General features: G+C 34.7%; 1 protein-coding gene across 3 annotated transcripts; it reads right to left on the bottom strand.

The window, feature by feature from the left end:
- Nucleotides 1-15845: 15845 nt before the first annotated feature.
- SCAF11 (SR-related CTD associated factor 11) lies at nucleotides 15846-110576 on the bottom strand. 3 transcript variants are annotated; one of them, XM_074269454.1, is made up of 16 exons: nucleotides 110113-110248; nucleotides 104776-104852; nucleotides 74959-75036; nucleotides 74627-74784; nucleotides 54642-54719; nucleotides 46790-46890; nucleotides 45876-45943; nucleotides 32107-32165; nucleotides 31894-32000; nucleotides 30780-30881; nucleotides 25773-25879; nucleotides 21967-24672; nucleotides 20591-20937; nucleotides 19444-19662; nucleotides 19023-19142; nucleotides 15846-18727 (listed from the first exon to the last, which is right to left on the bottom strand). In XM_074269454.1, the coding sequence occupies exons 3-16, from the start codon at nucleotides 75014-75016 to the stop codon at nucleotides 18581-18583; spliced, it is 4377 nt and encodes a 1458-aa protein (XP_074125555.1). In that variant the 5' UTR covers nucleotides 75017-75036; nucleotides 104776-104852; nucleotides 110113-110248; the 3' UTR covers nucleotides 15846-18580. The 3 variants fall into 3 exon arrangements, with proteins under 3 accessions (XP_074125555.1, XP_074125554.1, XP_074125556.1); XM_074269453.1 differs by lacking the exon at nucleotides 104776-104852 and having other exon boundaries at nucleotides 110113-110576; XM_074269455.1 differs by lacking the exon at nucleotides 104776-104852 and having other exon boundaries at nucleotides 19492-19662; nucleotides 110113-110576.
- Between the last annotated feature and the right edge of the window lie 26554 nt (nucleotides 110577-137130).

The raw sequence follows: 137130 nt of genomic DNA, 5'->3' as shown, positions 1-137130 counted from the left end.
ATATATGTGTACATATTTATACAGTTTTCTTGTTGCACAAGAAAAAATATGATTTAAAAAGGTAAAAATAACCTGGAAAGAACAAAAATGCAAACAGTTTACACTCATTTATTTCCCAATGTTCTTTCGCTGGGTGTAGCTGGTTCTGTTCATCACTGATCAATTGGAACTGATTTGGATTAACTCATTGCTGCAGATAGCCACTTCCATCAGAATGCATCTTCATACCATATTGTTGTTGAAGTGTATAATGATCTCCTGGTCCTGCTCATTCATCATCAGTTCATGTAATTCTCTCCAGGTCTTTCTAAAATCCTCCTGCTCGTCATTTCTTACAGAACAATAATATTCCATAACATGACATGAATCATTTTCAAAGGAAAGACTAAATGCAGATGGTCGACAATGGAAGCAGCTATGAATGGGGGCAGTACTAGGTGGGATGTGTAATTCTGGACAAGCCACTTGTTAACCTAGTAGTTTAAATCATAGCTCTAGGGTGGTTATCTTCAAAGGCACAGAGGAAAGTGTGTTGGGCTTGGAACTAAGAAACCTCATTTCAAATCCTTCCTTAGTCATTTTTTTAGACAAGTCACTTCATGCAGATCTCAGTTCAATCGCTGGTAAAATGGGAATAACAATACTTCTTACTTCAACAGATTGTTGTGAGGGTCAAATAAGAGCACGTTGACATGATTTGTAGACCATAAGTCAATGCTAGCCATTCTTACTGTTACTCATAATTGCTGGCAGCACGGTGGGAGAAGCAAGCAGGCTCACAGAAGATGATACAATCAACTGTTGTAACTGATGCTGGGTAAGAGAAAAGACTCAACTGGTAGGTCTGTAGTCTCAGGGATAGTATTTCATTCAACAGAAAGCTGTCTTCTGTCCATCCCTTTTCCCCTTCTCAACTGAAGACAATCACATAAAATAGATTTCACACTGCCCATATCCCCTCCCCCCAATTCTGCCGAGTTTCTGACCACTATCAGAAGGTTGAGTAGCATGTTTCACCATCATTTTTCTGAAATCATGGCTGGTCGCGTGTTGGTCAGTATTCCTTGGCCTTTCAAAGTTGTTTGCATTTACCATCCTGCTGCCATTCTGGTACAGAGCCATTCTGCTTCTGCTCACAAAACTCAACATCAGTTCATCCAAACCTTTCCCGGCTTCTCTGAAACCATCTGTCTCATCATCATTCCTTACAGCACAATAGTAAACCATCACTTTCATACAGTCAGTCATTAAACATTTAGTAAATATCTACTGTACACTAGAAACCAAGTGCTGAGGATACAAAAACAGGCAAAAGACACTTCCTGCCCTCAAGGAGTTCACAATCCAGTGGGAGAAACAAGCAAAGAGGTACAATCAAGCAAGCTTAGGTACACACACGTGTGTGTGTGTGTGTGTGTGTGTGTATACAAGAAAAATGGGAAAAAATGGGAAAGGCACTAGAATTGAGTGGTTGGGAAAACTTTGTTAGTCATTGCCCAATTGAACATTACCACATTTCCAAATTCTTTGCCACTTCTAAAGTTAATAGTTTATTTGCTTAAGACTACTGTCTCTCAACTAGTCTTCCCCCTTTATTCCCCTTCTGAGAAATGTATTTAATACCCAATTATCTGTTTTTCTTTTCTTTGACCAGTTCAAATAAGCACAATCCATTCCCTCCCACTCATCTTTAGACTTCTAACTTCATATCCTGATTATGATTCCCTTCCACTATTTCCCCTCATCTTCCATCTCCCCTTTCATTTCCTTTTTTCTCTCCCTATTCTTTTTAAGATTATCAAAATAGAACTGTTCCCGGGTCTAATGTATAATTGTAGTTACTGTAACCCTTTATATGAGTTTCGAGAGGACACATCTCCTTAATTTTATCCTTGTTTAGTCCATTATATTTGCCATTTTTTGTTTTACTCTTCATGTTCACTTTACATTTCTCTTGACACTTGGGTTTGTATTTCAAAGTTACTATACAACTGTTCTCTTTTCATCCTTTAGAGCCAGATGCCAGTTAAATACGGATAATCTAAAGTGGTTTATGTATTTGTACTATATAAATACAAAATATTATAATTAATAGGTGTTGGCCCACACAATGTGAATTCAAATAATGTGACCAATAACTTCAGGGGATTGTTTGAAGTAACTGGCACCTAACTAAACTTCATTAAAAGTCCATTTCCTCTACATAGGATTATACTGGGTTTTGTTTTGTTTTTTTTTTTTTTTCTTGAGGCAATTGAAGTTAAGTGACTGCCCAGGGTCATACAGCTAGGGAGATCAAATTTGAACTCAGGTCCTCCTGACTTCAGGGCTGGTGCTCCATCTACCGTACCACTAGCTGCTCCAAGATTATGCTGTTTTAATGGATAAATTATTAATTTATATTCTTTGCCTTTTGATTATATTCCAAGTTCTCTACTTTATGACAAAGGGAGTCCTGAAACTCTCACTCCTTCGGACTTTGGGGGGAAATCTTGGGAACTCTCAAAGCTCTCCCCAGAGAGACCTGCCTTAGGGAATCAAGACAAGTTCATTAGTTATCTGGTTATCTGGGTGGGACTAGTTGAGTCCAGGACCACTCCTACTTAGCCTTGAGCTGGAGATGAGATTTCTATCCAACTCTATTGAGCAGTAATTAGCCCAATACACCACTCATTCAATTCCTAGATTTTCCATTCTGATTCCAGCTCAAACTGCTCCCAGCTCCCATCAAGAGCTGCCCATAAAACAAATGTTCCCTCAATCCCTTGCAGAGGGCCTCTCTCTCCCCTTGGCATAGCTGCGACCCTCTGCCTGCTGAAAGACATTCTCTTTCAGAGTTACTCCCTCTTTATCTCCCTTACCAATTTCCCAAACAACAGGACCTTATTCACCTTGCTGTCTGGATTTCTCTGCTAGAAACCTCTGCTAGAGGATCTCTCTGTTAGATCTTTAATAATAAACTTCTTTTGCCAGTTTAACTTTTCAGGTTCATAAATTCATTTAAGAAGGACCTGCGCCAACCAGAAGGAGGTTCCCACAACTCCTTGCCCTGGCCAAAACCTCATCATTTATGTCTGCTAAACTGTTTGTGATTCTATTTACAGCTCTACTTAGATTTTTAAAAATCTACTACAAATTGTTGGTTCCCTTTCTAATGATTTTTTTCCACAGCTTTTCCATTTTTTAGAGAATTTTTTTTTTTTTTTAAATTATTGCTTCACTCCTCCTAGGACACTGCATTTATGCTCAAGCTGTGCATTTGAGGCTTAGCTAGTAAGTAGATCATTTTGGAGTCATTCTTTTTTTAATTGTCTCGAGTGAGGAGTGTCAATGTTGAAATGATGGGGAAACCCTGAAACTGTCTTTCTTGACTTGGGGTGAGCCCTGAAATCTCCTGACAGGGACCCATCCTTTGGGGCAGTTAAGTGCTTTCATTAAAATTAAGTCCCGGCTGATGCATTGTTGGTGGAGTTGTGAAAGAATCCAGCCATTCTGGAGAGCAATTTGGAACTATGCCCAAAAAGTTATCAAACTGTGCATACCCTTTGACCCAGCAGTGCTACTCCTGGGCTTATATCCCAAAGAAATACTAAAGAGCGGAAAGGGACCTGTATGTGCCAAAATGTTTGTGGCAGCTCTTTTTGTTGTAGCTAGAAACTGGAAGTTGAATGGATGTCCATCAATTGGAGAATGATTGGGTAAATTATGGTATGTGAAGGTTATGGAATATTATTGCTCTGTAAGAAATGACCAGCAGGATGAATACAGAGAGGATTGGAGAGACTTACATCAACTGATGCTGAGTGAAACGAGCAGAACCAGAAGATCACTATACACTTCAACAACAACAATACTGTATGAGGATGTATTCTGATGGAAGTGGAAATCTTCAACATAAAGAAGATCCAACTCACTTCCAGTTGATCAATGATGGACAGAAATAACTATACCCAGAGAAGGAACACTGGGAAGCGAATGTAAATTGTTAGCACTACTCTCTATCTACCCAGGTTACCTATACCTTCGGAAGCTAATACTTAATGTGCAGCAAGAAAATGGTATTTACACACATATATTGTATCTAGGTTATATTGTAACACATGTAAAATGTATGGGATTGCCTGTCATGGGGGGAGGGAGTGGAGGGAGGGAGGGGATAATTTGGAAAAATGAATTAAAAAAAAAAAAAAAAAAAGGATTAAGTCCCGGACCACTCCTTACTTAGCTCCAATTTAAGTTATCTCATTCAGCTGGAAATCTAGGCTTGGGGGCGGTGACAACATTGAAGGAATCCCATTCGATTGAAACTTTAGATCTCTTTTAAAGGGCAACTTGGGGCTTATTTCTTGGCAGAGGCCCAAAAGCAGGACCACACTTTGTCAAAGAGCCCTCTCCCCCCTCTCTCCTTGCATAGCTGACTGCAAGGCACCTGCCCACTGAGAAGGCATTCTCTTTTTAGCCTTACTCCCTCCTTTTTCTTTCTGTCAGAACTCCTTTGCCAGACCTTTACTTCTCTGTCAGGACTTTGCCACTGAGGAAGTCAGCAAAAGCTGGCTTCTCAATGCCAATAAACTTTTTGCCAGTCTAACTTTTCGGGCTCGTGAATTCTTTTACGTTGGACCTCTGCCCTGCACCGAACCTCATCAATAGCAGAAGCTTTTTGTGGTGGGACTTTGTTTTACTCATCTTCCAGCCTACTTCTTGATTTTGGACTTGTTAGAGCCAAGTTATCTGGGATGGTTGGTCATGCTGCTTTCACCTTGTTGGTTTATTCCAGGATCTCAGCGTTCCCTCAGTTCCCTCTGTTCCCTCCGGCTAAGGTCCTGCCGCTCTCAAGGCTCCCAGTGCCCCAGGCAAAGTCACCCTTCTCATCCATTTGCCTGGACTTTCTTTGCAACTATTGAATTAGATTAGGGTCTGACCACACACTTAGTGAAACATTTGGAGTTTCAATAGGCTGCTGTGGGACTCAGTCACTGCCCAATAGAAAACTCCTTTTTAATCTGGGACTTCTATTCTTATTAACCACTGCATAGTCTTGTTAGACCGACTGGGCTCGAAGTTGGGATTGAGCTCTCCATGTGCCTGAAGTAAGAGCCACACAGGTACCACGTGCTTCTGAACTTTCTCCTTGTAAACGAACCAAAGGTTGACGACCATTCTGCACCCTGGAATGCCGCTCCTCTTCAGTCTGCCTTGGATCTGTGACTCAGAACTGGGGGGGAGGGTGTGTGTAAACAACCGAGCTACTAAGTTCCTGCAGCCTTTAGGTATTTAGGCCCCTCGATGCTGAATCTGGGATTCACCTCTTTCCTTCCCTAAAGCCTGTCCCCAAGTGTCTTGTCTGGACCTGGGTTAGAAAAATTATTCTTAAGATTTTTTTCTCGGATCTCCCCAAATAAATAGAATTCTGTCTGTCTGGGTTATTTTCTAGCTTTGGGTGGAAGAGCAGTTAAATAGAGCTTAATTGTACTGGTATTAAAATGTTCATCACCTTCCATTCTGCCAGATTACTACCAACAACCTATATGACAATCATAGAACTTAATGATTTGTGGATGGCAAAGGACTGGAATAAAAGTATGCTGTTAACTGATTAACAGCCAACAGGTAGAGTTCAAAGAAACATGAAACAATGAATCCAGTCATAAAAAGCATTCACCATTAATGTGAATAGGAAGGTGGAATATTTTGAACAATGTTAAGAAGGCAACAAAACTCAGGCCAAATGTAAAGAACAAGGTGATCAAGTTTTTGCTTATTCATAATTGAAGTATGTGTAAGATAAATAATCAGAGAAAACTCATAGCAAGAAAATACAATTTATTAAATTTTTACTTACAGAAAAAATTGACACAAAACTATTCCCAACAATTACCCATGTGTTGCTGTTTTTTTCTCCCCTTAAAAGAATGTTCCCTAAAGCCAGGTCACCAAAAATATCAAATGGGAGAAAGGATTTGAATAAGCACTGATACATGGTTAATTAACTCTGCCAGACACTGTGTTAAGTGTTTTACAATGACCTATCACGGAATCACAAATTTGGAGTGAGGGAGGAAGGGGGGGAGGGGCAGGGAGAGAAGTCATCCACATCCAGTTTCACCCCTAAGTGAAGTCACTTCACCCACACTAAAAAGAAATTTTCTCTTAAAAAAAAAAAAAAAAAAAGCAAAGGAAAAGAGGTTATAGTCTAGCCAGGGGGGAAAAGATGGGCTGCATTTGATTCCAGCCTAAAAGGAGGATATTTTAAGTACAGAGAGAGAATGCTATTGGCAAAGACATTGAAAGAATATAACCCGCAGGCACTACTATAAAGGAATCTGGAATTATAATATCAGGACTTAAATCCTCATTCTCAATACAATTTGACCTTGAGCAGTTCCCTTTTCTAGAAAACCAAACTTTTCTATACATTTTCTGAGGTCTCTCTGAGCTCTAAACTTATTTTCTTAGAATCCACGGCACATTTAGGAGACAAAACGGAGTTCAGCCTACTAGAACACTGAATATATGGAGGAAAGGGTATTCAACATTTAATAAATATTAAATACTGTGCAAGGAAGTGTACATGCTGGAAATGCAAAGGCCAATTATAACAATTCCTGCCTACCACAGATTTTACTTTAGTTTTCTCAGCCCTAGGAAAGAAAATACATGAAGAATGGACTGGAAAAGAAACTGACCACAAGGAAAGCAGTTGGGTAATTGCAATAAGCTAGGTAGGAAGTGGTGAGGCCCTAAAACCAAGGTAATAATCATGTGCATGGACAGAAGGGACTGGATGTGGAGTTAATTAGGTAAGCAATTGGATGAGATAAAAGTATAGGCTTCCCTCAAGTTTTAGTCTAAGAGACTCAACATGAGCTGACATCAACTGAAATAAAGTTTGCAAGAAGTATGAGTTGTGGTGGGTAAAGATGAGTTCAGCTGAGGATAATTCTTGAGATGCTTTAATGGGGAAGATGAGGAGTTGTGTGAACAGAGAATAAGATCACAGAGGCCCAAGAACTTTGGGAATATAAAGTGGGTGATGCACCAGAGGCAAGTGAAGTCAGTCACAGAGTTAGGAGAACAAGGAGAAAGCAAAATCCAAGGAGTATACAAAAAAGCTACAGAGATCAAGCAGAATAAGCACTGAAAAATAATACTTTTTTCCCCCTTTGGAGAAGTTAAAACTTTCATATAAAAATGGAACCCATATTGTAATTACAGATTGAGTATAGTTAAATAGAAGTAACATGCATAGATTACTTCTCTGGGTCTAAAAGGGAAAAGACTGGGACAATGTGTAGGGTCAAGTTTTGTTTAAAAGATGGGCATTGGGGGCATATTCACAGAGAGCAGAGATCCCATCATTTCCTTAAAGATTAGAGCCAGAAATTCACAAGTAGTAATTATAATTTGAAATGTGAATGATATGTTGATAGCTGCTTTCTTTCTTTGTGATGGCCAAGAATTGGAAATTGCAAGGATCCCCATTAACTGGGGAATGGCTGAAAGGGTTGTGGTATACAGCTGTGCTTGATTGAACACTTCTGTGCTGTAAGAAATGATGAGCTCAATGATCTCAGAAAGGCATGTAAAGACTTGCACAAAACAAGCAGAACCAAGAAAATATTGTATACAATAACAGAAATATTGTTTTAATAAGAACAACTTTGAGCAACTAAGTCATTTTAACCTATACAAATAAAGAGATTAAAAATAATATATTGAGATGCCATTAGCATCCAGAGCACTGATATATAGAAGTAAATTTAGAGTAATTTTACACACACACACACACACACACACACACACACACACACACACACACACACACACACCCTACTTGTGTCTAATGGTAGCCATCTATAAAGTAGGGAAGAAAAAAAGGAAAAAAGTTACACAATAATTTTGTCATATATTTGGAGGGAACAGCAAGTGGTACATGGTAGATTTACAGTTTCATGTTCAAGTATTTTTATTGCACTGTGTTATGAAAATGCTTGCTTTCTTCCCTGAATTGAAAATAAAATGAATTTTTAAAAATAATTACCATTAAAAAAAGAAAAAAAGACTGTAGCAATGTCAGAGAGACAATGCTCTGAAGTATGGAGGAGAGATGAGGGAGCTCACCATGTAGGATAATTCTCTAAAAAAGTGAGATCACCTGAAAAAAAAAAAAAAGAAAGAAAGGGCGTAAAGAGGGACAGAACATGTTCTGAGGCTGGTACAAAACTCATTTAAGAGAGTAACTTAGACGCTGGTAGCTAACAGCAGTGAGGACTGGATGGGGTGACATCAACCTTTGGAATAAAGTTCACAAGAAGTTATTTATGAGGGATGGCGGCAGAACAAAAATCCAGGTACTAAAGCATCATCTGCAAGCCTGGAAAAGGGAACACTCACTTCTCCAGATCTTTCTTTTCAGGGAAGAGGCTTATACCACCTACAGTGAGCTTGAGAATGAGAAGGTCTATGGGAGGCTCCAAAGAGGAACCAAATGGTGGGTTTCTGGAATAGAAATGAATAAGGAATGCATTTACTGCCTATCTACAAAGTGCAGGAAATCAAAGAAACCAAAGTCTCTGCCCCCAGAGGTTAGCCTCTCTTGGGAGAATATAAAGTAAATCAGGGGGAAAAGCTGGCAAACAGGCTTGGGAGTAGAGAGGGATAGAGAACAGCTTATGCAAAGGCAGGAATGGGAAATGCATTTTCTCCAGTGGCCTAGAAGGCTGAAAAGCATTTCAATAGAAAGGATTTATTGATTTTGGTGATTTTTTTTTTCAGCAGCTGGTCCAATTAGTTCGGAACATAGAATGCAATAGGGTAATTGTGAAATATAACTGAAGGTAGCTTGAGGCCAAATTTGGAGGCGTGATCATACTTGTTTTTAGGCCTAGAGAAGTTTTCTTTGGTACAGTGATAAAGCAGATGACTTCATATGTAAGGGAAAACTTCCTAAGCTTGAGTCCCCTCCGGAGTTAGTACTGAATTTCTTATCAGAAGAGGTTTTTCAAGTAGAGATTTGAAGTTTTAGAAAGAATTCATGACTTAGGGACAAACTAGATGAAATGACTTCTGATTTCCTTCCAAATGCTGCTCTATGGAGGCATTACAGAAGAAAAAACAGTGGCAAGTGATTGGAGAGTGAGGAGAAAGTCTGACACTGATGATTAAGGGAACAATATTCAACAGAGCAGGAAACTTGAGGGCCGGGAAGGCATTTTGTAAAATTATTCAGACCATCTGAAAGCAATCTCAGGAAATGGGCAGAATTTTGATAGGATTTATTTAGAGGGAAAGGGAGAGAAGTTCTCATTTCCCATTTTCATATTTTTAAAAAATGGATTTAGAAACAAAGGACCTGGATTCATATCCCAAATCTGCCACTTGCTTCTATGATTTCACTTAAAGGTATGTCCCTTCTTGGGCCTCATCTGGAAAATGGTGATGAGGAAAGGAAGAACATTTAGATTTTCTCTGCTCTAAATCTGTGCTCATTTTCCAGCTCTATATCTTTGGTTTCTTCATATGGAAAAAGACTTGCTCTTGTTGGCCACAGAAACAGAAGAATGATTAATCAATGAAAGATACAACTCCCTAAATTCAATAGGAGCATGTTGAATGGATTCCTTCAAGAAGTTCACCCTAACTAGAGGTTTTTGAGGAAATGTCTAATTATCACTTATTTAATTTTTAGTCAATTCAATTATTATGGGAATTATTTTTCAGTTGTGGATTAGACTAGATAGGCACTGAGGTCCATTATAAATCTGAAATTCTATGATACTCAACATTTTCTGAATTTGAAAATTTATTCTCCACTTCTGCAACTTGTAATTATCACATAAAATAGTTATAGGCACTGAGTATTATCATTTCTATTTTTCTTCTGACTGAACTTGATTTCATTTATATGAAACTTTCATTAATGAGAAACATTATCAACAGAGCTGACTAGTTTCTCTATAATTTATAAATAATCTGAAAAATAAGAAATAATAAGAAATTCCCATTAAGGAACTTGCCTAAGATTACATAGTATACAGTATGCGATTTGAACCCAAGGCTTCTGCCTCTAGTAATAATTTTCTGTCTTCTATACCATAGTGGTCCCCCCCAAGAAGTAGAGGGAGATGTTTAATTGGAAAAAAAACTTTTAAAGAAAAATGCCATTTGCTAGGAAGGTTTCTTACTGGCAATATGACTTGAAAGAATTAAGCTAACTGTGCCATCCTATTCAGAGAATATTGAGTTTATTAAGAAGGGAATTCTAAGCAGGAGAAAATGAGGTTGCTCACTCCTTAGTTAAACCAAAATTTCTGATTAACATCTTCCTTCCATCATTTAGCCTAGTAAAAGCTTTTTTGAGCTTAGCTACAAACTTAGCTAATGACTAGGTTACCTCTGGTTACAGGCATGAAATTATAAAAGTAGCTTGCCTTCAATTAAGTGTCCTTTATTACCTTAATTTTGTAGCAATGTGGCCTCACTCTAAAGGTCTTCAGCTTGCATGATAAACTGAACTTCTTTTAAAGTGAAATTTATCTAAAAATATTTCTTTTAGTTTGGCTTCATATTCTAAGGCAAGAAAAGCGATACCTAAAGAACTGGGACAGCACATGGTAGGAGCTGTGATAGAAGGTGAGAATCAGAGAAATACAAGGAGGTATATATGAACTAAGACAGAAAATCATACTTTGGCCTACTCTGTAAATGTCCATCTTTCTTTAAATATACTACTTTCTTCAATGAAAGCCTTCCTTCTACTTTCAAAACAATTTTCTCTGAATCAATCATCCCCACAAACTCTCCTCCCTTTCACAGGAAAATGTCTTTAAGACTTGCATCCTTCAAGCTCTAACAATCTGGACTGTGACCCCACTACTCAACAGAAACTGCTTTCTCTCTACCACCAACAATCTCTTTAATTGTTTAATTTTTCCTGGTCTTTTCTCAGTTGCCACCATCATCCTCTTTTAATGATCTCAGCAGTTTTTAATTACAAATAGTATTTATATAGTGCTTTATGCTTACAAAATGCTTTATAAATAATTAATTCATTTTACTCCCATTTTGCAAATGAAGAAACTGCGGTTCAGAGGTTAAGTGACTTGGTAGTTGTCGCAAAACTACTAGGTGTCTGAGTCTGGGTTTACACTTGTCTCTTTTTGACTCCATTCTGTCCATTGTGCCACCAAAGCTGCTTCATTAGCTCTACAGATGACCCCCAAATCTACATATCCAATCCTAATCTTTGCCGGGCTCCAGTATCACATCACCAAATGACCAGTAAACATCTCCACTTGGACGTCTCAGAGATATCCAAAACCCTGAAGTTCCATATTGGATCTTGTTTTTCCTGTTCCACATGCCAACCCCTTCTCCAAATTTTTCTCTATTAAGGTGAACACCATTCTTCCAATCATACTGTCAAAGCTTCAGAGCATCTTTTCTCAAACCTCCCTCATACAAAATCAGTTACCAAGCTTTGTCCATTCTATCTTTCAACTGTCAACTCTCCACCCTAACTCAAATCAAGAAATATTAAGCACCTATTATGTGCCAGGAACTGTGTTGAGGATATGTAGAAAGAGGCAGACCCTGATTTCAAGGAATCATGAAAATAACTATGTTTTAATGATAACTATGTTACATGACATATGGCATGTTATACATGTTTTTATACATATATATGTATATGTAATATGTGATAAATGATTACATTAAGAAGGCACAAGAATTAAGAGGATGGGGAAATGCTTCTTGGAAGAACACCAGGAGGTACAGGTGAGGAGGAAGAGAATTCCTGGCAGGTGAGGTTAGAAAACATGGAACTGGGAGATGGGACAATCATGTGTAAAGAACAACAAGAAAATGAACATCACTAGATCTTAGAGTACATGAAAGGGAGCGAGGTAAAATAAGACTGGAAATGTTGAAAAGAGCCAGATTATAAGGGTCTTTAAAAGTTAAAAATAGGATTTTATATTTGAACCTTAAGGTAGTAAGAGTCACTGGAGTTGACTGAATATAGGGAGGAACATGGTCAGTTTGGAAAGAACAACACGGTGGCTAAGTAAAGAATGGACTAGAGGAAAAGAGATTGAAGCAGGCAGATGAACCAAAAGATGACTTTAATTGTTCAAGTTTAAGGTAATGAAGGCCTGAACTAAGGCGGTGGCAGTATCAGAGAGGGCTTGTAAAGGTAGCACTGAGAAGGCTTGGCAACTGATTGGATATAAGGGATGAAAGAGAGAAGTTAGGAGCCTGGATCAGTGAAAAAGGTGAAATTAGCTCATCTAAAAGGGAAGGTAGGAAGAAGAGTTTAGGGGGAAAGATGAGTTCAGTTTTTGATATTTAAAACATCTATGGAAATCCATTTCAACATGCTCAACAAATATTTGAAGACGTAAGCCATGAACATCTTCAACTACAGAGATGACTGTTGAATCCATGGCAGCTAATGAGATCACTAAGTGGAATAATATAGAAAGAGAAAAGTACACCCATGATTAAGGAGCAAGAATTAGATAAAATCATCCAATAAAAGAGACTGGAAAGTGGTTTTAGGAGGTAGTAGTACATCACCAAAACCTAGAAATGAGAACATCAAGGAGAACAATGTTACCAACAAATCAGATACTGCGGTCATTAAAGATGAGGGACTGAGAAAAAGTCTTAAGATTTGTTAAGAAATTATTGGTAAAGTGCCAATGATCTTGTGATGAACAGAGCCATCTATACCCAGAGAGAGGACTATGGGAACTGAATGTTATTCACAAAATAGCATTTTCACTCTTTTGTTGTCTTTTGCTTGCAATTTATTTTCTTTCTCATATTATTCCAGTTTGATTTTTCTTATGCAGAAAAATAATTGTATAAATATGTATGCATAAATTGGATTTAATATATATTTCTACCATGTTTAACATATATTGGATTACTTGCTATCTAGGGGAGGGAGAAGAGAGGGAAAATTGGAGTGTAAGGTTTTGCAAGGATTAATGCTGAAAATTATCCATGCATATGTTTTGAAAATAAAAAGCTTTAAAAAAAAAAAAAAAGAAAGAAAGAAATAATTGGCAACTTTGGATAGCAAGGAAAGCTTCAGTTAAATTAAACTTGTGAAAATTATGTATAGACTACTGAGAGTAAAGAGGAGAGTATGAAGAAAGGCACCTTACACACATCTAGGAGGGGCAGATGAAACAAGAAAAGGTTTTTTTGAGGATGGGAAATGTTTGTAGGCATCAAGAAACAGCCAGTGGTTATAATACTTCAGGCTATTAAATTCCTATTTGTACCACCAGTTCTCATTTTGGCATTTACAATCCTTCACAATCTGACTCCAAAATGCCTTTCCAAGTTTACTGTATTCTATTGTTCTTCACAAACTCTACATCTCAATTGGCAGCATTCTGAATTTAGTATTTGTACAGGCCTGCCCCCAACTGCTTCCTTATCTCCATCTCTTAGAATTTCTAGAGTCCTTCAAGTTTTAGCTCGGTGTATCCTATCCTAGAATCTTGGTAAAGTGCTTGATAAATAGGATTAGATTATTTGTATTGGGCATTAGATCTGATGATGATCCATGTTATTCTGAGAAGGAAAGAAACCTTAATTACTAATCTAAGAAAAGACAAACCAAGTTGAACAATGTGAGCTATGAAAACAGAACCTAAAGGACTAAGAATCTCAATTATAGCAAAGATAAAGGACTTGCAGTGAACTACATACATATTTGCAGCATAACACAACACCTTTGTGGCTTCCTAGATTGAAAATAGGGCAGCTAGGTGGCAGCATGGGTAGACGGCTGGGCCTATAATCAGGAAGATCTGAGTTTAAATTTAGCTTCGCTTCACTCACTAGCCCTGGGCAAGTCATTCTATCTTGTTTGCCTCAGTCTGCTCATCTGTAAAAATAAATTAGAGCAGGAAATGACAAGCCATGCCAGTGTCTTTGCAAGGAAAGCACCAAAGGGTCAGATACAATTAGAAAATGACTAAATGAGACTGAAATAATAATAATAATAATACCTTTTTACTCTTATGTTACCAGCATAGAAAAAGTACTGAAGAATTGGACGAAATATGTCAAAGAAGAAACAAAAGAGGCAGAGTTAGATGTAGAGTTTGAGACTATGATAAAAAGAGAAAAAAAGTATCTATAGTCTGGCAGATTCGAACAGGAGAGGGAAGGAGAAAACAAACTTATCTATAGATATGTCGAACCTAATTAATGAGCAGTAAATATACCCTAAGAATAATCCTGAGCCTCAGAAAGACAAAATGCAGTCTTAAAGACCAGTGTGATGCAAGCATAAAAAGGCAATACCAGATAAACTTTATTGCTTTGGGGACAGGAATGATGAACCTCTAAAAAAATTAAAGATTTCAGTCACCCAAAGAGCAACAGAGAAGCACATGGTTAACATGAATCAGCTCTTAAAAGATGAGACAAAAATTGAATGTCCCTAAGAAAAGCCAGAATTTTTTTCTCCTCAAGACTTGAAAACCTGACATCTATTTCCTCCCAAATGGACTACAGCCGCCTTCAGGTTACCTGGTTTCTTCTCTCTAATCCATTCGTTGCTAAATTGTTATACTAAAATACAACTCTGACTATAGTATTCCCCGATCAAGAAGCTTCACTGGTTTTCCACTGAATGATCAAATTAAAAAATAAACTCTTCCATGTTAAAGCTTCTCCCCATCTATTAAGTACATCACGTCTCCTTTTCATATTCTTTATTCCAGCCAAACCAGCCTCCTCCTCCACATATACAGGATGCTATCTCTTACTCCTATGCCTCTGCACAGCAGGGCCTCATACATGGAATCAATGTGTCCTTCCTTGCTTCTACATCTTAGGGTCAGTCCTTAGTTCCCTTCAAGGCTTACTGAGTTCTAACAACTTCCCCCAGTTGTTAGTTTCCTTATCCCTCCCTAAAAATACTTTTTGTTCACTTTGTAAATATGCTGTGTCATCCCAATAAGGTATAAGTTTCTTTGCTCTGTCAATTTCTAATACCTACTATACTGCCTGGTACATAGTAAATACTTATTAAGTGCTTCTTTTGCCTGATAAAGATGTGAATTACAGTTACAGAACTAGTTGAAGAGATGGTCTTGTAAGTAAAATCAACCTCAACAAATGGGTTGGTAGCTGCTTGAAAGTCACTAATGGCATGTTCCAGGATTCTGTCTGTGATTCTATGCAACTGAACATTTTTACAATGAGTTGGCTGAGTCTGTTGAAAGTATAGATATAAAAATGAATCCCAATAATGGATTGTATTTAGTAGGGATAAATATAAAACTGTTATCTTCTATTCACAAAAATCAACTCTGAAAATCCAAGATGGAAAGGATAAGACTAAAGAAAAAAAGTTTTGTGGACTGAAAGCTCCATGAGTCAAGAGTGTGACATGAATTGTAACAAAAAAAGGTAATGTGTTCCATTGAGGCACTCAATTAGAAGGGCTTTCTCAGGACATACTGGCCATATTGTAATCAATTCTGAATGCAATATTTTAGAAAGACACATGCTGGAATGTACCAAAGACTATTACCATAAACTCATTATTTTAAACACTTAAAAATTAAGCATATAGAATATAATATGCCAAATACTAAAAGAGTAAGAGCAAGAGCCAGAGGTTGGGAAAATCTGATATATAAAATACATGTATTTAGAAGGATAATCTTTTTCCTTTACCTTATGTCTTACACATACACTTGACCTTAACTGTGGAACCAATGCACTAAATACATCATCCCAGGTATAAGGAAAAAAATGTGAAAAAGATAAGATTTACTAAACTGAGACATAATAAAATATTAAAGACAGCATTTATTTTAGTCAAAAGAATTTATTAGAAAATATTATACACTACATAATTTGTTTAAGATAGTACTGTTTTAGTAGGCAGCACTCCAGCCTTACACTACAAACAACTTAACACAGACCCTGGGACAGCCACTGTGCTCCTAACCATACATTCAAGCAGCAGGCACAGTGTTTATTTTGAAGAGTGTAAGGGGGAAACTCAGTAATTAGCAGAAAGGTTCACAAAATCTTTAAAATTCCAAAACTTAATGGTCACTATATCTTTAGTTTCTAAAAATAACTTTCTTCAAAATCTTGGGAACTTTTTTTTTTTTTTTTTGGCCATGAACACTTGCTAATAAACACTATAACATTTTGTGGTATTTAGACCCAAAATTATAAAGTTGGAGTCTTAATACTAAAATGAATCAGGAACTAACTGGTGATGGTGACAGGGAAAGCACATCAGATATGTGCAAAGTAAATTTAAATTTCTGGGAAAACAAAGGGCACATAAGGCAATATATTTTGTTAAAAATATACATCATGCATTTGCTGATAAATTCTTAAATATTTCCAAGAAAACAAGAAAAAGCTTACTCATAGCTTTCTAATTTATAAGTTGTTCTTAATTAGGAATTACAGATACAGCAGAGCTTCAATGCAACCACTGTCCCAACTAGAAGTGGCAGCTACCCTTTATTATTTCCCAGCTGGGTATAAAAATAAAAAACATAAAAATCTTCTACCCTAATCCTAAGATTTTATATCCTTACCATACCTGCCATTCTGTTAAGCCCTTTTACAGGTTTGCAAGAGTTGTCTGGCAATGAGACTCAAATATATAAAGCAAGAGAGGAAAAATGTTATATAAACAACTCCACAAACTCCTTGAAGGAAAATGCAGGAAAATACGCACAGCGTGTGATTAATCAGCATAGGCATAGCAATTTGCTACAAATTTCTTCAAAGTGCTAACCAGTTTTAGTTCAAAATAGATTGAAAGTTCACACAACTGCTGCCACAGGTGAAAACTGAATGGGGGGAAGGGGAGGGAAGAGGGTACTGTGCGAATCTTAAGACATGGTTTGAGTGTGCTTTAGGGAAGAGAAAAATCATTATCAAACTCCACATCCTATTAGACTTTATCTATGATAAGGTTTTAAACAAAACTAAACAAAAAAAAAAATCAGAAAAATGACAAAGTAAAGCTATCCAAAAAAGTAATGCAAAGGTCATTATTGTTCAATGCCTCAGAACTTTCCTAAGAAGTCTGACAAGGATGATATACCATTAATTAGGTACTAAGATTTCAAATAACTGTGCCTACCAAAGCTAGAACCAGGCACATACTGCTCACCTAAAATTGAAGAAATGAAAAACCTTTACTCTAAGACAGCATAGTAATAAACAATATTGCTTAAGCTGAAAAATTTAACAAAAGGATCAAATTTGACTCAATAAAATACAATCTTGCCTTGAAATATAGGATTGTTTCTCTAAATACCATTTATTGTTTGATTTTTAACCAAAGCTGTTCCTGGGTGGAAGTGGTGGAAGATTTTGTACCTTTCTAGTATTGTCTTTTATAAAAGGAAACTAGTCTTTAAGCCATATTTTCAAATCAGCATGTTTTTATAGCATTTTTTAAGACAATAGCTCTCAAAGACTCTATTAAAACTCTATCATTCTCTTTTCTTTCCACAAAACAAATTTTCATGTTTGGATTTTACATGTCTATGTATTTCACTCATAACTGTGAAATGCTTTGAAAATTCCACATGAATGACAATACCAGTTTTCTTGACCTGTGTAAGCCACATTATCAAAAAATAAATTTGTTATACCCTATTTCCAAGTACAATGGCAACACACAAATCTTATATATAACTACAGATTTCTGGTAGTACAATATGCTGTCTCTGGCCAACAGAAGATGTGAATAAAGAGTGCATGATTTCTAAAGTGTTCTCTGGATTGTCCTTCCAAGTGCAGCCTGAGACCATATAGACTGCCAAAATTCTAGTAATCTCAAAATAGTTATGCAATTTCATAATAATAACCCAAAAGTAATGGGGGTGGGGGAAGAGCACAAAATAAAAACAAGCAGCAAAATCTTTATTTGGTGTTGAATAGTATTCCAAAAATTGTGGAGTTGAATAGTACTGTTTTCTATGATTTTCTTTGTTTTGACAGTTATGTGCTTTAAAAAAATGTGTGTGTGTCTGTGTATATATGTATAAAAGAACATACAATGAATCCAGCAACTAGTCTGTCTACTTAATATTAGAAATATTAACCATGGCAATACATTATTTTAACTTTTACCACAATTAAAGGGGGATAGACATAAGGAAGAAAATCCTACCTTAATATATTTAGGCTTATTGCCTACATGTACATACCTCTTCCAAAATCAATGTACTTGTTTCTAATTTATGCACTCCACTATTCAAGTCAAAATGCTATACATATTCTGGTATTCACACTCTAGCACTTTCCTAATTAAAATTCACTCTTTCAAATCTTTCACTTTCCTTTCAACTTGTTTTTGAAAAAAAAAAAAAAAGAGATAAAGAAGTTGCAATGCAGAACTCTATTCATTTAGAACAAACTATCATATCCTACATTGAAAAAAAAATTTTTTTTTTCATCAAAACCAAATTTCAATCACAGTTGTGTATAATTTTCAGTTAATGGTACATGTTGAAATTGCACTTTGCAGATAATCTTGATAGTGTTCTTAACTCTTCTTATTTCACCCTATTTTTTTTTCAGTCGAAGCAGGTTCTTCTGGGTTTTTCTTTTGGCTTCCCTTCCGTGAATGTTTGTATTTATCTACATAGGCTTTAACCAGATTTGCCACTTTAGCAGAATTCACTTCTCCACTCTTACTATGACAAACCTACAGCAGGAGTAAGGGAGGGAGGGGGGATGAAGATTTTAATTTGTAAAAGACAGTAACTATATATCTTTGATCTAAATACCTAGAGCCAACCAAACTTATTTTCATATGTTTCATGTAAAACAAATGACTCAAAAGTATTACATTTAAAAATTTAATAATAATGCCCCATAACTTTCTAAAAAATTAGCAACAAAAAGGACCTAGCACATTTTAATACTGGTTTAAATATATTTGTTAAACTACAGATGGCTCAATCTTGTATCATATAGAACACAACAAGAGTTTAACTTACTTTATCTACTGCCTTCCGCACAATCTCTTTATATTCTTCCTTGGTAATATCTTTATTTTGGTAAAATGGCTTAATGGCTAATTTTACCTCCTGTGCTGCTTTTTCTTGAATTTGCAATTTCTAATAAGAGAAAGATAATTACTGGTTCAATTATGTACTGCCAAACTCATACATTTAAAAACATGTCTCAAAACATTGCAAACTTATAATATTAAAACTTTTCTTTAAAAATTGGCTTTTAACAAATACAATGTTTCTAAAAATTCTAATAAAACATTATTATTTACTAATTTTTATTTAGCACTAAAAAACTACCATGCACAATAACTTTTAACTTCAAGGATAGAAAGTTGACATAGTTTAACCTTTACATATTCAACATCATAGAATTAGTATATGTTGCTCTAAACTTTGAACTTGCCTTGTCTGTCTTCGAGCTATCTGCGCTGGCTTCCACTGTAACACTTACTTTGCTTTCTGCCAATTTTACACCAGCATTAGGAGCTTTGCTGTGACTTGATGATGAAGTATTACCAGAACTTGGTCCCTGAAATGGTCCCATATTTCCAGGGTTTGCTGTTTGAGTAGGCAAGACTGGTGTACTTGTATTATTACCTACATGAGAAGCACTAGGAATACCCTGTTTTAAAGATTTAACAGGAGTTAATTATTCTTCATGCATTCAACACTTGAAAATTTCTTAAGTTATATAAATATCAACAATATACAATGTAATATACATTTAATTCTGGGATCTCACAAAACTCAGAAAATAGATGTTTAAGGACTTTTATGTATAAATCTTTTAAGAAAATAACTCATCACATCTATGACTGAAAACGCCTTAAAAAAAAAACCCTAACCCTAAAAAAAAACAAAAAACAATTTTTTTGAGGTATTAAGGCCAAATGAATTCAGTAATTATGAAAAAAAAATTCACTGCATTATTGTCAGTTTTCTAAAAATTTCTAGAATGCAGACATTACATTGAATTTTTATTTTCTACCTTTGTAAGAACAATTTCATTCTATAGATGCATGAAAATAACAAGAATACTTATTCCTACAAGAATCTAATGGCAAAATTTTCTTCACCTTCCCCCTTGTTTTCAGGTGAATATGAAGGACAGACATTAATGGATAATGAACGTATTTACCTAGAGTTTGTCCGAACAAGACAACACAAGCTTCATCACATTATTTCATCACCAAATGTTTCTCCATAATGTGGAGACAACATTAAAATAAATACAGAGAATTTAGCCTTCAACTTGATTGCAATTTTTATCAAAAAAAAAATTATTATTTAAAAATGTAATTATTAGATAGCCATCTGACTGACTGCTGAATGAAAGTATATACATACATATCGGTTTGGGACAATATAGACAAATTTTAGAACTTATCAATTCATTTTTATATTAAATATTGGGAAGAAGAAAATGATTAAGATTAGTCAAAACAATTTTTTGTATGTCAAGAAGTTTTTTCTTTGACATCTGATACCATTGGCTAAATTTTGTTTCAAAGTAATTGTGTTGTTTAAATCTTAGTTTCTAAAAAACATACCTGTGATTGTTTTCCATCTGGCTGTGAAGCAATGTAGTTGACTTGTTGGGATGGCGGGGGAGGGGGTGGTGGTGGTGGTAATCCCTGAGACACATTGGTAGGAGCAGCTACCTGCATGAGAGGCACTCCTGTATGGAGATGCATGGGTAGCTGAGGATGAATGTTAAATGGATTACGTTGGATGTTCATCAAAGGAGCATGAACACCCACTGGATATGGGAAGATATTCATAGTTTGGTGGTGTGCATTCATTTGTTGTTGCATTACATTCATTTGTTGCGGCATCATAGTTATAGGAAGCTGAGTACCATCACCTTGTTGGTTGGTTTGGTCTTTGAGGTTTTGATCTATCAGAAAGAAAAAAGTTACTTTTAAAAAAATGTCAGTTACATTTTGATCCACAGATATATCCCAACACATATATGGTTCTTCAACCCTCACCAAATATGCTACTCCCCCCGCCCCCAAACAAACAAACAAACAAACAAATAAATAAATAAGTAAATTAAAAAAAAAAAAAAAAAGCTATCTTCTGATATGATATTTGCATTTAGTAAAATTCAAAACTATAACTTCATTTAGGCAGTAAGGAACAACTAAATACTACATTCAAAGTTCATTTTAAAAAATTGAATCACAGGTCTATCAAAAGTGTTAAAGAAATCCAAAGTTTGTTCAATACTATGACCATTACCAATAAAAATCCTACAAATTCTTATGTAATTTTTGACACAGGATAATTTTCCGATGCCACCTAACAACAACAAATCAAACAAAAACTACAATTTAAAAAACAATCATATGGTCATGGCCCGTAAATGCTAGATAAAATTATTAGTCAATGGAAATATAAGATTTTGTAATTTTAACCAAATGTATTTCTTGTATAAAACATAAAAATGAATGCTTAATGGCCTCTTCAGGGGAGAGATGATTTCACATTTGCCTGACACTTGATAAAGTGATTTCAAAACAAAAAAATATTTTCAACTAACAAATGTCAGTTTGAATATAAACTATAATCTGAAATATTTTTAGTACACTCATCTGAATAGGTTGAACTATTTAATGAATTCCACAAACTGCTCAAATTTATGTTATTTTAAATGACAAATTCTATAGAAAGTAGGATTTGGTATCAAACTTTGCTGCACTGAATACTACTTGAATTAAGTACTCTTTTGAGAATGCTTGTGAAATATGGAATTCAACTTATTACAATTTAAATGTTTTTTACATTATAAATGAAGTTCAACTTTACTTCACTATCATAAATAAGCATGTGGGGAAAGAGGAATGGTGATAGATAAAATTGTCAATCATTACCTTCTTTTAAAAACTAACAAATAATTAGTGAACAGGTAAAAATATACTACCTTGATCAGATGTTTCCTCGTCTTGCCTCATCCATCCAGACTGTGGGCCTGAGGAATTCCTCCCTCTTCTTGAATAGTAATTCTGTACATCAGCAGGCAAAGTTTTTCTTACAGCCCAACTAGATGCAGAAGTCCAACCTGACCTATCAGCAGGGGTATCAAATGAAAATTCTTGCTCACTTTTACGCCTATAGGGTTGCTGTTCAGCAAACTTTGATGACTCGTTCCCTGAACTATTTGAATTTCCTGAGAGGGGTTTTCTATTTTGCCATCTATTCTCATTCTGTTCAGCATGTCCAAAACCTGCTCTGAAGGTGCCTCTGCCTCGGTTGCCTCTGCCCCGGTTTGACATCCAACTGGAACCGAAGTTTTTATTCCAAGATTTCCCTGAATTATCATGTCTATTTTCTTCCCAATGAGAATCTTTAAATTTCTCTGTATTCCTAGTCCTTGGGTCAGGACCAGAATTTATTCTTTCAGTTATCCAGTCTGGGCAATCATTTCTATTTTTGTCAGCAGAACACTGTTCATCAGTATCTGGATTAACCTCATTTTTTTCTTTTTTCAAATTTTCATTCTGTTTGTCTTGTTCATTCTTTCTGTACCTATCATTTCCTCTGGGAAACCTCCAGTTATCATTTGTCCATCTTTCCTTCCACCGAGGAGAGTAATTGTCTCTGTCATTTCTACTAAAGGATGGCTTATTACTTTTTGTTCTAGATCTTGAACATGATCGAGAACGAGATCTAGACCTAGACCACCTTCTGGCCCTTCTTTCCCTAACCCGATCTCTTCTTTGCCCATCTCTTTCATTTTCTCTATCTCTACTTCGAGACCTAGATTTCTCTCTTGAGGGGGAATCTTTTGTTCTTGATGGAGATCGTCTGCTTTCTCTTGAAGTGTCTCTCTTAGGAGAAAGGGACTGAGACTTCCTACTTTCCTCTTTTTTTGGAGACCAAGATTGAGATCGTTTCCTCTCTCTTGCAATATCCCTCTTTGGAGATCGAGATTGAGACCGAGATCGCCTCCGACCTCGGGTAATTTCCATTTTAGGAGATTGTGAATGAGATTTTCTGCGTTCTTTTCCAATGTCTTTTTTAGGAGACCGAGACTGAGATCGTTTCCTTTCTCGTACAATCTCTTTGCTAGGAGACCATGTTGTAGATGGAGAATGAAATCTTGATCTTCTAGTTCGAGGTTTTTTAGCCTTATCCACTGAAACTACAGAATTTTCAGCCTCATGAGTAAGCTTTGCATTCTTTTCACTTACAAGATCAGAATCTTGTGTATTATCTTGAGAACTTTCCTCCAGTTTTATTTCAGCACCGACAGTTAATTCACTTTCAGATTCATTTTGGTCACTACAAAATGAGTCACATTCCATAGGTATTGTTTCATTATTGTCTTCATTAAAATGTTTGGGGAGCTGTTCAGTATCTAAATTAGACAATTCTGTATTTTTATTCTCTGCACTAAGAAATTCAGACTTTTCTTCTAAAGACTTGTCTAATTTATCATTATCTGATGGAAGAATATCTTTTAACAAACTGTTACTATCTTGAACACTTTTAAAATTTTCATTATTTGAACAAACTGTTGTGCTTTCTTCATTTCTAGGACACTCCAGTTCAACAAATTCTGTATGATCAAGTAATTCAACTTTTGGGCTCTGAGGAGTAAGATCTTCCAATGGTAATGTTTCTTCACACTTAAGGGACTCAGCCACAGAACTCTCTACATGTGGTATTTTTATCTCAGAATCAATATGGTCAAGAGTATTTACTTTGAGACTTTCTCTACATTGATCTTCATTTACTTTTGATTCTGAATTCTCACATAATTCATTTCTGAGACTATCACTAAGCTGTTGTACATCATCCTCGGATTTTGAATATGCAAGCAATTCATTCTGATGACTTTCTACAGGTGCACTTGCATTTATCTCAACTTCTCCAGGTTCAGGTGCTTTACTTTGAGTTTCTATTGGTTCATTTAGTTTCTCAGTAATATTCTTAGAATGTTCATTTTCTAAATACAAAATATCAGCATCGGTATTCTTGCTTTCAATTTCCTTATTTTCTTCTTCAACTACCACAGCAGGTTCTTGGTTACAGTATTCAGAATATGACTTCTCTACAGTGTCTAGTTCTTTTTCACAATTTTCTTTAAGTTCCTCACTGTTTGTATGTTCAACGAAACTTTCCAAAGCATTAGGAGATTCTTGTTCTATATCTGTTTGCATGATGTCACAAGAGTTGCAACTTTCTATATTTGAGATAGATTCTTTATCCAATACGGCGAGTGTATCAGACTCTACAACTTCTTCATCTGCTGAATCACTAGAAGATGACTTTTCAGGGAGAGATGATGAACTTCGAAGCTTCTTTTTAACTACAGGTGCCTTCCTAGTTCTTCTCTTAGGCTTTCTTTTGGTGACTGATTTATTCTGCTTCTTTGAATCTGCTGAAGTGGAAACATTTATAGATGAATTATTGCTATCAGGGGCATCACACTCAGAGTTATTTGAAATCGGGGAATTCTGGGGCTGACTGACAGTTTCAGTTTTCATATTGCGTGTAGATCTTCTCCTAGGAGTTGTTTCTGCAGGTTTTCTTCTTGTTCCTCTACTATTTGATGTGCCAGAAGTTTGCTTTTTCTCCTCTCCCCCTTGTGTGTGGGCTAGCACATGTTCCTTGCAAGGTGATCCTAGTAACAAAATTTTAAAAATTAAAAAGTGCATTTACATATATGTACATATATATAAAAAAACATGTACTGAATAGACACCTGTAATAAATATACTTAAACGTAACATATATAATAGTTGCTTAAATATACAACAATATTTTTTTTAAAAATAAAAGACCTCACAATCCAAATTAATGTTTAGAAATTCTGCAGTTTATTTAGTAACAGTACTCAAATCACTATACATATATTAATTATCATAGTCCAAGTACATAACTATATATGGGAAAACAAATGTTTACTATGGATCACTGGCTTTGAGTTAGGAAGAAGAGACCATGGGACAATACACAGAAAAAATTCTAAGTAATTTACTCAAAAGTAATTCTAAAGAAGAAATTAATTAGAGGCCACCACAATTCCTATTGTATGACCAGTGAAACCACAGAGGCAATTGATACCTTTTGTCAGTAAAAAAGATTAATGGAGGTGGGCTTAAAATTTTGAATCCCAACTTATATTGTTATATTCTTAATGAAAGAACAGTCAATCAAAAAAAGTCTAAAATCAATTTTTAAATTTCTTCAGAAACAAAATCACTGTCAAAAAATTCAATAAATGGTGCTTGAGATTCAATTTAACTTACTGGGACAATTTTGTAATGTCTTTCTCTCTCTTTTCCTCTTTCTTTTTTCTTTTTTTCTTTCTTTCTTTTTCTTTCTCTTTCTCCTTCCCTGGGTCTCCCTATCTTGCCCAGACTGAAAGTGCAGTGTCAACTCACAGGCCAGATCCCACTACTGATCAGCACAGAAGTTTTGAACTTTTCCAAAGTTTGCCTCTCCTTATGCAGCCTGGTGGGTCCCCACTCCTGGGGGCTCATCATATTGGTGCTGGACTCAGTGCAGACACCTGATTGGCTTTAGCCCCACTACAGCTCAAAATTTGCTCAAATGATCCACAAGCTTCAGCCTCCCCTGTAGCAGGGATTACAGGCATGCGCCACCACACCCGGCTATGTTTTCATAACTTATCTATTTTTCCATGCAACTGAAAGGGAAAAACTTCTTTTTTTTTTTTTTTTTTTTTTTAATAAAAAAAAAATTATTTTAACATTTTACCAAAATCTTCCAAAGAAATAGTATTCATTGGAAAAATTGTTCCTGGCAACAAAGAGGAAACAAGAGGAAGGATTTCAGCTCCTGCCATCCGTGGAATGAAACCAATTCTGAAAAAATTGAAATACAAACAAATTGACATTAACATTTCAAAATATATATCAAAATGTTTTAAAGTAAAATTTATTCAAATCATGATGACATAAATAAGTAATTAAAATGCAAATATATGCCTAATGATGATCAATAAGTGATCTTCAGGTTTTAGGTTATCTGTCAACAACAGACCACAAATAAATTAACTTTGAAAACTAAATTTTTTTTGTACAGAGAGACTAAAAAAGTAATTAATATTTACATCAGTTTTTGTCTGTAAAAAAACATTTGAGTTACAATCAGCTATACACTATCTATAGGATTGTGCAAATTATTTGTTACTAAACATAAATCTGATAGCACTTCATTGTGTGACAGCAAGTCATACATGTGTACTTTTCTGAATTGACAAAGAATGCTTTGACTACATAAATTAAATCAAAATGGTTTCTTCATTTTTTTTAAGTTATCAGCTGATACCAGATTTCATTCTGTGTGAACATGTTTCACTGATACCCTTCGTTGTGTTTTCTTTGGTTTTAAAGAATAGATATCACAACAAATGAAAGTGGTGACTCTTAAGGAGCACATTTCAAGAACTGTTAGTTATTACAATTGCTATTGGTGTGAGCAAATCAAATGCCTCAAAAATATTTCAAGCCCATAATGAAACTGGTTGAGTTGCACAAACTGAAAAAAAGTTTAAAAAACAAATGCAAGAACAAATTGTTGTTTTAAATAGCCTCAAAATTCTCAGAAAAAAAGAAAATTACCAGAAAGACTTGGTAATGAGAGGTTATTACTGATTCCTCTATATTGCAGTATAAACATCTTGAAGATGGAAGAAAAGTTAAGAATTGTTTTATGTTTGATTTTTTTTTTTATAAATTGCTTATAATCAACAAGAAATTTAATAAAGTGGAGTTGCAAGGACTAGAATATGGTAATCTTTTTTGGTGAAATTTACTTTTCATCTGAGCCTATACTAAAACTATTCTCAAAAGTACAAATGACATTATAAGGTGTGATCATATTTGTCAGGCTATAAAATATCCATACGATAAAATATTTTTATTTTTTTTTTTACTCCCAATGTATCTTGTAGTTTAGTTAACACTGAAGGAATGATGAATTCTAATAAGTATATTTTTTGTGGAGGAGCAGAATTTTTTCAGAATTACAGAAATTCTCAAATGGAAATGATATATTTCAATATGAACTTGTATCATGCTACATAAGATAAAAGGCTAAGAAATTTATTCAAGAGATGAAAGTAAAGAGGCTTCAATGACTCAAGAACTTGCTTGGCTTAATCCCTATTGCAAACTCATTGAAAAATGGACTAATTGTCTAAGACATATTAAATATTTCACATGATAAAAATGTGGTTTCAGATGAAGAATTAATGTATGTGTCAAAATTTAGCAAATTCGGTGCCAAATCAGAAAAAACACGCAACAAGAATAAAGGTATATATTACGTACTAAGTTTTCCAAGGATAGTAAAGGTTATAAGACAATGCACATTACATAATTTCAGTATTTCACTTTGTTCCAGTTATTTTGCACTTTACCATAATTGTTTTATTTAGCCTACACATCCAAATTATTACTCACTCATAGGCTGACTAGATCCTTACATTTTTATTAAGACCAAACAAATAATTTGCATTTGTTGAATTCAAACAATCTATTTTTGGGTTTCTCTTTTCTACTACATTCTGACAGCTAATTTTGGTCTCCTGATTTCTTTCAGAATACATGGATTTAATATTTGGGAGGATAGTGAAAAGCTCAAAAAAATTTTTTGTGCATTATATATGTGTAAAAATACAAAGTGATATATAGAATAGAATTTACTGCAAAGCATATTTTAACTATTCTACTTATTTAAATTTAATTTACACATTCCTTAAATGTTTCAGCAGTTCTTGCAGCAATATCATGATTTTATGCAGTACTCTAAGAAAACTGGCAAATAAAACTAGTTCTTTAGCATATTTCAGACATATTATTAAGAAAACTCACTTGGTACCAATTAGTTCAATTTGCTTTGACTTTTAATTCAATTGAACATTAATAAAAATCTGCTTAAGCACTATGCTTGGAAAGAAACAAAAATTACAATTTTCCCCTTGATTTTACAACCATGAAAATAATAAATGATTAAAATAAGTATACCAAAAGAAGAAAAAATTCAATGTCTCCCTTGTGAATATTCACATGTGTCATGTTTACTACTTATTGAAGCTCTGTCTTGTGCCATCTATTCTTTATTTTCTATATTCTCATAAATAGTGACTTTTCCAACTCTCATGGGTCCAATATGGGTCTTTAAAATGAGTCTCTCTCTCTCTCTCTCTTTCTCTGTATATATATATAGAGAGAGAGCAGGCACTAGTCTCTCTTGTGTTCTATTTCGACCTCACAAAAGTCCACTGAACATTTCAAAGTAAATGTTCCAGAGACATTTCAAATACTATGTCAAAGGACTTAAATGTGGGTATTAGGTCTTGAAGAATAGAGAATTGAACAATGTATTCCAAATAGGGAAACATTGTGGAGAAAAACATAACAATAATAAGAGTATAAACTGTGATAAGGAAAGAGTAGACATAGACAACATTAAATAGCAAGAAGAGAATTGATATATAAATTTGAGTATGGTTCTAGAAGAAAAAAAAAGTTATTACTAACATATATTCTCTCCCTCAATTTCACTCACTCTAAGTTGTTACTAAAATATATTCTCTCCCTCAATTTCACTTACTCTTCAACTCCTTTTCAGTTTAATTTCATCTCAATCATACTATTAAAGCTATGCCCTTCAAGACCATTAATTATATTTAATCACTAATTCCAATGTCCTTTTTGCAAACTTTTCTGCAGGATCTAGAATCACAGAGAATTTCTTTCTTTAGTTTTTCAGACTAATGTATTATCTTGGGGTGGGTTTGTTTGTTTTTTTTTTTACCATTCAGGTTTCTACCAGCGATTCTTACAATTTACAACTTAAAACTTATCCTTCTAAAAGTGAATTCTATACACCAGTTCTTATTCTTCTATAACTTTTCTTAATGGTTTTATTCACTCTCAATTCTATGGTAAATGATTTTCAAATCTATATTTCTAATATTGCCTTCCAAGTTCTAAATTCAATATATTTAAAACTGAATTCTTAATCAGCTTCCAAAACATGTCCCTTTTTTTTTTGCCATCCTTATTTTTATTTTCCAGAAGCCAAGGAGGAGATAAGAATTCTCTGGTATCCATTTTATTTCATTGCCATCACTTCCTCGTTATTTATTTATAGGAAAAAAAAAAAAAAAAAAAAAAAAAAAAAAAGCTGTAACCCCCCCCTGTGGAACAGAAGCCTCTTGAAGTTAGAGACTACTGTTCATTTTCAACTTAACTAAATAGCATTGGAAAAATGAATGGGGCACTGACAGGGTAAATGACCACTGTTATATAACTTATGAACCCTGGTCTTCCTGATTCCAAAAAAGGACCTTTATCCACTACATAATGCTGCCTCTCATCTTATGTATAGCAAATAATAAATCTTTTTTTTTTTTTAATTACTGTTTAAGTGAAACACTTCTCATCCTTCAAGTCCCTGATCAGTCTCAAAATCATCAATTAAAACTTCCTGATTCCCTTTTTAAGAACGCTGAATTCCAAAGATGATAAGGGTAAAAGAAAAAGAAGCTATATGTTTTAAAATATTTATAGTAATTCTCTATGGTGGCAAAAACCTGGAAATTACAAGGAGAATGACTGAATAAGTTATGGTATATGACTATGATGAAATACTACTGTGCTAAAAGAAATGATGGGCTCAATGATTTTAAAAAAACATGTAAAGACTTGCATGAAATAATGAAGAGCAAAATGATCACCACCAAGAGAACATTGTACACAGTAACAACAATTGTTTTAAAAACAACTTTTGAGTGAATTATTTCGTTTATTATAAATAATCCAAATTAACTATAGAAAATTAGATGGTATACGCATCTGGAGGAAGAACTGATAAATGGAAATATGTGTAGAATAATTTTACATATGTATACCTATTTGGACAGCAGATGGTAGCCACCTCTATTGGTGGGGGGACAGGAAAGAAGGGGGAAAAAAGAAAAAAAAAATTACATGATAATTTTGCATATTTGAAAGAAACAGCAAGTTATGTACAGTAATCTTTTTTGGGGGTTGCTGTATTTATGTTATGGAAATGACTGTTTTATTCTATAAATTGAAAATAAAATTTAAAAAACTTATTTGGAAAAAAAAATTTCTTTCAATATTTTATGCCACTCTCTTTGACCATCCTGTTTCACATTTCTATATGTATAATTGTTTTTTGTGAACCTTTTCTTTCCCTTACTAGATTGTATAGATCTGTAGAGGTAAATATGTTTTTCTTTTCTCTTTGTATCTTCAACATATTGTGTTGAAATACATGTCTGAATAGGATTTAATAGGAAGGCATTGTAGGTTTTTAGTAACAAGACAAAAATTGTATTAAGAAAAATTAGTCTAGAGTTAGTAACTTGGGTGGCTTAACAAAGGAGAGCTGACTAGACAGACACTAAAGTTAGAAAGTAGGTAACTTAACTATGATAGTGGCCTCTAGAGTTAATGAAGTTAATCTATAGGTAACTACGATAGTGTATCATATTCAAAATCCCAAAATCTTCTGAAACAAACTATTTAGGTGACTAACAATCATTAATATCATCAACTTTTAAGTAACAAAATTAATCACTGATAAGCTACCTTGAACAGCAACTGCCCTCCTGATTTAAAATTATTTAACTGATGTATATCTTTTCGAGAATATATCTAAATCTTAAATTCCTTCACTCACTATCAACATTTAATTACTAAAGCAAAAAAAAAAATTTTATTTTACCTTGCAATTCCAGGTAATGTATCAGGGAACCATGACAATTGCAGTTCCTGTCTCTTTTGCCTAATCACTGAATTAATTTCAATGAGTTCTGTAAATCCTGTACTAAAAAGACAAATTTTAGACATTTTATCATTATGAAAAATAAAATTAATCTTGCCCACACTATAGAGTAGGAAAAAAAAAAGATTGTTTTTCATCAAAACATTGCTAAAATGGAAAAAAAAACAACTTTTAAAGCATTACTCATACGAAATTCAAACCTATAAAGTATAATTCATATAAAATTATTAAAATACTGCATATTAACATAGTTTTTACCAATATAATAAGTTTTTGGCAGTTAATGCAAATAAGGCACTAAATAAAACATCTGTTTTCCGCACAACATATAGATAGCAAGAATAAGTTTTGTAAACAGACATTCCCACAGGGAAGCGAAATGAAAAAAAGATATGTAAACCTTCAAGACAACTTATTTAAAGAGAAATGGATTACCTAAATGCTGCTTATCCCCAGATTCAAAAGATAAAAGTTTAAACATTGATAATTTTATCCACAATAATTTCCCACTGAAACTAAACATGAGGTGAAAAAAAGGCATGCATAGGAATCTACAGTTTAAAAGTCACTCAGATTTCTTTTTCTTTGAAAATGTCTAAATTATCTAAGCCAATTGCCCTATTTTGACAAAGTATTAATACTTCCTTTTTTTACCACCACCAATCTAACTATATAATCTCTGACAGAATCCTGATTTTTTTTTTCTTTTTTCTTTTTATTTTGTGGATCAATGTCTAAAATTTAGCATACAATGTACCTTTCATATCACATGGGGGAAAAAGTTCCATATACAACAATAACCCACGTTTTTGCCATCTCTTTGAATTAAAAATAAAAAGATACTGAGCTCTAGAAATGTACCTTTTATAACTGCTTGGCCTATAAACAAAAGTAGCTTCAATATCAATTAAACTTGAAAATAACAAATGGCAAAGAGGGAAGCTGTATCTTTTTTTTTTTTTTTAAGTAGCAGTCCTTCCTAATTAAAATTTATGTAAAAACTTATTTACCATTATTGAAACATCACAGGTTATGATCAATAGAAAATACTAACCAATGACTTCTAAAGGAACAAGAAGATTCTCCAGTGTGATTATCAGAAGAAAATACACTGGAAAAATAATTTCGGAAGCAGTGATTTGGGCAGTTCTGTCTTTGAGGCTAGAAAAGTAAAAAGTTATTATTATAACAGAGCCAATTAATAACAATAATAATATTAAAATTATTTTATACGCTCAAGAAAAATGTTTCATGTATTTCAACAGACCTTATTTATCTTAATTGATGTGGCTTTCCTTTTCAATATTTCATTGTTTGAAGTGTTTCCTGCATAAAAAACACAAAGGTTTTGATAACCTTTTCTAAATTTTTATTTTAAGACAACAGTTTACTTAAACTAATTAGAAAAGATGAAAAGTATATCTAACTAGGTTAGATTTACAATTCAATGTAAGACTTTCTTAATCTGCATTAGGTTTCATAGCTTCATAGCTATGAGATAATAGACTAAAGCTCATATTTTTAGATACAAATACTATCTATATTTGTTTTGAATAGCTAAACCAATAACAAAGATGTTAAAATAAGCATGATAAAACTGAATATATGCATTCTAAAAAAAAATCTGAGAATTTTAATTAAAAATTTTGAGTTCCAAATTCAATTCTTCCCTCTATCCTTTCCCTCCCCTCTCCCTGAGATATGAGCATTCGGATATAGATTACACATGTGCAATTAGATAAAACATTTCTAAATATTATTTTATACAAGACTCAAATTAAAGAAGAAAAAAAAAGAAAGTGAAAAATAGTATGCTTCAGTCTGTACTCAAAACAACACCAGTTCTTACACTGGAGGCAAATAATGTTTCATTATTAGTACCTGGATCATTATTTTGCTGACTAGTTAAGTCATTCACAGTTCATCAAACAAAATTGCTGCTACTGTGAAAATGTCCTCATGGTTCTGATTACTTAACTAATCATCAGTTAATTTAAATCTTTCCAGCTGTTTCTGCAATCATCCTACAATCTTACAGCACAACTTACTTAGCAATTGATGGGCATCCTTTCAATTTCCCATTATTAGCCATTATAGAATATACTCTTTAAAAAACCTATATAACAGATTCTTTTTCTATTCTTCATGATAGAAGAAACTTTCATATTGAGGTTGGTAAAATTTACAATAAGAAATCATTTTTAATGGAAGAAAATAAAATTTTAGTATAACAGAGCTGTATTACTAACATATTAATTTTTTTTTTGGCTATTGTTAGTAAAGTTTCCCTTCTCTGTCTCCTAAAAAAAAAAAAAAATCCCAAAACTTTTCTTAACTATGTAACATAAATAGGATACTTAGTGTAATTCTACCATGAATTAATTTTTTCAAAAAAAAGGCAAAAAACTAATTTTTATCTGCTACTTTTAAAATCACTACACAGAATGCTTTTAGATTGTTGTAACCTCCAGACCAATATTACTACTCCACCATTAAAAGATGCTACTACTACTAATGCTACTCTATTCTCACATGCATAAGGACAGTCCTACAAGCCAATCAGTGACTGTTCAAAATGTGTCAATGTTTTATTGTTAGACTTGTATCCTCAAATTGTTCTGACTGGTTGATGATATAGCTGTCACTACCGAAGAGCACTAACTTTTTATCTCTTTTAAGCTGATCACATAGCAGCTGCTTGAGTTTCTATTACCCATTCTTCACAGATGTACCATATACAAACATTTACAGAAACATTAAATAGCTGAGTTCCTGGATTTTGATTGGTTATTTTGTCTTGCCCTTCGGTTTTAAATAAGGTTTTCAAGTGGTACTGATAAAACTACTAAAACAACTAGTATTTAATATCTGTGATCTATCAAATCTCCAAAAGATTAGATTATACATTTAAAATTTATGTAGTAAATTAAGACTCAAGGAAAATCAAGAAGTGGGAATTACATTAACAAATAGTCACCATTAGAAAAAGTTGGTAAATTTTTAAAAATAAAATTAAAAACACTTAGTGGAATTCATTAAGTATACAAGACCCAATATGTAAAGGATTAGAAACTCTTGGACAATGGAACACTTGAGGCTAATTACTGAATGGAAAATACTCTATAAGAATAGGCGTAGAAAATGGCCCTTCCCACTATTCTGTGCTAGCCCAATCGTTTGGTGTATACAGAGAATTATGGGAGGGACTAGGAATGGAGTAAGACTAGCCAGACTCACTCTGGGTGGGAAACAAAGAGGTGAGGGCCTAGAGATTCTGCTTCCTTCCCCTTCACTTCTACTGCTAAAGACCAAGAATAAAGATTTTTGCTTATCCTGACTCCTGCTGATTCTAAGGTATCTAGGGTGCTAATGCAGTCGTCACACCAATATTTTGATAAGCCAAGACAAACTACTGAGCTTCAAAAATTCTTTATTCAAAAAAATTACTGAGACAGTTGAAAACTTAGTAGAAATTAGCTTTTGAACACAGGAATTCTTAAACTGGAGAGTCAGAAATTTTTTAAAAAATATTTTGGCAGTTTGTACTTTTGTAATCTTATTTTGTGCATTTAAAAGGAAAATAGTTAAAGGATCTTCACATACAAAAATATATAGTAATTCTTTTTATTGCAGCAAAGAAGTGGAAACAAATGAATGCCTACAAACTGAGAAATGGCTCGATTAATTATGTTATAATACAAAAAAATAATGGATTATCACTGTCAGGATGAGAAATTATGAAAAAGACAGTAGAGGACTTCCAAGTGAACTAATATGAAATGATACAGAATGAAATGAGCAGAACCAATTTAAACAATGGCTAATACATTAGAAAAGGAAAAAAGCTATGAAAGATTTAAGTACCATAATCAATACTAAAAACAATCATGACATCAGAAGATGTGGTGATTGACTCAAAGCACAAAATCATACATTTTCCAATGTATGGATTTGTTTTATGTGAGGGAAGCCTTGTTTTTTGGAGGAGAAAGAAGAGAATTGGGGGAATTAAAAAAAAAAAAAAAATATATATATATACATATATATATATATGTAATATATATACATAAAAGATAAAAAGAAAAGGCATCAACTAATTTAAAAAAACACCACAGGAAACAGAGGGAAGTTCAGAAAGGGACAGAGACAAACTGTTGTAACTACCATATAAAATTTGAAGGGGTGTGGGTAAAAAACAAGCTGAGATTCACAGCTTTACATGACTGTTCTTAACAGTAAATATTCATTTTTTGAATGACTGTCAAGAAAAATTAAATTTTAAAAAATCAATTGCACGTGCCTGTATCTGGTTTAGCTCTCCTATGGTTGGATAATGACCATTACTTATCAAATTAATATTATATTGGTACTCCTCTAAAAGGTATCCTGATTTTTCATTTAAGTTTTATTTCTTTGATAAGCATTTATTCAATAACAATTCTATGTCTCATGGACAAAGTATTTACTTCTTGGTCTAATGATATATTATTGTAATGTTATTTATTTAGTATAATAATATTTTAATTTTTAATATTCTGTTTTGGATAAAAACAAATATTTTTCTATTCAATAAAAGCTGGAAAAAGACCCAAGGTTTATTATGAATATCACTATGCTATATTTAATTTACAACTTGGGTTAAAACCCTTTTCAGAAATGTTTCCTCCATGCTTCTAGAAGTCAATGGCATAAATATACTAGCTGATTTTCTCAAGGTCAGTCTAAAGGTCTTCTAAAGAGGCCTTTCCAAAAATGCTTTTTGGTGAGCAAAATTAGCAATTTTTTAAGCCCTTTAAGTTAGCCTTTTAGCTCCTTATGTATAGAATTATCCCTTGGGAGAAAGCACAATTAAATACCAGTTGGCCATTTAAGTATCAAACCAAGATAATACGCCATCAAGAACAGTCAAGTTAAAATTCATAGGTGTTCTAAAACCTGTTTAGTTTTTAAGTTTTTCTGTCACCATCAATATAGGGGGCAAAGGCACAGAACTGAAAGAAAGACACATTGGAAGACAGGCTTGATGGACATTAAAAAAAAAATCAAATTAAGGCCATCCAAAGGAATGGACTTTAAAGTGGTGGATTCCTTCTCCTTGGAAGTATTTAGAAAGAGGTAAGACAACAACTTATCAAAGTATTACACTGGGAGGGGGAAAGTATGTTGCTGCAGTAGGGGCAGTGAGGTGGCATAATGGAAAGAACTCTGGAACTGGAGTCAGGAGAACCCGAGTTTAATTTCAATTCTGACCTCAGACATTTAATATTGGATGTGTGATTCTGGATAAGTCACTTAAAAACTGTAGACACCCAAAAAAAAAAAAAAAAAGTGATTATGTACTGATGTATATGTTGAAACAGATGGCTGCTTAAGAAGTTTCCAACTCTCAAATTCTAGGATTGTGTGATAGGTGCCAACCCATTTGCCTACTTTCAAATCTACATAAAGTATATATAAGGGAATCCTTCTTAGACATGGTAAAGAGCTTCAATAATATTTAATAGGGAATGAGCAGGATTATATGTTCTATCTGAATTATAATGATTTTCCTGTTTCTTCCCTAACTCAAAAAGAAAATTCATTTGATGGAACAAGAAGGGGAAGCCCAAGCTGCTCTCAAAAAATGCCCAGAGCTGTAATAGCTTGGGAAAAGAAAATGCCACCGATTGCCTCTATGAGACTTAATAAATACTAATTGATAAGTAATGGTTTCCTTCTGAGACATAGAACTGAGATTTGCTTTGTCACCTAGTAACCCGCATTAAAAGTATAAATTGAATAATTAAAGCATATGAAAAACATCTTTAATACCAGTTATATTTGTGGTTAACAAAATTCTAAGCGTGCTAAACTCCAAATAATTTAGTTTAGCACTCTTAGAACTTTGTTAACCACAAGCAAAGATGAAAATATTTAATTCCTTAGAAAACATTCAAAACAATATAACTGGTATTAAAGATGTTTTTCATATGCTTTAATTATATAGCTTAAAACTCCTAATTACTGCATATAGAAAGGAGAGGATAAGGTAAAAATTTTATCTGGTTTGGATTTGCATTTTAGAGCAATTCATCTTGGGATCTAAGAGTATACAGCTCCCTTCCCCTCTTCATAGAATGGAGGAAGTGTCAAGGAATATAGGCCACGAGGACAGCAGGGGTGAGCAGCCAGGAGCAGCAAGCTCAGCTCCTTCTTTGAGGTCCCTGTAGACTCCTCCTTAATTTGTAAGCTTGCCAAGTTTCTTAAAATCACTTTGTGAACAAGATCAGCAGCCCTAAAGAAAAAAGCTTATATCTGGGCAAAGGCTGAAAGGAAAATCTTGGCTTAAATTTAAGGTGGGATCCTTCTGGCTCAGTTTCCCACCCAATTGTTTTTTAATCTGAATAAAACTGTTACTGCTACTTGGTTGTCAACTTTAACTCTTACCTGAAGTCAAACAGCGATAAAAATACCATTATAATCATGTTCCTGCTTTTTCCTCTTATACCTAATTTCTATAATTAGAGCAAGTGGTCAGTATAAAAGCCATGAGAAATGTGCAAGTATATAAGATCTTGCTGTTTTTGACCTGAACCCTACTCATCTGCCTGTATATGTATGATATGTATGGTCTGTAGGTCTTTAAATGTTTCAAAGTAACATAAGAACAATTGCCATTAATACAATTGTTTGTAGGATCAGCTGTTATTCTATTGATTATTGAAACTAAATCTGAAATGTTTTTAGTGTGATTTGGAGAAAGGGATATAATATGGAATATTTTATGTTACATCAATGAAAAAGTCAATTTTGTTCCTAATGTGAGAACGACATGTTTGTACTTGTTCTTTGGTTACAAACATGTTCTTACAAATAACTTATTGATATGCATAGACCAAGCAATAAGAAACTGGCTACTGGCCAATCTATTACATTAACTTCCTTTTTCCCCTGGTCCCCACTTACATTCCATCCTTTGCAAAAGTGAGGGGACATACTCTTTCCCCCTGCCCTTGGGGCAGTTTTTAATTCCAGAAGCTGGTGGAAACTTTTCTTAGGTCTTTACCAAAGTATGAAGTCCCTTGTAAAACCAATTTTCACTAGTCACAAGCTAAGACAAACCAATAAACAACTTTGTCAGGTCTGTCCAATTTATGCCCAAATAAATGCTGAGGGGATTAATAGCACCCCCTTCCTCTTTAAAATCTATTCAAATGCAGATAGACTTTACACATGCAGGGGTTTCAAATTATTGCTGATTTTTGCTGATACCTTTATCAATTGGATGAAAGCTTTTCCTTATAGGTAGCAAATTTCTATTAAAAGAAACTATCTAGGGGCAGCTAGGTGGCGCAGTGGATAGAGTACCAGCCCTGAATTCAGGAGGACCTGAGTTCAAATCTGGTCTCAGACACTTAACACTTCCTAGCTGTGTGACCCTGGGCAAGTCTTAACCCCAGCCTCAGGAAAAAAAAAAAAAAAAAAAGAAACTATCTTATTTTGGCTTGTCCAGTTCTTTGTAGAATGACAAGGGCCCACTCTTCACCCCACAAAAAAACCAAACTATGGCTGAGACACTTAAAATTAATTATTATCTCCACTCTGCCTGGTATCATCAATCTTCAAAGAAGATAAAAAAATTCGATCATATTCTCTCCAAATAAACTGCTTTCTCATACTTCTTAAACCAATTTTTTCTCCTATTCCTTTAACCACATATCCCAAAGATGAGTTCTTGTGGATTCTTGCCTATGAAGTATATTTCTTTGGTGAGATTAGAAGAAATCCTGACTTGAGGCACCATCTATGCACCTGCAGGACACTCTTCTTTCTGTAAGATAAGTCTTTCCTTTCAAAACTTTAATATTTCCAAAAGCCCTACCAAGAGAAATAACTCCAAAGGGAGATTTCAATGAACCATCCTCTCTACCCAATGTGTAACTGCTCTTCAACACTTGGGCAAATTAAATTCTGGCCACTCAAGTTGAAGTGGGTTGTGGTCCTTTTAAGAAACTATTCCTTTCAGATTGATTTATTCCTTTCTGATTCCCAGACCCTCCAGGCTGATGCATTAAGCCTGCACCTTTGATTCATAAATCCTGGTCAAAAGCACCCCTTTTAATTCCAATAGGAGATCCAGGCTTGTCCTAGCCCCTATGGCATCTGAGCCAACTTGGGACTTCACCCACAGGCCCCCTTTAGCTAAATCTCTCATTATAAAAAGAGCCAAATTAAAAGCCTATCTTTTCAGAGGTTGCAAACATGCCAGCCCTATGCATGGCATGCCAAAGGATCTCTGCCCACTGGAATACTGTTTCCAGTGTTATCTTCTCTTTACCCTCACCTATTTCCTGAACTAGACTTTAACCCTACTTCCAATCCAAAAACCTCTTTTATAAATCTTGGTTTTCAGGTCTGTAAATTCCTTTATAGGAGGCCTCTTGTGCTACCAGAAGGGAGTCCCCAAAACTCTCTACCCTTGTGCCGAATCCACAGGGGGTGCAGGGGAGCTCCATTTGACTCCCTGATCCCCGAACCTGCCACTAGACCTCATTTAACTCCCTGACCACCAAAAACCCTAATTTCATTTGAGTACCTCAAATCTAAAACTTATCAAACTGAGATTTTCAAACCCCCCCACCCCCCTGGCTAGATTTTTTTCCCTCTAGATTCCGTTCAATTTGCTTTCAAATGATTATCAACATTGGGCCCTGAAGAATGCTACTTCAACTGGTTTCTGTGTCTTTGAGCTTATAACCCTTTTGAGAAGGACCCTATAAATAAGATAGACTCAACTCTACATCCTTTTGCAGTTTGAAATAGCCACAGTTCCCTTGAAAAACAGAAACTTCCAGCCTTTGTACCAAGTTTCCTCTCACCAAAAGACAGATGGGGAAGACGATGGGGTCAGAGTCCAGGGTCTACTGAAAACTGCATATCTAGTTAAGGAATATGGGGCAATATCTGTTGACAGGACCTTGCTAAAATCCTATTTGTTGACAGAACCTTACAAAAATCCCATTCTGTCTCTTCATTTGATGAGATTCTGACTCCTTCCTTATCTAATTTTTTCTTTTTTTTTTTTTTTGTATTTTATAACCTTCTAGACTGTTCAGCCAGCTAATAAAAGGCTTACATTTCAGTATAAAAGCTCTCCAACTTTTACTTATTACCAAACTCAAAGTTTGATCTGCTTCCCTTTTACACTAATAAAGTCTTTTGTGATTATAAGAGAATTCCTCTGAATTCTTTCATACCAACTATGAACCATAACTCTTAGACACTTAAGAGGGATGGGGAAAATTTTTAAACAAATTTTTTAGATCTAAATGAGGGGCCGAGTAGAAGATTCTGGAAAGATGGCAAAGTAGAGCAGAAAACTTTTCAAGTGTCCTTCCACAACATTGCTTCAGGGAATGCAGAGCAACTGAAATAAACAAAGGCCAGGCTAAAGCAATGGTTCTCCTCAGACAACAAACCCTAAGAGGACCCTAGGAAAGACCAGACCTCTAAGAACAGAGATTCAGTCAGAGTGAAGGGCAAACCTACAGGCCTATTCTGCTGAATCAACAGATAACAGTCCGAGGCAGCCTGGGACTTACAGACTTTCATCTCACAGTGTGGGGATCTGACACCAGAGTGGGAAAAGACTGAAGGATGTTCCAAGGTCAAGGGACAACAAGCACAGATGTGCTGACCAGACATGTCCCAGAGAGAATGCAGTAGCAGAAGAGTGGGGACGACACTGCTGGCTGGTGGGCACTTGCAGGAGAGCACAGTCCCTGGTTTCAGTTCCAGGGAGAGAAGACAGCTGTTGGTAGACAGCAGAGGGACTACAAGGAGTAAGATCACAGGTAGGACAGTATGACTGGAGGCTCTATCTATGGCTTAGGAGTGAAGAGGACAACCAAGGGTGAGCCCCAGAATAGACTCAGAAAGTAATAAGAAAGACCTATGGTTTGGAGAATTATTCCCCACTGCTTGGGACTAGAACTTTATCATACTAATAGTTGCTAAAAATATATATTTTTTACAACAAGAACAAAGGACAAAGTAGCAACTATGGGGACAGATAGAGAAGATCAGGGTTCATATTCAGAAGAAAATAATAAAGCAAAAAAAAAAAATCACTCCTTTTTCAATGAGAAACATCAAATGGTCCCAAGACCAAAAATATTTCTTAGAAGAATTTTAAAAGGACTTTAAAAACCAAATAAAAGAGATTGAGGAAAAATCGGGGGGAAGAGCAATCCAAGAAAATTACCAAAAGGAAGTCAACTAACTTGAAATAAGAGAACCAAAAACTTAAGGAAAAAAACAATTCCTTGGAAACTAGAATTGGGCAAAGGGAAATTAATGATGTTTTAAGACAGAGAAATAACAAAACAAAATCAAAAGAATAAAAAAAACAAAACAGAAAAACAACTGATCTGGGAAACATATTGAGAAGAAATAATATAAATTATTATTATGCCTGAAAATTATGATTAAAAAAAAGGATAGATATAACATTATTAGGAATTATCAAGGAATATCGCTCTGAAGTTAGAACAAGAAGACAATGAAGAGGGGAAAAAAAATCTGTGACCATCTGAAAGAGATCCAGAAGGACAATTTATAATAACATGACCAAGTTTCAAAGCTCCCAGGTTAAGGAGAAAATACTGTTAGCAACAAGGGGGGAAAAACAATTTAAATATCATGTAGCTATAATAAGGATTACATATGGGACAGGTAGGTGGTGCAGTGGATAGAGCACCAGCCCTGAAGTCAGGAGAACTTGAGTTCAAATTTGACCTCAGACACTTAGCACTTCCTAGCTGTGTGACCCTGGGCAAGTCAATTAACCCCAACTGCCTCAGGGGGGAAAAAAAGGAAAAGAAAGAAAAGGATTACATAAGACCTAATAGCTACTACACTGAAGGACCATTATGTTTCATAGAACAAAAGATTTGGAGTTATAATTAAGGGTAACTTGCCAAACAAAGTATATAGTCCTGAATGGAAAAAAATAGTAATTAGCTTTTCAGATATTTCTGACAAAAATAGCAGAACTTAAGGGAAAATTCAACATAAAACATCCAGGAGAAATATAAAGAAAATATTAAGGATCAATTATAAGGAGCTAAATAATTTTTCCTCATATAAAAACCTTATCAGTTCTTTTATGAATGTCATTTTTATTTAGGTAGTTTGAAAGAAAGCTTTGGATTGATTTGAGTATGATTGAGATACTTCTTAAAAAAATATAAAAACTGTTTAGGGAGAGATAAAAGAGAGTATTCATCTCATACAAATGAGTCAACAAAGAAAAAAAAAAAGGTAGATAGATACAAAAACTAGTAGGTAGAAGGGCAGATAGTGCTGAAACTTTACTCTAGTTGGGAAAAGGTTAAAGAGGGAACATATCTATATCTATATCTAGAAGAGTATAAAAGTCTTCTAAAATCAAAAAGAAATAAGAGGGGAAGGGGATAGAATAGGGAAAGAAGATAAGGGAAAAATTACTGGAGGGAGTAGGCCAAAGGGAATAGGGTAAGAAGGATAGAGAGGAAAAATAGGAAGGAAGAAAATATACAAGTAATTACACTTTAGAATTTGGGATAGAGAGAGGGATTCTTAGAGGGGGTAGGTTAAGTAACAAGAGCACAAAGTAACAGGTAGTAATAGATCCTGTAGGAATAGGAAAAGGGTGAGGGGATGGAAACAAAGCAGAACAATGAGAAGGGATAGAATGAGAAGGCTAGTGAAGAAAATAAGCAACAAATAATTATAGCTTAGAATGTGAATTGGATGAACTCACCCATGAAATGAAAACAGTTACATTAAAAATTTGAACTCCCGAAAAATGTTGTAAAAAAATGAAAGATACACACAATAAAGTTTAGGAATAGAATTTGTTATGTAAAAAAAGCAGCAGCAGTAGTAGTAAGATCTCAGACAAAGTTAAAGCTAAACTAGATTTAATCAAAAAAGAAAGAGAAACTACCGTATGTCATATAAATCAATATTATTTTCTATTATGTAAAATAACTAAATACTATAAGGCTGGAATATTGCTGTGGCACAGAAAATTATGATCTGGTGGATTCTGGAAAATACTCTATGTGTGTGTCTACTTATATAAGAATCAAGCAAAAAGAAAATTGAATTAATAAAAAGGGTGAAATAGCCAAAATAGCCAAAACCTATCAGGAAGCTAGCCATCTTTCCTTTTACTGATCTTTCTCTACCTACTTTTTACTTTCAAGTTGTATATTTTTCATTTTTAAGCTACACCTTTTCCTAGAATTTTAGATCCATTATTCTATCTATCTAGGGAAGCAATTACAAGTAACTTATATGGGAACTCTTGGATCTACTAATGCAGCAATTATTACCAAAACACATAATTATATCAGGTGTAATATAAATATTAAAGCTTAAAATGCTTAAAATTCTAGTTCTTTAGGACTGAAGAGAGGGATAAGTATAGAGTAAAATTTAGAGTATTTTAAAGAGCTATCAATAAAAAATAAAAAGATTTTTACTTGTCTATATTCTTAATGTTCTATTTTGATAAACAGGATATTCTACATAAGTCCAGTGTAAAAAGAGACCAGTTTAATAAGTTATTTTCCAAATATATCTTTGTTAATGCAAAACAACTATAGATTATCTGTGTACTAAGCTATGAGTAAACACTGCTAGGGAGAATTAACACAAAAGTTATTTTCTAATGATTTCAGAAGAGAATTTAATATGAAAAAAACATTTAAATTAAGAATCATCTTAAGACCAAAAATATCTTCATAACAAAAGCATTGAAAAAGCAAATGATACCTTAAATTTTGAAGACTACAGATGACAATAAATCAAGAAAATTAAGGCAGACAGAAATTACTAGCATCTTCATTTGGATGTTAAATTGTCTCTAACTTATAAGATCTGTATACTAACATAACAGTGGCCGGGGAGGATCAAATCCTCAAGCATATAGTCTCCTTTGCTTGGCAGTAACCCATGTTAATATTTGGAGGGGCCCTACCTACAAAATAGTGGAATGGTACCTGCCCCCCACTTCATATTACCATATGATAGCAGAAATACTAATTAGTAGTCAGAAATGAGTGGATATTCAAAGGAAGTAAATAGGCCAAATATCTCTTTCTTTTCTATTGGCCACTAGATGCAAACACTATTTTGAGCTCCAAAAAGCTAAGGGCTGACACAGAAGTACATGGTCTTCCAAGCAAGCCTGTGTCTAAAATAGAGCTGTTTCCTCTTTATTCTTCTTTTCCATTGAACAGGACCAAGTGGAATCTCAAAAAAAACCCTACCTCCTAAGATGGGATAATTCTGAGAAATAGTTCGTTTTGCCAGTCAGCTGTATCACATTCAGAAATAAACTTGATGGTAAGAATAATCACCTTAAAATTTTAAGTTTCAGCCCACTCTCTCCAAAAAATAATATGCTAATAAGAGAGAGTTTGCCCCAATTCAATGGGGAAATTTCACAGTTTGGTTTTTTATATACTTTTATAATAAATATTTTTATAAAACTAAATGATACTAATTGGTTAAGTAATATTCTGGAGATATTAATTGATAAACTGATAATAGGGAGATAACCAGTGCTGAATGATATCAAGGAACAAAACAGAATAGGAAGTCAATATTACTAAGAAGACACCAACAACCTTTCAGGGGGAGATATTAAGAAATTTTAAATTGATCCTGCATCATGTTCTTATTGATCCTAGTAACAATTAATTAATTTTGTCCTGTGACTGCATAAGTCATAGTTCTTCGTCTCTGACCTTAGTTTAGGTTTTAGCTTACCTGTAATAGGTTAAGTTTAAAAATACAGCCTTCTTACCTCAAGGAATGTAACTGACTTTGGAGAATGTATGTAAAAGAAAGGGAGTTGGGCCTGATATCTTTACTCCGCCAAATTATCCTTCAAAGATGTCTAATTTCCTGCTATCCTGCACTTGGACTTCAAACAATGAGCACTTCTTAGTTTCATGAAGAGAGGGAAGGGAGGGAATCACTGCTAAACCCCATTACCAAACTTCCAACCAATCATGTTACCCTGTGTTTCAGCTTTGTAATAAATCATGCTGTTCTTAACCCTGTGACATCATCTAGTTTGATGTGTTCTGTACTCCCCAAAACCTACATAAGGGGAATTATCCTCTTGCTTAGGGCTTTGGCATATGGAGGCAAACCACTGACTCATTTGATGACAGATAATAACAGATAATAATAATGACAAATAATCCTTGCTAACAAATGGTTATCTTATCAATAGATTCTAATTGTGAAAGTACCTCTAATAAAATCCTGAGGGGGAGATATCTGCCACTGGAAAACTGACTTGTCAGTGTAAGAGGGAGTTAGAATAAGAGCCCATATAGTTTTCATGGGCTTCACTAAACAAATTGGTTTCAAGTTTAAAATTTGTATGGCCCAGTTAGCTTTACTTTGTTTTATGATTATAAGTAATTCACAATCATTTTCTGAGTACCTAATACATACAAGTAGCTGATAAAGACATTGCCCCCTTAAGGACATTATAATATAGTTGAGAAAGCTAGGTATACAAATGAAAAAACAAACAAGAAATGCTAATGTCTTTATAAATAAGTAGTGCAAAGAGTAATTCCTTTAAGGGTTTGAGCAAAAGAAATTCTTCAGAGAAGAATGAGCTTGAAGAATTGGCTCTCTATTGAGGGGAAGAAAAAAGGCTTTCTAAAATGGATGTCAAAGATAATGAAAAAGATAGTAAAGAAATTTAAATGCTTAAGAGTCTTGACCATATAACTAAGGAATTTGTGGGGAGTCACTGAAAGTTTTTAACAAGGGAATGATATGAAAAAAAAATGATTACATTAAGGTGAAAATGAAGTTTTGACAACATTCATGAGTCAGCAATATGAGAGCCAGGAAATGTTAAAATGAAATTATTTATGAGACTACATAAGGAACCATAGCATTAAAATGAATATGGATCTGAATTAGGAAAAACACTGTAGGAATGATAAAACCGGAATATAACACCAAAAAATTACTTACTATGCTTTTTCTTCAAATCTTTATACAACTTTGCACTTAATAGATTTCTTATTACATCTGCTTTTTTTCTGTGAATAGCAAGAAATGAAAACTATGAAAAAGTAACAGTTTATTTTTTTCATATTAACAATATCAAATTTCTATTGCAGGGTAGTCATGTTGGAAAAATTCTGTGTAATCAACTTATAATCATTAAAAATGTAGCAATTATATTTTTAAATCTCTCTGATGAAAGAACATCTTTATACTTAAATAACATATTTCAACTTAATTTAATCACTATGTTGGCCTATTACCACCAATATAACAGTTAACAACCATTATACTATGTGCCATTTTATGGATTAAAAATATCATATTGTTGAGACTACTGAGAAGTGCAATATCATTTCAATTTGAACACACGAAAAAAGTAATTACATTCATGGGTCATATGAAGAAAACTATATACCAAAAGGAGTACATGGAATAGATTAGCTCACATTGTGGTACCTAATATAAAAAAAGAACTTTGAAAGTAAAATTCAGGACTGATCAGACTAAGTAGAAAGTCCATTCCCACTTCTAAGTAGTCCATTATCATGAAAAAAATAAATAAATAAATAAATAAATAAATAAATAAATAAATAAATAAATAAATAAATAAATAAAAGAAAATCTGTAAATTTTGCCATAAATATCCTGTGGAATATCCTCAGCTGATTTTACCTTTGGTTATAATTACCTTTTGTTGTCAAAGACAATGAGGATATTTCTACCTACCTGTTAAGGTTACAGGTAATATTTCTTTAAAATATTAAGTGGTTAAAAACATTTTTTTAAAAGCTGGATAATGCCTAAACCAACCTTTTCTAAACACACTTACTTGTAGAAACATTCTAACTAGGTTTCTATTTTTGCAGTTTATCACTGACCTCATACAGCTTTTAATATATACAGAACAGGAGTCCTGCTTCTTAAAGGAGCTTTCATTTTTCTTATCATCTGTTTCTTTTAATTGTCTTTCTACTCGAACCTATGAAGAAAATCAAATTTATAGCATTAGAATTTAACATGATAAAAATAAAGTGCTTAAGTTTGTCTATTCCAAAATACCGAAATATATGAAAACTAGCATTCTCATTGAAATACCCAAATACTGACTTAATGGTATGACTTGTTATCAACAATTGGGAAATGGAAATAGATTTTAGAGGATTCACATGCTGCCCCGATATGAAAGATGCTTTTGGAAATGAGTTACCCATCTAAAAACAGAAAATATTTGGCTTTAAATACTTAGAAAAATCTTTAACTAATTGTTCACACCACGACAATTCTCCCCAATATTATGTGATTTAACAGAATGTAAAATTCCTACCAAACTAATTTCCCTCATAGGCTAATTGTACACTATTTCAAAGTGCGATTCTTTTTGGGCAGCAAAACAAGTGTTTAGACATGTATACATATATTATATTTAATTTATACTTTAACATATTGAACATGTATTGGTCAACCTGCCATCTGGGAGGAGGAGGGGGGGAAGGAGGAGAAAAATTAGAACAAAAGGTTTGGCAATTGTCAATGTTGTGAAATTACCCATGCATATATCTGGTTAATAAAAACTATTAAAAAACAACAACAAATATTTTTGCACATGTGGGTCCCTTTCCCTCCTTTATGATCTCTTTGGGATATAAACACATCAGAGACACTGCTGGATCAAAGGTTATACACAATTTGATAGCCATTTGGCCATAGTTCCAAATTGCTCTTCAGAATGGTTAGATCATTTCACAACTCCACCAACAATCCATTAGTGTCCCAATATTCCCACATTCCCTCCAACATTCATCATTATCTTTTCCTGTCATTTTAGCCAATCTGCAAGGTGTGTAAAGGTAACTCGGAGTTATCTTAAATTACATTTCTCTGATCAGTACTGATTTAGAGCACCTTTTTATATGACTGAACATGGTTTCAATTTCTTGATCTGAAAAGTGTCTGTTCATTTACTTTGATCAAAGAATGAAGTTTAAAAAGCCACTCCTTGCAGGAAGAAAAACTGATATGGAAAATAGATTCAGGAGAGACAATTATCAGAATTATTGGAATATTTGAAAGCAATAATCAAAAAGAGTACCTGGGCAGCATTTTTCAAGAAATTATCAAGAAAAACTATCCTGATGTCCTTGACTCAGAAAGCATTCAAAGAATCCATCAATAACCTCAGGAAAGAGATTCCCAAATAAAAACTCTAAGGAACCTTAAATTAAAATTTAAGAAATACAAAGTCAAGGAAAAAACACTTAGTGCCCAGAGAGAAAAAAATTAAAAATTCAGGGAATCATAATCAAAATTATCACACAAGACTTGACAGCTTCAACATTAAAAGATCGGAGGGAATACAACATGATATTACAGAAGGCAAACCAAGAATAACTTACTCAGCAAAATTAAGCATATATATATATATATATATATCAAGCGGAAAAAAGGTCATTCAAAGAAACACAAGGATTTTAGGTTTTCATAAGATGATGAAAGTAAACCAAAAATTTGACCTCCAACATCAAGACCCAAGTGAAGCATAAACAGGTAAAAAGGAAAAAGTAGACATTAAGAGATTCAAAAGAACCAAACTGTTTACGCACCTACATGGGGAAGATGAGAGTTGTAATTCTTTTTTTTTTTTTTTTAAATTTATTTATATATATATATATTTTCACAGTATATATGCATGAATAATTTTTTTTAATAATATTATCCCTTGTATTCATTTTTCTAAATTATCCCCTCCCTCCCTCTACTCCCTCCCCTTGATGACAGGCAATCCCATAAATTTTACATGTGTTACAATATAACCTAGATACAATATATGTGTGTAAATACCATTTTCTTGTTGCACATTAAGTATTAGATTCCAAAGGTATAAGTAACCTGAGTAGATAGACAGTAGTGCTAACACTTTACATTCACTTCCCAGTGTTCCTTCTCTGGGTATAGTTATTTCTGTCCATTATTGATCAACTGGAAGTGAGTTGGATCTTCTTTATGTTGAAGATATCCACTTCCATCAGAATACATCCTCATACAGTATTGTTGTTGAAGTGTATAGTGATCTTCTGGTTCTGCTCATTTCACTCAGCAACAGTTCATGTAAGTCTCTCCAGGCCTCTCTGTATTCCTCCTGTTGGTCATTTCTTACAGAGCAATAATATTCCATAACCTTCATATACCATAATTTACCCAACCATTCTCCAATTGATGGACATCCATTCATCTTCCAGTTTCTAGCCACTACAAAAAGAGCTGCCACAAACATTTTGGCACATACAGGTCCCTTTCCGCTCTTTAGTATTTCTTTGGGATATAATCCCAATAACAGCAATGCTGGGTCAAAGGGCATGCACAGTTTGACAACTTTTTGGGCATAGTTCCAAATTGCTCTCCAGAATGGCTGGATTCATCCACAACTCCACCAACAATGTATCAGTGTCCCAGTTTTCCCACATCCCCTCCAACATTCATCATTATTTGTTCCTGTCATCTTAGCCAATCTGACAGGTGTGTAGTGGTATCTCAGAGTTGTCTTAATTTGCATTTCTCTGATCAGTAGTGATTTGGAACACTCTTTCATATGAGTGGATATAATTTCAATTTCATCATCTGAGAATTGAGACTTGTAATTCTTAAAAATTGTATCACTAATACTTGTTATTTATCCTTTGTTCTCAAAAAGAACCATGTCATCAGAGAGATGATCCCAAGACATGCAAGTAAGCTGGATTTAAGTGAGGATGGGCTATGCAAAGTCATCAAGTTCACTCCTCCAGTCAAGTGGATCCAATGGCAAAATATAGATCAGGACCACTAGAGGTAGCTCTGGACACAGTAAGAGACTTTGGCTTTTTAAGCTAAGATCTTTAACATGTCTCAGTCTGTCTGAGGGAAGGCCCAATCAGGTATTAAGGCTAGGTAAAGAAATGAGGCAGAGAATGACCTCTTCTATCTAATCACAAAAATCCAAAACTATAGTCTGAGAAAGGACTCTCAGGGTTTTTGGACAAAATAGAAACAATTGCTATTACACTCACTCTGAGTCAATCCAAAAAATGAAACTGAGAGCAGCCTGGAGCCTATTGTTTATCAATCAGTGAGAGCCAGAGTAATCTGAGTTTATGGTATGAGGATTAAGAAAGAAATCTAGCCAAAAACCAGGGAGACTTTTGGGATCAAAGAGGACCATGACATCAAGGAAGGTGAAACCAAGACAGGCAAATGAACTGGATTTAAGTGAGGGAGGACTGTGCAAAGTCAGCCCTCCCTTTTTCCTCCAGAGCCATCTGCGTCCAGTGGCAAGATATGGATCAGAACCACTGGAGATGGCCCCAGATGCAGGGGGAGACCTTGGCCTTTTTAACTTGAGATCTTCAACATGTCTCAGTGTGACTGAAATATGCTTGAAGCAGAGAGGCACATAAAGAATAACAGGGGATAGAACAGAAGCCATTCAGCTAGGGGGTGGGGGTGGGGGAGAAAGCAGGGACAATAATCTTGATCTCTACAAAGCAAAAGCAAAAATAGATCTAATTAGAAAAGGAAAGAAACTACATCTTAATAAAAGGTACTATTGTGTTTTATATTTTTAAAACCATTATACATTTTCAGGCTTAAAATGGAAGCATGACAGTTTTAATTATATGAAAGTCAGTATGCTTTTGAAGATGGACTTTTGATTAGACCTTTATTGAGTCAAGCTTAATTGATTCTCAAACTCCAGATACTTTCAAACTTTTCCCTCAACCACTATTATCTAATGCAAACGGTATTTTAGACCAAATTTTCAGAAATTGTCACTGAGTTTTTTTTTTTTTAAATGGGGGCACACTCAGCATCCTTCTAGTTCTTTGATTTTTTTTTTTTTTTAAATTTTGGATATTGACATAGGTCTCTCTAATGGCTTCCTCCAAGTCATATTGATGACAGTATGCTCTCTTCCTAATGTTTTATTTTCCAAATTTATTGTATATTTTAAATATACAATCTAAATTAAAATATATTTTAAATATTAAAAAAAAAGATACTGTAGATAATGAAGTTTAAAATCAATACTAAACAACATACATTCAACAAGTGAACACATCCAAATAAACAACAAGTGAATACATCCAAATTCTTAAAGGAGAAGTTAAGCAAGTTACAGCTTTATGACCAATCAAGATATATAGAGTATTATGAAATGTAAAATACATAATTTTGATTTTATTAAACCTTTTGCACAACAAAACTAATGTAACCAAGATTAGAGAAACAAGGTAAAAAGCTGGGAAATAGTCTTTACTGAAAGTGACTCTGAAAATCACCTCATTTCTTAACTTAAGAAAAATGAGTCAAATTTATAAAAATACAGGTTATTCTCCAATTGATAAATGGCCAGTTTTCAGATGAAAAAATTAAATACTATCTACAAGCATATGAAAAAGTGCTCTAAATCAAAGCTTCTTAATCTGTGGGTCACAATCCCATATGGAACTATGTAACTGAATGTGGGGTTTGCAAAAAATGTGGCTACAGTAAAAGGTGTCAAATATTTTTGCCAAGATTTAATTCTTCATGTAAAAGTAAGAAGCACATCTATCTCATTATTATGTATATTTGATTTTGTCTTTAATAAATGGCAAAATCTACAGAAACACATCAAAGAACTATTTTAAAATAAATTTCTTTATGATTTATTTTCATCAAATATTTGGTCTGTATGTCTATTTTATATATCTATATATTTATGTATATCTTTACAGATATGTAAATAGATAAATATTTGTATTTAATTGTAATTTTCTATGGGATGGGGGGAAGAGAGAAAAATAAAATAAAATAAGAATGCACAGCAGAGAACGAAAGAAAACCTTAGAAGGATGTAGAGAAAAACTGGGCAGCTTTGAAAATAATGTGTAGTAATTATTTCATAAGCTTTCTTGAAATGGAAATTTATTGCTTTATACTGATTCCTCTCATTTTCCACTATGTACATGGAAATGTCTTTTTTCCCCCTCCTTTTGTATTTAAATTTAAAATTAGTAAAGGGGGGAAGAGGAAAAAAAAGAATAGGGAGGAGGGATCTGGGGAGGAGGCATAAAAACTAGCCAGGAGCATGCCATTTGGTGCTAGGACTAAAAAGGGCACACCTGTGGCCATGCAGAAGATGACCCCAGATATGACATTGAGGGTCCTGACCTTGAATAAAGGGAGCATGAACATATGCCATTTGGCTGTTCTGTTGCTTATTATCCACTTAGTAATCTAGTGAGGAAAGAGACCTGCCTCTTCAGGTGGTGGTTCAGAAAAAGGAATAATTGCAAACTCTAGGTTGTATACTGAGAGAGGAACAAATATAAAAGCAAACATTAGTTGTGTGATTTTGACCTGAAGAATAGTTATTGATCTCAGGGTTAGTCACTAACCCAATTTGAAACCTAAAAAGGCCATTATATTTGTTGTATTAACAACAATGCTAATAATAAGGAATTAACACTCAAAGCTTCAGCTAAGCTATTTGAGCAAGTGTTTTGGAAGACAAGTAAGTCATTACTAAAGTATTTGAAAAACAATTTAAACTATTTAAATACCCAGCATAAATAAACTGTGGTAAAAGGAAGTAAGTGTAACAAGCTGAATCTGACTAAGTTGAAAGCCACTCTTCTAACGGATAACTTTCTGTTCAAGAAGACAACAGTCAGGGCATTTGAAAAACATCAGAGGTTCCTATAAAGCAGGTGAGGAGCTAGATGCTCCTGAAGAAGTCAGCAAACCAGTAGGTAAAAAAGAGGTATTTTCAAAGGATAGTCATCTATTCAAATACATTTTAAATGTCAAGAAAGGAGTGAATGATGCCCTGAGATAGACACACTAAATTTAGGGACAGAACATGGATTTGATAAACCAGATTTGTACATATTTACACAACAGGATTTTCAGACTTATTGCTAGCCAGTAATAATTCCTGGGGTAACGTGGAATAATGGAAAGAATAACTCACTTTTTGTAATCTTTTTTTTTCAGGGGAAAATCCCAGCACTTTTTTTGTTGTTTTCTCCCCCCCCCCCCCCCCCCCACCCAATAGAGTTCCACTGAGCCAACTTGGGAACTAATGTGGTATTAGTGGTATAGAGATTATGATGAAAATAGGACAATTGATAGATTTAAATGTGAGCAACTTAAATTGTTTGAAGTGTAAACTTTAATTGGCTAAGCTGATTCTTTAGACTAAGGGATTGTTTCTATAAGATATGCTATTTGAATTTAGGCATTTCTCTTTGATTGAGAGGACACATTTTCCTTCAAGTACATCTTCAACTTAAAGGCAGTTCAAAATCAGGTCAAAAGGCTATCTTCAGAAGTCAATATATAAGACTGAAGTTACTTTAATCATGTTATAATTGAGCACATGTTTCACAACCTATAATTGCAAATACCCTTATTATTGAATGTATCAGGAGACAGTAGAAACAAAGAGCTTCAAATGCATTCCCAAGAAGTTAAGTCAACCCTTGTAATTAATTAGAATTGACAAGAGTCATGTATTTAATGAGCAATGAAAAAGTCATAAATCAGGCCCCTGTCCCCTGGTCAGGTCATATAAAACAAAGCAATACCTCTTCTTCCAATTATGTCTAATGTGCTCTAATTTCACTGAATCCATATGAGCTCTGATGTTTTAAAATCTTAACCAAAATTTTATTATATGTGTGTATACACAGGAATGCTTACCTGTTTATATATGCACAAGAATATAATATTTAGAAATGAAAAGGACCAATCCTGTTTCTTAAGGGAGAGAGAAGCAATGGTTGATTTGAAGGCAAAAAACAAGTATTTGCTAAAATATTCGATTACTATCCAGGTACTGGTCCAAAAATGTTCACTTGTTGACAAATTGATACTAATTTTAATACTGTAATTTAAAAGTGTCTAAAACATAGTGGTATAATATGTAAGTACTGATTATTATGATTATTTCTTATACTTACTGCATATTATAGTCATTTCAATCTTATAGTATAACCCAAGAGAAAAGCAGCACAGTACCTGGTACACAGTACATACTGAAATGTTTACTGACTAATTAAAGTGTACTTTACTTAAACTTTCTATCTTAGCCACTGCCTGCTACCAAAATACCTTAAATATTATAGACCCTTAATGTTATAAAGCATTTCATGAAATGTGATTACAATTAACATTATAGCTTTTGTGAATAGCCTAGAACTCAAAAAAAAAATATTTATAACTGTTTCTGTGAAGTTACATGCCAAGTTACTCTGTTCTAGCCATCCTTTCAACAGCAGGGGAAAAAAGGAAAATAGTCTCTTCTAGCTTGCTTCCACTGCACTCATTCTTGCTAAAGTTTCCTAAAGTCACAAAATGTTAATTAAGTATATTCAAACTTAAAAGAAAATTAATCTCCTTATGAAAAAACTAGATGGAGGAGCAGATATAGTGCTGGATCTGGAATCAGGAAATCTTTAAATTGAATGAAGCCTCAGAAACTAAACTTGTATCTGCCTCAAACAAGTTTTTTCATTTATAAAATAGGAGTAATAATAGCATCTACCTATGAGGATAAAATAAGAACAAAGCAATTTGCAAGGACTATATAAATGCTAGGCTACTATTATGAATATTCTGTTTAAAATATATATACATATATATATATATTTATATTTATTTATTTACACATAACCGTCCTTCCCCCCCATGCCCAGGTATTCTCAGACCTACCTTTACACAACCTTCCAATGCACTGAATTTACATACTGCCTGAAAAGGTTTTCGATCAATGGGACATGAAGGCAGAGTCTGAAATGAAATTAATGAATTAAAAATTTTTCATTTTTTTAAACATCTCTTGTATTAAGTTTTTTACAAAAACTAGAAATGAAACATTGTTTTTCCCCAAATTTCATTACTATTATTTTTCCCCCTGTAATTCTTCCCTACTTTCTTTAAAAAAAAAAAAAAAAAAAAAAAAAAAAAAATTATTACAACTTTTTATTGACAAAACATATGCATGGGTAATTTTTCAACATTGACCCTTGCAAAAACTTGTTTTAACTTTCCCCCTCCTTCTTTCTCCCCTAGATGGCAGGTAATCCCATACATGTTAAATATATTAAAGTATATGTTAAATACAATATATGTATACATTATTTATACAGTTGTCTTGCTACACAAGAAAAATTGTGTTTATAGAAAGAAGGCAAAAATAACCTGGGAAGAAAAACAAAAATGCAAGCAAACAATAACAGAAAGAGTATAAATGCTATGTTGTGATTCACATGCATTTCCCAGTGTTCTTTCACTGGGTGTAGCTGGTTCTGTTCATTACTGATCAATTGGAATTAATTTGGATCCTCTCATTGTTGAAGAGAGCCACTTTCATCAGAACTGATCCTCATACAGTATTGTTGTTGAAATATATAATGCTCTCCTGGTAATACTCATTTCACTTAGCATCAGTTCATTTAAGTCTCTCCAGGCCTCTCTGAAATCATCTTGCTGATCGTTTCTTACAGAACAATAATATTCCATAACATTCATATACCACAATTTACCCAACCATTCTCCAATTGATGGACATCCGTTCATTTTCCACTTTCTAGCCACTACAAAAAGGGCTGTCATAAATATTTTTGCACAAACAGGTCCCTTTACCTTCTTTAGTATTTCTTTGGGATATAAGCCCAATAGCAGCAATGCTGGATCAAAGGGTATGCACAGTTTGATAACTTTTTGGACATAATTCCAAATTGCTCTCCAGAATGGTTGGATTCTTTCACAACTCCACCAACAATGCATCAGTGTCCCAGTTTTCCCACATCCCCTCCAACATTCGTCATTATCTTTTCCTGTCATCTTAGCCAATCTGACAGGTGTGTAGTGGTATCTCAGAGTTGTCTTAATTTACATTTCTCTGATCAATAATGATTTGGAACATCTTTTTATATGGGTAGGAATAGTTTCAATTTCATCATTTGAAAATTGTCTGTTCATATCCTTTGACCATTTATCAACCGGAGAATGGCTTGATTTCTTATAAATTTGAATCAATTCTCTACATATTTTGGAAATAAGATCTATCATCACTATTATCAGCTTTATCTCCTGCTGCTGATGGCATAATATATATAACCACTTTTGACAAATACATATCCATGAACAACACAGTGTCAAGAAACTTTTCAAGACCTTAATTATAGTAAAATTGCTGACCTAACAATTTTCTCACAAGGAACTCACTATAATTAATAAAATCACAAATCTGAACATGAAAAAAGTTTTTTAAAGACCTTTTTGGTTGATAAGAAACAGAAATAAATTTCCACTTGATAAACTGGAAACATAAATTAAATCATTGAACTAGGCATCAAAACTATGACCCCTTAAAAATGTACCTTCCAGCTCTAAAATTAATAAAGTAATTCAAGTCTATAACAAACATAATAAAGAAAATGTTCAGCAGAATAAATACCACACAAAGATGTGAGTATGTATACATATACATGCATATACATACGTGTATATGCACATGCATATATTTCTTAGAGTAACTTGAAGCACTATGTAGTTATCTAACCTGCCTATGTGTATAGTCACAGAGAGAGTGTCTGTTACAAGTTAAGACTTGAACATCAACCATCTAGATACTGTGATATCCTGCCTTTCATTTGCAACCTTAAAAAGATTGAATTTTATTCAAAAAAAGCTGAGAATGGCTTTCTGGCCACTTTCCTCTCAAAATAACTAAGTTCAAAATGGCAAATGAAAGAATATACTTCATTTATAAATTAAAATTTTTTCAGCAAGGTGATAAAAAGTACTCAAGAGTATAAAATTTATTCAATGTGCATGTTATCCCCATCAAAACAATCTTTTTACAATTAACTGACTGGTTTTCTAAAGCTACAGTAGTCCCAAAATTCATTCAGTCAATCTGATAATCCCCTTTCTCCCCCCAAAAAAGCTTCTTTGGCCTAACAAACAAAGTTCACATAAAAGTAAGGCTGAAATAGGACATATAGATATATCAAAATATATATATTACACACACACACACACACACACACACACACACACACACACACACACACACACACACACGACAGAGCATAAGCACAATAGCAGCTTTTGAGCTGAATGTGAAAGTAAACAGAAAAAGTTAAGGCAGTGGAAAGTCTAGGGAGAACACTCCAGGCATAAGGACAGTCAGTGCAAATGTATGAAAATAGGAGATGGTGAATTAGGGTGTTAGGGACCAGCAACTAGTTACTATATGTAGAGAGAAGTCAAATGTAAGAGTAGAGATGAAAAGAGTCCTGCAGGCTGAGAAGAGCTTTAGATGACAGAGGCATTTATATTTGATTTTCTCTATATATTTTTTACAAAGGAAAATTTACAGAGTAGAGAGTGATAAAGTAAGAAAAATGATTTAGGAAAACCACTAAGCTGTGTGAAAGAAGGGAACAAGGAGAAGATTTTTGCAATAGTCAAGACAAGAAGAAATGAGGGCAGAAACAAGACAAGAAGAAATGAGGGCAGAAACAAGAAGACAAATAGGAGAGAAGCTAGGAAAGTAGAAATGGTAAGATGGCTACTGATTGAATATGAGGTAAAAGATTATGAGTAAAGATTAAGTGGTAATACCAAGGTTATAAATATAGGTGTCTGTGAAGATAGTAATGATTTCAACAATAATGAAAAAGTTAAGAAGAAAAAGAGTTTAAGAGTAAGTATAATGCTGAGTTTAATAGGACTACAAGAAAAGAGTGGAGTCAAGACAACAGAGCAACCTAGTACTCCATTAAATCTTTTCCACAAAGATCTAAAAGATAAATTAGACTAAAAACTGATCAGAAGATTCAAAGAAAATAGCACAGGAGTCATTTTTCCAGCCCAGAATGGCTAAAGGATATGAAGAAAGGTGACCAGAAGACTCTAACATGCAGGCATTGAGAGAAGGCAGAGCCTGGGCACCAAAAGCAGGATGAGAACAGAAAGATGCCAGGGTGTCCACATGCCAGCAGAGAGTGTGAGAACACATGCCATCTGTAATTCATAGCTCAGTTCTAGTGAGGAGAGGAGGTGGCACATGGTGAGACCCTTGTTGTACATGGAGGAAGCCCACAGAACCTGTGAGGCTCCAACTGTAACAACAAAGCAGTGTGACCTAGTCCACTGTGGAATTTTGCAGTGGGGTAATCAAGGCAAAAGTCCCAGGGCTATCAGTCACTCTGAAGCTCTCAACCCTCAGTAGTGTAACCATAGAGGATTCCAGGAGTTATCTACTGAAAGTGACTAATAGGGATAAGCTAACAGACCTAAATATGGATCAGGAAAGTGCAGAACTCATGCCAGAAGGACAGTGAGAACATTTCATCAGAAATGATATGACTTTGGGAACACTGAAAGCTTACTCCCTCAGCTACCCCCACACACGAATTGCGTCTGAGTTGTGAACGCAACAAGACAGTAGAAACAAGTTAGCTATCCCCACCATAAGTAGACAGAGTTCAGCACAAACATAAAATCTAAAGTGAAGAATTAGGCTGGAAGAATGAGCAAATAACAATGAATCTTAACATAAATACTTACATATATTCATTCCATATTGCAACTTTCCCCATCATAGTTTCAATAAACTTTAAGTAGGAATAAGAAATTACTATATAAATTGGAATTTGGGGGGAGTTTTACAGAAGGCAAAGTGTTTTTACTTAACACTGACGTACATAAAGCCAAAAAAATTTAAGCAGATTTTCCAGATCATGAAGGCCTTGAATCCTTTAAGCCCTTACCCTCTTCCATCAATTGTAGAAGGTATAACTATATTGTGTCAAAGGGAAGCTCAAGAAGAAGAGAATTGCTACAAAACATCTATGGGCAAAGAGCCTCAAAGAAAAATGCAGCCTGTAAAAAAAATTTTTATAGAACAGTTAAAACAGAAATTAAAAAAAAAGACTAGATAATGATTCTAAAAACCAGATGAGAAGAGTAAATGAAAAAGTAGGGAAAGAAGCAAGAATTAAGAAAAGAATACATGAAAAGTCACTTAAGAGTTGAAAAAAGAGTTATAAACCCTAATCCAAGAGAATGATATCTTGAAAATTAGAATTGGTCAAATAGAAACAAATGTCACAATGAAACATCAAGGGACCAGGACCATGGGTGGGAAGGGAACAGAGTGAAAAAAATAAAAATCAGAAAATAAGGAATATTTCATAAGAAAAACAACTAATATGGAAAATAGTTTGAAAGATAATATATGAATCAATAAGAATTATCTGAAAGCTATGAACCAAAAGAAAAAGTGCAACAACATTAGATTTTGGGGAAAAAAATCATAAAATTATACAGAAATCCTAGAACTAGAGAACAAAGGAGAGATTGAAAAAATATACCAGTCTCCTCCTGAAAGGCCAAAATGAAAACTCCCAGAATAATAACCAAAATCCAGTACCCCAAAATCAAAAGAAAAAAGACTGAAAGGAGCTAGAAAAAGAAGAATTCAAATGCAAAGGAGCTCTAATTAAGCTCATACAAGATTTAGCAGCCACCACTAAAAAGAAGAGAGCTTGGTATACTCTACAAACAGTCCTTGTTTTATAAAAATTCTACTCAACTCTCTGGCAAGGTCCTGTCAAGACCCTGCTAAGGGCTCAGGTCTGGCTCCCAGCAGGTGGCAACAGAAGCAGACTCCTTAACTCCTTACCAGGGGTCCTCTTTATAGGCATTAAAACCACTCTACTGGGAGAGCAGCAAGCACTAAAGCCAAGTCAGCTGCAGGACCTGTAGAGTCAAAGACAACAGAAGTGCCCTGAAGAACAGTCCATTTACATTAAGTGAGAATTAGCTAAATTACAAAATAGTGGTGAAAAACTCAAAACAAAAACAAATCTCTGAAGGATATATGCTAAGGGATATATTTTTATCTGGATGGGGATACATTCAGAACTTTTGTAGGCCACTTGGCTTATGGACACAAGTTTGAAATCTCTATGTAAAAGCAAAGGATTTAGACTTAAAACTAAGAAACTCAGTCCCTGATTTATAGGAAACCAAACCATTCTCCAATTGATAAATGGTCAAGGGATATGAACAGACAATTCTCAGATGATGAAATTGAAACTATTTCCACTCATATGAAAGTGTTCCAAATCACTATTGATCAGAGAAATGCAAATTAAGACAACTCTGAGATACCACTACACACCTGTCAGATTGGCTAAGATGACAGGAACAAATAATGAGGAATGTTGGAGGGGATGTGGGAAAACTGGGACACTGAGGCATTGTTGGTGGAGTTGTGAAAGAATCCAGCCATTCTGGAGAGCAATTTGGAACTATGCCCAAAAAGTTGTCAAACTGTGCATACCCTTTGACCCAGCATTGCTGCTATTGGGATTATATCCCAAAGAAATACTAAAGAGCGGAAAGGGACCTGTATGTGCCAAAATGTTTGTGGCAGCTCTTTTTGTTGTAGCTAGAAACTGGAAGTTGAATGGATGTCCATCAATTGGAGAATGGTTGGGTAAATTGTGGTATATGAAGGTTATGGAATATTATTGCTCTGTAAGAAATGACCAGCAGGAGGAATACAGAGAGGCTTGGAGAGACTTAAATCAATTGTTGCTGAGTGAAATGAGCAGAACCAGAAGATCACTATACACTTCAACAACAATACTGTATGAGGATGTATTCTGATGGAAGTGGAAATCTTCAACATAAAGAAGATCCAACTCACTTCCAGTTGATCAATGATGGACAGAAATGACTATACCCAGAGAAGGAACACTGGGAAGCGAATGTAAATTGTTAGCACCACTGTCTATCTACCCAGGTTACTTATACCTTCGGAAGCTAATAATTAATGTGCAACAAGAAAATGGTATTTACACACATATATTGTATCTAGGTTATATTGTAACACATGTAAAATGTATGGGATTACCTGCCATCAGGGGGAGGGAGTGGAAGGAGGGAGGGGATAATTTGGAAAAATGAATAAAAAATAAAAGAAAAAGAAAAAGAATAACTACTCAGTAAGCCTGAGTAGAGTCTACTATAGGGATAGAACTTTACCAAAATAAGAGACTTCCAAGCTTTTCTGATGAAAAGACCAGAGAAGAAGGAAAATCTTATGGGAAAACACAAGAGTCCAAAGGTCAAAAAAAGGATAAACATAAGTGTGCAATTTTAAGGGACTAATAAACAAAGTTAAATTATTTACATTATTGTATAAGGAATGAATATATAAAATTCCACAGAGTACTATCATCATTGGGGTCAGAGTCTAGTTAGACAGAAGACCTGAAAGTGACAGTTATGTTTGGTGATGTCAAAAAGAATAGAAAAAAGATGGCAGAGAGAAGCCAGAAAGTTGCCTCCACTCTTCCTAATTTATCTCAGAAACAATGCTAAATCAATCCTGTAAACTGAATGTGAAGGGACAGAACCCACAAAAGATTGTACTGAAACAATTTTACAATTTAACATAACTTAGTAGGACTTCAAGAAAAACTTGTCTCACATGGGAAAAGGCAAGCATATCCCAATGCAGGAAATCTAGGAAGACTCTTAGCCACAGCACAGATCAGTAGCAAAAGCCTTTTAGTCCTGGCACATCATGCCAATGTGTAGTCTCCAGCTCAGTGCAGAAAGAAAATTGTGAGCCCTCAAACCCAGGCATAACAGGCTTAACTCTCGATTACCAGGCCAACCCAGCAGAGTGGGAAAGCCAGAAGCATTTGCAGCCCCAGAACAGAAAGCCAGTGAGAGGTCCATGTCACCCTGAAAAAAAAGCTTGTGTCTCCTGTATTTAATGAGCAGAGCTAAATTTTTAAAAAATGAACAAAAAACCAAAAGAGTCCTGACCATACAAAGCTACTATGGTGACAGAAAAAATCAGAACACAAACCCAGACAAAGACAGCAACAGCAGCATGCCTATAAGTGAAGCCTCAAAGGGGAATATGAACTGGTAATAAGTTCAAAAGCTTATCTTAGAAGATACCAAAAATAATTTAAAAAATTAAGAAGAAGAAGAAAAGCTGGGAAAAGAAATGAGAGCTATGTCGAAAATTATTTAAAAAAAAAAAGTCAACATCTTGGAAAAGCACAAAAATTGACTGAAAGACATAAGCAAACAGATTTGGTGAAATGGGAAAAAGAAAAGTAATGATGAAAACTCCTTAAAAAAAATCAGAATTGGCAAAATGAAAATTGAAATGAATGAAAATTTACAAAATTATAAATTGCACTAATGATTAACAGAAAAGGAACTAAAAAACAACCGCATTTTGGAAAAAGTAATTGAACAAGTCATCAATGAACTCCTTAAGAAAAAATCTCTAGGACTAGATGGATTTACAAGTGAATTCTATTAAACATTTAAAGAACAATTTATTCTAATACTATATTAACACTGAAAAAAATAGGAGAAAGAAGAGTCCTACCAAATTCCTTTTATGACACAGACATGGTGCTGATATCTAAACCAGAAAGAGCTAGAGAAAGAAAATTATGGACCAATTTCTCTAATGACTACTGATGCAAAATTTTTAAATAAAATATTAACAAAGAGATTACAACCAACTTATCACCAGAACAATATATTACAACCAAATGGGATTTGGCCACAAAAATCCCAAAAGAGGCTATGAAGAAGAGACTGAAATGAGTGGACAACAGAGAAAAATATTTTGCTAAAAGCAGTAGCTTACTATAACAATGAATATCATTACGAACAAATCTGAACCTAGAAACATTATAAGAGGAAAAGATAAGACTATATTAACGGAGGATATTTCAGGCCTAGGTAGCTGGTTGTTCAATTGTAATTCTAGTTAGAATTCAAAAAGATGAACAGAAGAGTAGCTAGATGGTACAGTGAATAGGGCCTCTGCTCTGGAATCAAGAGGACTTTAGCTCAAATCTAGTCTCAGATATATAATACAAGCTGTGTGACCCTAGGCAAGTCACTTAACCTCAATTGTTTCACCAAAAACAACAACAAAAAAACCATGAAAATAGAAAGGAGCATAACGATTTTATACATTGTGCATGGCACATTCATAAAAATAAATTAAAAAAAAAAAAAAAAGAACTTTGTGTGAGGGCATAAAAATCCCAAAAATAAATGCAGAGAAGTGAAAATATTACATCCATTTATTTCTGACCATGAAACAAAATAAAATTAAATGAAAATCATGCTTAACGAAGGACTTTTGAAGCAAAGATTAAGCTAATCCTAAAGAATGAGTGGTTAAAAGAACAATTAAAAATTAATAATTTTATTAAAGATAATGATGAGATGTGCCAAAATGTGTAATGCAACCAAAATATATGTATGGAAAATTTATGTATCTAAATGTTTACATCAATAAAAAAAATTAATAACAAAAACATCAATATGGGTCTTTGTTTCTAAAAAAAGGAAAAATTAATAACTTCCAATTAAAATAGTTTCCAATCAAAATAATTCAAAAAATTGTAAGTTTAAAAAATTGAATAAATAAAGCTAGCAACTAGATTTATGAGCAAAAAAAATAGACAAACCACTGGCTAATTTGATTACAAATAAGAAAGCTAAATCATATCAAAAATGGAAAGTATGTATGTACCACTACCAATGAAGATGAAATTAAAACAATTATTAAGAGCTATATTGCCCAATTATGTTCTAATGAAACTGACCATTTAAATGAAATGTGTGAAAATTTACAAAACACACAAGTTGCCCAGATAAGAAAATAAAATATTCAAATAGCCTATCTTAGAAATTGAACAAGATATATTATTATTCTAAAGGAAAAAAACAAAAAACCACAAGACTGAATGGAGTTACAAATTCTACCAACATTTAAAAAACAATTCATTCCAATAATGCAAAAACTCTTTGAAAAGGAATAGGTAAAGAAAGAGTGCTGCCAAGTATTTCCTATAATAAATATAAGTAAATTATCTATCAGATTTACAGACACAGCAGGAGTCCATGATCCAACAATTCAAAGCGTCTACATGTAGGCTCAAATATAAGGGTAAATGCCAAAACAAAATGTATAAAAATCTATAACGAGCTGTCGTCTCTAGAAGCTGCCGGATCACTCTCTGGGAAGAGATCTGCTGTGTCTTCTACTCAAATCTCTCCAACAGATTCTTCTTCCTGTAACGAACCGTTGTCTCCAGGCAGTTGCTGTTAACTCTTGTCCAGAGAAGTGACTTCCCTTCCTGCAGGGAGCCCCGTCAAGCCTGATGCAATGCAGAGTCTTCTTCTATCTCTGGGAGTCCTCTCTTTTATTCTCCCAGAGAATGGGCGTGGGATAATTCAAGGGCTTCTGGGAAGAACCACCTCAGCCAATGAGCCTGCTCCTTCCATCAAGTCAACCTGAGTTCTCACCTTGTAATTGTCCAACCTGAATTCTCACCTTGTCACTATCCAGACAACCCGAGTTCTCACCTAGTAATCCCAACATCTCCCCCTTTCTTTTGATTTAGAACATAGGACAGTCATGATCTTGAAACATAAATCCATCAATATGGGAAGTATTACACATAATTACATAAATTACATAAGCACATAGTAACATAATACATGCTAGAAGTATATGACAAATAACATAATCAAATAATCATAAATTGAAAATTTATAAATGTCCATAAGTCCATTGTCCATTAGTCTCATCTTGTGTGAGGAAGTCCAATGATTCCTGTTGGTTTTTAAAGTTCTTTAACAGTCTTCTTATTATCCATGCTCTTTCAGTGTCAGATGTTTCTTAGATCTTCTCCTTTATTTTGAGGTCTTTCTCTTTTTCTGTCTCTCTCTGATGGACAAGGCGAATACGACTCGTTGGCACCCATCTGATTCCTTCTCCTGCTGAAGAAATACAAGCAAACCCTCTCCCCCAGGCAGTTAACCTATCTGGTCCCTTCCATTCACCACTTTCTGGGTCTCTCCACATCACCTGGTGATTATCTACAGACAATGGAGCTGCTCGCACTGGACACTGCTCTTCTGGTGGGTTATAAAACCTGTCTGCCGGAGCCAGTGCATCTTTGTCAAAAATTAGAAAATTAATGGTATAGAGAACTAAATTTAGAAGTTCCCTAGGGCTACCTGTGGCTCCCCCTTTCTTTTGTTTTTGGAGGAGTGTCTTAATATCTCTGTTTCTTCTCTCTACTATTGCCTGCCCTTGAGGATTAAAGGGTATGCCCGTGGTATGTAAAATCTTATACTGTGCACAAAAGTGTGTAAAATGTTTGGACGTATATGCAGGTCCATTGTCTGTTTTTATTGCTTGTGGCACACCCATAATTGCAAAAGCTTGTATAAGGAATTCAGTGACCACTCGGGCTGTCTCTTTTGCTGCTGGCATTGCAAATGTGAATCCTGAAAAGGTGTCTACCACGACATGAATAAAAGATAGACGACCAAAAGATTTATAATGGGTCACATCCATTTGCCAGATTTCATTGGGTCTCAAACCACGAGGATTCTTCCCTGGAGGGAGTGTAGGAGCATGGAAAGGAAGACAAGCTGTACAGCTTTTTACTATGCTCCTAGCTTCCTCTCTTGTGATTCCAAATTGTAAACGTAAAGCTCGAGCAGCCTGATGATATTTAGAATGAGATTCTTGTGCTTCCTGAAATAAAGGACTACTGGCTAACATGGTTAGAAGGCTATCTGCCTTTGAATTTCCATTAAAAATGGGACCTGGAAGTCCACTATGTGAGTGGACATGCAAGATATAAATCTTGCCTGGATGTTTTCTCACTTGCTCTTGAAGTTCCTTAAAGAGCTGATAAATATTGGAAGCTGCAAATTTTATTTGGGCTGTGGCAATTCTTTGTACTACACCTACTGAATAGGCTGAATCAGTAATTATATTTACGTCTCCTGGGTAATAAGTTAATATGCCTGTTTTTTCTGCTTAGTCATAATTAAGCAGATACAGAATAAGAAACAAACATCTGACAAACCTCTTTTCACTATCAAAAAATAACTTCTGAAAGGTTCTTATATTGAGAAGTTAGTTGACTGCTGAAAAATGGAATTTGCATGTCATGCTCAGCTTTATGTCAGCTAATATCAAATAGGTTGTCACTAACAAGATGATCCAGTAAGTGCTCCCAAATTGCTTCCAAAGTCCATGCACTATAGAAACTGCTTCAAACTTCTAATTTCTTTAACACTACTTGCTTTGCATCCCACTGCTGAAAAATGTTGCTTCAGAGTATGACAAACTTATTAAGGTCATTCAGTGAATTCCTTTTCTTATCTCCTTATCTTACATTTCTTTAATATAACCCTAAAAATTGAGAGAATCAGAAAGATTCTATTCTGTAAGAGTCTGGTTTGTTAAAAAAGAACTTTGTGTGAGGGCATAAAAATCCCAAAAATAAATGCAGAGAAGTGAAAATATTACATCCATTTATTTTTGACCATGAAACAAAATAAAATTAAATGAAAATCATGCTTAACGAAGGACTTTTGAAGCAAAGATTAAGCTAATCCTAACTGCCCATCCAGATGGACATCATCAATGAGCTTTCACAACAAGATGGAAAAAAGGATTGTTGCTACCCCTGTATTCCAAATTTCCAGCCAATCATAGTGTTACCCACATCTATAAAGCTTTTTAACAAGCCATAGTGTATTACCCATTTATGATGCTATTTTCCAGTTTTTGTACTCTCCTGCTTTTTGTCCATAAAACTTATCTGTCAGGGTAGGGTTGTTGTTGTTTTTGGGAGGGTGGCTTGCTGAGGAGCTAGGAATTGTTTTTAATTCATTCTCATATCACTATTCATTGATTAATAATCTAATTCATTCCTTGACTAAAGTCTCTCCTCTAATCTATCATTCACTCAAGTTGATTTTTGTAAAGGATAGGTCATGTTGCCCCCTACTCAATAAACTCTAGTGGCTGCCTATTACCGCAAGAATCTAGAGTCCTTTGTTGGGCCTTTAAGCTCTTCTCAACTTGGCTCTTTTCTACTTTTCCTATCTACTTACATCCTACAGTTCTCTACACTATGACCAAACCATTCTGACTACTTATTATTCCTCAAAAATGGCTCTCCACCTCCCATCTACCCATTTGCTTTGACTATTTTTTTCCTTATCTGGTATACTCTCTCCCAACCTTCAACCCTGGCATTTCCTTTAAGATTCAGGCCAAATACTACTACTAAATAATCTTTCCTATTAAAGGTGAATTCCATCTCCTCTGGATTTATGTTGTATCTTATTATTTAGAACATATATTATTTAATTCTCCTTTAGGAGAGGGCTGATCTTGGTTTTTTGTGTGCATCCCCTAGTTTGTAGCTAATATTTAATGAATGCTTTGCTGCCTGAAGAAAATAGAAAGGTAGACACTGGAATAATTTTATATTCTATGTGTACTTAGAAAAGCTACTTAATTACTCTGAACCTCAGTTTTCTCATTTGCAAAATCATTATCACAACATGTACTGGGTCAACCTCAGAGAATTGTTGAAATAACTAAACTAATGTAAACATTTTTAAAAACTAAATTTTATATATTTTGTTGAAAAGATTCTTCCATGTTAGATGAATATTTTATACTGAAGATACTTTTACTATTACTTTCACCAGAGGTAATATTTGATGTCTATATATACAATTCCATTGAAGACTTACATAATCAAAAAAACTAAAAAGTTTTGCAACAAAAGAAAATTTGGAAAATCACATTTAAACAAGGAGACATAAATGAAAAAGCAAACAAAAAAACCCTCAAAAACCTGAAAAGCAACATCTTTTTTTTGTAAATGTAGAAAAATAGACCTAGATGGTGGAGAAGGCACACATGACTGTAAGCTCCTCTCATGCCCTCACTACCAATCTTTGAATTCAGCCTCAAAAATAGCACTTGAATGCTGAAATTCACAAAGATTAAAGGTACAAGCCGAAAATAATCTGGAGGACTGCCAGAGCAGATTTGTGCTGAGAGGCGGGAACAGACCAGCCGCAGGCAAGGAATAGAAAAGTCTAGCAACCTTAGGGGACCAGGGACAGGAATAACCTCTGTGACTAGAAGAGTCTTGGAAATGACTCTGCCATAGGCTGATTGCTTTGCCTTGATTGTAAAGCAGTGGACCAGCAGAGAGACTAGAGTCAAAGGTATAGGATACTCTAAAAAAACGCCAAAACCTAATAGGATCTGATTTACCTCCCCCCCCCCCCCAACCAGAAGTGACTCAGCAAAGACCAGTGCAACTGTGCAGCTGTATGCTGAAGCAGGGCCAGGGCAGCTACAAATCTACACTGCAGGGGGGGTGCAGCCTGGGCATCCTCTAATCTGCACAGTAGGGGGCTCAGCTTGGGGCAACAGAACTTCCACAGTGAGACCCTGCTTGGGGCAGAGACACTTCCAATCCATACCGGATTATTGGCTGGTCAACTGCTAATACCCACAGCCCAGCAGCAGGTTTTGGATTGGGTAGTGACACTTTCACTGCTCAAACTCTTGCCTCAGGGCAGTCGTTAATCCCCACAGAGGGGTTCTTCACAGGGCACCTCCCCTTCCCAAGCTCAGCCTTGCAGGCCAGAGTCACTTCTGTTGGGGAAGTATTTCTCAGAGCATTCATGCAACTGGTCACTCTTATAGCTGGTTGGCAGGCGGTCCATACACCTATCCCAGTTCTGTAGAGGAAGCTGGTAACCTCCTGGCCCTGAAGGCAGACCCTACAGGCTTTAAAAAAATGAGTAAAAAAAATTAAAAGGCCGATTGATAGCTTCTATACAGAAAGAGAGCAGGTTTTCAAACCCAAGGAGACTAATAGCAGACAGTCTCCAGACAATTGTTGCTCCCCAACACAAAAGGTTCTGCTAGAGAGCTAGAAGAAAAATGGGGAAAGAAAAGAGAAGCTATAGAAGAGGGTAACAACAACCTGAAATGTGAATTGGAAAAGGTAAAAAACTCCCAGGAAGTGCAGGGAAACAGAATTTGTGAATTGGAAAAGATAAAGAACTCCCAGGAAAGTAAGATTAGCAAATTAGAAAAAGAAAATAACTCAAAAAAAAAAAAAAATTAGTGAAATGGAAAAAAATTCCATAGAGCAAAAACAACTTATTTAAAAACTCAATTGGACATATACAAAAAGAAGTAAAAAAACTAATAAAGAAAATAACTCATTAAAAATCAGATGTGAACAAATAAAAACGAATGATTACTTGAGACATCAAGAATCAGTCAAGCAAAACCAAAAAAATGAAAAAGCAGAAAGAAATATTTCATATCGATTTGAAAAAACAAAAGACCTGGAAAATAAATCTAGGAGAGATAATCTGAGGATTATTGGACTTCCAGAAAAATATGATGAAAAAAAGAGCCTAGATACTATTTTATAGGAAATCATCAAAGAGAACTGCCCAGAAGTAACAGAATCAGAAGGGAAAATAGGCATCGAAAGAATTCAAACACCTTCTGAAAAAGACCCTAAAAAAAAAAAAAAAACACTCCACAGAACATTGTGGCCAAATTTCAGAACTATCAGACTAAGGAAAAAGTATTACAAGCAGCCAGGAAAAAACAATTCAAATACCAAGGTGCCACAATAAGGGTCACTCAAGATCTGACTACATCCACATTAAAGGATCAAAGGGCCTGGAATCTAATATTCAAAAAGGTAAAAGAACTTGGAATGCAGCCAAGAATAAACTACCCAGCTAAGCTGAGCATTTTCTTCCATGGAAGAAGATGGACATTTAATGAAACATGAATTTCATTTGTTTCTAAGGAAAAAACCAGATCTTAACAAAAAATTTGATCTCCAACCATAGGACTCAAGTGAAGCAGAAAAAGGTAAAAGGAACTCTTGAGAACTGTATTTCTGTTGTGGATATACATAAAGTGCGCATGTATAATTTGATTTTACTGATATAACATAAAAAAAGTGAAGTAGAAATGGAAAGGGGATAGTGTAAGAAAAAAAGGAAAACTACATCCTACGAAGAGGCAAAGAAAACCTATCATATCTGAGGGAATTTAGAGAGGGGGAGGAACACTGTGTGAATCTTACTCTCATCAGAGTGGGCTCAAAGAGTAAATAATTGACATATTTGTTTTATAGAGAATTCTTTCACCTGATTAAAAAGTGGGAGAGGAAAAGGGAAAAGGAAAAGAGTAATAAGGGAAGGGTATAAGAAAGGGGAAGGGATTTAAAGGGAGGAGGGAAGGATACTAAAGAGGGAGGACTGCTTGACCACGGCAAGTGGGGCCCATAAGTTTAATACTGAGGAAGGGGTTCAGGGGGACAAGGGAAAAAAAAGCAGAATCTGGGGATAGTATGATGGCAGGAAATACAGAATTAATAATTATAATTGTAAATGTGAATGGGATGAACTCTCCCATTAAGCAGAGGCAGATAGCAGACTGGATCAAAAGTCAGAACCCTACAATACGTTGTTTACAGGAAACACATTTAAAGCAGGGAGATACATACAGAGTAAAGGTAAAAGGCTGGAGGACAATCTATTATGCTTCAGATGAAGTCAAAAAAGCAGGGGTAGCCATCCTTATCTCAGATTAAGCAAAAACAAAAATTGATCTAATTAAAAGAGACAAGGAAGAAAACTATATCCTGCTAAAGGGTAGCATAGACAATGAAGCAATATCAATACTAAACATATATGCACCAAGTAGCATAACATCTAACTTCCTAAAGGAGAAGTTAAGAGAGTTGCAAGAAGAAATAGACAGCAAAACTATAATAGTGGGAGATCTCAACCTTGCACTCTCAGAATTAGATAAATCAAACCACAAAACAAGAAAGAAATTAAAGAGGTAAATAGAGTAGTAGAAAAATTAGGTATGATAGATCTTTGGAAAAAACTGAATGGTGATAGAAAGGAATATACTTTCTTCTCAGCAGTTCATGGAACCTATACAAAAATTGACCATATATTAGGACATAAAGATCTCAAAATTAAATGTAGTAAGGCATAAATAATAAATGCTTTCTTTTCAGATCACGATGCAATAGAAACTACATTCAACAAAAAGTTAAGGGTAAATAGACTAAAAAGTAATTGGAAACTAAATAATCTCATCTTAAAGAATGACTGGGTGAAACAGCAAATTATAGAACATAATTAATAATTTCACTCAAGATAATAACAATAATGAGACAGCATACCAAAATTTGTGGATTGCAGCTAAAATGGTAATAAGGGGAAATTTTATATCTTTGGAGGCTTACTTAAATAAAATAGAGCAAGAGAAGATCAATGAATTGGGCTTGCAACTTAAAAAGCTAGAAAAAGACCAAATTAAAAACCCCCAATCAAATACTGAAGTTGAAATTCTAAAATTTAAAGGAGAAATCAATAATATTGAAAGTAAAAAAAATATTGAATTAATAAATAAAACTAAGAGTTGGTTTTATGAAAAAGCTAATAAAACAGATAAACCTTTGGTAAATCTGATCAGAAAAAGGAAAGAGGAAAATCAAATTGTTTGAGTTAAAAATGAAAAGGTGGATCTTTCCACCACTGAAGAGCAAATTAGAGCAATAATAAGGAGTTACTTTGCCCAACTTTATGCCAATAAATTTAATAACTTAAGTGAAATGGATTCCCAGATTAACAGAGGAGGAGATAAATTGCTTAAATAGTCCCATTTCAGAAAAAGAAATAGAACAAGCTATTAATCAACTCCCTAAGAAAAAATCCCCAGGACCAGATGTGACTTCTACCAAACATTTAAAGAACAATTAGCCCCAGTGTTATATAAACTATTTGAAAAAACAGGGAATGAAGGAGTCCTACCAAATTCCTTTTATGACACAGACACAGTACTGATTTCTAAACCAGGTAGGTTGAAAACTGAGAAAGAAAATTATAGACCAATCTCCTTAATGAATATTGATGCTAAAATCTTAAATAAAATATTAGCATAAAAACTACAGAAAATCATCCCCAGGATAATACACCATGATCAAGTAGGATTTATACCAGGAATGCAGGGCTGGTTTAATATTAGGAAAACTATTAGTATAATTGACCATATTAATAATCAAATTAACAAAAAGCACACAATGATTTCAATAGATGTAGAAAAAGCATTTGATAAAATCCAACATCCATTCCTACTTAAAACACTTCAGAATATAGGAATAAATGGACTATTCCTTAAAATAGTCAGGAGCAAATATTTAAAACCGTCAGTAAACATCATATGTAATGGCGATAAACTGGAACCTTTTCCTGTAAGATCAGGAGTGAAACAAGGTTGCCCATAATTATTCAATATTGTATTAGAAATCCTAGCTTTGGCAATAAGAGTTGAGAAAGAGATTAAAAAATTAGAGTAGGTAAGGAGGAAACCAAGCTATCACTCTTTGCAGATGATATGATGGTATACCCAGAGATTCTATGAAAAAGCTATTAGAAGTAATTCACACTTTAGCAAAGTTGCAGGATACAAAATAAATCCACATAAATCCTCAGCATTTTTATACATCATAACAAAATCCAACAGCAAGAGATACAAAAAGAAATTCCATTCAAAATAACTGTCGAAGGGGGCAGCTAGGTAGCGTAGTGGATAGAGCACCAGCCCTGAATTCAGGAGGACCCGAGTTCAAATCTGGACTCAGACACTTAACACTTTCTAGCTGTGTGACCCTGGGCAAGTCACATAACCCCAGACTCAAAAAACAAAAACAAAAATTGTCGATAGTATAAAATATTTGGGAATCTATCTACCAAAGGAAAGTCAGGAATTATATGAGCAAAATTACAGAACACTTGCCACAAAAATAAAGTCAGATTTAAATAATTGGAAAGACATTAAGTGCTCTTGAATAGTCTGAGCGAATATAATAAAGATGACAATACTCCCTAAAGTAATCTATTTATTTATTGCTATACCAATCTGACTCCCAAGAAACTATTTTAATGACCTAGAAAAAATAACAACAAAATTCATATGGAAGAACAAAAGGTCGAGAATTTCAAGGGAATTAATGAAAAAAAAAAAAAAAAAATCAAATGAAGGTGGCCTAGCTGTACCTGATCTAAAACTATATTATAAAGCAGCAGTCACGAAAACCATTTGGTGTTGGCTAAGAAATAAATCAGTCGATCACTGGAAAGTTGGGTTCACAGGACAAAACAGTAAACAACTATAGCAAGCTAGTGTTCGACAAGCCCAAAGATCCCAACTTTGGGGATAAGAATTCATTATTTGACAAAAACTGCTGGGAAAACTGGAAATTAATATGGCAAAAACTAGGCATAGACCCACACTTAACACCACATACCAAGATAAGATCAAAATGGGTCCATGATTTAGGCATAAAGAACGAGATTTGTGTCCAAAGGAGAACTAGAGATCATTATTGATCACAAAATAGAAAATGTTGATTACATCAAATTAAAAAGCTTTTGTACAAACAAAACTAATGCAAACAAGATTAGAAGGGAAGTAACAAACTGGGAAAATATTTTTTACAGTTAAAGGTACTGACAAAGGCCTCATCTCCAAAATATACAGAGAATTGACTCTAATTTATAAGAAATCAAGCCATTCTCCAATTGATAAATGGTCAAAGGATATGAACAGACAATTTTCAGATGATGAAATTGAAATGATTTCCACTCATGTGAAAGAGTGTTTCAAATCACTATTGATCAGAGAAATCAAATTAAGACAACTCTGATATACCACTACACACCTGTCAGATGACAAGAACAAATAATGATGAATATTGGAGGAGCTGTGGGAAAACTGGGACATTAATACATTGTTGGTGGAGTTGTGAAAGAATCCAACCATTCTGGAGAGCAATCTGGAACTATGCCCAAAAAGTTATCAAAATACGCATATCCTTTGATCCAGCAGTGCTATTACTGGGCTTATATCCCAAAGAAATACTAAAGAAGGGAAAGGGACCTGTATGTGCCAAAATGTTTGTGGCAGCCCTTTTTGTAGTGCCTAGAAACTGGAAAATGAATCAATGCCCATCAACTGGAGAATGGCTGGGTAAACTGTGATATATGAATGTTATAGAATATTATTGTTCTGTAAGAAATGACCAACAGGAGGAATACAGAGAGGTTTGGAGAGACTTGAATGAACTGATGCTGAGTGAAATGAGAACCAGGAGATCATTATACACTTCAACAACAATACTATATGAGGATGTATTCTGATGGAAGTGGATATCTTCAACATAGAGAAGATCTAATCCAATTCCAATTGATCAATGATGGACAGAATCAGCTACACCCAGAGAAGGAATACTGGGAAATGAGTGTCAACTGTTTGCATTTTTGTTTTTCTTCCCAGGTTATTTTTACCTTCTGAATCCAATTCTTCCTATGTAAAAAGAAATTCGGTTCTACACACACATATATATTGTATCTAGGATATACTATAACATATTTAACATGTATGGTACTGCCTGACATCTAGGGGAGGGGGTGGAGGGAAGGAGGGGAAAATTCAGAACAGAAATTAGTGCAAGGGATGATGTTGTAAAAAATTACCCATGCATATGTACTGTCAAAAAAAAAAAAAAGTTATAATTATAAAATTAATGAAAGAAAAAGAAAAGAAAAATAGACCTATATCAGAAGCATTAAGAAAAATTAAAATTGCTTTTTAAAACAAACTACTATCTAGAGAATAAGAGTTAACTAATTTATAATTTTAGTACAAGACAAATTTTAAGACTTACCTCTGCCCATTTAAGAATGCAGGTAATGCAGAAGATATGATTACAGTTTTCAGGAAAACCAACTTCTTTCTCTAACATGCAGGAAAGACATATTGGGCATTTATCAGCTTCTTCACGTGGAATGACAACAGAATGAGGATACACTCTATTTTCTTCACCTAATAATAAGAACACTGATGTGATCTCAAATTTCATATTATTTGTCAAAAGTCATATAAAAAGATTGCACTTTTAAAGACAGCAACATCTTGAAAAACTACTATATAAGCAAGCTTATCTTGATTTTGAAACCTAAGTTTTGGTAAGTAGGACGGAAATAAAAAAATACATACCTTCAATGTCTTCATGCTCTTCATCCCCCACATTTGAAATATTGTTATTTTTCTTCATCTCTTCTTAGAAAGGAGTTCCTAAAAGATCAATCAGAAGAGACAATTTTATTGCTACATTTTCTCATTTACAATTAAACCCCAACACAGCTTCAATCAATAAATAGCATGTGCAATTCCGACTTATAAGTTCATAATCTGACAGAGAAGAGAGAAAGAGGTTAAATATAAAGTAATCTGGAAGAGAGTAAGAAGAAAAAAAGAGAGAAACAGAGACTGAAAGGGAAAAAGGAAAGAATTTATATAAGAAAAACAAAACCCAGATGCAGGAAGCAAAGTTCAGAGGGAAAAAAAAAATGTGCACAAAGGGGGAAGCAAAACAGATGGAAAGGATAAAGAGAGGGACAAGAAGACTCTGGAGAGAACCTTGGAAAACACTCATAGTAAAGGGGAAAAATGTGGATAATTAGCCATATCAGTAAACTGAGGAGGGGATCAAACAAGGAGTCAAACTAAAAGAAAGGACAGTCATAAGAACTCAATAAAAACTCAAATGTCATATAGGAGGAGAAGAGAGCCAACAACATCAAACAGCAGATAAGGTCAAAAGGGATCAGGATTGAGACCAAATTTGGCAATTAAGAGAGCAATGGTAAATTTTGGGAGAACAGAATGATGACTTTGAAGACTAACTGTAAAAAGCTGAAGATTGAAAGAAGTGGAGGGGTAGTGAGGACAGAAAACTTTTTTATAGTGTTTGGGTGAAAAAAGGCAAAAGAGAGGTAGAAGAGATCACAGGATCTAATGAAGATTTTTTTTTAAGTACGGGGGAGAAATGAGAATGTTTTTACAGCAGTAAGCTATATTTCTTCACCTAATAATAACACTGATTTGATCTCAAATTTCATATTTATTTCACATCTAAATTTTTTACAAATCACATAAAAAGAATGAACTTTTCAGGACAGCAAACATTACTATTGCATAAGCAAGCTTACCTTGATTTTGAAGCAGTAAGCTAATATGGGGGGGGGCAGTTCAAAAGAAAAGAAATAGTTAATAATACAATGTGCTGGAGAAGACAAGAAATTCGGTTGGGAGACACCCTCTTGTCAGGGAGAGAGTGGCAAAAACAGAAGGTGGTGTCAAAGAGTTCTGAAATGAATAACATAGGAAAAGAATGAATTCATAGGAAATGGCTTCAATTTTTTTCATTAAAAGGATCTGGGTATGTATAGGAGGTTTTAGGAGAGAAGAAAAGATCTAGAAGTTTCTAAGGGGAGAAGAGGAGTCAGGGAATCATTAAAGAACTACTTTGCTTCAGTGAGGAGCCAGTTAAAGCTGGATAACATGAATTTGTAATACATCAGCCAGCACAGGTGTGAGACTTTCTCTACCTTCACATTTTATAGAAGATGGAACAAAGTCGGACAAGGGACTTAGGAAGAGAAGAGAAAAGGTCAAAGTGAAAGGAATACAAGTCTCATTAAGGATGAAAAATAGGGAAAAGAGAGACACAGAGTTAATTAACTATAGGAGGTTTTGGTAAGATAATGTAGTATCAGTGTACCTAAAGTAAACACCTGTGAGTAACAATAAAATCATTAGTGACTATCTCCATTTCTGTCTGAAGTGAAATGAAAGTGATACTCATGAAACTTGGAGAGTTTGAGGAAACAGGAAGTTTGGATAGTTAAGAGATAAAAAATATTAAAGTTCCTCCAGAAAAAGGCAGGAATTGGGAAATAGAGGAAAATGTTGATTGAGATACTAAAAAAGGAAGAATGATTTGAGGGTTATACAAGATTGATTATATGCAAAATTTTTAACTTTACTTAAAAGGAGGAATGACTATTGAGTAATGACTGGTGAGTAAAGAGTGACAAAGGAAAAGTTTGGAAATGAAGCTAGGAAATAAGGAATATTACAATTTCCCCTCCAGAAACAATTAAGGGAGGAGAAGTGGTACAGAACAAAGGTGTTAAAAGAAGCTGGTTAGTGAGGGGGAGGAAAGCAGAGTGGCAGGAAGAATCCAGGTCTCTATGAAGACTAAAAGATGGAAAGTGTATGAGAGAAAGAAGTTTTAGATGAAGGGAAACATCATAACAGGGAATCAATAGTAAACACAGTAAGAGTTTAAAAAAAGAGAAAATATATACAGGCTGGAGTTATCAGGGAAGAATAATTTAAAATGAACCTCCAAGAACTAGTAGGACTTTATAAAGTAGAGACTGAGGAGGTTGGATGAGCAGAAATGAGAATCACTAAGCAACTATTTTGAAGAATAGAGGGCAGAAGGGAAGATTCTAGAAAGATGGCAGAGTAGAGCAGAAAACTTTCAACTTTTCAAATGTCCTTCCACAACATTGCTTCAGGTGGCTCTCCTCTCTTTGGCTGAAACCAAGGCCCATTTGAAGGACCTCCAGAGAGCTAGCCAGAACATTACATAACAGTAAGAAAGACCCCCACAGTAAGAATTATTCCCCACTGCATGGGACTAGAACTAATAGTTCACACTAATAGTTGCTAAAAATATATTTTTAAAAAAGAACAAAGGACAAAGAACCCAAATATAGATAGCAACTATGGAACAGATAGAGAAGATCAGGATTCCTATTCAAAAGATAATAAAGCTAAAAAAAAAAAAAAAAAATCACTCCTATTTAAATGAGAAACATCAAATGGTCCCAAGACCAAAAAGATTTCTTAGAAGAATTTTAAAAGGATTTTAAAAACTAAATAAGAGAGATTGAGGAAAAAATCAGGAAAAAAAAAGACCAATCCAGGAAAATTACAAAAAAGAAATCAATTAACTTGAAATAAGAGAACCAAAAACTTAAGGAAAAAAAATAATTCCTTGGAAATTAGAATTGGGCAAAGGGAAATTAATAATGTTATTAAGACACAGAGAAATAACAAAACAAAATAAAAAGAATAAAAAAATAGAAGAGCATATGAAACATCAGAAAAACAACTGATCTGGGAAACAGACTAAGAAATAATATAATAGTTGTACTGCCTGAAAATTATGATTTAAAAAGGATATATATTATTAGGAACTATTAAGAAATATTGCTCTGAATTCAAAAAACAAAAAGGCAAGAAAGTGATAGAAAAAAACCTACCATGACCACCTGAAAGGGATCCCAGAAAGAAAACATAATAATAATACCACCGCCAAGTTTCAAAGCTCCCATGTTAAGGAAAAAATACTGGTAGCAACAAAGGAAAAAGAAAAAAAAAAAAAAAAAACCACAACAAAAAACCAACACAATTTAAGTATCATGGATCTACAATAATAATTACAAAAGGCCTGGCAGTTAACTACACTCACTGAAGGACCATCAGTGAGATTTCATAGATCAAAAGAGCTGAAGTCTCAACCAAAGGTAACTTAGCAAGGAAAATACATAATCCTGAATAGGAAGAAGAAAAAAAAAGGCATTAACTTAAAATTAATGATTTTCAGATATTTCTGATCAAAAGAGCAAAACTTAAGTGAAAATTCAATATATAACATCCAAAAGAAATATAAACACTAAGGATGAAAATTATAAGGGACTCAAATAATTTACTTTATACAAAAATATTATTAGTTCTTTTATTACTATCATTTTTATTTGGGTAGTTTGAAAGAAAGACAAGCTGAGCTGACTATGTTGAATAATTCTAAAAAAAAAAATAAACTTTGAGGAGAGAAAAAAGGAGCAATTATTTCATACAAATGGATAAAAAAGGAAAACTTGACATATAAGAAGTTAGCAGGGGGAAGATGGGTAGTGTTGAAAACCTTATTTTCTTCAGGAATGGGTTAAAGAGGGAACAACATATATCTAGAATTCAGAAAGAAATAAGTCAAAGAGATAAGGGTGGGGAGGGAGAGTACAAAGGAGGGATGGAATAACTATTAGGAATGGGTTTATGGAGGGAAAAGCATATATATTTAGAAGGGTATACAAATCTTCTAAATTGATTTTTAAAAATTACAAAGGCAAAAAAGAAAAGAAAAAAAAGAAAGAGAACAGGAAAGGATGAGGGCAAGGACAAGGGAGGAATTCTTAGAGGGGTGTCTCAGTTAAGGAATAGGAGGGCCAGGTAGTAGAGAAGAAGAGGAGGGATGGAAATAGATGAGAAGGACAGTGAGAAAAAACAGGAAAGATAAAAATATACAACAAATAATTACAGCTTAGAATGTGGTTGGGATGAACTTATAAAATGGAAACAGTAGATTAAAAATTTGAATCCAATGATATGTTGCTTTCAGGAATAAAAATGCGAAATATGTAGAAACATAGAGATCAGGAATAGAATTTATTATGTTAAAAAAAAAAAAAAGCACAAGTAGTAATCATAATCTCAAAGTTGAAGTTAAAATAAATTTAACCAAAAGAGAAAAATAGGGAAACCACACTACATGCCATATTAATCAATATTTTTAAGGCCATTTAAAATAGTACAAAATTGGAATATTGCTGTGATATAGGAAATGAGCTGGTAGATTTAGAAAAACATCTTAAGACTTGACTTATAAAGGAAGGTGCTAACTTCAGAGAACAGAGGACAACTAGAAATAATCATAGTATACTCTTACAAAAAGAAATTCATCTATGCTTAACTGTAATCTTGGGGATAGGAGAAAAGGAGTGAAAAAATAAAAGTAAAAAAGTGCACAACAGAACAGCTGTGAGCATAATGTTTATTACATAGGATTTCTTATAGTGAAAATTTAATGGTTTTTATTTTGAATGCTCTCATATTCTATCTACTGTGCAGTAAGTACACATGCTATGTCTTTTTTTTCTTTATCTTCTTAAGGTACATAACTGAAATGAATTATTTGACTATTTCTAGGTACTTCTTGAAATAGGAAAGCCCTAATTCTACCACTCTTCTCCTAGACTCCCTTGCCTTGGCAGAAGGTCTTGAAGCATGAGATATGCCATAAAGAATTACCCAAGACAGGTCACAGTGGAAAGAGTTCTGACAAATATGATCTACCAGAGAAGGAAATGGTAAATTACTCCAGGATCTTTGCCAAGAAAACTTCATGGATGATTAGGGGCAGTACCAATTATCTTGTGATAAAGAGAGCCATTAACACCTAGAGAGAGGGCTGTGATGACTAAGTGTGGACCACAATACAGCATTTACACTTTTTGTTGTTAGCTTGCATTTTATTTTCTTTCTCATTTTTCTCCCTTTTTAATCTGATTTTTTCTTGTGCAGCAAGATAATTGTATACATATATTAGATTTAACTATTTTTTAAAAAACCATATTTAACATATATTAGATTGCTTGCCATCTGGGCAGAGTGTAAAGGGATGGGGGGAAAATTGGAACGCAAGGTTTTACAGGGCCCAATGTTGAAAAATTATCCAAGCATGTTTTGGAAATGAAAAGCTTTAATAAAAAACAAAAAAGGTATGCTATCAGAAAATAAGCTTCCTCAAGTCATAAGGTATCCAACACCCTACTAGGAAAGAACAGAAGACTACTAAGTATTTCCAGCACTAATAAAAAAAAAAAATCGCTATTATTGTACACATTGTTCTCCAAATTCTTATCACTTTACTTTGCATCAGTTCACATTATTTTTTGAGGTTTTTCTGAAACCGTGCTACTCATCATTTCTATAGCATAATAGTATTTCATCACAATCGTATACCTCAACTTTTTTTAGCTATTCCTCAACTGATGAGCATTCAGGCAATCCAAGAAAGCCATTTTCTGTTTGTATGTACTAAAGAGAAATTTCTCAAGACCCATGATGTATTGAGGTAGTTCTACATGTCTTGAAATTTTTTCTAATTTTCTGTACCACACTCACAATGAATCAATTATATTCATTGACAAACTGATTCACTACTAAAGGGCAAATTCATTAATGACTATCTCTCATGATGTTCTAGCTCCTTTATTTAGCCACTTCAAAAAATAAATATCAGACCACTAGTTGAGAGCTCCTTCTTTTCCTCTCCTTAGCTCATCTCACTCAGACATTTATCTTTCCCAACTTATTCTTCTTTCACTCTGGTCTCACCTAAAGAGGTGGCATTTTTTTGTTGAGAACAGCCCTTTTACATGCACTTTTGATTCTATCACTCTTCCTATCTCCTCCAGCAGACTGTCCCCCTATCTTCACTAAACTTATCTCTCTAAATTTTCATCTCTTGCTAACCATTGGCTTCTTTCCTATAACGGAAAAACTGCTCATATACCCTCCATCCTTTAAAAGACAAAACAAAATCCTAACTAGATTCCTTATAGGTGCCTCTCCAGTTGTCTCTTTTTCTTTGTTAAACTCCTTGAAAAATATATCTACATTTAATACTTCTATTTCCTTATACCTTCTTTTAAATCCTTTACAACCTTACTTGTGAACTCATCTTTGAAAGGAAACTACTTTCTCCTCCCTATACAGTAGACATAGCTACAGAAAATCTAGGGGGAAAAAAAGTTTTCAATAAGAACGAGCATTTTTAATCAATGGAAATGATATGAAAGATATAGTCAACAAGCTTTGCCACTGTATCCTAAGGACCATAGGGCTTTTAAACTACCCTGCAAATGAGAATTCCTATTAGTTACCTACCCCTATTAGAAAGTGAGTTCCTTAACAAGCAGACTCCTATTTTTTTCTATTGGTATCCCCTCCCCAATATTTAATATTTTTTGTTCATTCCTTCATTAATTTACAAATGCTGACTAAGTGATTGCTTGAAAAACTAATCAAACAAAAATTCCTAAACTGTCAAGAAATCATAAATAAAAATTGCCATAAAACAATCAGAATGTTACCTCCCTCCTTCCCTCCCTCCCTCCCCCCTCTCTCTCCTGATCATCTCCTGAAAAAAATTCCAAAATGAAAATTCTCAGGAATGCTTAGTCAAAATCTTAGGATTATAGATCAAAACCAAAAACAAGAAAAAACAAAACCACTACAAGTAGACTGAAAGAAACAGTTGAAGTAACAAGGGACCAGAGTTAGAATCACACACCACTATGTCATAACTACATTCAAAGTGAGAAAATTTTATTGTATTAAAATTTGAAAAAAGGAAGATAAAAAGTTTACAGCCAATAACTTTTCCATTACTTATATAGTCTGAAACTTCTCTGCTCAAGTCCAATTTCACATCTCTAATTGCATGTATGTTCTAGTGATATCTTAAATTCATCATTTCCAAAACTTAATTAGCTTTCTCATCAATTTTCCTTCCTTCCAAACTTTACCATCAAGGGCCCCACCATGAAATACCTTGTCACAAATCTTTCTCCACACAGTTGCCGGAGTGCAGTTCTGATCATGTCACCTTCCTATTTATAAGCTCCAGGTACTACCTATCACTTTTTGGATCAAATATAAAATCTTCTATTTGACTTTCAAAGACTTTCACAAACTTTCCCCAAATCTTTTTTACATCTTACAATCCCTTTTTGTTCCCACACATTCTTCTAGTGATACTGGCCTAGAATGGTCTCCTAATTTTCTCCATCCTCATCTTCACCTTCAGACTTTTTGCCTTTTTTCAAGTTCCAACTAAAAATGCTACCTCTTACATGACGTCTTTTTGATTCTTCTTAATTCTAGTGCCTTCCCTTTGTTGATTATTTCACATTTATCCTGTACCATAACTTGTTTGTATATAATTGATTCTTGCTCAACAAGGGCTTTTCTGCAACATGGCAGAAAGCTTATTGTGCACCAGTGATTGAGGCGGTCTCAATACTCCCTCTTGGTAGAATCCCATAGCTTAGCAGAGAGTAATGTTTAAACTAGGGCTTCTTAAATTTTTTCCACTTGCAAACCCTATTTGTTTGAGAAATTTTTATGCAATCCAGGGTATACAGATATAAAATCTGTATACAAATAAAACATTAATATCATCACATCAAAGTCATCTACGCACACCCTCTATGTGCACTTCTTTTAATTGTCCCAATAGAGAAATAGTTCTCAAAAGTTATGTCATCTTCCTGTGTCAGGTTGTGAATAGTTTAATCATATTGAATAAAATGAGTTTTTCCCCCCCTTTTCTCTTTGATCCTCTTTCCAACTCTCACAGTAATGATGAAATCCAGCCTCTGATTTAGCTCTGGACAGGTAGAACCCACAAATATTGGGAGTGCAACAAATTATCAGCAGAAGATAACTTCAGATTGCCAAAAAAAGGTCTGTTTCAATTGGAAACAGGAGTGAGGCAGGCAGGGCAATCAGTACAAACACCAGCACAGACAGCTCAGAATCCCGGGGGCAGAGAATTTATGGGAGGAAACAAACCAGTAAAGATCTGTTTCAATCAGAAATGGGAAAGAGAGGCAGCGAAGCACAAACAACTGACCACAAACGTCAGCCCTAACAGCTCAGAGTCTTGGAGCAGTGCAGTATCAGGGTGGCTGAGCAGACTATAAGCACAACACCAGGGCAGACAGGACAGAGCCCTGGGGCATTGCTAATGACTCCCATGTGGCAGACCCAGCAGCAGAAATTGAGGCAGCACTGCAAACCTCTCCAGCCCTAGAGACAGACCTTAACTGGGAGAAAAAAAAAAAAAAAAAACTTAAGAAAAAAAATTAGTAAAAAAGTAAAGAGGACTCTACCAATTGACAACTTTTATGGAGAAAGAGAAGAACAGATTTCAAACCCTGTGGAGACTAAAGGCAGAATGTCTTCAGATGAAGCTCCCAAAAGTGAAATAACCTGATCCCTATCACACAAGGCTCTCCTAGAAGGACTTAAAAATGATCTTAAAAAAGAGCTAGAAAAAAAATGGGGAAAGGAAATGAAAGCCTTGCAAGAGAGTCTGGAAAAGACAACACAAAATAGACATAGAGAAATAGAAAAAAGCATATAACTCATTAAAAGATAGATTAGATAAAGTGGGGGGGGAAAAAAAAGCAACTCCCAGAAAAACAGAATTTGTGAAACAGAAAAAGAAAATAACTTCTTAAAAAACAGAATTTGTGAAATGGAAAAAAATTCCATAGAACAAAACAACTCATTCTAAAATTCAATTGGACAAATGCAAAAAGAAGTTTAAAAAAGTAAATGAAGAAAATAACACTAAAATTCAGAATTGAACAAATGGAAACAAATGTCTCAATAAGGCAACAAGAATCAGTCAAGCAAAACCAAAATAAATGAAATAATAAGAAAAAATGTAAAATATCTAATGGGGAAAACAACTAACCTGGAAAATAGATCTAGGAGAGACAATCTAAGGATTACTGACTCCCTGAAATACATTATGAAAAAAAGAGCCTAGTAGACACTATTTTTCAGGAAATCATTAGAGAACTGCCCAGATGTCATAGAATCAGAAGATAAAATAGACATTGAATAGAATTCATCAATCACCTACAGAAAAAGATCCCAAAATTAAAGCTCCAAGAAATATTGTGGCTAAATTCCAGGATTATCAGAACAAGGAAAAAATACTACAAGCAGCCAGGGAAAAAAAAAAAAATTCAAATACAGAGGAACCACAATAAGATCACTCGGGATCTAGCAGCTTCTGCATTAAAGGATCGAAGGGCCTGGAATCTGATATACCAACAGGCAAAGGAACTTGGTATGCAGCCAAGAATAATTTACCCAGACAAATTGAGCATTTTCTTCCAGGGAAGAAGATGGACATTCAATGAAATAGATGAATTCCATTTATTTATGACAAAAAAACCAGAGTTAAACAAAAAGTTTTATTTCCAAATATTGGACTTGAGAGAAGCATTAAAAAAAAAAAAAAAAAAAAAAAAAAAAAAAAAAAGGTAAAAAGAATTTTTGAGAACTGTATTTCTGTTATGAGTATACATAAAGAGTAATGTATAATTTGGTTTACTGTTATACTATAAAAAAGGATCTAGAGGTGGAAAGGAAATTGTACTAGAAAAAGAGAAAAGTGGAGGTCCTACATCTCACAAAGAGGCAAAGGAAACCTATTATATCTGAGGGAAAGAAGGGAGTAGGATGATCATACTGTGAATCTCTCATCAGCATTAACTCAAAGAAAAAATATTGGACATATTCGATTTACAGAGAATCTTTTCCCACCTCATTGAAAAGTGGGAAGGGAAAAGCAAAAAGGGAAGGGGTAGGATAAATAGAAGGGAATGCAAAAATTGAAAGGGAAAAGTTTAAGAAAGGGGAGAGACTCTAAGGGGGAGGGAAGAATACTAAAGAGGGAGGGCTGCATGAGGCAAGTGGTGTTCATTAAGTTTAATACTGGGGAGGGGGGGAAAGGGAAAAGAAAAGAGAGAAGTATAATCTGGGGTCAACAAGATGGCAAGAAATCAGAATTAGTAATTTTAACCATAAATATGAATGGGGTAAACTCCCCCCTAAAGTGGAGGCAGATAGGAGACTGGATTAAAAGCCAGAATCCTACTATATGTTGTTTACAAGAAACACACTTGAAGCAGGGCAATACATATAGAGTAAAAATAAAAGGCTGGAAGAGAATTTACTAAGCTTCAGGTAAAGTCAAAAAAGCAGAGGTAGTCATCCTGATCTAAGATCAAACAAAAGCAAAAATTGATCTAATTAAAAGAGATAAAGGATGGGCACTATATCTTGCTAAAGGGCAGAATAATGAAGCAATAGCAATACTAAACATGCACCAAGTGGTATAGCATCTAAATTCTTAAAGGAGAAGTTAAGAGAGCTGCAAGAAGAAATAGACAACAAAACTATAATAGTGGGAGATCTTAACCTTACACTCTCAGAACTAGATAAACCAAACCACAAAAAAATAAATAAGGAAGAAATTAAAGAGGTAAATAGAACACTAGAAAAGTTAGATATGACAGATTGTTGGAGAAAACTAAATGGAGACAGAAAGGAGTACACTTTCTTCTTGGCAGTTCATGGAACCTATACAAAAACTGATCATATATTAGGACATAAAGACCTCAAATTCAAATGCAGAAAGGCAGGAATAGTAAATGCATCTTTTTCAGATCATGATGCAATAAAAATTACATTCAATAAAAAGCCAGGGGAAATAGACTAAAAAGTAATTGGAAACTAAATAATCTAATCCTAAAGAATGAATGGGTGAACCAGCAAATCATAGACACAATTAATAATTTCATCCAAGATAATGACAATAATGAGACAACATACCAAAATGTGTGGGATGCAGCCAAAGTAGTAATAAGGGGAAATTTTTATCTCTAGAGGCCTACTTCCATAAAAAAAGAGAAAATCAATGAATTAGGCTTGCAATTAAAAAAGCTAGAAAAAGAACAAATTAAAAACCCCTAATCATACACTAAACTTGAAATTCTAAAAGTAAAAGGAGAGATTAATAAAATTGAAAGTAAAAACCTATTGAATTAATAAATGAAAGTAAGAGTTGGTTCTATGAAAAAACCAACAAAATAGATAAACCCTTGGTAAATTTGATTAGAAAAAGAAGAGAGGAAAATAAAGTTGTTAGTCTTAAAAATGAAAAGGAAATTAGAGCAATAACTCGGAATTATTTTGCCCAATTTTATGCCAGTAAATTTGATAACTTAAATGAAATGGATGAATACCTTCAAAAATATAGCTTGCCCAGATTAACAGAGGAAGAAGTAAATTGGTTAACTAGTCCCATTTTAGAAAAAGAAATAGAACAAGCTATTAATCAACTCCCTAAGAAAAGATCCCCAGGACCAGATGGATTATTTACATGTGAATTCTACCAAACATTTAAAGAACAATTAACTCCAATGCTATATAAACTATTTGAAAAAAAAAATAGGGAATGAAGGAGTCCTACCAAATCCTTTTTATGACACAGACATGGTACTGATACCTAAACCAAGTAGGACGAAAACAAAAAAAAAAAAAAAGAAAGAAAGAAAATTATAGACCAATCTCCCTGATGAACATTGATGCAAAAATCTTAAATAACATATTAGCAAAAAAAAAAAAAAAAAAAATTACAGAAAAACTTAAAGACCCTAATTTTTGGGATAACACACTATTTGACATAAACTGCTGGGAAAATTGGAAATTAGTATGGCAGAACCTAGGCATTGACCCATACTTAACACCGTACAACAAGATAAGATCAAAATGGGTTCATGTTAGAAATAATTCAGAATTTTAGCAAAGTTGCAGGATACAAAATAAATCCACATAAATCCTCAGCATTTTTATACATTAACAACACAATCCAACAGCAAGAGATACAAAGAGAAATTCCATTCAAAATAACGGTCGATAGTATAAAATATTTGGGAATATATCTACCAAAGGAGAGTCAGGAATTATATGAGCAAAATTACAAAACACTTGCCACAAAAATAAAGTCAGATTTAAATAATTGGAAAGACATTCAGTGCTCTTGGATAGGCCGAGCGAATATAATTAAGATGACAATACTCCCTAAACTAATCTATTTATTTAGTGCTATACCAATCAGACTTCCAAGAAACTATTTAAATAACCTAGAAAAAATAACAACAGAATTCATATGGAACAACAAAAGGTCGAGAATTTCAAGGGAAGTAATGAAAAAAAAATTAAATGAAGGTGGTCTAGCTGCACCTGATCTAGAACTATATTATAAAGCAACAGTCACCAAAACCATTTGGTATTGGCTAAGAAATAGACTAGTTGATCAGTGGCATAGGTTAGGTTCACAGGGCAAGACAGTGAATAAAAATAGCAATCTAGTGTTTGACAAACCCAAAGATCCCAAATTTTGGGATAAGAATTCATTATTTGACAAAAACTGCTGGGAAAACTGGAAATTAGTATGGCAGAAACTAGGCATGGACCCACATTTAACACCACATACTAAGATTAGATCAAAATGGGTCCAAGATTTAGGCATAAAGAACGAAATTATAAATAAAGTGGAAGAACATGGGATGGTTTACCTCTCAGACTTGTGGAGGAGGAAGGAGTTTGTGTCCAAGGGAGAACTAGAGACCATTATTGATCAAAAAATAGAAAAATTTGATTACACCAAATTAAAAAGTTTCTGCACAAACAAAACTAATGCAAACAAGATTAGAAGGGAAGTAACAAATTGGGAAAACATTTTTACAGTTAAAGGTTCTGATAAAGGCCTCATCTCCAAAATATACAGAGAATTGACTTTAATTTATAAGAAATCAAGCCATTCTCCAATTGATAAATGGTCAAAGGATATGAACAGACAATTTTCAGATGATGAAATTAAAACTATTTCCGCTCATATGAAAGTGTTCCAAATCACTACTGATCAGAGAAATGCAAATTAAGACAACTCTGAGATATCATTACACACCTGTTAGATTGGCTAAGATGACAGGAACAAATAACAATGAATGTTGGAAGGGATGTGGGAAAACTGGGACACTGATGCATTGTTGGTGGAGTTGTGAAAGAATCCAACCATTCTGGAGAGCAATCTGGAATTATGCCCAAAAAGTTATCAAAATGTGCATACCCTTTGACCCAGCCATACTACTACTGGGCTTATATCCCAAGGAAATACTAAAGAAGGGAAAGGGACCTATATGTGCCAAAATGTTTGTGGCAGCCCTTTTTGTAGTGGCTAGAAGCTGGAAGATGAATGGATGTCTTATCAATTGGAGAATGGTTGGGTAAATTATGGTATATGAATGTTATGGAATATTATTGTTCTATAAGAAATGACCAACAGGAGAAATACAGAGAGGCTTGGAGAGACTTACATCAACTGATGCTAAGTGAAACGAGCAGAACCAGAAGATCATTATACACTTCAACAATGATACTGTACGAGGATGTATGCTGATGGAAGTGGATTTCTTCAACATAGAGAAGAGCTAATCCAATTCCAATTAATTGATGATGGACAGAATCAGCTACATCCAGAAAAGGAACACTGGGAAATGAGTGTAAACTGTTATTTTTACCTTCTGAATCCAATTCTTCCTGTGCAACAAGAAATTCGGTTCTACACACATATATTGTATCTAGAATATATTGTAATATATTTAATATGTATGAGACTGCCTGCCATCTGGGGGAGGTGGTTGGGGGAGGAAGGGAAAAAAATCTGAATACAAGTAAGTGCAAGGGATAATGTTGTAAAAAATTACCCATGCATATGTACTGTTAAAAAAAAAAAAGTTATAATTATAAAATAAAATAAAAATTAAATTTAAAAAAAAATGGGTTCATGATCTAGGCATAAAAAATGAGATTATAAATCAATTAGAAGAACATAGGATAGTTTATCTCTCAGACTATAGAGGAAGAAGGAATTTGTGACCAAAGGAAAACTACAGATCCTTATTGATCACAAAATAAAAATTTTTGATTATATCAACTTAAAAAGCTTTTGTTTGTACAAAACTAATGCAGACAAAATTAGAAGGGAAGCAATAAACTGGGAAAACATCTTTATAGTTAAAGGTTTTGATAAAGGCCTCATTTCCAAAATATATAAAGAAATGACTCTTAATTCATAAGAAATCAAGCCATTCTCCAATTGATAAATGGTCAAAGGATATGAACAGACAATTCTCAGATGAAGAAATTGAAACTATTTCTAGCCATATGAAAAGATGCTCCAAGTCATTATTAATCAAAGAAATGCAAATTAAGACAACTCTGAGATACTACTACACACCTGTCAGATTGGCTAGAATGACAGGAAAAAATAATGCACAATGTTGGAGGGGATGTGGGAAAACAGTGACACTGATACATTGTTGGTGGAATTGTGAATACATTCAACCATTCTGGAGAGCGATTTGGAACTATGCTCAAAGAGTTATCAAACTGTGCATACCCTTTGTTCCAGCAGTGTCACTATATATATAAAATAAGAGATAATGTGAAAACAGAAACCGAAGGATTTATTGACTTATTTTTGGATATATGGGAAAATATGTGTATCAGAAAATGGCTCTGACTTGCCTGAATGATTGGGAGAATGGTGGTAACATCATCAGTAATAGAAAAGTTGGCAAGGGGGAAGAGGATAATGAGTTCTGTTTTGCTGTTTGGTCATAGTTTTAAATATTCGAATAGTAGTTTGTGATGCGAAAATGAAGCCCTAGAGATAAACTAAGGTTCAGTCTGTTGATCTAAGAATTATTGGCATAGAAATGACATGGGATAACAACATGGGAACTGATGAGATTATTAAGCAACAGAAAAGAAAAGACCCTAGTACCAAGATTTAGGGAACACCTATAGTTATGGTAGAAAAGAGCCCTGGACCAAATTTTAGCAAACAAATACACAGTTAATGAGTGACAAAAATGAAGATCAACAACAAAACAAAAAGTCTAAAAAGGAATGATCAGATTTATAAGAGGACATTATCTTGAAGATTGAAAGAGGACAAAGTATCTAAGAAAAAAATCCACATTTTATAACCCTCTCAAAGACTGAAAAGTGTTCAGGAAGAATACTTATTGAGAAGAGGATTCCTGAGTATAAATTTATCACACTGTCTACTGCAACATCTTTTACAAATGTCATGCAGTCCAACTATTTCATTTTACATTTGAGGATACCAGGGCCCAGAATGTGAAATAATTTCTTCAAAAGTCACTGAGTTTACAAGATTACAGCTTAACCTCTGAGCCTCAGTATCTACATCTGTAAAACAAGACTTATAGTACCTATCTCATAAAGTTATTATGAGGTCCAAATGAGATTATGTCTTACTTTGTATATGTTAAATCACTATATATGTCAATTGCTATTATTTTGTCTTATTCTTTCATTTAAATAAACTTAAATATAATCAGGGGGAAAAAAAAGAACAAATTGAAAATCTCTAATTAAATACCAAATCAGAAAGTCTGACAAACAAGAGATTAATAACACTGAAAATAGGAAAACTACTGGACTAGTAAATAAAATTAAGAAATGGTTTTATGAAAAAAAAATAGATAAGAACTTTTGGTTAATTTGATTAGAAAAAAGAAAATCAAACTACCATTATCAAAAATGAAAAGGGTAAATTCACAACCAGTGAAGGAAAAATTAAAGCAATAATTAGGAGTTTTGCCCAATTGTATGCCAATAAATCTGACAATCTAAGAGAAATGGATAAATATTTAGAAAAAAATAAATTGCCCAGATTAACAAAAAAAAAAAAGAAAAGAAAAAAAATGCTAAAATAATTCCATCTTGGAAAAAGAAATTGAACAAGGCATCAATGAACTCCCTAAGAAAAAATGGATTTACAAGTGAATCCTACCAAACATTTAAAAAACAATTAATTCCAGTGCTATTTTTATTATTTAGAAAAATAGGCAAAGGAGTCCTATCAAATTTCTTTAATGGGCTGATACCCAAAACAGAAAGAAAATTATAGACCAATTTCTCTAATGAATATTGATGCAAAAAATTTAATATATTAGCCCAAGAGGTTACAGCAATTAACTAGGTGGGATTTATATAAGGAATGCAGGGCTGGTCTAATATTAGAAAAACTATTAGAATAATGGACAATAACAAAACCAACAGAAATCATGATTATCTCAATAGATACAGAAGAAGCTTTTGACTAAACACAGCACCCATTTCTATTAAAAACACTAGAGAACACAGGAATAAATGGATTTTTCTTCAAATGATAACAAATAGCTATCTGAAGTCATCAGAAAATATTATGTAATGGGGACAAGCTAGAAGCATTCCCAATAAGAACAGGGGTGAAATAAGGATGCCCATTATCTATATTACTCAATATTGTAATAAAAATGCTAGTTAAAAGAAAGGTAAAGAAATTGAAGGAATTAAAATAGGTCATGAGGAAACACAACTATCAATCTTTGCAGATGTTGTGATGGTATACTTAAAGAGAATCCTAGAGACTCAACTAAAAAGCTACTTGAAACAATTAACAAGTTTAACAAAATGACAGGATTTATAATAAATCTAAATAAATCATCAGCATTTAAACATATTGCCAACAAAGCCCAGCAGCAAGAGGTAGAAGAAGAATAATTGTAGATAATATAAAATATCTGGGAGTCTACCTGCCAAGACAATCCCAAGAACTATCTGAAAACAATTAAAAAACAATTTTCACATAAATAAAAAGCCAGAGCTAAACAACCAGAAAAATATCAATTATTTATGAGAAAGGTGACAATTCTACCTATGTTAATTTACTTATTCAGTGTCTTTTCATACAAAATACCAAAAAATTATTTAATACAGCTACCAAAAAATGACAGCAAAATTCATCTAGAAGAATATCAAAGGAATTAATGAAAAAAAAATGCAAAGGAAGGTGACCTAGCTGTATCAGATCTAAACCTGTAAAGAAGCAATCATCAGAACCATTTGGTACTGGCTAAAAATAAAGTGATGGATCTGTAATAAGATGGGTACACAAGATGTAATATCATTGACTAAAGCAATCAACTGTTTGCTTAAAGCAAAAGGCACCAGCTTCTGGGATAAGAACTCACTATTTAACAAAAACGGCTGGGAAAATTGGAAATTTGTATGGCAGAAACTAGACACTAGCCCACAAGCAACTAATCACAACTAATACCCCAAGCCAAGATAAGATCGAAACAGGTTCATAATTTAGACATAAAGAGTGAAACTATAAGCAAATTAAAAGAACAAAGGATAGTCTATTTCTCAGATTTGTAGAGAAGGAAAGAATTTAGGGCCAAAGAAGAAATAGAGTATATTATGGAATGCAAACTGGATAATTTTGATTAAATTAAGTTTAAAAGTTTCTGTACAAACAAAACCAATGTAGACAAGAACAGAAGAGAAACAGTAAACTAGGGGAAAAAAAATTACATCCTAGGGTTCTGACAAAAGTCTTCATTTCTAAAATATACAAAGAATTGACTCAGATTTATAATACAAGACATTCTCCAATTAGTCAATGCTAAAAGGATAGGAACAGACAATTTTCAGATGAAGAAATGAAAACCATTTCTAGTCATATGAAAAAATGCAAATTAAGACAACAATGCTGAATTACCACTATACACCTCTCAGGTTAGCTAAGATAACAGGAAAATATAATGATAAATGTCAGAGGGGATACTGAAAAACTGAGACACTAATACATTGTTGGTGGAGTTATGAAATGATCCAACCATTCTAGAGAGCAATTTGGAACTATGTTCAAAGGGCTATCAAGCTGTGTACCCTTTGAATCTAGTAGTATTTATACCAGGCTTATATCCAAAAGAGATCATAAAAAAGGGAAAAGAACCCATATGTGAAAAAATGTTTGAGGCAGCTCTTTTTGCAATGGCAAGAAACTGGAAACTGAGTGGATGGATGCCCATCATTTGGATAATGGCTGAATAAGTTATGGCATTTGAATGTAATAGAATATTGTTGTTCCATAAGAAATGATCAGCCAGATAATTTCAGAAAGGTCTGGAGAAACTTACATGAACTGATGGTAAATGAAGTGAGTAGAACTAGGAGAACATTGTAAACAGCACCAAGAAGACTGTGCCATGATCAATTCTGACTGAAGTGGCTCTTTTCAACAATGAGGAGATTCAGGCCAGTTTGATAGAGAACCTAGATCTGCACCCAGAGAGAGGATTGTGGGAACTGAGTGTGAATCACAACATAGTATTTTCACTTTTTTTTATTGTTGTTTGCTTGCATTTTGTTTTCTTTTTGATCTGATTTTTCTTGTGCAACATAATTGTGAAAACACGTATAGAAGAATTGCACATGTTTAACATATATTGGATTTCTTGCTGTCTAGGGGAGAAGGTAGGAGGGAGGGAGAAAAAAAATTTGGAACACAAGGTTTTGCAAGGGTGAATGTTGAAAACTATCTATGCATGTGTTTAAAAGGCCGTGATTTAGATATAAAGGGTGATACCATAAGCAAATTAAGAGAGCAAGAAACAGTTTTCCTGTCAGTTCTATGGTGAAGGGAAGAATTTATGAACAAATAAGAGATAGAGAACATTATGAAATGCAAAATAGATAATTTTAGTTAAATTTGGCAAATTAAAAAGGTTTTGCACAAACAATACAAATGCAGCCAAGTTAGAAGGAAAGTAGAAAGCTGGCAAACATTTTATAGCCAGTGTTTCTGATCAAGGCCTCATTTCTAAAATATATAGAGAACTGAAACAAATTTATAAGAATCCAATTCATTCATAAATTGATATATGGTCAAATAATATAAACAGCTTTTAGATGAAAAATTAAAGCTCCCTATAGTTATATGAAGAAATGTTCCAAATCACTATTGATTAGAGAAATGCAATTTAAAACAAGTCTAAGGTACCATCTCATACCTATCAGACTTGCTAATATGAGAAAAAAGGAAAATGATAAATGTAGGAAAATTGGGACACTAATGCATTGTTGATGGAGTTGAAAGAATATAATTTGGAACTATGTCTAAAGAGCTACAAAACTACACACACTCTGATGCATTGTTGATGGAGTTGAAAGAATATAATTTGGAACTATGTCTAAAGAGCTACAAAACTACACACACTCTGATCCAACAATACCACTACTGGGTCTATATCCCAAAGAGATCATAAAAAAGGAAAAAGGACCCACATGTACAAAAATATTTATAATAGTTTCTTCTAATGGCAAAGAATGGGAAATAGAGGAAATGCTCATCAACTGCAGAACTGCTGAACAATCTTACAGACATCGTTCATATCCCTGATCAATTTTATCAATAAAAGTCAAAGATCAGAAAGAGGAAGGAAGAACAGGAAAAAGGAAAAAAGTACCCACAAAGTAAAAAATTCCAATTAAATACTAAAACAAATCTGAGAAATAAAGTAACAAAAATAAAAGCCAAAAATAAAAAATGAATAAAATTAGTAGCTAGTTAAAGGGAAAAACAAGTAAGTCATTTATTTTTACAAAAAAAGAAAAAAAATCAAATCACTAGAATAACAATTGAAAAGGAAAATGCAATACAAATGAAATAAAAGAAATAATTAGGAATTATTTTGCCAAACTACATACCAACAATCATAAATATATTCCAAAAGAAAAAAAGTATATAAAAAAGTGGAAAACAAGTAGACTTACAAATTCCATCAACAATTCAATGATATAAAATATTTGCAAAAGGGTTGTTTTACCAAATGCCTTTTACATAAGAGACAAATATTAGATCTTAACATGTACAACAAGGAGAGACAGAACAAAGGTAAAAATTTGTGTCAATTTCCTAATTAGCACCAAAGTAAATTTTAATATTAGCAATATTAGCAAAAGAGGCTATAGAAAGCTATCGATAAGATCATATATTAATGCCAGCTGGGATGTGGGATTTGTTCAATATTACAAAAACCACAAACAAAATAGAAGTTATAAATAAGAACAAAAATTATGATTATAAACATAACAAAAACAACAACAAAAAAACCAAACCCTTTTTTGACAAAATCTAATACCCATTTCTACTAAAAAAAAAAAAAAAAAACCCACTAGAACACATCAGTAAAAATGGAACTTTCCTTCATAGGATAAATAACATGTCTGAAAATAAGAAGCTTCATCATATATACACTAAGGGTAAGCTAGACATTTTTAAATAAAAATAAATGTCAGAGTAAAGCAATGATGTTCAGCATCATTATAAATTGAAATAGGTTTAGAAATTCTGCATATAGTGATAAGAAAAATAGGAGAATAAACATAGGTAAAGAGGAAATAAAACACCATTTTTGAGGATATGAAGGTTCAATTAGAGAATATTAAATTATTTGAAACAGTAACTTTTAGTAAAGTTGCAGGATAAATGATGAAGAAACTCCTTTGGAGGAACAAAAAGTGAAAAATCTCAAGAAATAATCAGAAAAAGGAAAGAAGGGGCCTAGCCATTTCAAGATCTCCAACTATAAAATAAATAAATAATCATGGAAATTATTTGGTATTAGTTTAAAAATAAGAATTTGACTAGTGGAACAGATCAGGTACACAATATATGCAAGCAAACAAACCCAGTAACCTAGTATTTCATAAACCTAAAGATCCCAGCTATTGGGGCAAGGACTAGTATTTAATAAAGCTCATCAGAAAAACCAGAAAGTATTCTAACAAGATTTAGATTTGAGAAGTGCCTCATACAAATATCAAAATAACTAAACAAAGTCACAACTAAACCAGAAAAAACGGAAAAATAAATGTAAGCTTCTTTTTACCACTATATGCTATTAAAAAACAAACAACAAAAACAAAATACAGGACTACTTTCGAAAAATAAGACTAGAGAGATCTTAAAACATTCTAACCTTGGATTACAAGAAGGGCAGAGGTTGGGAAGAGGATCCAGGATCAATATGAATATTCAAGGAGTAGTTAGTATATTATACCAGGCACAGGATACTTATGATCCCCTTTGTTAATAAGCTCAAGATAATTACTAATCCATGGGGCTCCCAATCTGTCCCCCAATGAGAAAAATGGAACTTTTTCCCATATCAGGATAAGAGTTCTGACAATACTGATGAAAAGTTGTATCATTACACAGCTGACTACCCATAATAGTGGGCAACCTCTCAGAAGCTATATATACACGATAAGTCGAGGCTACCCTGAAAAGAAGAAAGACATTTCCTTCTCTAGTGATTTCCTAGATCCAGTCTCCAGGAAGATTTATCTGCTAAGAATAAAGTGTTTCTGGACTTTGTTCCAGCTAATCCTCTCCAGCCCTTCTTAATTCCTTTCCTGGAACAGATTTGCAGCAGGTCTCCAGAATAGCTGCTTATGCCTATAGTGCACTTTCTCAGATCCGGATTGATGCAAAAGAGGAGTTGGTTGTGCAGTTTGGGGTCCCATGAGATCAATTTCTGGAGCTCTCTCCCCTGTTCCTGCCCTCCTGTCCTCTTATTTCTTCCTGCTTGTACAAAAACCTAACTTACTACTAATCACAGAGGAAAAACCACCACAGAAGTCCAGAAGTGTTTGGGGACCTTAATGTTGACACATAACAAGTTCCCAAGAAACCTTTGTACCATGTAGCCCTGGCTGAATTCTTTGTGAGGAGGGGAGAGGATCTATGATGGTCTTGCCACTTGGGTTGGGGAACTAGAGGAGTGGGAAGTTAGGGATTTGGATATGAATTATTTCATGATTGGGTGTAGTGGGTCGGAAGAGATTTTGGACTTAGCTTCAAGGTCCTTGCTCTTTTATAGGTCTCTATACATCTTGGAAAAGTAGTTCAGGTCTCTCTCAACTGGCATATTTTGGTATAGTTTGAGATGGTTTAGGGAACTTCTTTCCACAAAAAGATACAGCACTGTTGGGAAGCATCTAACAGGATGGAAGAAGTAAAAGTACAACTAAATAATTATGTTGGATATGTACTCATAAAAAAGGAGAACTCTTAGTTGACTTGGTGACTGATCTGAGTTGCTGAATGAGATGAGAAAGAGTATTTATTTAGCCGCTGTGGAAGAAGGGGCAGCTGTCCTACAGAAAGAGGCCTAAGAAGCCAAGAGTTTCTATTAGCTCTCTGAGTGAGGGAGGTTTTGGTTGTTGGACCAAGGAATAGTTTGGGAAGAGCCTCAGTTTCAACTTAGAACCCAAAATGGACTGGGTATAAGAAAAAGGCTGTTAGAACCTATTAAGTCACTTTACTATAGATTAACCTGTGGCAGGATAAGTGTTAGGGAATCACCACCTGTGCTGTAGTTCTGATGTTTCTTGGTGCTGCTCTTGTTCATCAATCCCACTCTGAACGTGGCAGCATTCATCACATAGAATTAGATTAGAGTTATAATTAAGATTAGATTAGAATTCCTTTTGAAGGGGGCAGTTAGGTGGCGCAGTGGATAGAGCACCAGCCTTGAATTCAGGAGGACCTGAGTTCAAAATTGGTCTCAGACACTTAACACTTCCTAGCTGTGTGACCCTGGGCAAGTCACTTAACCCCAGCCTCAAAATTAATTAATTAATTGATTAATTTTAAAAAAAAAGAATTCCTTTTGAAGAAGGAAAGAAAAGTTGGATATCCAGCTTTTTGTATGCCTCACCATTTCACACACTCTCCCCTTCCCCCTCCCCCCAGGCCTTAGTACTGACTATGAACTGTCCTGTAAAACAGTGGTGGCACACTCAATTAGAAACAGGGGTCACTGAAGTGTACATAAGGATCCTTGCAGGCTACATGCTGACTTTTTAAGATGCAATATTACTAAAGTTTTACCATATTTTAAGTTCTTTTGTTAAATAGTTTCCAATTAGATTTTAATCAGGTTTGAGCCACACTGGAGAGTGCATTGCAACTCTTGGAGCCACATGTCTGACGCCTCCAAAGAAAGGGAGAAAGCTTAGACTCCACATTTTTTATTTTTCCCTCTAATTTCCTTTTTCTTACCTATGACAGGAAAACTGTCTAGTCATTTAAATGGCTGAAAGTCCTCCAGAGGACTATTAATAGAACTTTGCCACCAAAGGGTAGCATATGCTAGGATTAGTGATTTTCTGATTCAGTTTTCCTGACCCTGATAACAACTTCCTCCCTATCCACAACACAACCTGATTGGCTCTAACTTCCCTGTCCCAGCTTCTTGAATCTGGGAGCAAAAAAAAGTGCCTCTCAAGGGTGGATAGGTTGCTTAGGATTACATAAATTGCTGTATCCTGTTGACTGACCAGATAAATTTCCAGATGAAGATGAGGGAAACTGTGTTCAAAAACACTAACGGTCCCTATATTCTTACTGCACACTGTTTTGTATTGGGCAAAAAATTTTAGCAATATATACTCAACAACCTTTTTTTTTTTTTCATACATATGCTGATAAGTACAGAAAGCTTTATCTACAATCTCTAAAAATTTATATGTTCACATTTTTATACAGCAAATCAGATATTATTGGATGACCTGAGGAATTATCTGAAATCAGTACTGCTTTAAACATGATACTGTTGTCCTTGCAACACTTCCTAAAAGTTGTGCTAAAATAACTTAAAAACAAGTTGGATCATCCAGAACTAAAAGTGACCAATAATTATATGCTCTCAAAATAGATTTTTTGAGAACAATAAACAAAGTAATAGTTGTTTGTAAAAAAACTTGAAAAAAAAGTTTTCCTTATTCTTGATTATTTTATTTTAATAAACAGAAAAACCTACTTATTTTTTTTAAAAATTGTCATTGTTTATCTCCATAGAGCTGAAACCAATGACATTTTTACACATGTAATTATAATTTCAAATAGAGCAAATTCAAATGTAACTTCATGGGATGCATTATTCAGATCAATAGACCTAGCTGTACATTCTATCCATACCCACCACCAATCTTTCCATTTTCCTCTGTGTAATAATGACTTAATGAGAATAACAGAGGTAGCAGTTGTGACCTTACTGCTACAAAAGCAATAGAAGCAGAATGTTAATATTAAACACATAGATAGGCCTTTGCTTTTATGGAAAGTTTGGTATAAGTTAAGGATTTGTCCAAATTCCCAAAGGCAATTTAGCTCTTTTTTTCTTCTCTTCAACTTCTCTGTACAATTTTTGGCCCAACTGGTCCATCTATACTATCTGTCTCAGGCATCCAAGTACTATAAGATGTTTGTACAAAAGTATGTTGAAATCTGGGAACCACACTTCAACCACTTGGTCATTCCTATGTGGATGATCAGGTCAAATTTTTTTCAGTGATTACAAGTATTTTATAGGAGGATCTGCAACTTTCTAGGACTTAACGCCATTAGCTCAATGTCATCCACAAACAATTATCTGGAGGACCTTACTATTCACAGAAATTCATTCTTCAACCTCAACTTTGTATTAGATCTCCTACATCACAAAAGCATATGTATTCCTATTTGATGATGCCTTATCTAATGTGCATCAGAAGTTTGTTGGATACCATTATTTCTGTTGCCATCTCTTCCAAGGAAATCTACGAATACCTTTGAGGATGCTCTTTATTTGACTAATAAAGAGAAGACTAAAAGATTTTGTATAGATGGGAAAGATGACAAAACAAGTTGAGAGTTATTAGATGTTTTTCTGATCACCTTTTTTTGGTATTGATAAGGCATGAGATTTTTCTATAAGACTTATCTTGTATTTTCCCCTTCAGATACCTTCAAGCTCACAAATGACCTTTTAGCATTGAGCTCCATATATAATTAGTGCAAATAAGCTGCTTTCCTTGTATCTGATCTCTTTAGTACCATTTGTACTTCAATAAGAAACTCAAGGACACCCCCAAATGTGGGGATTCTATAGCCTCCTTAATACAGGTAACAGTTTTGCTATAATGATCTTAGAAATCTTTTTTTTTCCATTTGTCTCATATTAGTAATCTTTCTTACAGTTTTATTCCTGAATGTGCTTGGGATAAAAACCTTTACTTAAGTGACTATCTTGCCAACCTATTTCTTAACTAAATTACCCACCATTGATTTCTCCAACTTTGTAACATAATATTGTTCTTTAATAGTACACTCATGAGTTTACAAATAAGTTTATATTCTAATCTAGAGTTGCCTTGAACCATCATCTCTCTTTGTTTGGTGAATATATTAGATTTTTACTGACTAAGCCACTTCTTCAGTTCTTTTTCTCCAGAAAGTTAGGTGGTATAGTAGATAGAATACTGGGTCTTAGTGAAGAAGATCTGAATTGAAAATCAACTTCAGACACTTTCTAGCTGTGTTAGCTTAGGCAAGTTATTTAATCTCTGCTTACCTCGGTTTCTTCAATAGTGAAATAGGGATGATAATAGCATCTATCTTTCAAGTCTGCTATGAGTTCTATAATAAGTGCCTAGCACAGAGTATAACATTTTATAAATGTTAATGCTCTTCCTCTTGAACTACTTTATATTTAAATGATTTGTATTTTTTCCTCTTTATTTTTTTATACATGCTTCTATAAGTGCTTGGATGCTTCATTTACTGTACATGGAATCCCAGTACTTATAACAGTGCCTGGCACTCAGCAGGAACTATTATATCTTATTTATAGTGGGTAAACTAACTGCTAGATACATTATGTTGGTATCAATATTATTTTTGAGATCTGTTTTCCATTTTTAAATCATTTGCTTAAATAATTCAAGGTTTATGTTTCAATTGTATATTATATACTTTTCTCATTGTTCTTGTTTTAAAAGAATTCTATTATTAGCTCTGACAAATCAATGAAAATTATTCACAACTACTGATTCAGGGCTAACTCTCAAATAAATAAGTCTCTTCCTATCAGTTAATATATGTTTTATTTCTTATGGTGTTATCTTGTGCTCACCATGTGTGGCACATAGCAATTTTCCCCAAGAAAGTGTTCATAATATAGAGAAATGAGGTTTCTGGGAAATCAATGAGACTTTGGCATCTCTGAGTCCTTTTTTCCAGAAACATTTTTTTCCTCATATTACCATACTCAACATTCCCCCCCCACCTTTGTATTAAAATAACCAAGTATCAGAGCATACATTGATTTAATGTGACAATTCTGTTTCAGCAACTGGTACAAAAGCTACACATAAGGTGGTCTTTTGGAAATACAACATTACTACTACTAAAATATCAGTTCTGAAATATATATGATGAACAAATATTGAAGAAATGTGTCTTCTTGCCATTGAACATAGAATAAAAACCATTGACAAGTTCTTTCTTAGTCTCAGTTGTACCCATGACCCATACTTTGGGATAAACTTCTTTCTTCTGCTATTATTTATTTCAAGCATGTCAAGATAGATATGATTCAGTTCCTCTAGCATATGTTCACTTACTGATCATTAGACAAGTTCACATTCAGAATACCAATGATCAAACTAAAGTCAAAATACATGTAAAGCTTTACCATCCTCTACCCTTTGCAATTAGTCTGGCAACTTCACCATACAAATTCTTTGCATAGCATATTATTTTTGTTGCCATCTCTTCCAAGAAAATCTACTAATACCTTTGAGGATGTTTTTTATTAGAGAAGACTAAGAGCTTTTGTATATTTGGGAAAGAACACAAACAAGTCATTAGAATTACTAGATGTTTTTAGGTAGGGAGAGAAAATGAAAAGTAAAAGAGGGCCAATGATTTTCATCTACCCCAAACTAAGAACTGTTTTCTCCCCAGTCACAAAACTGCTCCATCAAAAACAAAATTCTCAGTCACAATAGAGAGAAAACAAAATTTCCCCATAGTCAAGATCTTTAGAAAAATTATAAAGAGCTTCCCAACAATAGCAAAATTAACTAACTAGCCCTAGTTTCACCCTTTATTTCCTCACTGGCCATGTAAAAGAAATATTAATGCGCATTGAAATAGCAAAAAGAATAGACATCAAAGAGGCCTAGATAAATAACTATCTTCCTTTTTTGAAAACTGGAATCTGATAGTTATATTCTATAAATAACAACAAATTCCAAGTAATAATTTTTACACATACAGTACACCAGTTTCATTCAGATCAATTACTAAATTCTCTGCAATTTTACTATCTTTGAAAAATCTGATGTCCCCTGATTCTATTAATCAATAAATGGTTCTAGTTAACACTAGAGGTTAAGGGTAGGGAATATTTACTTGCAACATAGACAACATATTAAAGTCTCAATCATACTGAAAATGGCTTCATTTCAATTTCTATTTCTATTCAAGGTAACTCAAGTTAAATAACAATGTAAAAATCACTTAATCTTTCTCTTTCTGAAGAACAGAAGCAAGCAAACAAGAGAAAAGAGAAACCAAAGACCTAGAAAAATACTCAGGTCAATTCAGTAAGAAAGAACAAACTGAAATGAAAACTAATATTTACAAAAACAATTCCTGTTGATTTCCATCTGCTTAGTTTTTTTTTTTTTTAACAAGGAAACAAAAAAATCAAAGCAAATATCTATCTTCATGGGATTAAGTTGTTAAACATCTCATCTATATGGTGAGAAAATCTAAGAAAAAGTCAAGATTCATAGCTTACTTCATTTTCTATTGATTCTACTTCACTTGATTATAAGAGACTATTTAGCTACTTTAATTTAACAAATTTGGCAAAATTAACTTTAATAATTACTAAACCCATAAAGTTGTTCAAGTTCAACTTTTCCAGTCTGGCCACTGAATTCTAGCATCACAAACATCACAAAAAACATAGAATTCAACATCTTGACTCTCAAGTAACTGAAAATTAGCAAATTTAACTCACCATGCCTTACAACAAAATTAACTTCACATAAATAACACCTAAAATGGTTATCAGATTGTTAAGAATATTACCATGCTGAAAAACTTAAGATTGAAAATCTTCGGGCATAAAGTAATCTTAGAAGCTTTGACTAATACTGTACCCTTACTTCAATGTATTAATCTATTAATAACCAGCAGCTATAAAAGCTATACTTTGAAAGAGAAGTAAATGTTTCCAGTCTTTAGGTATTAAAAAATATTTCTTCAATACCATTATCTCTACTTCATATAAGGAGACATTTGCTTAAAGATTTTAGAAACTAAATTGTAAACATAAAACTTTCAAACACCTAGAATATATATATATATATATATATATATATATATATATATATATATATATATATATATATATATATATATATATATATATATATATATATATATATATATATATATATATACATTTTTTTTTTTTTTTTTTTTTTTTTGGCTAAGGCAATTGGGGTTAAGTGACTTCCCCACAGCTAGGAAGTGTTAAATGTCTGAGACCATATTTGAACTCAGGTCCTCCTGACTTTAGGGTTGGTGCTCTATCCATGCAACCACTCAGCTCCCCCACACCTACCATCTTCTTAAGGTGGCAGGTCTAATAGGAAAAAAATTCCTATACTAGATTAAAATAAAGAAAATATAAAAAAATTTCACTTTTTTTTTCCTTCCTGACAAAGGTAAGCAGCAACTCTATGGCCCAAACTATTTCAGGTTCAAAGAATAAATATCAATTTTATATTGCTACCACTATTTTCCAGCACTTCCATTACTTAGCAACGAAGGATTGGATCTAATATAGGCTACATTCAACCCCTGCTTCTTAAAATTCCAAAAATAAAGCAAGAGGCAAGCCTGATGAGTAAAGTTGTCTCCTCAATACAATATAAATTCCTTAAAGGCAGAGGCATTTTTATCTTTCTCTTTACATCCCCAGTATTAAGCCCAGTACTGACAAATAGAAGGCACTTAATTTCTGCTGATTAATGAATAGATTGATATGACAAGTTGGCTATAATCAGGGCATTGCCTCTGTGCTATGATAAAATATAAGACTTATACATAAAAGGCTGTTCCTTTGTAAAATGGAATAATACATTGTCTAGTTTAAAAGTTGTTTAAAGGGAATTGGTCTATAAAACACAAAACGCCATATAATTAATCTCACATCAATATTTATTTTTAAAAATCTAACAATTAGAGCATCCAAAAATTTAAAAGTGCTATATTGTATGAGTTAGGTGTTTGGTCACTAAATATTCAGCTAAAGAATATGATTTGAATGCTGTAGAACAGATTTTAGATTGGGCATGGCAATTTATTAAAAATTTATTAAGTTCCTATTATGTGCCAGGCACTATGTATACTAAACAATAGGTAAAAAACAGCAACAACAACAAAAAAAAAAAAAAAAAAAACCCAGCTCCTCCTCTTAAGAAGCTTAATGGGAGAAATTATATTAAAACAACTGTGTACTACATACATATAAATATATGTGTATATATAGATATATATATATGATAAATGGGAGAAATTTTCAAGACATAATCAAAATAAATAACTGAATTCAAAGAGGGGATAGGGAAAAGACACTCAAAATGAAAAGAAAGGATAAGAACCTATGATATGGATTTGGATGAGGGTAAGAAAAGAGAAAGAGTGGAAACTGCTGTTCTGGAGGATAGATGGAAAAGAATGCTACCCACCTGTTATAGAGAAGTGACAGACTTATATGTAAAATCCAAAAGGCAGTTGCAGTTGAGTGACATGTTTGGAAGCCAGACTGAAAAGGGTTGAAGAGATAAGAGAATTAAAATGCTTAACAAATTAGGCTAGCATCAACTCCTATGAAAATATTAAGCTAATATGCTGCCCTTTAATTCATGTCATGCTATCATTAACTACCCTCTTAAAGTACTACTCTTCAAGGCAGCTGATCATCCCCTAACTAGAATTTAATTTTCTGTGAATACTAATATGAGAAAGAATCAGAATTTTCCCAAAAATCAAGAAAAATGTAGCCACATCAATAATATAATATCTACATATCATTTTTATTATAAAAGCAAATTAAATTGTGCATGACTGTTTCCTCGCAAAACCATAGTGACCACTCTAATATTTTTATGCTTTAGCAAGTGACTCAAGGTTTTTAATCTGCCTAGATAAAACTCAGCAGTCTAATTTCAAGGCTCATTTTTCCCCTTAAATTTCACTAACCAAACAAGTCAAAATAGATCTATTACAAAAGAAACATACACATAAAAATTTTAATTAACACTCAAACTAAAATTTCAGTAAGCATGTTTTGACTGTTATTCATCAATAGTAACACAGAACTATTTAAGTCTTAGGTTTGGAAGGAAACTTAGGGGTCACTTAGTTAAAGTTCCTTCCCAATGAAGGAAATAGATCTGACATATGAGTTATCCATACGCTTACCTAATTTTAGCAGCTCACTACTTCTCTATTTCACCATTCTTAGAGTTTCCTAGCATTATTCCAAATTCTTTTATTTCCTTCCCCATACAGATGCCAAATATTGCCATTTTGAGTTCTACAACATCTCTTGCATCCAAATCTTTCTTTCCACTCACAGAGCTTTCACCTCTTGTCAACTGGAATTTTATAACAGCCTCCTAATTGGTTTTAGGACCCCAAGTATCTCACTACAGTAGTCCATTCTATACACTACTGCAAAGGTAATTTTGATTAAGCATGGACTCTCCTCTTCAAATCAATTCTAATGGTTTTCTCTTATCTCTAGGATAAAATGCTCTGTCTTTGTACACAAACTAACCCCAAGCTCTCATCAACTTCACTGGACATTTCTCCTACTTCTACTCAGATCCAGTTAAACAACCCTTTTCTTTATCCTCCATATGACAGGCTATCTCCTCTCTCACTCTTTGTACCAGACATCCCCCCAAGTATAGAATGCACACATGCCTCCTTACTTTTGTCTTCAACCTCTCCTCCTTTAAGATATAACTGAAGCATCTTCTGCATGTTTTTCCATATACCCCAAGTGATAGTACTATCTTGTTCAAACTACCTTATATTTTATTACTCTCTCTATATTTGTATTTATTCACCTTAATTTTTTACCCCCTAGCACAAAGCAGGTATAATAAATGCTTTATTGAGACATGGTAGAGAACTCAAATGGTCATAAATTGAGCCTAAATCTATCTCCCTATAACTTTCATTGAACTTCAAAACTGAAAGTAACCTCATGGAGCCAAACCACAGAAAAAGAACCTAATCTATAAACAAAAACACCTATATATTAAACCAAACTGGTGTACTTACATTTGAATAAAAACACATCTAATGTTCTGAGAATCTTCACATAATAGGAATTCAACAAGCATCTATTAAGCACTATGTGTAAAGTACTGAAGATACAAATCCAAAAATAAAAGTCCCTTCCCAAAAGGAGCTGACATCGTATTGAGGGGATATAACATGTACTTTTTGTGAAGGGAGCTCAAATTTGCAATTCATTTATGTTGGGAACTGCCACTTTGAAAACTTTTTCCACCAAAGCAGGTCCGAAATTTACTATGTTAGAATTGTCATGGTAAACTGAGAGCTTAAGTCACTTGTCCATGGTTACATAGCTGAACTATAGGTCTAGGATTTAAATCTAGGATTTAAATCCTCATATTCCTGACTCCATAGCTAGCCCTATTATTACTACCTATAAATATATAGTAATTTCAAGTGCAAGAGTCTACAATCTACAGTTTCTCTTATCATGTAGGCCAAGAAATTAAGCCTCTGTCCATAAGATAAATTTTCTCACTTTTAAGACTGGGATAATAAAATGTTTTAAGATAATCAAGTAACTTAACACTTCTCTTATTTAGGGAATACAGGATTTCATCAGTGTGGGTATTCTCTCCACAAAGTAGGATCTTGATGATGAAATACCCTAACAAATGTTCAATTACATTAATCAATAATCATTTATATAATAGTGTAAATTTGGTAAAACATTTTCTTCATAACAAAACTATGAAGAGCACACTTAGTCTTCTTTTACAGAAGAAAAAACTAAGGCTGAGAGACTTAAGTGATTTGTTCATGTTCATACAGCAAGTATGGGGAGAGTACTGAGACCCAGGTATCCTAAATAATGTTATTCAGACAATAAAGAGAGAAAACTAGGTTTATGTCTTCATCTATAGGAGACCGTGTTTTAGAACAGAAGAAAAACAAACCAGAAGGATTCAGGGATTAAGCTCAGTTAAAAAATATTAACTATTAAAAAATAGTGCCTTATTAATAAATTAATAAATTAAACAGCACACAAGAAATGTCAGATATAAGCAATAGACTTTACCTTCCAGGCCCTTAGTCCCCACATACTTTCTGACTTCATATCCCTCCATCTCATTATCCTAAACCCCCAAAGTATTCAATCTAATATTACTTACAGTAGAACTGAATCTAATTTGAGGGTAAAAATGAAATCCAATTTTCTCAGTAAATACTTTAAAATTTTATTTCTCCCACTTTACACCTGACTTTTCACTTCCATATTTTTTTGTACTTGAAAAAAAGGTAGAGCTTTAGAAATCTGAACAGAAATCACTGAACCTTTGAACATTAAACAAATAATTGCATTTGACTATTTGTAAATTATTTCATTGGAGTTGTAAAGTCTTGATGGTTACTAGATTTTGGTTATGATCAATTTGTTTACAGAAATCAGTTAAAATTACTGACCTTATTTAGAATATAGTGATGTTATGTCTTAAGAGAATAAAGAGGAGACTAACAGAAATGTTTACCCTAATGAGCTTATAGTCTGCAGTGTAAGATGAAAAGAATACTAAAGAGGGCTGTGATAGCTTCTTTGAAACATCTGACGGATTATCTTATAGAAAAAGGGGTCAGATTTTTTTTTTCTATGTCATCCCATGGGAGAAATGAGAAGTTATGAAGACTCAAGTTGAGGCTTTACTACTGGAAAAACTTTCTAACAATTAGAGCTGTATAAAACTGAAAGGAGCTATTACAACATTCCAAGCAGAAAATGGTTGATCATTTATCAAATAATTGTAATGAGGATTCCTTTAATATGAGTTGAACCAGATAGCTACTGAGTTCCCTTGCAACTGTCAAATTCTATGATTGTGATGACTTCTATAGTAGGTATTAAAGTTTAAATCTTAAAAACAATTTTACACAGTTAAATTAAATTCACTGAGGTTATCACAAAAAGTCACTACCCTCTGAAATTAAAGGACAATACATGATTATTAAAATATTTGATACATAACTAGTCTTTAGTTGAAATTAGACCCACTTCTCTATTTCTTTATATTGTCAATAAGATGTAGCAAAAGGGAAAAAATGCAGATAGGACATAACTAATCTTTAGCTGAAATTAGACCCATTTGTCTATTTCTCTATATTGCCAATAACAACGTAGCATAAGAAAAAAAATTCAGGGAGGACTCATTTCATTTAATCAGTAGTTTCACTTTTCTCCTACCAACCAAAATCAATTTCAGGAATAGTAAAACTCTGATAAATTTAAAATATTCTAATGGAAAATGCTAACAAATGCTGAATTTATCAGAAGGAAAATTCAAAGTAGTTGTACTAAAAAAAAGTTTTACAAAATTATCTAAAATTAGAAACCATTAAATTTAGGATGAAATTCTTTTCCTTCCAATAATCAGTTAAGATTTGGATTAATGTACAGCAATATATATATATAGATGTGTGTATACATATATACCCAACAAATTTTTTGAAATGAAAAAATTTACTTTTATAACATGCTTCTTCAATAACACGCTTTAAAGTTCATAAAGGATTTTCATATTAAAAATCTTTACTCTTAGTTTGGGATAACATTCTCCTTCATGCAAAAGCAAAAATTAAATTACAAACGAGAAATTAATTTCAAATATTTTGCATACTGGAAATTCCTAACAGGACCATTCACACTCTTTAAAGTGTTTGCAACCTCCAAAGGATATCAATTCTATTTTGCTCTAATGGGCTTTTTTTTTTCTTTAATATTGTTGGCTTTAACAAATTACAGTAATGTCTTAAAATCTTTCTTTAATCCAACTGCATAACATAAATGATAGTAGTGGCTTAGCCACAACCTTGAAAAAATAATCCATACCGATTTAGATATAAACTGATGAGCTTTAAAAAACAAAATATTTAATTTTGCAAATATGTTCAGCAATTAATTCAGAAGTTTTCGTTAAGAAGGCTATTAAAAAAAAAAAAAAAACTAATATGGATGAAAAACGAGAAGGAAGATTCTTTTTTTTTTTTCCTTTAAGAAAGGATAAGGCTTCCAGCTTGGAGGGGAAGCGGGGTATAGAGATCCCAGTAAGTTTAGCAATCTGGACCTTTTGTTATCACAGCAATGAATCAGCTAAGCAGTAGTTTGAGGTGGGGGGGATGAAAGGAAGGCAAATACACACTGATGCTTAAAAGTTCTTCGCCTACATGGAAAGGTCAATGCTTAAAAGTTTGGTTTCTCAGGAAAACTAGGAAAATATCGACGAATTCAGCATTAAAAGACCCAAAGTCAAACGCAAAAGCAGTCAGCTTCCAAGGAAAACGAGGAAATGGGGAGGGAAAGAGGTCCGACTTTGGACCCGCTTCTTCTTCATCCGTCCCCCCACACACAAATACCCCCCCCCCAGCTACAAACGCTGCAAGCTTGGGGAGGGGTAGGGGATGGATAGGCCACAAGAAGGAAATGGAAGGAAAAGGGTGCTGGACAGACTCCGCGTACCTGCAGGGGAGCCTGCAGCCCGCCTAGCGGGGGGGAAGGAGGGACGAAAGATAAATGGTCCAAGTTTTCTCTCCACTACCAGCAAGGTGCCCAGAGGGCCGCGCGTGGAGCAAAAACTTTGCCCCCGCCCCCCAATCAGCTTCTATTTCCTCGCTCCCTCCCCCTCGGCCGAGCCCCCGCAGATCCTAAGGCCTTCCGAGCGGCTCACTCTTTTCCTTCCCCCTCCCTCTCACTCCCCCTCCCCCCCCTCGAGCCCGATGTTTACCTCAGGCTGCAGGCTAGGCTCCCGCTCACAGCGGGGTGGCTAGGGTGTTTCCTCCACTCAAGTCTCCCGGTCACCGTCACTCGGTCACCAAGTTCCCCAACATGGACTCCTCCACTTCCACTGTCGTAAGGTATTCCGGGGACCGCCGAGTCTCCGGTACTAAAAGCTGCACGAACTGGGCCGCGCCGGAAGGAGGCGGCGGCGGGGTTAACAGGGACCAAAGCAATGCTAAACCTCTCAGCACCGCGGACGCCTCTGCCGCTGCCTCTCCTCGTCTTTCAGGGCTTTCCTTTCCTGGCTCTCCTTTCCCTCCCCCAGCCGATCCCCGCGGACTGCTCTCCGCTCAGCTAGATTACCACATGTCGGCACGCGGCAGCAACCGGACCTGGCTTCTGCCCACTCCGCGTTTGCTCTTGGCCTCCGTCTTCCCGTTCTGCTAGCTCTACGACACCCAAGGAGACCGCAGGGCGGCGCTGCGACCTCGACTAAGGATAGCGTGGCGAGCCAACGTCGTCGCGTCACCCAAACTGGGAGCGGAAGAGAAGGAGCGGCTGAGCGGAGGCTTCTGGGAACCGTCCGCGATAGGGGAGGGGGGAGAGGAGGGAGGAAAATCGCGCTTCCTGCAGCTACGTACGCTTCTGCCACTGAAGGGCCTTCTACGGATGCTGCACGTGTCTGTGTCTGGCCCTGGCGGACTGCTGGCTGGAGTGGATCTTCCAGACCCGAACGAGATGGTCCATGGGGGCAGGGAGGAGTTTAGGGAAACAAAGCTACTGGGAGTCTCTGAAAATGGGGAAAGTTAACTTCTGGTTACTTAGTAGCGACTTGGAAGGAGGAGCTCCAAAAAGGAGCTCGGGGTTTCTTGTCTTCATGCAAATACTGCAAGTAGATTACCAGCTGTCTCTTAGGTCTGCACGCTCCGTCCCCTGCGTTCCACTTCCTGTTACGGAGTTTTTACACAAACTCCCCTGGTGCCCGGAGGGGAATCTCCCCTTCCCTTCTAATTGTAAAATACCTAGTTGGGTTTTTTCCTCCCCAAATTCTCTTCATGCAAGCCTTGCATGTTACATTAGGGCTTTTTTTTTTTTTTTTTTTAATACCTCTGTTATCTTTATTTACTTTAATCCTTGCAGGAGAAAGGAGAAAGCACAGTAAAAAAGGGGACTGGATTCAAGTGTAATCCTAAACTAGTCACAATCTCTCAATCCACTAGGCAACTCCAAGAAGCCAGTTCCCTAAACTTAGTTTCCTCTTCCAGCAATTAGTCACTGAATTCACAAATCCAGTCCCTACCGCAGTTTTACTTGTAATTTTATACGTGCGATGTTGCCATCAAGGTGGCAAACAAATTGTTATGTGCCTGTTTGCATGCAGGGCTTTAATAAGTGCTTGTTGATAAATAGTCTTACATTTGCAAAACTGTAATAAAAGGTCTGATATGCAAGATATAAAGATGTTACTGTGTAACTGTGTAAGGTGCAACTGCCCAGTAAAGGATATAACAGATAGGCCTGAAAAGGAGGAAGGCAAATAAATGCTTCAAACAAGTTCGATGTGTTCACAGATTACGTAAATACAGGTTACAATGATGTGTTGATTCTCAAATCTATCTTTCCTGCTCCAAGCTCCCAGCTGAAATTGCGGACATTTCAGTAGTGATGTAAAACTTAACACGCCTAAAACGGAATTCTATCTCTTCACCTAACCCTCCTAACTTTTAACAAAACTTAAACTCTGTGTTGTGACCCCAGGTTGGGGGGGGGTCACTTAACTGGAGGGGGCGTCACGAAAAATCTGTAAACAGTAAAAGGTATCAAATATTCCGCCAAGATTTAATTCTTTATGTAAAAATAAACAAGGACATCCATCTCAGTATTCAAATTTGCTTTTGTTTAATAAATGATAAAATTATATGTATACCAAAGAATTGCTTTTAAATAAATTTCTTTACGATTTATTGGCAGTAAATGTTTGATTTGTATGCCTATTTTATATACCTATATATTTGGGATCGAGTAAAAATTTCTGGGGCCAAAAAGGGGTGTAAGTGGAAAAAGTTCAAGAAGTTCCCTTGTAAAGAGGACAATCATTTTCCAAGTCTTTTCAACTAAGCAACCTAGGAGTCCTTCCAGAACTGCTCTCTATTCTTCTCCCTCTCCTCCATCCCTTCCTATCCAAGATGTTGCCAAGGTCTGTGAATTTCATTGTACATTTCACAAATATATCGCTATCGCTTTTCTGATACTGAGCCACGAGGACACTTCTGTAGAAAAGTCGGTTGGCTTGTCTCAAATCTTTCCTCACTTCAACCCATCCTCCAACCACTAAAGTGATTTTACTTTTTACACAGATGGGACCCTATCACTTACACCTTAGTAAGTTTCAGTGACTCCCTATTGCTTCCAAGATCAGCTATGTTCTCTTTGGCTTTTAAGGCCCTTTGTAACCTATCCCCCTCCTACCTTTCCAATCTTCTTACACCTCACCCCCTTACCATATACTCTTTGATTCAATAACACTGGTCCTTCTGGGTGTTACTCCATGGTCTATCCTGCCCCTAACTCTCTGCTAAACTCCCATCTACAAATGCCTTACAGATATCTCAAATAGGAAGTCCAATAGACATTAGGAAGTTTCCCTAATCCATTTTAAATCCCTATTTCCGATTTATCACACACACACATATATATATACACATGTGTGTATATTTATAGCTTGCTTTAAATATTTGCTTTAGATTGTAATTGAATTTGTTTAATAATAGCATTTTATTTCAAAGTACATGCAGATAGTTTTCAACAATCATCCTTGCAAAACCTTGTGTTCCAAAATTTTCTCCCTCTTTTGCCCTCATCCCCTCTCCTAGACAGTAATCCAATATAGGTTAAATTTATGCAATTCTTCTAAACATATTTCCACATTTATCATGCTTCACAAGAAAAATCAGATCAAAGAGGGGGGGAAGATAAAGGAAAACAAAAACAAGCAAATAGCAATAAAAATGTGACAATATTATGTCCTGATGCACTTTCAGTCCCCATAGTTCTCTTTCTGGATGCAGATGGTTCTCTCCATCACATTTAGAGTAAATAAAACTAAAAGAGCTTTAAGAATAGTAGTGATTGAGTAGAACCGATCATTTATTTAGTAAATGTATCTTAATACTTCTGAGTGTTCTCTCTTAGCATCTTAATAATGGAAAACTTAGAGGGGAGGAAAGTACTTTCTCTTTGTGATCTCACCAGTTTTTTGTTTTTTGTTTTGGATTTAATTACCATTTAATTAATAGTTATGACCTGCATTGCCTCATTGTTGAAAAGAGCCACTTCCATCAGAGTTGATCATCACACAATCTTGTTGCAGTGTACAATGTTCTCTTGGTTCTACTCACTTCACTCAGCATCAGTTCATATAAGTCTCTCTAGGCGTTTATGGAATCATCCTACTCATCATCTCTTAAAGAACAATAATATTCCATAACATTCATATACCACAATTTATTCAGCAATTCTTCAACTGATGGGCATCCACTTAGTTTCCAGTTTCTTACCACTACAAAAAGGGCTGTCACAAACATTTTTTGCACATGTGGGATTACTATAATCATTGACTATTGTGTCTTCTTGTGAATATAACCTATTCCATTGATCCAGTACTCTATTTCATGGCCAGTGCTAAATGATTTTGATGACCACTACTTTATATGATTATTGTTGCTATATAATATAGTTTTAGATCTGGTACAGCAAGGCAAATCTTTGCAATTTTTTTTTTCATTAATTCCCTTGAAATTCTTGACCTTTTTTTTTTTCTTCCAGATGAATTTTGTTATTTTTTTCTAGCTCTATAAAGTAATTTCTTGCCAGTTTTATTGGTATGCAGTGAATAAGTAGATTAATTCAGATGGAATTATCATTTTTATTACATTACTTTGGCTTTCCCAGAAGTACTTGATATTCTTCCAATTGTTTAAATCTAATGTTATTTATATGGCAAGTGTTTTGTAATTATGGTCATATAATTCCTGACTTTGTCTTGGTATGTAGACCCCTAAATATTTTATATTATCTAGTTATTTTTAATGTAATTTCTCTTTCTATCTCTTGCTGCTGGACTTTATTGGCAACATATAGAAATTCTAATGATTTTCATGGATTTTTTTTTGTATCCTGCAACTTTGCTAAAGTTATTGTTTCTAGTAGTTTGTTGGTTCTTTAGAATTTTCTAAGTGTACCATCATATCATCTGCCAAAGTAATAATTTTATTTTATCATTACCTATTCTAATTCCTTCAATTTCTTTTTTCTTGTCTTATTGCTAACGGTAACATTTCTAATACAATATTGAATAGTAATGGTGATGGTGGGTGTAACATGCCCTCCTGGCAGTTACAATTACTAGTCTGTCCTAGGCCCAACAGAGTACCTTTGATCACTGACCTTTGCAGTGTCAACTCTACCCGGCTCGCCTCCTCTGAGGCCTTCAAAGGTCTCTGGCCACAATTTCTTGAATAGTAGTTTAATAACCAGTAGTGCACTCAAGGACAGCCATGTGTAATCTTAAAATCCTTTATTATACCTACTCACATAATGCCCTGACTTGATGCCCTGACTTGTTGGTTCCCTAGTGAACACCTGGTCAGAAGACCCACGTGTTCACTACCAAACTCCTTACCTCTCGGCTATCCATCAGCTTGGCTTGGCTTGGCTACCCCAGGTTAGGCAGCCAGGTTAAAGGGAGCGACTGCTGTCTGCAGTGGGCTTATAAAAGGCCTGTGAGGTCACACACACAGCCAATCAGTGAGAGAGTCACCCATTACGTAGCTATCTCAATATGGCCAGGATCCCACCCACAGGGCAGTCCTATATCCACAGAGAATACTTCTGGGACACTCAAATCTCCTGTTGCGATGTGCCTGCCCATTTAAAGGGCCCTTACAATTCCCTTCTCTTGTTTTGCGGGAACTGCATCCTTACAATTCCCTTCTCTTGTTTTGCGGGAATCGCACATCTCATCAAGCTAAACTTTTAGCACCAGTTATAGTTCACTTGATCCATGAGATGACAGAGTGTTATGCCCAAGGAGATACAAAGCAGCAGATCAGTAAACAGAAGTATGACAATGAGAACTAGGCTCAACAGTGGCCAAGTAGTCAACCCATTCATCAAAGTCATACTCAAGGAGATAATAAGCCAAAGAGGTTGGATGCCAATGAGGTAGGATGTCAACACTGAGGTGGGAAGTCAACAAGGTAAAGCATCACAATTCTAGTTAACAATTAAATATCAGTGAGGTAGGTTGTCACAATTCTAGTTACATTTATCACAATCCTAGAACAATTCTAGTTTCTCACAATTCTCTATTGCACTTTTCACAATCCTAGAACGATTCTAGCTTATCACAATTCTCTATTGCACTTTTCACAGTCCTAGAGCAATTCTAGTTTCACAGGTGCACATAAGCAAAGTCATGTCCAGTAACATTGTCTCAATAACAACGGCAGGTGGGTATGTTAGTTTTTCACCCACTAATTTAAAAGCATAATCCTTCAATAGAAAGCATAGGGCAAGCATATGGACCACCATATGGCAAGTAGCCATGGGAGGAGCAAGCAGGCCCATTGTCCATTTATAGTCTTTATATTGCATATTACCCAAAACAGTCCATTTCAGCTGCAACACTGGAACTGTCTGCTGTCTCTGGTGTCACGATCAGGAGGGACATTGTTGCCATCAGCGTCTGGAGGGCTGCTGACATCTGGCTGGTCCCTCTGGGCTGTTGTCTGGTCCTTCTCTTGGATCCCCAAGTTACAAATGTCTCTGGTGGGGATGAACTCTGCTCCTGGATCTGCACCTAGGAAAGAATGTACCCGGGGCCCAACTTGGGCCTTTCCAAATGCCATCCAGGCCTTTCCACATCACAGTGGAAACAAAGTTGTTGTCAAAAAGATTAAAAGTCTGACAAAAGTTAGTCAGTCTGTCACTTAGCTGGACTTTCTGTGTATGCCCGAAGTGCATTGTTAAGGTAAAATGCAAAGAATTTAAAAAATGTAAAACCAAAATAATTTAAAAGTGTAAAACCAAAATAGACTAAAAATGTAAAATCAAAATAACTTAGTAATGTAAAATCAAAATAACTTAAAACTATAAAATCAAAAGTGTTTAAAAATGTAAAATCAAAATTTAAAAATTGCAAGCAATCACATATATGTATTGCCACATCTTGTGCATATCCCAAAATTCCCTTTTCTTGTTTAGAAGAGAAGATCTTGGGGATATAGTCTGTGCAGTAATGACTTTACTAATAGGATTATAAGAAATGCCAATGGAATGGGCAAAGTCAAATTCAATGCAAAAGTACCTAAAGGCAAAATATTTGTAAGCCAATACATAAACTGTCTTAAATGCATGTGAAATTTCTACAATGGAAAAATGGTTGATCACATGTCTAGCTGCTTCTCCAGATTGGAATGAAGCCATAATGTCCATTGATCTTAAAACATTAAATTTCAAACCATAAAGGTTTTGTCCTATAGGGAGTATAGGAAAATGAAAGAAAGATAAGCTGTATAGCCTTCTGCCATGCTCTTAGCTTCCTCTTTAGTTATCACAATTTGCAAATATAAAACTCTAACAGCCTGATTATAAATGATTTGAAGGTCCACTCTGAAAATGGACATGTAGGGTATATTTATCTGAGCACCTTCTCACTCACTCTCAAAGTTCTTAAAAGAGCTGATATCTTTTCAGTGGTCTGCCACTCATACAGTTAATGAAAAAAGAACACTTGGCTATATCCCTGAATTCTTTTGCCTAAAAATCAAAGTTTGAGTTTCTGATACTGAATTGTACTTCAGGAGTGTGAATCAATACATCTGATATTACTTTTCCTCCTGGGTCACACGCTGTCTATTTATTCTAGTGATTAAAGCAGCAATTTTCCAAACCATTCTAAACATAAACACTGTTTTATAAGTATTCGTAAGGGGTTGGGAAATCAAGCCCACCTGTAGAATTGAAAAATCCACGAGGTAAGAGGAGTTCCAAGTCTCCAAAGACGATCCTAGCAGTTTTATAAGTATAAACTCCACTTTCTCTAACTGCAAGGTCTTCTCCTTGTAAGGTTTCTTAGAAATGTGTATTTTTAAAAATTTTTCTGAATATTATAGTCAATACCCCACAATTCCTTTTTGCCTTGGGCCATAAAGCCTACTCCTGTCTTTTAAAATGAAGACACTGGAGTTTGAATGGATTAATGGGCAATGCTGATGATATTATCGCCCTTCCTTTTCCTCCTCCTCCTCCTTTTCCCTTGGCCCAGGAAGGTGGGGCTGAGGGAAGAGGAATTGGAAAATTCCCCAAAGGCTGATTTAAAATCCAACTCCAGCTTTGCACATAAAAAGAACTAAACCTCTTCTCAAAGGAAGAGTAATCAATAAATTCCTTAAAACAATAATGCACAAAGTAAACTAACAAAACACTAAGAAGAATTTCTCCAACTGAAGTCCATGTGGTTCATTTATTTCCCTCCTTAGCTTCAGCCACTGGCTTGTGTAGTAACCTAGCTTTTGCTTCTTTCTCTATCTCAACCTGTAATTTAACCTGAAATTCTAGCAACTCTTTTAAAATTGTTTGTTGTTCTATTTTTAACTCAACTCTATACTGTCATACAAACACATTAGCTCTAGGTTGCTCCCTCTCTGAGCTATATTTAATGGGTGTGGGGATAGCCTTCTGAGAGCTTGATTACAAGCTTCCTGCTGTTCTTCAGTGGTGATCTTTGTTAAAAGATCTTCCATCTGGCTCTTTAACCTATTTATATAAGCATTATGTTCAGTTGTATCCTTGAGCCTGATCTCAGAGTTACCTGGGTCCATATTGCCTGCCTTCCCTCCTAAGTGGCGTTTCTATCAGATCTTTCAGAATCTTAATTCTGAATATTAAATATTTTCAAAACCTAATAATTCCTGATGCGTCCACCTTCAGGCGCCATTTGTAACATGCCCTCTTGGCAGTTACAATTACTAGTCTGTCTTAGGCCCAACAGAGCACCTTTGACCACTGACCTTTGCAGTGTCAACTCTACCCGGCTCACCTTCTCTGAGGCCTTCAAAGGTCTCTGGCCACAATTTCTTGAACAGTAGTTTAATAACTCAAGGACAGCCACATGTAATCCTAAAAGCCTTTATTATACCTACTCACATAATCAGCTGGAGTCAGGATCACTAAACATCTTTATTCTTGATCTTTTACAGCCTAGCAACGTCACACACACCTTCCTCCCTCAAATGCCCAGAGAGACTGAGTCAGCTTCTGAGTCTCAATTCCTCTTCTTCCTCCTACTCCTCCCACACACGTCACTTCCCCCTCTTTATCCCACCAATCAAGTCAGCACAGAACAGCTGGGAAGGGTCAACCTTCAAACAAGTTAATAGGGAACTGTCCCATTGGCAATTAGTCTCATGTGCTTCATTATCCAAGTGCATTGCTCAGTTCTAGCCCTTTACATCTCCCGCTTTCTTTTGTTTTAGACCATAGGTGGTCATGCCATCCCTGACTTTTCAGGGAGGAGAGAACTCCAAAAAGGAGGTGATCACACCCCCCCTGACTTCTCAGGAGGCGAGATGAAAGCACTAAAAAGGAGATAATCACGCCCTCCCTGACATCTCAGGAAGGGAGATGAAAAGCACCAAAGGGAAGTGGGTATTGCTACTGGGTTTCTGGGTTGAAGGGCCTTATTAAAGACAAGTATGCACAAACACATCAGCATGGGAGTTATTATACAAGCACATAGCAATAATGCAGAAGTTATTAGTGATGACTCTCCCCACAGTCAGTGCAGATTCAATGTGGTGTAACAAACAGGAATTGTACATGCAAGTAGTGATATAACAAACAATATAAATCAACATGGTTTTGTAAAAGATTTCCAGAAATCCTAGAAGGAGCGTATGTAAACATCAGTCACACATACACCTTCTTCAGCAACCAAGAGATAGTCTAAAACCAATCTATTGTCCATTGCTTCACGTATTAGGAAATCCAATGATCCCCACAAGTTTTGGAAGTCCCACATCAATCTTTTTATATGTTAGGGAATCCAATGATCCCTACAGGTTTTGAAGTCTTGCAACAGTCTTATGATGCCTCAAAGAATCCAATGATTCCTGAGGACTTTCAGTCCTACAATAGTCTTATGATGCCTCAGAGAATCCAGTGATTCCTGAGGGCTTTCAAGTCCTACAATAGTCTTATCATGTCTCAGAGAATCCAATGATTTCTGAGGATTTTCAAGTCCAACAGTTTTTGATGTCCATGAGTCAAACGCCATAACTGCCAAGTTCTTTCAGTGGTGGGCACAGTCAGCAACAGAACCACCTGATGTTTCTTGGGTCTTCTCCTTCATTTCAAGAGTCTGCTCCGTCTCTCTCTGATGGACAAGGTTGGCACCCATCTGATTCTTTCTCCATCTGTGGCAATACAACCAAACCCTCTCCCCCAAGCAGTTAACCTATCTGGTCCCTTCCATTCACCACTTTCTGGGTCTCTCCACATCACCTGGTGATTATCTACAGACAATGGAGCTGCTCGCACTGGACACTGCTCTTCTGGTGGGTTATAAAACCTGTCTGCTGGAGCCAGTGCATCTTTGTCAAAAATTAAAAAATTAATGGTATAGAGAACTAAATTTAGAAGTTCTCTAGGGTTACCCGTGGCTCCCCCTTTCTTTTGTTTTTGAAGGAGTGTCTTAATATCTCTGTTTCTTCTCTCTACTATTGCCTGCCCTTGAGGATTAAAGGGTATGCCTGTGGTATGTAAAATCTTATACTGTGCACAAAAGTGTGTAAAATGTTTAGACATATATGCAGGTCCATTGTCTGTTTTTATTGCTTGTGGCACACCCATAATTGCAAATGCTTGTATAAGGAATTCAGTGACCACTCGGGCTGTCTCTCATGCTACTGGCATTGCAAATGTGAATCCTGAAAAGGTGTCTACCACAACATGGATAAAAGATAGGCGACCAAAAGATTTATAATGGGTCACATTCATTTGCCAAATTTCATTAGGTCTCAAACCACGAGGGTTCTTTCCTGGAGGGAGTGTAGGAGCATGGAAAAGAAGGCAAGCTGTACAGGCGTTTACTATGCTCCTAGCTTCTTCTCTTGTTATTCCAAATTGTAAACATAAAGCTCGGGCAGCCTGATGATATTTAGAATGAGATTCTTGTGCTTCTTGAAATAAAGGAGTACTGGCCAACATGGTTAGAAGGCTATCTGCCTTTGAATTACCATCAAAAATAGGACCTGGAAGTCCACTATGGGAGTGGACATGCAAAATATAAATCTTACCTGGATGCTTTCTCATTCGCTCTTGAAGTTCCTTAAAGAGCTGATATATATTGGAGGTTACAAATTTTATTTAGGCTGTGGCAATTCTTTGTATCACACCTACTGAATAGGCCAAATCAGATATATTTATGTCTCCTGAATAATAAGCAAGAGCTAGAATAATTGCATATAATTCATTTTGCTGAGTGGACTAAAAAGGAGTTCTGATTACTCTCTTCATAGTTAAGTCACGAGAATATACAGCGCAAATATTATGTTTGGATGCATCTGTAAAGATATTTGGTCCTTACCTTCTGAATCCAATTCTTCCTGTGCAACAAAAAAATTCGGTTCTACACACATATATTGTATCTAAATTATACTGTAATATATTTAACATATATAAGACTGCTTGCCATCAGGGGGAGGGGGTTGGGGGAGGAAGGGAAAAAATCTGAATAGAAGTAAGTGCAAGGGATAATGTTGTAAAAAATTACCCATGCATATGTACTGTCAAAAAATGTTATAATTATAAAATAAAATAAAAAATTAAAAAAAAAAAAAAAAAAAAAAAAAAAGATATTTGGTCCTTTAAGAGGAACTTTAGAAACCTTTTCTTCAAGAATCCATTGCCAAGGACTTCCGGCCAAGATGGCGGTGTGGAGGCAGACAGCTGCTTGAGCTCCTCGTTTTCTCTCAGAACTTACTTCATGACAAGCCTCTGACTTAATGCTTGACCCAGAAAGAAATCCACAAATTATCACCAAGAGAAGACATCCTTGAAAGTCGCCAGAAAAGGTCTGTGTTTGTTCGGGGGAGGGTCAATCAGACTGGGCGCAGACTGAGGGCAGACAGCCAGAGCAAGACAGGCAGCTCACACAGCTCAGACCGGAGGGAGAGGGGTGTGATCTCCGCCGTTTCTGTGAAAGGGCTTTTGCCCCAGTGTGGATGCTCCGTCTTGGCAGCAAGCCAGGAGCAGAAGAGAGGGTGTAAACACCGGAGGTGAAGATTAAAACCCCAGAAAGCCAGCGTCTCTCAGAGCCCGGCCACCCCCAACCCCCACCTGGACTGACTCGGTGCGTTCTCAGAGCCTCAGAGCGCAGACTCAGTACAGTCATTGCTGTTCTGTTAGTGGCTCTCTGCTGCCCTACCCCCAGTCTGTAGAGGAAGCTCATTAATACCATCCAGCCCTATCCCCCGCAAAACAGACCAATTGTTTCTCTTGTCAGTTTGTTTTCTTTGATTCCTACTCTGACAAAATGAACAAAAAATTCAAAAGGGCTCTAACCATTGACAGCTTCTGTGTGGAGAGGGAGCAGACTTCAAATGCTGAGGAGACTAGGAACAGACTGTCCCCAGATGTATCCCCTGGGAGGGATATAAGCTGCTCCTCAATACAAAAGAACCTCATAGAGGAAATCAAAAAGGCTCTCACAAGAGAGCTGGAAGAGAAATGGGAAAAGGAAAGGGAAGCTTGGCAAGAGAGCCTGGAGAAGTCATCCCATGCATTCAAAGACAGAATGGATAAAGAAATCAAATCATTGAGAAACAAGATTAGTGAGCTGGAAAAGGTAAACAACTCCAAGGAAAACAGGATTAGAGAGCTGGAAAAAGAAATCAGCTCTCTAAAAAATAAAATGGATACAATGGAAAAACATTCCATAGAAGATAAAAACTCAATTGGACAATTACAAAGAGATATAAAAAAAGTGAGTGAAGAAAATACATCATTGAAAATTAGACTGGAACAAGTAGAAATGAATGACTCAAGGAGAAACCAAGAGGGAGTCAAGCAAAACCAGAGAAATGAAACAATTGAAAAGACTGTCAAGTACCTTACCAGAAAGACAACAGACCTGGAAAACAGATCCAGGAGAGACAATTTGAGAATAATCGGACTCCCTGAAAAATGGGAGGAAAAAAAGAGCTTGGACACCATTTTCGAGGAAATTATCAAAGAGAACTGCCCAGACGTTTTGGAAACAGAGGGTAAAATAGACATTGAGAAAATTCATCGATCACCTACTGAAAGGGACCCTAAAATCAAAACGCCAAGAAATATAGTGGCCAAGTTCAAGAACCATCAGACAAAGGAAAAGATATTGGAAGCTGCTAGAAAAAAACAATTCAGATATGGAGGATCCACAATAAGGATAACACAGGATCTAGCAGCGTCCACATTAAAAGAACGCAGGGCCTGGAACATGATATTCCGAAAGGCTAAGGAACTTGGTATGCAGCCAAGAATAACGTACCCAGCAAGAATGAGCATCGTTTTCCAGGGAAGAAGATGGACATTTAACGAAATAAATGAATTCCATCTATTTTTGATGAAAAAACCAGACCTACATAAAAGGTTTGATCTTCAAATACAGAACTCAAGAGACTTCTAAAAAAGGTAAAAAGAAATCTTGAGAACTATACTTCTGTCAAAAAAATATGTAAAGAACATATGTACAATTTGTCTTAGAAACTAGAGGTGGAAAGGAGATTATATCATAAAAAAAGTATAAAGTGGTGGTACTACATCTCATGAAGAGGCAAAGGTAACCTATTATATCTGAGAGAAAGAAAGGAGGGAGATGAACATAGCGTGTATCAATAGACATATTCGATTTATGGTGAAACTTCTTCCACTTCATTGAAAAGTGAAAGGGAAGGAGTAAGCTAAGGGGAAGGGAATACAGTAATTTCGAGGAAAAGGGATAAAATAAGGGGAGGATCTTTAAGGTGGGGGAGGGATCCTAAAAAGGGAGGGCTGTGAAAAGCAAGTGGTGTTTACCAGTTTAATACTGGATAGGAGGGTAAAAGGGAAGGAAAGGGGAAAAGCATAAGCAGGGGTTAATAGGATGGCAAGCAATATAGAATTAGTCCTTCTAACCATAAATGTGAATGGGGCAAACTGCCTCATAAAGAGGAAGCAGTTAGCAGACTGGATTAAAAGTCAGAATCCTACTATATGTTGTTTACAGGAAACACACCTGAAACAGGATGAGACATTCAAACTAAAAGTAAAAGGGTGGAGCAGAATCTATTATGCTTCAGGCAAAACCAAAAAAGCAGGAGTAGCCATCCTCATCTCAGATCAAGCAAAAACAAAAATTGATCTAATTAAAAGAGATAAGGAAGGTCATTATATCCTGCTAAAGGGAAGCATCAATAGTGAAGCAGTATCAATATTAAACATGTATGCACCAAGTGGTGCAGCATCTAAATTCTTAAAAGAGAAATTAAGAGAGCTGCAAGAGGAAATAGATAGCAAAACTATAATAGCGGGAGATCTCAACCTTGCACTATCAGAATTAGATAAATCAAACCACAAAATAAATAAGAAAGAAGTCAAAGAGGTAAATAGAATACTAGAAAAGTTTGATATGATAGATCTTTGGCGAAAGCTAAATGGAGACAGAAAGGAATATACTTTCTTCTCAGCAGTTCATGGAACCTATACAAAAATTGATCATATACTAGGGCATAAAAACCTCAAAATCAAATGCAGTAAGGCAGAAATAGTAAATGCATCCTTTTCAGACCATAATGCAATCAAAATAACATTTAATAAAAAGCCAGGGGAAAATAGACCAAAAAATAATTGGAAACTAAATAATCTTATACTAAAGAATGATTGGGTAAAACAGCAAATCATAGACATAATTAATAACTTCACCCAAGAAAATGACAATAATGAGACATCATACCAAAATGTGTGGGATACAGCCAAAGCAGTAATTAGGGGAAGTTTTATATCTCTACAGGCCTACCTGCATAAAATAGAGAAAGAGAGGGCCAATGAATTGGGCTTACAACTAAAATTGCTAGAAAAGGAACAAATTAAAAACCCCCAGACAAACACAAAACTTGAAATTCAAAAAATAAAAGGTGAGATTAATAAAATTGAAAGTAAAAAAACTATTGAATTAATTAATAAAACTAAGAGTTGGTTTTATGAAAAAACCAACAAAATAGACAAACCCTTAGTAAACCTGATTAAAAAAAGGAAAGAGAAAAAGCAAATTGATAGTCTTGAAAATGAAAAGGGTGAACTCACCACTAATGAAGAGGAAATTAGAACAATAGTTAGGAGCTACTTTGCTCAACTTTATGCCGATAAATTCGATAACTTAAATGAAATGGAAGAATACCTTCAAAAATATAGCTTGCCCAGATTAATAGAGGAAGAAGTAAGTAGTCTAAATAGTCCCATCTCAGAAAAAGAAATAGACCAAGCTATTAACCAACTTCCTAAGAAAAAGTCCCCAGGACCAGATGGATTTACAGGTGAATTCTACCAAACATTTAAAGAACAACTAACTCCAATGCTATGTAAACTATTTGAAAAAATAGGGATTGAAGGAGTCCTACCAAATTCCTTCTATGACACAGACATGGTACTGATACCTAAACCAGGTAGATCAAAAACTGAGAAAGAAAACTATAGACCAATTTCCTTAATGAATATTGATGCTAAAATCTTAAATAAGATATTAGCAAATAGACTTCAGAAAATCATCCCCAGGATAATACACTATGACCAAGTGGGATTTATACCAGGAATGCAGGGCTGGTTTAATATTAGGAAAACTATTAGTATAATTGACCATATTAATAATCAAATTAATAAAAACCATATGATCATCTCAATAGATGCAGAAAAGGCATTTGATAAAATCCAACATCCATTCCTACTAAAAACGCTTGAGAGTATAGGAATAAATGGACTATTCCTTAAAATAATAAGGAGTATATATTTAAAACCTTCAGTAAACATCATATGTAATGGTGATAAACTAGAACCTTTCCCTGTAAGATCAGGAGTGAAACAAGGTTGCCCACTATCACCATTACTATTCAATATAGTACTAGAAACTCTAGCCTTGGCAATAAGAGCCGAGAAAGAGATCCAAGGAATTAGAGTAGGAAATGAAGAAATCAAATTGTCACTTTTCGCAGATGACATGATGGTATACTTAGAGAACCCCAAAGACTCTGCTAAAAAGCTATTAGAAATAATTCAGAATTTTAGCAAAGTCGCAGGATACAAAATAAATCCACATAAATCCTCAGGATTTTTATACATTACCAACACAATCCAACAGCAAGAGATACAAAGAGAAATTCCATTCAAAATAACAGTCGATAGTATCAAATATTTGGGAATATATCTACCAAAGGAGAGTCAGGAATTATATGAGCAAAATTACAAAACACTTGCCACAAAAATAAAGTCAGATTTAAATAATTGGAAAGACATTCAATGTTCTTGGATAGGCCGAGCGAATATAATAAAGATGACAATACTCCCCAAACTAATCTATTTATTTAGTGCTATACCAATCAGACTCCCAAGAAACTATTTTAATGACCTAGAAAAAATAACAACAAAATTCATATGGAAGAATAAAAGGTCGAGAATTGCAAGGGAACTAATGAAAAAAAAGTCAGAGGAAGGTGGTCTAAGTGTACCTGATTTAAAGCTATATTATAAAGCAACAGTCACCAAAACCATTTGGTTTTGGCTAAGAAATAGACTAGTTGATCAGTGGCATAGGTTAGGTTCACAGGACAAGATAGTGAATAAAAATAGCAATCTAGTGTTTGACAAACCCAAAGATCCCAAATTTTGGGATAAGAATTCATTATTTGACAAAAACTGCTGGGAAAACTGGAAATTAGTATGGCAGAAACTAGGCATGGACCCACATTTAACACCACATACTAAGATTAGATCAAAATGGGTCCAAGATTTAGGCATAAAGAACGAAATCATAAATAAATTGGAGGAACATGGGATGGTTTACCTCTCAGACTTGTGGAGGAGGAAGGAGTTTGTGTCCAAGGGAGAACTAGAGACCATTATTGATTACAAAATAGAACATTTTGATTACACCAAATTAAAAAGTTTCTGCACAAACAAAACTAATGCAAACAAGATTAGAAGGGAAGTAACAAATTGGGAAAAAATTTTTACAGTTAAAGGTTCTGATAAAGGCCTCATCTCCAAAATATACAGAGAATTGACTTTAATTTATAAGAAATCAAGCCATTCTCCAATTGATAAATGGTCAAAGGATATGAACAGACAATTTTCAGATGATGAAATTAAAACTATTTCCACTCATATGAGAGAGTGTTCCAGGTCACTATTGATCAGAGAAATGCAAATTAAGACAACTCTGAGGTATCATTACACACCTGTCAGATTGGCTAAGATGGCAGGAACAGATGACGATGAATGTTGGAGGGGCTGTGGGAAAACTGGGACACTGATGCATTGTTGGTGGAGTTGTGAAAGAATCCAACCATTCTGGAGAGCAATCTGGAATTATGCCCAAAAAGTTATCAAAATGTGCATACCCTTTGACCCAGCCATACTACTACTGGGCTTATACCCCAAGGAACTACTAGAGAAGGGAAAGGGTCCTGTATGTGCCAAAATGTTTGTGGCAGCCCTTTTCATAGTGGCTAGAAGCTGGAAGATGAATGGATGTCCATCAATTGGAGAATGGTTGGGTAAACTATGGTATATGAATGTTATGGAATATTATTGTTCTATAAGAAATGACCAACAGGAGAAATACAGAGAGGCTTGGAGAGACTTACATCAACTGATGCTGAGTGAAACGAGCAGAACCAGAAGATCATTATACACTTCAACAATGATACTGTACGAGGATGTATGCTGATGGAAGTGGATTTCTTCAACATAGAGAAGAGCTAATCCAATTCCAATTGATTAATGATGGACAGAACCAGCTACACCCAGAAAAGGAACACTGGGAAATGAATGTAAACTGTTATTTTTACCTTCTGAATCCAATTCTTCCTGTGCAACAAAAAATTCGGTTCTACACACATATATTGTCTCTAAATTATACTGTAATATATTTAACATTTATAAGACTGCTTGCCATCTGGGGGAGGGGGTTGGGGGAAGAAGGGAAAAAATCTGAATAGAAGTAAGTGCAAGGGATAATGTTGTAAAAAATTACCCATGCATATGTACTGTCAAAAATGTTATAATTATAAAATAAAATAAAAAATTAAAAAAAAAATCCTGCCAGATGCATACTAAAAAAAAAAAAAAAAAAAAAAAAAAAAAAAAAAAAGAATCCATTGCCAATTATGTAACAGTCTGGTTATCTTTAATGGAGACCCATGTGTAAAATTTGGAGCCATGGCTAATAAAATTTGCCATTCTGGGATGCTTTCACAGCACACATTAATTTATGCATTAGAATAAAAGGTATATATCTTGTCAGGTCTTATCCCAGATAATCATTTAATGGCCTTTAATAAAATTCTAGCCACAAGCACTGGGTAAGGCTTTGTTCTGGTTGTGCTGGGAGGTTCACCCACTCTATCACACTGTCTCCTTGATGAAGGACTGCTGTGGGTGCCTCTTGTATAGGAAAAACTGATATTTCCAAGGGTTTTTGAGTGACTCTTTCAACCACATTGGATAAAGTCAGTTCAACTTGTCTCAAAGTCTTTTGAGCTTCTTTTGTAAGCTGGCGTGGTGAATTTAAAGCACTGTCTCCCCTTAAAATGTCATATAATGGTTGCAATTGACAGGTGGTCAAGCCTAGCACAGGACGCATCCATTGGATATCTCCTATCAATTTCTGGAAGTCATTTAAGGTGTTTAGCTTCTCTGTTTTTAAGGAGAGTTTTTGTACTATAAACACCTTAGGATATACTTCATATCCTAAATATTGAAAAGGAGCATGTCTTTGAATCTTTTCTGAAGCCATGTGCAATTTATAATTCCTTAGTGTTTCTATGGTTTTTTGTAGACATGCTTCTAACATTTGTCCTCAGGTGCACATCCCAATATATCATCCATGTAATGTAATAACATTACTTTTGGAAATGCTTTTCTTACTGGAGTAAGAGCAGCAACAACATACATTTGACACATAGTAGGGCTGTTTTTCATTGTTTCTAGTAGTTTGCTGGTTCTTTAGAATTTTCTAAGTGTGCCATCATATCATCTGCCGAGAGTAATAATTTTATTTTATCATTACCTATTTTAATTCCTTCAATTTCTTTTTTCTTGTCTTATTGCTAATGGTAACATTTCTAATACAATATTGAATAGTAATGGTTATGATGGGCAACCTTGTTTCACTTCCTGATCTTACTGGGAATGCTTCTAGTCTATCCCCATTACATAGGATGCTTGCTAGTGATTTTAGATAGATGCTACTGATGATTTTAAGGAAAACTCCATTTATTCCTATGCTCTCTAGTGTTTGTTTTTTTTTTAAATAGGAATGGTGTTGGATTTTGTCAGATGCTTTTTATGTATCTATTGATGCAATCATATGATTTCTGTTAGTTTGATTATTGATATATTCTAATTATTATTATTATATTTATTCTAATAGATTTCCTAATATCAAACCAGTCCTGCTTTTCTGGCATAAATCCTACTTGGTCATAGTGTATCATCCTAGTGATAAGTTGCTATAACCTCTTTGCTAAATTTTATTTAAGATTTTTTGCATAATATTCACCAGGGAAATTGGTCCATAATTTTCTTTCTCTGTTTTGATTTCTCTGTTTTAGGTATCTATGTCATAAAAGGAAATTGATAGTACTCCTTCTTCTCTTATTTTCCCAATAGTTTTTATAGCATTGGAATTAATTGTTCTTTCAATCTTTGGTAGAATTCACTTGTAAATCCCTCTGGTCCCAGAGATTTTTTCTTAGGGAATTCATTAATAGCTTATTCAATTTCTCTTTTTCTAAAAATGGCACTATTTAAATAATTTATTTCTTTCTCTGTTAATTTGGGCAATCTATATTTTTGCAAGAATTCATCCATTTCATTTAGATTATCAGGTTTACTGGATATGCAACTGGGCAAAAATAGCTTCTAATTATTGCTTTAATTTTCTCTTCATTGATAGTGATTTTTTTGTTTGTTTGTTTGTTTGTTTTTGAGGCTGGGATTAGGTGACTTGCCCAGGGTCACACAGCTAGGAAGTATTAAGTGTCTGAGATCAGATTTAAACTCAGATCCTCCTGAATTCAAGGCTGATGCTCTATCCACTGCGCCACCTAGCTGCCCTCCACTTTTTAAAAATGTTTTTAAATTTTTTAATTTTTTTTCTGAGGCTGGGGTTAAGTGACTTACCCAGGGTCACCCAGGTAGGAAGTGTTAAGTGTCTGAGACCAGATTTGAACTTTGGTCTTCCTGAATTCAGGGCTGGTGCTCTATCCACTGTGCCACCTAGCTACCCCCATTGATAGTGATTTTTGATACTAGCAATTAGATTTTCTTCTTTCTTTTTTCTAATCAAACTAATTAAAGGTTTACCTATTTTGTTGTTTTGTTCAGAAAGACAACTCTTAGTTTTGTTTATTAGTTCAATAGTTTTCTTACTTTCAATTTTATTAATCTCTCTTTTTATTTTCAGAATTTCAAATTTGGTATTTAATTGACAATTTTCCTACATGTTTTCCACAAAGATCTCTTTGAGGTGGTGATCAGTAGATTTTTCTATTTGTCACGATCTATCACTCGAGGATAATTTTCTTGGATTATTTATTACATTACTGTGTCTAGATTCTTTTTTTGGTCATAGCTTTCAGGTAGTCCAAATATATATTTTCTCTTCTTAATCTGTTGCTTTTCTTTAAAATGTTTCACATTCTGCTCTATTTTTTCATTTTTTAATATTGTTTTGTTATTTCTTGGTCTCTCATAGCTTCACTGATTTCCCCTTGCCCAATTCTAATTTTTAAAGAGCTGTTTTCATCTTTTAAATTCTGTATCTCCTTTTCCAATTGGATAACTTTTTTTTTTTCATAATTTTCTTGTTTGTCTTGGATTTTGATTTTTAGTTTTTCCTCAGGGTCTCTCATTTGATTTCTAAATTCTTTTTTTTTTTTTTTTTAATTTCTACAAATTCTTTCTGGGCAGAGAGCCATTTTTCTTACTCTTTGGTGTTGAAGAAGCTCTTTTTACTTCAGTATCCTCCTCTGAAGATGAACTCCAGTCTTCTCTCTATCTTTCTCTATGTCACTGTCTCTGTCTCTGTGTCTCTGTCTCTCTCTATCTCTGTCTATCTCTGTCTCTTCTCTTTCTCTGTCTCTCTCTGTTTCTCTGTCTCTGTCTCTGTATCTGTGTCTCTGTGTCTCTGTGTCTCTCTCTGTCTCTCTGTCTCTCTCTTTCTCTCTCTCTGTTTTTCTCTCTCTCTCTCTCAATATATATATATATATATATATATATGTATATATATATGTATAATAAATTTCTATGATTGGATTTTTCCTTCTTTGGCAGCTCATTTTTTAAAAATAAGAAGTATTAGTATAAACACTTTTAATTATAGGGTGAGAGGATGGTGCTTCTGCTTTCACCTCAGCTCTCCGCTCTGGCATGGAATCCCTAAACCAGGATCTCCCCCCTCCAGCAAATGCTGGCTGTCGGAAGCATCGATGCCCCACTGCTTCTGCACTCCCATGTTCTGGTTCCTTCCTGCCCAGGACCTCGGTTCTGCAGCACAGCTGGGCCTGGAGCTCCCCATCAGCCAGGGTTCCCTCAGTTTTTCCACTGAGACCCCAACCCTACAAGCCAAATCTCTGTGGTAACTGCTGGGACCCCACATGCCCAACTGGCCCCAGGACTTCCCACTTGGTGTTTGTGCGGAGCTGGCTGGAGGTATTTGTACTTCCCAAGGCTTCCACTTCTTCCTGTCTTTCTTTGTATCTTCTTCAGTTGTATGAGGAACTCCCTGTTCCATCCCAAGTCTTCTTGATCATTCATGGCACAAATTTTTTCTGTTTGTGAGGAAAATCTGGAGAGCTTAAAATTTACTGATCTACTCCACCATCTTTCCAGAATCCTCCCCAAGGAGTTGTTTTCTTTTTCCATTTCTCCAAATCTATTTTTGAAGAAGTGGTTTTCTTCAGACAATTTCTTTGCCTTTTCCAAATCCTCTTGCAAAGCTTTCATTTCCTTTCCCCATTTTTCTTCTCTCTTTTAAGATCCTTGTGAATTCTTCCAAGAAAGCCTTTTGAGTTGAAGAACAACTCATATCCCCTTTTGAGGGTTCATCTGAAGGTATTTTGCCTTTCCTCAGGATTTGAGGTCTATTCTTCCCTATCTCCATAATAGCTTTCTATGGTCGGAGCTCTTTTTGCCTTTTTGTTCATTTTTTAAAAGGTTGAGTCTGCTCCTAGGCTACAGGGGAGATTTTTCTGAGCTTCCTGGGGCCAGTGGTATTACAGATTTCCTTCCTGAGCTGGATGGGCCTGACCAAGTCCCACTTGTTATATTGGGGTTCAGGGGCTCACTATTTGAATTTATTGGAGGTCTCACAACTAGTCTGCTGATCCACCACTTTCTGAACCAGAGAGAGTAGCCACTGTTGCTGTATTTTGGCTAAGAACTTCCCACTATATTCCCAGTATGTAGAGCTTCTCTGCCCAGGGTTTCCCTGTTTCATCAGTGCTGGTCCACATAGGCCCCTGCTCAATTGAGACAGACTTTTTCTGAAGTCCTTCTGAGATATCTTCTGCTGGAAATTTGTTACTCTCCAAATATTTGCCATTCCAAAATCCATTCAGAGACTTAATCTGGTGTTGATTCTGAAGGAAGAATTCAGGCAAAATTCTGCCTACTCTCAGCCATCTTGGCTCTAACCTCCTGTAATTGCATTTCGAAAAATGGTGGTAGAGGGAGAAACCCTGGAAGTGATATTGAAGAGTGAAGGCTATTCCAACTTCTCTACCTTGACCTGGTTTCAGTGAAAACCAGAAGATGGCTGGAGTACAAAAAGAAAAATAATATATAAAGAAAATTTAAGGTAATATAACAGAGCACATATTCCAGAAAGTACAGTGGAAATGGTGAATAGTTTTTAGAGTAACACATTAAAGGGATTGGGATTGAAGGGAATGAGAATGAGGGGAATATTGGGGAGTTGGGTTTAAATGTGGATAGCCAGTGATTCAAAATCATTGGAATGGAGAGTTTGTTAATCTTTGCAAATTGAATTCAGATAGGTTACCAACATCCTCAGGGGTTTAGTCTCTTAGGATCTTCAGCATCTCAGGTGAATTGACAAGTGGTGATTGGGGAGATCAAGAAATTACTTTTCTACCCTTACCCTAAAGGCAGCAGATTCACTTGTAAGGAGGAAACTTGGAATGATGAAATGACATTTCTTCTCTTTCAGCAGAAATAAGAAATCAGTGCCCAAAGAATAATATTTCTCCTAATTGATCTCTCTGTATTCATATTTTCCCTTTTCCAATCCATTCTCCACATAACTGCCAAAGTGATATTACTAAAGCATGGATCTGAAAACAGAATTTTCCCTCTTGGTAGCTCCCTTTGCTTAGAATAAAATGCAAACCCCTCTCTTTAGCATTTAAAAATTTTTACAATCAGGCAGATTTTACATGACTTTCTCTTATACACTCTGCTTCTACTAACTTGGCCTGCTTAATAATAGCTAGCATTATATAGCACTCTGCAATTGCAAAGCACTTTATAATTATCTCATTTGGTCCTCACAACAATCCTGTGGAGCAATTACCATTTATTCCCACTTTACAGATTATAAGGAAACAGACTAAAAGGAATTAAGGGACTTGTCCATAATTACACAACTAAAAAGTGTCTAAAGTTTTAAATTGAAAGAAGGCTTTCTATCTCTAAGTCCAACATATTATTTACCAGACAATTGAGCTACTCTTTCTAGTAGGGAACATTTTAAATCCTACCTTCCTCATCATCACCTCTCAGAAATTCTTCAGTTCCTTCAAAAGGCCTTTCTGCATCCCATTAGTTGTTAGTGCTCCCCGTATCATTTTATTTTAGGTATAAAGGACATAATAACCTCCCCTCTTAGTCTGCTGTGCTAAATCATGTCCCATGGAATCTTTGAGAAGCTTTCCTGAATACTTTTTAGAATATATGTGCCCAATACTAAAGGAATTGTCATGGTGTAATAAACAATTTCTTCTAATTTCTGGGCAGTAAAATGGCAAAGAGTATCAGATTCAACCAGGAGAAATGGTCCACTTTTAATATGTCTTAAAAAGAATGATGTGACATTTCTCCCCTTTTCTTATTATGCTTTGAGCATATGGGACCTCAGGAGATTGAGAGTTCTTGGTCCCTCAACTAGATCTCACTGGCAATTATTAGAGTGAGCTGCAATTACATCCTTCCTGGAATTTATCATTCACACCATGAATAGCCATGTCCTGGCTTTTAGTTATTTAGTTATTTAGTAGTTATTTAGAGAGTAAAAGGCTAAGATAAAGAAAGATAAAGTGTGTTTTCAAAAGTCCCGTTAAGTATTCCCTATTTATGTATTAAGTATTAACCTCCTTAAAGATTATAGTACACAATAGGGATTGCTATTTTATGTTTCAAATCTTTGTCAATTCATATTTCTAAATATATTTTAAGTATTTATTTTGTATGAAGGAAATAGCTTTTCTATGCCTGATTTTTGTTGTATATTGAATACCTTTTTGATCCCTATTTTGAGGAGATCCTAGACAAGAGTCAAACCTATACTTTAAGTTATTTTCTTTAGGACTTTCTTAGAAGAGAATAAAGAATCATAACCTGATTTATTTCTTTAAGGACCAAGTTCCCAAGGACTTGAATCTGAGTGAGTCCAGAACAAGAAGAAAGTATACTAGTCCTTTAGGGTGAGTGGTCCTATTGCTACTTGCATATATCCTGTATTTGCCTATCTATGAATATGATGATTGCTTTAATAATGTTGATCAAACATTTCTGATCTTATTCAAAAAGATAAAGGAAAATCAAATTGCCAAAGTCAAAACTTAAAAAAGGTCAGAATAGTAAAGGGTGGGAGGAAGGAAATTAATAAAGGCTGTAAGTTAGAGGACTCAATCACTTTGTCCTTGTATCACTAGTGCTTAGCAAATTATCCCTCACACAGTAGTGATTAATAGATGATTGCTAATTGATAACTTGGCTTTGATCTAGAAAAATGATTTAGAGGTTTCAAAGGAGTTATATACAATAGTATTTCTTTTTGAGATGTAATTAGGATTTAGGATTATGCACGTGTTCTTAGGTTGATATATGCAAGAGAAAAATGATTTCTGGATACCTGCCAATTTTTTTCTCAATGACATTTATTTCTTAAGTGTTCATTTTTCTTATTATGAACTTGAAAAACATCAATAGACATAAAAACTTATTTATACAAAGAAAAGAAAAGGAGTATAGATGACATCTCAAATCTTTATTATGTTCCAAGTCTTATGAGGTACCCTTTTTTGCCATAAAGTTGTCTATATGGGCATCTCTCTACCCCTGCAGATAAATTTGAACCGATTTTCCCCATAGCCTATGTACATATTTATATATGTTGACCATAGACTTTTGTTGAAATTATTTACAACCTTCTTAGCAAATAACCTTTTCTAAAAATTAATTGGGGATATTGACTTTTTTTGTTGAGAAACCTAAGATTGGAAACTTATAAGCTCCAGTGATGGAAGTGTAGATTTATAATAAGGTTACCTAAAATTCTGAGAACCAGTAGCAATAGCTGCCATCTGGGGACACAATTTGTCAGTGCAGTTGCTATTTGGCAGAGTGGGGTAGAGGGTAGGAAGGCAGGATTACAAATAGATTTGTGCAGAATTGCCTTTTCTTTCTTCGTTTGATTTTTTTCAGCATATGTAAAATGTAGTTTAGTGACTTCACTCAATTAATGCAAATTTATTAAATGCTTAATATTTGCCAGGCTCCATACTAAGTGCTAGGGATACAAAAAGAAGCAAAACACAGTTTCTGCCTTCAAGTATCTTATAGTCTAATGGGAAAGACAATATGCAACCAAACCTCCACATGATTTGCTATCAGGAAACTTTCCCCCCTCCACTTAGAATTATTAAAACATTTATTAAATAGATCAATCCTGCTACTGAATCTACTAGTCTCACAGTGTTGCTTTTGATTTTTCTTAATCTGAATAATTTCTTTGCAACAGATGCTAATATGACCCCTTTAAACAGGAAGAACGAAAGTTATTGTTGAGATAAAAATCTTCCAAAACATGGTTTTGAGAATATTTATTAATGCTTTTAACAATGTTTCCTTTTATCACATTTTACTGCCCTTCATGTCCTCTACACAAAAGCTGCTGAAAAAGCTTTTTCCAAAGATTCTATGCTTAATAAATTATGGGTATAGCTATGAATATACCTATTGTCATATGTATTGTGTCCTGAAGGTCAATGTTCCCTTCTCCTCAACCACTTTGATTTATATAAATGGTCTGTGTGTGAGTGCTAGCTTGTTTAGTCATTGCTCCTGGAAAAAAAAAGGTTAACTCCAACTCCACTTGAATTGGCAGGTCAAGTCTTCAGAATACAACTGTTTACATATTCTCCCAAGATTTTAGGAGGAGTCTTGATAGGTTAGAAGTATCTTTCTAATGCTATTGCTCACAATCCTCCATATTAATTGCCAGTGTAAATATCTCCCCAATATCAATTTGATCTCTTTTCAGTACAAGTGAACCAATTTTACATCAATTTGTCTTTTACAAAGGCATATTTATTAAGGAAATAAAGCAAAAAAGGAAATACACAACTATTCCCCTGAAATGAGGGAAATAAGTGCTGAACCATAGAAAGAGGGGCCCCTTTATTATACCTTTATAGAAGCATGCTACCAAGCCTCCACAAGATTTGTTATTAGCCAGAGCATATTGGGAACATCCCTGTTTAAAAAAAAAAGCTGCCATCTCTAAAAATATCACTGAGGATTTAAAAAAATACATTGTCCTTATAACCTTAATTCAAAACAGTTCTTTGAGTATCTTATGAATCCCTGGGATATGTGGAATGCAAGTGGAAGTCTGGATAATATCTTTAGTTTCTTTTGTCATAGAAGAATTATCAAAATATTCTGGGTTCCTAAAGCAATATAAGGCACCCCAAAATTTTTCCAGGGATCTTTGTGTGTGTGTGTGTGTGTGTGTGTGTGTGTGTGTGTGTGTTCTAACTGAAGGAGAAGCTGAACCAAGATTTTGGAGAAAAGTCAGAGATTCCCTTGGGCTCTCCCAACTCTGAAAGCAGTTACACACAAGGATCCCCAATTTTTTTGTGTGTAACTGCTTTCAGAGTTGGTTGTGGGGGTCTATAAGCATCCAGTTCTTTTGAGGTGACATGATCTAAGGAGAGATGTGTTTATAACTCTTCTTGTCTGTGCTTTGGTCTGTGAGTGAACACAAGTACTTCTTTTATGCCCTGAAACTGTGACCAGGGAACCTATTCCCCTGTGGCCACGAAGTTATGATGTGCTAGTGCCTCTCCTTGCCCTGGGATTGCAAGCTAGATCTGAGTATGAGGCAATGCAATAGAGTATTGCACCTAGTGCCAAAGAGGAGAACTTTGTAAATTCCTGACCAATTGTCCAATCTCCTTATTATCTGTGAGCTGAGAGGTCTAAAGCAGCTTCTATTGCTGATTCAGTTACCCCCAAAGCCTGCTCCTAGTTTTCTGGGGCAATAAGTGGGATAATCCTTAAGTTGCCTCAGGCTAGAAAATTATTTTACCCTAAAATTTTGAGGGTTTTGCTGTTCCAGAATGTGCATTGAGGTGCCATTAAAGTTGTTTGGAGGGGAATTTGGGAGAGTTCAAGTGAATCTAACTTAAATACAAATTTTTAAAAA

The sequence above is a fragment of the Sminthopsis crassicaudata genome, chromosome 5 (assembly GCF_048593235.1).
Source record: "Sminthopsis crassicaudata isolate SCR6 chromosome 5, ASM4859323v1, whole genome shotgun sequence".
NCBI classification, from domain to species: Eukaryota; Metazoa; Chordata; class Mammalia; order Dasyuromorphia; family Dasyuridae; genus Sminthopsis; species Sminthopsis crassicaudata.
Note: the sequence above shows the minus strand (reverse complement) of the source record. Positions and strands in the feature narration are given on the sequence as shown.

What these genes read in the sequence shown, in the direction of transcription:
- SCAF11 (XM_074269453.1), bottom strand. Translation starts at nt 75,016, where the DNA reads ATGAAGAAAAATAACAATATTTCAAATGTGGGGGATGAAGAGCATGAA. An exon ending in TATTTCTTTGGAAGATTTTG is followed by an intron (nt 24,673 to 25,772) that starts GTAAAATGTTAA and finishes TTTTGTTACTAG; the next exon opens with GATCACCTTGCAAGGAACAT. An exon ending in TGCGGAAGGCAGTAGATAAA is followed by an intron (nt 18,728 to 19,022) that starts GTAAGTTAAACT and finishes CTCCTGCTGTAG; the next exon opens with GTTTGTCATAGTAAGAGTGG.